The 144,179-nt window shown below is 35.1% G+C and overlaps 7 protein-coding genes and 1 long non-coding RNA gene across 9 annotated transcripts; 2 read left to right on the top strand and 6 right to left on the bottom strand.

Moving 5' to 3' along the window:
• Nucleotides 1–23,493: 23,493 nt before the first annotated feature.
• On the top strand, nt 23,494–24,212 carry LOC122583360 (zinc finger MYM-type protein 1-like). The gene is made up of 2 exons (XM_043755776.1): nt 23,494–23,917; nt 24,010–24,212. Exons 1-2 carry the CDS (start codon nt 23,494–23,496, stop codon nt 24,210–24,212), a joined length of 627 nt encoding a protein of 208 aa, XP_043611711.1.
• A 3,050-nt stretch (nt 24,213–27,262) lies between these two features.
• On the bottom strand, nt 27,263–30,114 carry LOC122583860. The gene is made up of 3 exons (XM_043756234.1): nt 29,569–30,114; nt 28,052–28,237; nt 27,263–27,648 (listed from the first exon to the last, which is right to left on the bottom strand). Exons 1-3 carry the CDS (start codon nt 30,040–30,042, stop codon nt 27,358–27,360), a joined length of 951 nt encoding a protein of 316 aa, XP_043612169.1. The 5' UTR covers nt 30,043–30,114; the 3' UTR covers nt 27,263–27,357.
• Nucleotides 30,115–30,556: 442 nt separating this feature from the next.
• On the bottom strand, nt 30,557–31,817 carry LOC122583361. Its single transcript, XM_043755777.1, has 2 exons — nt 31,343–31,817; nt 30,557–31,080 (listed from the first exon to the last, which is right to left on the bottom strand). Exons 1-2 carry the CDS (start codon nt 31,815–31,817, stop codon nt 30,557–30,559), a joined length of 999 nt encoding a protein of 332 aa, XP_043611712.1.
• An 11,689-nt stretch (nt 31,818–43,506) lies between these two features.
• On the bottom strand, nt 43,507–47,621 carry LOC122582312 (transcription factor MYB83). Its single transcript, XM_043754681.1, has 2 exons — nt 47,192–47,621; nt 43,507–44,750 (listed from the first exon to the last, which is right to left on the bottom strand). The coding sequence occupies exons 1-2, from the start codon at nt 47,506–47,508 to the stop codon at nt 43,970–43,972; spliced, it is 1,098 nt and encodes a 365-aa protein (XP_043610616.1). The 5' UTR covers nt 47,509–47,621; the 3' UTR covers nt 43,507–43,969.
• Nucleotides 47,622–57,234: 9,613 nt separating this feature from the next.
• On the bottom strand, nt 57,235–63,206 carry LOC122581540 (ATP synthase subunit O, mitochondrial). 2 transcript variants are annotated; one of them, XM_043753770.1, is made up of 6 exons: nt 62,981–63,206; nt 61,300–61,347; nt 60,947–61,190; nt 58,816–58,928; nt 58,079–58,162; nt 57,235–57,713 (listed from the first exon to the last, which is right to left on the bottom strand). In XM_043753770.1, the coding sequence occupies exons 1-6, from the start codon at nt 63,080–63,082 to the stop codon at nt 57,588–57,590; spliced, it is 717 nt and encodes a 238-aa protein (XP_043609705.1). In that variant the 5' UTR covers nt 63,083–63,206; the 3' UTR covers nt 57,235–57,587. The 2 variants fall into 2 exon arrangements, with proteins under 2 accessions (XP_043609705.1, XP_043609704.1); XM_043753769.1 differs by having other exon boundaries at nt 61,300–61,350.
• A 1,603-nt stretch (nt 63,207–64,809) lies between these two features.
• On the top strand, nt 64,810–65,673 carry LOC122582520. Its single transcript, XR_006321193.1, has 2 exons — nt 64,810–65,144; nt 65,458–65,673. It is a non-coding gene; the product is annotated as an uncharacterized LOC122582520 (long non-coding RNA).
• Nucleotides 65,674–67,741: 2,068 nt separating this feature from the next.
• LOC122583991 lies at nt 67,742–69,554 on the bottom strand. The gene is made up of 4 exons (XM_043756362.1): nt 69,352–69,554; nt 68,994–69,055; nt 68,424–68,479; nt 67,742–68,336 (listed from the first exon to the last, which is right to left on the bottom strand). The coding sequence occupies exons 1-4, from the start codon at nt 69,518–69,520 to the stop codon at nt 67,820–67,822; spliced, it is 804 nt and encodes a 267-aa protein (XP_043612297.1). The 5' UTR covers nt 69,521–69,554; the 3' UTR covers nt 67,742–67,819.
• A 2,376-nt stretch (nt 69,555–71,930) lies between these two features.
• Nucleotides 71,931–77,306, bottom strand: LOC122581971 (E3 ubiquitin-protein ligase BIG BROTHER). Its single transcript, XM_043754305.1, has 8 exons — nt 77,128–77,306; nt 75,429–75,611; nt 74,939–75,167; nt 74,508–74,545; nt 74,325–74,369; nt 72,912–73,039; nt 72,513–72,621; nt 71,931–72,344 (listed from the first exon to the last, which is right to left on the bottom strand). The coding sequence occupies exons 2-8, from the start codon at nt 75,573–75,575 to the stop codon at nt 72,291–72,293; spliced, it is 750 nt and encodes a 249-aa protein (XP_043610240.1). The 5' UTR covers nt 75,576–75,611; nt 77,128–77,306; the 3' UTR covers nt 71,931–72,290.
• Between the last annotated feature and the right edge of the window lie 66,873 nt (nt 77,307–144,179).

Consider the following 144,179-nt stretch of genomic DNA (forward strand, 5'->3'; position numbering starts at 1 on the left):
TAAGATCACGATTTACATCATGAAATTCTTCGTTTAAAGGCATTTCTTGAATTACTGGCTCAAAATCAATTGGAGCTGATATTGTAGGAGTAGTACGAACATCTGATCCACTAACAAGTTCAGATGGTAGTTTGAAACTTATTGATGGATAAAATGAAGTATTACTGGGGGGGGGGTTCTTCAAATTGCACTGGTTCTAAGTCAGGATGACTGAAAACATCTTCAGATGAATCTTTGATAGGATCAGATTCACCAAAGATAATTGGATTTTCTGGGGGAGAAGTAAGGATTGGCTTTTTATTGATTGCTTCATTGGTTTCATCAAATGTGACATGTATTGACTCTTGAACCTTTTACAGTCTCTTGTTGTAAACTCTGAAGGCTTTGCGAATGGCTGAATATCCTAAGAAATATCCCTCATCAGCTTTGGCATCAAATTTGCCTAACTGACTAGAGTCGTTCAGGATATATACTGGACATCCAAAAACGTGGAAATAACCAATATTTGGTTTTCTATTTCTTAATATTTCATAGGATTTCTTCAAATTGCACTGGTTCTAAGTCAGGATGACTGAAAACATCTTCAGATGAATCTTTGATAGGATCAGATTCACCAAAGATAATTGGATTTTCTGGGGGAATTGGTTTCATCAAATGTGACATGTATTGACTCTTGAACCTTTTACAGTCTCTTGTTGTAAACTCTGAAGGTTTTGCGAATGGCTGAATATCCTAAGAAATATCCCTCATCAGCTTTGGCATCAAATTTGCCTAACTGACTAGAGTCGTTCAGGATATATACTGGACATCCAAAAACGTGGAAATAACCAATATTTGGTTTTCTATTTCTTAATATTTCATAGGATGTCTTCTTGTGTCGCTTCACGTACACTGAATGATTCTGGGTGTGACAATCAGTTGCAATCGCTTCAGCCCAGTACATTTTGGGAAGACCAGATTCATCAAGCATACTTCTGGCAGCTTCTAACAGCATTCTGTTTTTTGTTTCTACAACTCCATTCTGCTCTGGAGTGCGTGCTGATGAGAAGTTCTGGGAGATGCCAGTATCAGTACAGAATTTCTCCAGAGTTGCATTCTGAAATTCTGTTCCATTATCACTTCTTAACTGACACACTTTACGCTTATATTTGAGTTCAATTTGCTTGATAAGAGCAATGACTTCAGCAGCAGTTTCATTCTTTGATTTAAGAAATATTACCCAACAATATCTGGAGTATTCATCAACAACTACCAGGGTATATTACTTACTAGCACGAGTCTAAACATTTACTAGCCTAAAAAGGTTCATATGAAGCATATGAAGTAGTTCAGATATGTTAAAATTCTGCTTTGTCTTGAAACTGGTGCGTTTCTGCTTACCCATCTCACATCCTGGACATGGCCTTTCCTTTTTGAAAGAAACTGAAGGTATCCCATCTGCAAGTTGTTTTCTGGACAACTTATTAATACTTTTGAAATTTAAATGGGATAACCTTTTATGGCATAACCAGTTTGTGTCTTCATCAGCCTTGGTATAGAAACACTGCTCTGAAGGAGAGCTTTCCATATCCATCACATACACATTCCCTTTCCTGGGGGCAATCAATACTACCTTCCAATCTTTATTAAATACAATGCTCTAGGAGATGTTAAACAACACCTGGTAACCATCATCACACAGTTGGCTTACACTTATTAGGTTATATTTCAAACCATTAACATAAGCCACCCATCTGAATTTGACTTGACCATTATTCAGGACACCATATCCCTCAGTCTTTCCAGAACCATCATTTCCAAAAGTAATAGAGGGTCCGTCTGAAGCCACGAACTCCTCCAGCAGGGTCTTACATCCGGTCATAGTCCTACCAGCAGTGCTGTCAAGATACCAAATATATTTCTTTCGATCGCCCTGCACATCCACCAGATTGATTAGTTAGTTTTGGGAACCCATTGACTGATGGGTTCTCTGGATCCTGCCAAATGGATCCCTGGGGGTATCTGGTTGAGTTCACTTTCTTCGACAGTAGTCTTAGTTGAAAAGACCACTGGGTTTGACAGTTTTGAAACCTTTTTCTTTTTCTCAACAGGAGTAACAATTTTAACTTTCTTGGAAAAAGGTTTTGCATTTTGTTTTGGGCCAGATGAAGTACCCTCAAAATTGTTTAATCTTGCATTACAACTTTGAACTTGACGAGCCAGTAGTTGAAACTGGCTTTCCAATCGTAACAAAATGGTTTCTTCAGATGACACCTGAGCCTTTCCAAATGACTTGACTTTTGGCTTAGGTGGAACAACATTTTTCTTCTTCTGAACCTGGGGTTCCTTAGAAAATGATTGAGGCAAATGTTTATTCTGCTTGACCTTTTTGACTGGAGCATTGATGTGCTAAATCGAGTCTTAAATTTATAAAACAAGAACCACCTACAAACTGACTACTATGCACTCAAGGGCAGTGGACTCGATCGTTTGTAATATAGTATTGAGGTAAATCCGAGATCGTTCGCAAGAATTGGTTTGAAATAATTGTTTAGTAAAATGGTTTGGAAAACGAGTGTTACTCTTAAAATCCTTTTTGACAACGAAAATTGAAAATGTTTTGCAAGGCAAATTGCATAAAATTAAGAAGAACTTCAAACAATATAATTAAAATGTCATCCACCTTGACTTCCCTCAACTTCAAATGTGATTGCATTTAATTAAGACCGAATTCTTAAGAGTTTAGAAATAATCGTGACAAGATTAAAGTGCTCACGTGGTACCACCAACCGTGAACAAGTTACCGTATCACCTAATTGCTAGTTGAATTACCCAAGTTGGTACCACAATAGCAAAGACACTTTTTCCAACAATTAGTTTTATTGACTACCGAATTATCAATTGAACCTATGTGACAATAACGTGGTACCACCAACCGTTATCAATCACGTTGACAAAAATTAATCTTTTCTTAAATTGACATTCACTATCATACCATGAACTAATGATAATTACTCATAGTCAAGTAACCGTTTTAAAATCACATACACATTAAACTGGTACCACCAACGAAGAATTATATGCAACCAATATCAAAATAATTAATAAAAAGAATTAAAATCATCAAGATCACAGAACAACGATAATTAAATAAACCATTTGAATTAAAAATATTGCAATCACATTATCCGTCTTGTTTCATCGAGGTGGATGATAAACAGTTTAGCCACTCATCCTAAGTGAAAACTTGCTTGGAGAAGGAAGAAACCTTGTAGAACAGCTCCTAGAAAGACTTTGGATACTCGAAAATTCGTCCTTGGGTTTGTATTTATACCCTTTGAAAAATAGAAGCTTAAGTCGGCCCAAGACTTTAGTTGACCGACCTCTCACTACGGCGCAGTGGGCTTGTGATGCTCCCAACTGCGTCACAGCCCAAATTCTCTGTCCAAGATCTTCGTCTTCAATATAGATGACTGCGGGGCAGTGACCCTGTTGCACTTCCCACTGCGGCGCAGTCACGACACTTTCACTTGGTCGCTGGCTTCTGAACAACTGCGGCGCAGTGGCACGAGGAAACAGCCACTGCGGCGCAGCCCAAATTCTCTAATCTAAAATTCCTCGTACATCAACCACCACTGCGGCGCAGTGGGCATGTGTGCACCTGCACTGCGTTGCAATCAACATAAATTAAACGATTTCTTCATTTTCGACTTTTTAACTCCAAATTTCAACTTCTTCTCTATTCGAATCAACTCTCGACATCATAAATCATCTCTTAGGCCAATAAGTCTTTCAAAAATGCACCAAATGAACGCGTAACCTGTTTAGAACCTGAAATCACTAACAAACACCGCAAACGCGCCAAATGCACACGAAAACGACTTAAAACATATAAATATATGGCCAATAATGATGTGGTAATGGGTATAAATTAGTCACATCAAATCCCCCCACACTTGAGCATTGCTTGTCCTCAAGCAAATCCAAACTTTAAGCAAAACATTCCTTGACAATCAAATTATCAAACAAGTGTCAAGTATCAAAAAGAAGCAACACCAAGCATGTCAAATGACAAAAAGGCGGGTGAAGCAGTTTTAATCTTAAATGAAAACTCGAAACGTTTGACAATACCTGAACAATCCGTAAGCCACGATAATCAACTAAGCATAAATGAAACAAACGATCCTACCAATATCATTCTACTCCAGCAAACTTACTTTCGGGGTTGAATATATGAAGTATCACTCATAGCTCAGTCGTGATGTATACTGTTTTACCATAGGCTTGAACTAGGATCGTCACTTCACCATTACGGCGCAAAGATCAAGTACTTCGTCAAAATAGGCATAAAGGGTGGTTGTATAGTTAAACTAAGGCTATGTATATGAATATGAACAAATGGAGTATATGGATGTAGGTTAATGATGAAATAGGAAAAATGAAACAGTATATGGTATATGTGAAAATGTACAAAATAGTCTAATTAATCCCAAACCATTGATTTCCAACAAACCACCAACCTTTAAGCTGCCCTCCTGCGAACACACCTCCAAGTATCAAGCAAAACCCGACACCATTGTGGTGTATCAACTTTAAACCACTTACAATCAAACAAGTCTTCCATAAGAATACAACAAACTTCTAGACATTTAAAAATGAGAAATACTTACTAGTAGCCCAAGTTCTTTTTCTTTTTCTTTTTTTTTTTTTAATTTTTCTGTTTTTCAATTCTCTTCATTGTTTTGAACCATTTTTACTCTACTAGTAAATACCCTCTTACAATGATAACATGTCTATAACATCTCACTTTCTTTGTTTGAACAATCCAAGAAAATCTTCAATAACTTAAACCGTTTACGTATTCTCATAGACAAGAATATTTCACAAATCACCCCATGAAACTCTCCCAAACCATGACAATCAATAACCCCCCAGATTAGGCTACGGTATAGTTAGGTGAAGTTTACATGAAAAGGTGGATTTATACAAGGGTAAAAGGTTAAATTACAAGTGATGAATATATGTATAAGATTTATCTAAGGTATACAAAGAAAAGGGAAAATGTGTATGTATACAAGTATAAGTGTGTGTATAAGGTTGTATAGGTGAAAGGGGATATACAAAAGAAAAATGAAAAGAAAGAGAAAGAAAAATGTATGGTCAAACCTAAATGCCAATTCATCATCCGATGTACTTGTCACGATCACCAGGCCAAGTTCTAGAATCAACACATCACCGGTACACTCTTATCAATAGAAGAACTCGAAAATGGTTTCGAAATACCTCAAACACGCACATCCTAGTGCAAGGCATCAAAAATGAATACCCTTACTCCCGAATAAATCCAAGAGCCTAAGAGAGGGACGTATTTACGAGGCAAACAAACCAAAACCGTTACCTGAACAACTATATATGAAATGATGAAATCTCACAATTTGGGTGTTTTGGGTATATATTAGCATGCAAGTAATGTTATCAATCCCGAAGGACTAGCCAAATTACCGTTCAGAACAAACTTCGCCAATTAAAAATTTTGTCAAGGAAAAACTTAGTAGTAAAATTGCTTATTAAGTAATCAATTAAGTGTCAAAAGCAATTTACTACAAGGACAAGTTCAACTCAAGTTTACAAATCAATATCAACTTCTATTATCTCGCCAAATTGATAGCACCGGTTTCAAACATGCACATAACAGTTAAGAGCTCAAAATAGAAACTCAAATCCCTAGATAAAATCCAAAGGCCTACGAGAGGGACATATCAACAAAACGGATAGAAATCTCAATGACAAAACAACAAAAGTGATAAACCCGGAAGCTTAAACCTATTTGCCACCACCCCCCCACACACACTTAAGATGGACAATGCCCTCAATGTCCATATCGGTCAATCAAAAGTAAATAGGGGTAAGCGACATAGTAAAATAAGAGCACATACCGGAGTAAGGACACAATCCGTTTTGTTACAAGTTATCGACCCCGTGTCACAAATGGCACTTCCGAAATAGGAAGGACACTTTGGTTGGCGGGATAAACAACTTGTACGAAAACGGAAGGTGCGAGAGTTACGTGTGCATCATATATATATAAGCAACACTAAAGCGCTGAACTTACTGCCAGCATACGCACACCATCACACAATCAACACACTTGACGCCATAGAAAAGAGATGAGAAGAGAATCCAAAGGTTCCCCCCACACGTGTGTTGCGCTACAGCTATCAAGTGGAATAACCTGCTTCACATTCATTAGAACCAAACCATAACAATTCCAGACAAATCCTTATTTAACTGTTCATGCAACAAACAAACAAACCTAACAAAAGAAAAACAACAAAGTTCAATGTTTCATCATCCAGCAGGGTGGATACCAACAAAAATAAAGAGGAGAAGAAATAGAGTATCAAGTACATTCATCCAAATACCAACGTGAATGAAACCAATAAACCATCACATGACCCCATCCCATGGTGCCGGATGGAAGTCATCATCTCTCTATCATCATCAATCATACTGGTCGGGACGCATGAAACTAGGTGGGGCAAACAGGTCTGTCACCCAATTGCGGTCCTCCTCCTGCCCGGAACTTGAACCACCACAGCCACCTGCCCTTTTCTTGATAAAACATAACCAAACTAACTAAGAAAAGAGAATAAAAACTACAAAGTCAAACACGGGTTGCCTCCCGAGAAGCGCTTAATTTATTTACGAGTCGTGAGCTAGACTCGACCTTCATTTCAAGTTTCCAAATCAAAAATGGGAACCTCCTCAATTGTCCCCTCCTCTTGGTCTTCTTCCAAATAAAGCTTCAACCTGTGACCATTCACAATAAAAGTACCGTCTCCATTTCTTTTGAATAGCTCAACATAGCCGGATGGATAAACATGCTTGATTACAAAAGGCCCTATCTATCTAGAAGTTAATTTGGGTTGTTTGATTTTAAACTTTGACAAGAATAACAAAACCTTTGCACCAACCTTAAATTCCTTCCTACGGATCCTTTTATCATGGTAAACTTTGGTTTTCTCTTTATAAATCCTTGAATTTTCATATGCACTCAACCTAAGCTCATCTAGCTCATGAAGTTGCAACAACCTAAGTTCACCGACCTCCATCATATCTAGGTTCAAATTTCTGAACGCCCAATACGCCTTATGCTCTAATTCTACCGGTAAATGACAAGTCTTACCTAGAGCAACCGGTATGGCGTAGTGCCAATCGGCGTCTTAAACGCGGTTCTAAATGCCCACAAGGCGTCATCTAACGAAGAATTATATGCAACTGGTACCACCAACGAAGAATTATATGCAACCAATATCAAAATAATTAATAAAAAGAATTAAAATCATCAAGATCACAGAACAACGATAATTAAATAAACCATTTGAATTAAAAATATTGCAATCATATTATCCGTCTTGTTTCATCGAGGTGACAGTTTAGCCACTCATCCTAAGTGAAAACTTGCTTGGAGAAGGAAGAAACCTTGTAGAACAGCTCCTAGAAAGACTTTGGATACTCGAAAATTCGTCCTTGGGTTTGTATTTATACCCTTTGAAAAATAGAAGCTTAAGTCGGCCCAAGACTTTAGTTGACCGACCTCTCACTGCGGCGCAGTGGGCTTGTGATGCTCCCCACTGCGTCGCAGCCCAAATTCTCTGTCCAAGATCTTCGTCTTCAATATAGATGACTGCGGGGCAGTGGCCCTGTTGAACTTCCCACTGCGGCGCAGTCACGACACTTTCACTTGGTCGCTGGCTTCCGAACAAATGCGGTGCAGTGGCACGAGGAAACAGCCACTGCGGCGCAGCCCAAATTCTCTGATCAAAAATTCCTCGTACATCAACCACCACTGCGTCGCAGTCAACATAAATTAAACGATTTCTTCATTTTCGACTTTTTAACTCCAAATTTCAACTTCTTCTCTATTCGAATCAACTCTCGACATCATAAATCATCTCTTAGGCGAATAAGTCTTTCAAAAATGCACCAAATGAACGCGTAACCTGTTTAGAACCTGAAACCACTAACAAACACCATAAACGCGCCAAATGCACACGAAAACGACTTAAAACATATAAATATATGGCCAATAATGATGTGGGTTGTTAGGTCCAGTTTTAACTAAACTGGAGCTCTCCAGTGACATCTGGAGAGCATGAGGAATTGTCCGAAATATTAGAAGTCCAATTGCATTGTACAGGTTTAGCAACTGATGACTTCCTCCAGTTGAGATCAGACGACTAGAATCTGAAGACCTTCCAGTTGAAGTCAAAGACAACAAATGGAAGATAGAGATTGGCAATGGCAGCGAAGCCCAGTTGACAATCTACCAGATCAATCAACTGGAGAATCCTCCAGTGTAAATGCTCTTACAAAGCTTTACACTGATTACGAGGAGGACCTTTTTACTCTACATCCTTTTAACCGGACAATGATATTGTCTTTGGATAAAGATACAAAGATGTAGAGTGGTTGAATAAAGTAACCTTTTGTCTTACTTTATTTAACACACACAAAGGATTATTTAAACAATACTTTTGTGTGCTGTCAACCATATTTGTACATCGAAGTTGAGATCCCCATGCTCAATCTTCGACTATAAATAGAGGTCCTTGCACAAGCTGTTTCAATAACTTTGCAAATACATATATTCTGCAATATTGGTGAACTTGTGCAATATTCTGTCAATCGCAAAAAGAAACATTTCACAACTCTAAGTGTTTCGATTGTTTAGGAGAATTTCCAAGTTTAGATCAATTGTAATTCATGGGTTGTTAGGATATTTACATTCTTGTATTATCTTGGTTCCGCAACAACCTTGTATTTTATTTAAACAAGTAATAAATAAAATACACTTGAAAATTACATATTGTCTCACCAGTTTATATACTCGTCATTTATATTATTGCATGTATTAATATTCTGTCACTTTAATACTTAATTCCAGTTAACCTGGTACACGATCAAACTAAACTGGTCACATCCAGATTAATTGATCGTGTTGCAAAGTTCACTCACCATCGACATAGAGGTGTCTTCAGCACCCATCTAGTGATAGTTGGGACTAAAAAGTGGTATCAGAGCAGGCAGGTTGAATTGTTTCAATTCTATAACCTAGGTCTGCTTCGATGGCTGCTGAAGGTGAGAATGGTTCTGGTCCAAATGAATCTAATCCTAATATTGCTACTCCTTTAAATACTAACCCTCCTCCTCCTCCTCCTACTCCTGGAGCTAACCACGTTCATGTACATTACTCCAACTCTCCTGTTCCCAAATTCGATGGGAATGGTGAGACATTTGGTACATGGAAGGCTAGAATGCTCTTGCATTTTGGTGGGATAGAGAGGTATATGTTGAAAATCCTTAAGGATGGGCCATATACACCCATGTCCAGTGGTGTTAGCCCTCTTCTCGACCCCACTGGGAGAAGAGGCACCAGGGAAAAATCTGAGGAACATTGGTCAGATGAGGATCGCAGATTGGTTGATCTTGATACCAAACTGAAAAACATGATTCTTTCTGCTATACCTGAGGAACTAATTCCTACTCTTGTGCTATTTCCAAGTGCAAAATCTATGTGGGATGAATTAGTTCTCCAGTTTGAAGGAGGAAATGACACCATTGTCACTAGAAAGGTTGCTCTCAACAAGAAGTATGAATCCTTCTTTGCTCTTCCCAATGAAAGTTTAACTGGTACTTATACCAGATTTACTGGCCTAATTAATCAACTTAGAGGCTTGGGAGTGGAGAAGGATAAGGATATTCTTCTTGAAAAATTCTGTGATGTTTTGCCATCCAAATGGGCACACATGGTTCTTGTCTTAAGACAAGGAAAGACCTTGCATAGCCATACTCTTGCCTCTCTTTATGGAGCCTTCAGATTTACTAAAGATAATGATGCAGCAAGATTACTCGCTGAACAAGATGCTTTAAACCATGCTCAGAGTTCCAAGGCTGCCAACTTTTCTGGGCAACCTTGTGCTGCTTTAATATCTACTGAGAATGTCCAGTCACATTCTATGAAGGAAATGTTAAACAACTTTTTGAACTCTGGTCTAACCACTAATCTCAGTGATGGTTGTAAGGAAACTGACGATGATGATCTAGTTGCCATGATTGCTAAAACCTTTAATAGGTTTAAGCATAAATCTAATCGATTTAATGGGTCCAATAATGCTTCCAATTCAATCTCAATGGATAAGGCTAATCTTACCTGCTATAAATGTGGTAAGAAAGGCCATTTCATGAAGGAATGCAAATCTAGTCAGATGAACTACCAAACTGGTCCTATTGTCCCAAACTTTGTTAAAACTGATGATTATAAGGCCAAATACAAGAAACTTAAGGCCCAGATTGCTCTCATGTCTCTTGAACAAAATAATGAGAAAGAAAAGAACAAGTGCATGATGGCTCAAACTGAAGGGAAATGGGAACTCTCTGATGATTCATCTGATGATGAAGAAGAGATTAGAGATATGTGTTTCATGGCATTGGAGAGTCAACAACCAGTGGTGAAGGATGATGTTGTATCTGGATTATGATATCGAAATTGATTCAGAACTGAAATTGGATATTGCTGAATCATTGAATGATGCCTTGTTATTTGTTGAAACCATGAGAACTGACTGTGAAAGATATTTAGAAACAGTTTTGGTTGAATTAAACAACATGAAAAGTCAAGTAAATAATTTGCAAAGTGTCCAGTTGGCTCTTAAAGAGTCAGATTTGAAAAACGAGGCATTGGAAAGAGATAACCAAAAACTGAAATTTGATCTTGAAAAAGAACATATGGTTATTAATTCTTGGGTTCAAGCATCTGGTAAAAATTATGACGCTTTTTCTAAAACCATTGATGCTCAAAAAACTGCCTGGAAATCTGGTGATCTTCAGATGGCAGTGTTTTACCCACAATTCACCAATTGCCAGAATCTGTTAAAATTGAAACACCTTATGATTCCTCTGGCACAATCAAATCTGAATCCACTAAGACCAACCCTGTTGAGGTCAAAACTGGAGCCAAGAAGGCTAAAGCTCCAGTTAAAAAGGAATATGGTGACAATCCTTTACCTCATAAGTCAAGTGAGTCCTCAACTCTAAAGACTAAAACCCCCGCTGAGCCAAAGTCCAAAGGCCAGCAGCCTGAAGAAAAAAACATTTTGGTAAGAATGGAAAATCAAATCCAAAATTTGTCAAGGCAGGTACAAAGTTGTACTGCCAGAATTAAGAATTTGGAAGGAGGTGCATCCTCTTCTGTTGAAAAACAAATTGTCAAAACTCCTCCTCAAAAACAAAAGATAAAACAATCTGCTCAGAAAGGAGCATACATCGAAAAGAAAAAGGAGGTCAATGTTCCACTGAAACCAATTGTTTTTATTCCAGAAACTGGAGAGAACCCTCCAGTTTCCTCATCCAGTTCAACACCTAGTCAAGCACATGGGACTTCTCAGAAGAAGTCCAGTGGACCCATCAAGAAAAGATGGGTTCACAAAAATAACTGATCACTAACTTGGGTGTGCAGGGCGATCGAAACAAAAATATTTGGTATCTGGACAGCGCAGCTGGCCGGACTATGACCGGATGTAAGCCCCTGCTGGAAGAGTTCACTGCATGTGATGGACCTGCAGTGACATTTGGTAATGATGGAAGTGGGAAAACTGAAGGATATGGTGTTGTTGACAATGGGCAGATTCAATTCACTAAGGTTGCATTTGTAAATGGTTTGAAATATAACCTGATAAGTGTCAGTCAACTTTGTGATGATGGATATAGGGTACTGTTCGACATTGCTCAAGGCACTGTTTTTAACAAGGATTGGAAGGTAGTAATGATTGCACCAAGAAAAGGGAATGTGTACATCATGAACATGGAGCCTACTCCAAAAGAGCATTGTTTCTATGTCAAGGCTGATGAGGACACCAACTGGCTGTGGCATAAACGGTTATCCCATCTTAACTTCAAAAACATTAACAAGTTGTCAAGAAAGCAACTAGTTGATGGGATACCTTTGTTTTCCTTTAAAAGGGAGAAGCCATGTCCAGGGTGTGAAATGGGCAAAAAGAAAAGAGCCAGTTTCAAGACCAAACAGAATTTCAGCATCACTGAACCTCTTCACATGCTTCATATGGACCTTTTTGGTCCAGTGAATGTTCAAACTAAAGCTGGTAAAAGGTACACTTTGGTTGTGGTCGATGAATACACCAGATTTTGTTGGGTGATATTTATCAGATCAAAGAGTGATGCATCTGGTGAAATTATCTCTCTCATCAAGCGAATTGAGCTCAAGTTTACCAAGAAAGTTTGTCAGTTGCGAAGTGATAACGGTACAGAATTCATGAATAAAGAATTGGAGACATTTTGCACTGACACTGGCGTTTCTCAAAACTTCTCGTCAGCTCGTTCTCCAGAACAAAATGGTGTGGTTGAAAGGAAGAATCGCACATTGATTGAAGCTGCCAGAAGTATGTTATCTGAATCTGGTCTTCCCACCTGTTTTTGGGCTGAAGCTGTAGCAACTGCGTGTCACACCCAAAACCGGTCAGTTTATGTCAAGAGACATAGGAAGACTGCCTATGAAGTCCTCAGGAATCGTAAGCCAAATGTTGGATATTTCCATGTATTTGGCTGTCCAGTTTACATTTTAAACGATTCCAGTCAGTTGGGAAAATTTGATGCAAAAGCTGACGAAGGTGTCTTTGTGGGGTATTCAAATATTAGAAAAGCCTATAGAGTTTATAATTATAGACTCCAAAAGGTACATGAGACAATTCATGTCACGTTCGATGAATCAAATGAAGCAATCAACAAAAGACCAACCCTTGATTTATCTTCAGTTGTCCCAGTTGATTTTGGTGTATCTGATCAGGTTCATCAATCAGTTAGTACACCAGAAAATGTTTCCAAACACCAAGTCTTGGAACCAGTTAAGGTAAAGAAGAACTTCTGTGACACCTCATTCTATCCTTCTATCAGTTTTAACCTACCTGAAAAACTGGTAATTGGATCTGATGTGCGTGCCACAACAACATCAGAACCAGTTCAAGCTTCTCCAGTTCTTCAAGAGATACCTTTGTTTGAAGATAATCATGTTAACTCTTCAGTTGACAATAATGATGAAGTTGAAGTAGTTTGGACTGATTCTCCTCCTGTTGCTGCAACAGTTGGAGATCGTCAGGTGTCTTGCACTGATGTTGTATTACACCAACCTAGTCAATACACTAAATGGACTGCTGCTCATCCCATTGAGCAGATTATTGGCAATCCAGATAGTGGGGTTCAGACTAGAAGAGCCACAAGTGATCAATGCTTGAACGTCACCTTCTTATCACTAATTGAACCGAAGAAGATTGACGAGGCTATGGCAGATCCAAGCTGGGTTGAAGCTATGCAAGAAGAACTCAACCAGTTCGAAAGGAACAATGTTTGGGAGCTTGTTCCTTGTCCTCCAGGGTTAAAGAGAGAACCCATTGGAACGAGGTGGGTCTACCGGAACAAGATGGATGAAGATGGCAACGTTGTCAGAAACAAAGCTAGATTAGTTGCCAAGGGTTATTGTCAAGCAGAAGGTGTTGATTTCGATGAAACTTTTGCTCCAGTTGCAAGACTTGAAGCCATCAGAATTTTCTTGGCTTATGCTGCTCACTTGCAATTCAAGGTTTTCCAGATGGATGTAAAAAGTGCGTTTCTGAATGGCACATTGGAAGAAGAAGTGTATGTTACGCAGACTCCAGGCTTCATAAATGAAAAGCATCCACATTGGGTATATAGACTGAACAAAGCTTTATATGGTCTTCGACAAGCCCCAAGAGCCTGGTATGATACTCTAACTAAACATCTTCTCAAAAATGGTTTTCAAAGAGGTGCAATAGATAATACCTTGTTCATCTTGAAAGAAAAAGGTGATATCTTGCTGGTACAAATTTATGTTGATGATATTATATTTGGGTCAACTGATGATGGAATGTGTAAAAGGTTTTCAAAAATTATGTCTCAAGAATATGAGATGAGTTTAATGGGTGAATTAACATTTTTCTTAGGTTTACAAATTAAACAAACCATGGATGGTATTTTTATTAACCAAGAAAAATATGTCAGAGATTTGTTGAGAAAATACAAATTTGATTCAATCCCATCAAAAACCACACCTATTTCAGCTCCATTAAATTTGGACTCTGACCCAAATGGAAAACCAGTGGACCAAAAAGAATATCGTGGAATGGTTGGTTCACTGATGTATCTAACTGCCAGTCGACCAGATATAATGTTTGCAACATGTTTATGTGCCAGATTTCAGGCAAATCCAAAAGAATCACACTTGCATGCTGTTAAACGCATTTTCAGGTACCTGAAAGGGTGCCCTAGCCTTGGTCTTTGGTATCCCAAAGGCTCAGGGTTAGATCTAATGGGTTATTCAGATTCAGATCATGCAGGTTGTAAGATTGATAGAAAATCCACAACTGGTGGATGTCATTTCCTAGGGGGAAAACTGGTGAGTTGGACAAGTAAGAAGCAGACTTCAGTCTCAATGTCTACTGCTGAGGCAGAATACATTTCTGCGGCCAGTTGCTGTGCCCAGATTCTCTGGATCAAAAACCAGTTACTTGATTATGGCATGAAATTTACAAGAACCCCAATCTTTTGTGACAACACCAGTGCTATTGCTATATCTCACAACCCAGTGATGCACTCAAAGACAAAGCATATTGATATCAGGTATCACTTCATTCGTGATCATGTTATGAAAGGAGATATTGAAATACATTTCATCCCCACTGATAAACAGTTAGCTGATGTTTTTACAAAACCTCTTGATGAAAAGACTTTTAAACATCTCATCAGTGAACTGGGTATGTTAAATCCTCATTAAACTGAAGAGGCCCTTCAGTTGAGGATGGTCCAGGTGATCCTTGATTGATTGGTTGAACGCCTTGATGTACTCAAAGACTAGTCATTGATCAAATGGATCACATTTTTAGGGGGAAAAAGACTCAAAATATTTTTCAAATAAATTATTGAAAAATGCAACTGAAGGTCATCAGTTGAAACTGGCATCTAAATTTTCTTTTGGTTGCTAGTTTGGTCTTGTCTCAAAATGGTGGTCAGCCAGATTTCATAACGTTGTGTTTTACTTGGTGGATACTTGTGACACGTGATGTTACTCGAGTACTAACCTCGCACTCACGAACGTCACCTGACATGTCTTACGTGTCAAGACTTTTGCTGAAATGTACTGCACTTTTTATGGGTATTGGTGAAGTTAGTGGGTAAGTGGGAATACCAGCCGTCGTAGCATTAAATGCTTGATGGGAAGTATTAAATATTTTTGAATTCTCAAAATTTTGGAAAATAACTTTTTACAAATTATTTCAAACTTTTGGAGACTAAAATATCTTTTCGTATATATTTTGGCAATATTTTTACTGCCTATATATACCCCCACCAATATATCCGTCTCATTTACTTCTCTCAAAATTCCTTCATTTACTCTTTCAATCATTCACAATTCGAGATCCTTTTCTCTCTTTCTTCTTTAAGTCCAAAACCCTAAATCTAAATTCACAAATGGCTCCTAAATCTTCTTCTTCTTCATCTCGTTCTCGTGATGTGAATCTACTCACTGCTGAGTACATTCCATCACAAAATGTTATTCGTGCCACTGGTGCTCCCATAAGCTCTAAGCTTATTAAACTAAATCCAAATAATCCAATGGCATCTCTTCAAGGGCTCCAGGCCGCTGACTCTCTTATCGGGAGAATCCAATCCTTTCTTCGGATTTCTCCCCTCAGCGATGCCTTCTCTTTGAATCCACACAAGCTATTCCATGATTACTTGTGTGAGTTCTGGTACACTGCCTCTCTTTCTGAGGACTGCTCATCCATCTCCTTTTCTCTAAAGGATGGGTCAGTCCCGTGTACCATCACCACTGGAACGTTGAGGGAAGCCCTTAACCTCAACTACTGGAGACATAATGAAACTCCAGTGGTGATTTCCTCCAATATCAATTTCCGCCAGGTCTTCCTTGATATGGGAAATAAGGAGATGGTGGAGGGGGATGTGTTGAAGACCAAGGGGTCCATTACAATGAAGGGGCTTTCACCATCCTGGAAGTTCTTTATGGTCCACTTGGTGGAAAGTTTGGGAGGGAGTTCTGGTGGACCAGATAAACTCCTTCCAGGCAGAAATGGCGTACTGCCTTTGGAATGGGCTGAGGGTGGATTTTGCAGGCATTTTGTTCAGAAGCCTGGTATTCAAGTTGAAGGGTAACAGGGGTCCTTGTGTTCCCTTTTCAAGGTTTCTGTCCCTTTGTTTTATTCAGATTCTGGGCAGAGACGAGTACAACAACACGCAATCCTCGTTCTCTGTGCCAGAACTGTTGAGGAATCTGGACAACCTGGTGTCCACTTCTGATGAAGTCCAGATGTCCCCGAGAATGATTTTTGCATTCTCTAAAACTGATGCACCACAATCTGGTGAATCAGAAAGGCAACTGGGCGGGCCTCAAAATAATGAGGGACCCACCGGTTCGTCTACTGAAGTAGTAACTGTGGCAGAAGCAGGAGTCCAGGCAGTTCCTAAAGCAAGAAGATCCTCTAAAAGCAGGAGATCAAGATCTGGACTTGCTGCACCTGACCAGTCACAATCTGTGATAGTGGTCTCTGAAGCCGCTGCCGATGATATTGCAACTGAGGATAGAGCAGTTGTGGTTGAGGCACCAGTCACCTCTGTCCAGGGAGAAGATGCTTCGGCAACGGATCCTCAAACTGATGATACCATTGAGGCAACTCAAACTGGTCATCAGGAGTCTGAACAACTTGTTCAGCCACCCCCAACATTTATGGATCTTGGCATAAATGAGGGTGTGTTTCAGCTTGAGTCTTCGGACTCATCTGAGACAGAATCTGACCAGGAGATGGCTGATGCAACTATACTTGATCAGCTCCCTTCTCTCCTTGGTCAACCCCAAGAACCACATGTTTCAGTTTCCCCAACTCATGTACAAAGCTTAGAAATACCTCCAATATTCACCTCTCGCCAATCACCTTCTTCTATGGGTGTGCCTAGAAATAGACACATCCTAACCCCACCGTCGCCGTCGTTCACACCTGAGCATTCTCAGCATGAACGACACATTGAATCTCTTCCTTTCATTTCTACAACCCTCCTCTTCTATCTACTGATGCTACTGCAACTGGAGAACCAGATATTGTCATACCTCGTCCAGTTGCACCTGTAGCTTTTTCAGCTGGTCCAGTGACACCTTCTCCTCCGTCATTGGACAGCCAGTTCGTGTCTTTTCAAACCGATCTCTCGAACCTTCTTGCGAGGGTGGAAGAGATTCAAAAGACACTGGAGAAGAACACCAAGTCCCTCTCCAGGTACCACAAGGATCATCTGCAAAATATTAAAGTGGTTGACCTGGGGATTAACAAGTTCTCTGCTAATGAGGACTTGGTGTTTGGCAAGCTGAACGAGTTAGTGGAATCCTCCAATCAATTGGCAATATCTTTAAGGGAGGCATTCGCACTGACTCAATCTGGAGTCACATCCTCAATATCCAACCTGCTGAACAATACTGTCAGATCTTCAGAGGTTGATATTAAGAATCTGGAAAGGCAGGTGCAAGAGCTGTGTAGCAAACCTGGCCTAGATGTGACAGAGCTTGGGAGTCGGTTGGCCTCTTCAGTGGGTCTCAAGATCGAAGAAACTTTGGCTGCCAGTGAGAGTAACTTGATAGAAAAGGTGATATCTGAGATCACCAAGATTGCAGTGCCCCAGGTCGATCTCACTCCAATTACATCTGAGATTGATCGGTTGAGGTGCAGTCTGGATACGCTGGCTAGCAAAGTGTCTGAACATTCAACTGCCATATCTGATCTGACCACTGAAGTTGGCAAAGGAAGGGCGGTTGAGCCTGACAGTGCTCAGGAAGTCCCTGCAACTGGGCTCTCTTCAGATGATCTCTCCATTCTCAAACAAATTTTAAAGAGTCAAGAGCAGACAAGTGGAAATGTAATGACTCAGTCTCAAGAGATAAATCATCTTTGGAGGACAGTTCGCATGCTTTGTGGAGTCTTCAAAGAGTGTAAGACAATGCAATCATGGCAGCCTCTAGATCGCCTGCCCTCTAGTCATGCTGATTTTGAAGCCATCAGGCAGGGACTAGATGCTGCCAAGGGGGAAAGGTCGGTACATGCCCCTCACACTCTTGTGAAGACTTCAAGTAAAGGGAAGGAGATTGTGATGGCTACCAGTACTGAGGCTGGTGAGCAAGGGTTTGAGGTGTTTGATGATGTGGTGGTAGGGAGTGTTGACAAGGGAAAGGCCATTGCTGATGAATCTTTGGAACCAGCCACCGATGCACCAATGTTGGAAACTGGCAATGTCGATTTGTTGCCTCCAGTTACTGAAAGCGAGAGCCAGAAGTTAGCAAGAGTGGGATACCTGGTCAAGGAAAGGAAGAAACAAATGAAGGCAAACCAGTTTGAATCAAGAAAAAATCTTCCAACCCCTCTTGTTGATATCACTGATGCTCAACTCCTTGGCTTGACACTTGTTGAATACAAGAAGATCAAAGAAGATCCAAGAATAGTCAATGCACTGAAGGAGATGCTTGAAGTGGAACTGGACAAACACTACCAGGATGATGAGGCTGAACTGGATGCAAAGTGTTTGAATGTATCGGTGGAAAAGGCCAGAGAGATCAGATCTGAAGGGATTCTCAAGAGAACTGAGCAGGTCAAGAAGGCGGTCACCAAAGTGTTGAATCCACCCAAGTCCAAAGGAAGAAAACAAAAGGCCTTACCAAGAGATGCAAATCTGAGGACTTGGGTAGAACCATCTGAACCCACAACTGATGATATTCGAGCTGCTACACAAAAGCTGAGCACGAGCAAAATCAAACTGACAAATGAATCTGAAGCTCGCACATATTTGTCAGATGTACAGCGTCGAAGGCACAATAGAGGCAGGATTACTGATGTTAAGGTTTCAATTAAGCCTGGTGCCAAGCATTTTGTTGTTGAGGTACAATACTTTGGTGGACCTAAAAGGACTACTGAGAACCGGATGTCAATCAGTATGGTCATTCCGAGCATGTTGAGATGTTGAGGCTGTTGGAGGGGAGGCAGAGGAAGAATAAAGTTGAAAGAGGCTGGGAGTATGTATTGCAAAATCTCATCAAGTTCAAGGAAAACATTGAAGAAAGATTAGGCCTTGATCCTGAGGATACTCAGCCGATTTCATCAGTCTCAAAGAGAAGGAAAACTGGCGAAGGGCCATCTGTTTAAGTTTTCCTTCTAACTATTATCTGCTTGTAATTTTGTGTACTCTCTTGTAATTTATTTGAAATTGTATGTATATACAAGTTGCCAGATTGTAACCTACAAGTAAGATATCTGATAAGATCTACAAACACTTAAAACAAAATCCAAGACATTTGATGATCTATAAAAATGTCTTGGAAACTTAATAGGTTTTATCAAATTCAAGTATTTCAAACTTAAACTTGTATAGAAACAAGTTTGAAAATACTTGACAATATTTCAGGACAATTAGGGGGAATTTGTTAGGTCCAGTTTAACTAAACTGGAGCTCTCCAGTGACATCTGGAGAGCATGAGGAATTGTCCGAAATATTAGAAGTCCAGTTGCATTGTACAGGTTTAGCAACTGATGACTTCCTCCAGTTGAGATCAGACGACTAGAATCTGAAGACCTTCCAGTTGAAGTCAAAGACAACAAATGGAAGATAGAGATTGGCAATGGCAGCGAAGCCCAGTTGACAATCTACCAGATCAATCAACTGGAGAATCCTCCAGTGTAAATGCTCTTACAAAGCTTTACACTGATTACGAGGAGGACCTTTTTACTCTACATCCTTTTAACCGGACAATGATATTGTCTTTGGATAAAGATACAAAGATGTAGAGTGGTTGAATAAAGTAACCTTTTGTCTTACTTTATTTAACACACACAAAGGATTATTTAAACAATACTTTTGTGTGCTGTCAACCATATTTGTACATCGAAGTTGAGATCCCCATGCTCAATCTTCGACTATAAATAGAGGTCCTTGCACAAGCTGTTTCAATAACTTTGCAAATACATATATTCTGCAATATTGGTGAACTTGTGCAATATTCTCTCAATCGCAAAAAGAAACATTTCACAACTCTAAGTGTTTCGATTGTTTAGGAGAATTTCCAAGTTTAGATCAATTGTAATTCATGGGTTGTTAGGATATTTACATTCTTGTATTATCTTGGTTCCGCAACAACCTTGTATTTTATTTAAACAAGTAATAAATAAAATACACTTGAAAATTACATATTGTCTCACCAGTTTATATACTCGTCATTTATATTATTGCATGTATTAATATTCTGTCACTTTAATACTTAATTCCAGTTAACCTGGTACACGATCAAACTAAACTGGTCACATCCAGATTAATTGATCGTGTTGCAAAGTTCACTCACCATCGACATAGAGGTGTCTTCAGCACCCATCTAGTGATAGTTGGGACTAAAATGGGTAATGGGTATAAATTAGTCACATCAAATCCCCCCACACTTGAGCATTGCTTCTCCTCATGCAAATCCAAACTTTAAGCAAAACATTCCTTGACAATCAAATTATCAAACAAGTGACAAGTATCAATGTTGCAGCAGTCACATCACCCCCCCCCCCAAGATAATACAAGTTTTGGGTGTTGTTAGTTCATCATATATGGTGCTTGGTTTTAACACTTCTGGTAGTCGGTCAACAACAGGTATTAATGTTGCAGCAGTCACATCACCCCCAGATATGCTCGTTTTTGGGAGGGAACTGGTTTCTTGCAGCATCATAGGGTTTTCAGGTCTCAAGCCTTGACTGAATGACATGTTTTTCTTTAGTTAAAGCATTTTCAAGCTCTTCCTTTTCTTGGACCAATTGTTCAGTGACCAAAACTTGTGCTTTAAAAGCCAATTCAATGTCTTGAAGTTCTTTTAACACTGATTGTAAATTTGTCATTTCAGAAAAATCTCTTTCAAAACTATTTGACATTTCTGATCGAACAGTTTCCACAAAAATTAAATCAGAGTTTAGAGCTTAATGTCCAATTTTAATTCAGGATCAGTTTCCTTGTCATAATCAATTACCTTTTTAATAACAATGTCCACCCATCTTCCAGATGTGACAGCTTCCTTCACCAGATGCTCTAGATCAGCTAGAGCCATATAACAGCAATCTCTTTCCTCTTCATCATCAACTGATGAGTCATCAGAGGGAACCCATTCTTCTTCAGCAACTATGCATTGATTATTATCTTTTCTGCAGACATGAGAGCAATTTGAGCCTTAAGCTTTTTGTATTTTGATCTGTAGCTATCATCAGGCTTGTTATAAGAAGTTGATGGACCAGATTGAGAAACAAACTGATTGGACTTGCACTCTTTCATGAAATGACCTTTTCTTCCACACTTAAAGCATGTCAGATTGGTCTTGTCAATGGAAGAACTGGGTGCATGTTGTCTAGTGGGTCTGTTGGCTCTTGCTTTAAAACGGTTAAACGTTTTAGCAATCATAGCCATCAGATCATCACTATCAGTTTCATCACATTTTGAAGAGATATTATTCATGGCTCCAGAATTCATTAATTCAAACATCATCTTCTTCATAGAAAATACATTCTCAGAAGACATTAATGCCGCACAGGGTGGTTCAGTATGACTAACCACAGGGGAACTAGTGGAAGCATGATTAATAGCATCTTTTTCTGCCTCAATTCTCTGGGCTTGATTCTCTTCAGTGAATCTGAAGGCTCCATACAATGTTGACAAAGTATGGGAATGCAAGGTTTTACCTTGTCTCAAGACCACGATCATGTGAGACCATTTAGATGGAAGAATATCACAAAATTTTTCAAGAATTATGTCATTGTCTTTTTCTACTCCAAGCCCTCTCAACTGGTTTATGATACTCATAAATCTGGTGTAAGTACCAGTTAATGATTCATTGGGCAGAGCAAAAAATGACTCGTACTTCATATTCAAAGACACTTTCCTGGTAACAATAGTGTCATCACCACCTTCATACTGGTTTACTAGTTCATCCCACATGCTTTTAGCACTAGGATAAAGAACTAGTGTGGGAATAAGAGATTCAGGAACAGCCCCAAGGATCATATTTTTTAAAATAGTATCTATATTAACAAGTCTTTTATCCTCTTCAGACCAGTGTTCCTCTCTCTTTTCCCTTCCAGATCTTGCTCCAAGAGGATCAAGAAGTGGATTGAGGACTTCTAGGAATATAAGGTCCTTCATTTAAAAATTTTATCATGTTCCTCTCAATTCCAGTAATATGTAATATCATCCTAGATTTCCACGTGCCAAATTCATCACCATTCCCACTGAATTTGGGAACAGGAGTGTTTGAGTAGTGCACATGCACGTGTGGAGAAGCAAGAATAGGAGGTGGTGGTGGAGGATTATTGTTAACATGGTCAGTAGTCTGTTCAGTTTCAATAATGGGAGGAGGTCCTGTATTTAAAGGGTTTTCTAGTGTATTCTCTGGGTTGGCTATTAAGAAAATACAGATCTAGGCAAGTATATTAGCCTTCTGCTCTCTTACCAATTGTGAAGTCCCTCACTTGATGGTTTAAGCCACAAGTGTAGAATACAACAAGTCAAGTAAGCACTAGATTGGACTAGTATAAATGCGACAAGTCAAGTAAGCACTAGATTGGACTAGTATTACAATAAATATAAATGCAAGAATATATATAAAGTAATACGTACTTAAGCAATATAAAGATAAGCAAGTAAAGTAAATGGTGAGACACAATGTAATTTTCAAGTGTATTTTATTTATTGATGTTAAATAAAATACAAGGTTGTTGCGGAACTAAGATATTACAAAGTAAGTATCTAAACAACCTTATGAATTACAAGTGATCTAATATTTGTTAAATAAACTCTTTTGATTGAAATACTTAAAGTTGTGAACTATAACTGTTTAGATCGAGAGTATTTGAGCAAAGGCACCAAATTGCAAAAGTGTAATTTAGACGAGGGAAATGACTTGGTATTTATAGGCAAAAAGAATAAATATAATATTCTTTTTGTCGTACAAATATGATGACATGCATTTAAGGAAATTACTTTAATTTCTTAAATGCATTGATTCAAGTATAAGAATAAAGTCACTTGATAGTGACTTGTCTTCTAATTAACCAACCACCTTTACATGCGTGTAAGGCTTTTAACAAAGGACAAATGGATTGTCTGGGTAAAGGCATAAAGTCAATTCCTCGTAATCAGTGTTCAGACTTGTAAGGTCTAGAACACTATCAAGGACTCCAGTCAGGAGATCTGGTATGTCTGTCAATGAGCTCCACTATTTGTCAGACTTTTTTCTTCAGACTTCAGTCTTCGACTTTAGTGAGAGTGTTCTTCAGTAGAAAGATCTTGACTGAAATGAAGTCCAATGAACCAATATAGTGGAATCTAGATTCCTGTGATGTATCGTGTGAAGAGCAGATGGCTTTTGTTTTGAGGTTTGTTAATAGTAAAGGTATTGTTGTGGAAAGATTTATTGGCATTAAACATGTTGATGACACTTCGGCTTTATCATTAAAGAAGACTATTTTTGAAGTGTTGTCGAAATTGAACTTAAGTCATACTAGGATCCGAGGACAGGGTTATGACGGAGCTAGTAACATGAGTGGTGCTTTTAATGGCTTGAAAACCTTGATTTTGAGGGAAACTCAATCTGTATACTTTGTTCATTGTTTTGCTCACCAGTTACAGTTAGCATTGGTGTTCGTTGCAAAGAATCACATTGAAATCAATGATTTCTTTGATGCGGTTTCTAAATTGTTAAACGTCATTGGGGTTTCTTATAAGCGCCGAGACAAATTAAGAGAAAAATATGCAACTCAAGTTGTGGCATCATTGGCTGAAGGTTTGTTTTAATCTGAAGTAGTTTCTATTAAGTGTTAACCATATTTTAAAGTATTTCTATTAGATTTATATTAATGTAAATGGTAATTTTAGGTGACATTGAAAGTGGTAAAGGTCAAAATCAAGAAGTCGGAATCAAACGACCATGTGATACTCGATGGGGTTCTCATTTTGCTTCATTGTTAAATATAAAGATCATATATTCTTCAATCTGTGAAGTATTAAGTGACATAAAGGAAGATAGAAGTAACAATCAAGATCGTAGAGGTGAAGCAAGTCGTGTTTTTAGATCATAAAAATCATTTGATTTTGTTTTTTCTCTACACTTGATGATTGATATCTTGGGTGTCACGTACCGTTTAAACACAACATTGCAAAGGAAAGACCAAGATATTGTAAATGCAATGAATCAAGTGAGGTTGTCAAAGAACAGACTACAAGAAATTAGGAATGAAGGATGGGAACCACTTTTAGAGAAGGTTACATCATTTTGTGATAAACATGATGTTGAGATGGTGGATATGAAGGATCCATATTATGATGGTACAAGTCGTCGTCGAGGTTCAAAGGTTAGTAACTTGTATCATTAGCAAGTTGATGTATTTTATGCGGTCATTGATATGCAACTTACAGAGCTCAACTATCGGTTTAATGAAGTGACCAGTAGCCTACTTCTTTCAATGGCTTTTTTATGCCCAAATTAATGAGTCTTTTAAAGCATTTGATTTGGAAAAACTAATGGAAATGGCCAAGTTTTACCCGAAAGTGTTTCCAATAGAATATGATCTTCAACGTCTCGAGTTGGAACTTCAGGAATACATTAAAGATGTATGTGTCGATGTGGAATTTAAGCACCTAAAGGGAATTGGAGATCTTGCCAAAAGGATGGTTGAAACTAAAAGAAGCATAATTTATCCAAAGGTGTATCTTCTCTTGAAACTTGCATTGATTTTGCCTGTTGCTACATCTACCGTTGAGCGTGCATTTTCAGCAATGAAGTTATAAAGACTGATTTGCGCAACACAACGAGTGATCAGTTTATGAATGATTGTTTAGTGTCTTACATTGAGAGAGATGTATTAGATAGTATTAGTAATGAGGACCTTATGACGAAATATCAAAGTTTAAAACCTCGTCGAGTAGTATTGTAAAAGTTATTACTCTTTACTAGTAAAGTTCTATGTTTCTAAGCTTTCATTTGTGACCCGACCCGTAGACCCGATGTTAGAATATAAGCACATAAACATATAACAATTCACGAGTACGCAGCGGAAAAGAAACGTATATGCAATCAAATTAATTAACAAAGAAAGAATCGAAACGTGTACCTTTGCGCAAAGCTTTCAATAATATTATTAATAATAAGATTATTATTAGTTTAGGGTTTAAAGCAAAACCCCTCTACGATCACACACTAAACACCTCTTATACCATATGCTAGTACCCCGATCACGAACAACAAACACCTTTGTTAATTACTCTTCATTCGAAAAAACCCATGAACCGAGAACCATAGTAGTTGATAAAATCAAACACCCCATAATTAATTAATGACATTAATTAAATAATGATATATGGTTCTTTGAATTGGTGTTTTCGAACGGCTCAAAGAAAACAAACAAAATCACCTTTTGTTTGATTTTGTTCGACCGAAAGAGAGGAGAGAAAGGAGGTTTTTTTCTTGTGCGAATAGAATGAATAAAACCCTTGATTAAGCCCTCTATTTATAGGGTAGTATTTAGGGTTTTAGATTTGGTGACCAAGTCATCTCAAGGCCTAAAACCTTGAGAAATTTCGGCCCCCTCCATAAAGAATTAGAGCCCAACTCTAATTTCCTTATTTCACATTTAACCTCTTTTTAATTAATTAAATATAATTAACCCCTTAATATATTTAAATTAATTAATCCGTGATCTAATTAATTAATATATTACTTTAATATACTAATTAAAAATATAGAGTTACCGTGTCATTTTCGTGTGACCCCGTAGGCTTAAATTATTTCCGGACATGCGATTTATAATAAAATGATCACACTCCAACACCCGACCCATTCTAGTTTTTTTTTTCCGCCTCAACTAAGTTATCGTGACAATCTCAAGGACCCCTATGACTTGAAATCCTGGATCCGCCACTGACCCTAGAATGCCACGACCATGAATGTGATTTAAACGTTCATTCTATTTGACACAAGTTCCTAACGTCATTGTCACTGACATAGTAATGTAGTCTCCATTACTAAACCAATAAGCCAAGTTCAAGTCCATAAGTCATCGTCTTTTTGAAAATACCATACACCACCAATAATCGCGGCGCGAGAATCAAATATCGCGGCGCGATACTGAATTTGAACTACATCGCGACGCGACCTGGAGGGATCGCGGCGCGAGACATGACCTGAACAACTGAAATCCAGTTTTTTTTTTACCATTCTCCGCAAATCAAATCGTTTCATAATCAAGTCTTTTCCATATAACGACTAGTGACATGTTCAAAGAACTAAAAACTTTCCATTTCGTTTACCAAAAACAATTCCAACCCTTTGATCTCAAATACTTACTTCTAACCACAATTTCATCCAAAAAGACTATATAATAACTCTTTCAATCTTTTATGCTAGCAAGTTCAATCTAAATAAATGGAAACTAACCATAAGATTGAATTTAGACAAATCAAAAGTTTAGAGACAAAGTTTATTTACCAATTTGAAGTTCTTGAAATAAAATTTAGAAAATGAAGATGATGATGATTACAAAAAGATTATTATTGTACCAATTAAAAGTATTTTTCCTATACTTGATGAACCGTAAGAAAGAATGAGATCTAGAGAAAATTTAGTTTGTAATGAAATGAATGTGATGTGTGTTTTTGGTGTGTGTGTGGCGCAGGAACAAAGAAGAAGAAAAAGGGGCAGGGGCTTGAGTTCCTTTTCCCTCCGGACATTAAAGATCCGGCCCATGTGGCCGCCGGATTATAATTTAAAGTAAAGGTATTTTCCCTCGTGTTATTTAAATTAAGACGAGTCAATATTATTCCGTCAAAGTAAACTTTAAAATATTAAGTCTAGACAGTCTATTTATTGTGTAAAAGACATAACCTTTAAATATTTATTTAAAGTTATTTTTAAGACTGAGCATTCGTGTAGATAGCTAATAGTCTACTTCATTGGGATACGTCTAGCTGAACTAAGTCAAAAGTCCAAATGTCTAATAATTTACACGTTAAAGACCGTCTAAATTTGACGAGATTATGATAATGGCTAATCTTAAACGAGATTTAGACTAACCCGTTGCTAATTAATTACAAGTTGTCACAACTAATTTTTGAATAATTGTGGAAATCTGTCTTCAAAAAAGAACAAGATTTTCAATAAAATTAATCTCAGCACTTTGTCTTGTGGATGTAATCCCCTCTTTTTTAAGGAATAGAGATTAGTAGGAATCACAACAATTTACATTGGTTATCATACATTTTGGTTTTATGTTGTTTATCATAGGTTCTGTTGGAGATTAAAATGCATTCAGCAAGATGATGATACTTAGGACGAATAAGTTTTCCAACGACGTGAAATCGTGACTGAAGTTTCACACGAATGACCGACGATAACCCGTTTCCAGAGTCTAAAATGTCTTGCATACTTCTTCCTGCACCATACATAGGCTTATTTGTTGTCCCCAAGTATAAGACGAAAGACGTTGGCCCATTACTTGATGCATAAAGTTCATTTGTTTCCTGAAATGCATTTAGGCCATCATGGTTAGCAGTTTAGTTGTCATAGATGACTTAAAACATCAACTTATACATTAAGAAATATTAATGACCTAAGCTTTTACATTCTTAAGTCTAAGTCTATTTATTTTAGGTTCTCTTTCTTAAAAAAATTTCTATTTCAGATCAACAAATCAACATAGGGGAAATTATACGTACCGCAGATTTGCAGGTTATACCCATTTCTAAAAAACTTCAGTAGGACAAATTTTAATAAACAAACAAAATTTCCTTTAGTAAAAAACCGTTGATCGAGTAGCACTCAATAACTGGTGTTGCAACACCGATCATTTTCCATCGATGTACACATTAAATTAAAAGTTATGATAACTCAAGGTTTGGTTGAATAGTTGAAGGTGGAGGTTACCATTGAGGTTGCGAATGGGACATTATTGAACGACCAAGTTAAAACAACGGGGTGAATGTGAAGACCGTAAAGACGAGACTTGATGTGTATGAGTAAATTCATTGTACAATTGCAAGTGAGGAACTTGGTGGTAACACCCGTGTTATCAACTCCTTCACCTAGCTGAAATTCATTTATTCGTTCAATCTGTCACAACACAAAATCATAAAATTAGACGAAGAGCTCATTAACCATCTATAAGCATTTGTAGGACTCTAAATATTTTGCAATAACTACAAAACTTACTACAAATTAAAGGAAGGGTGTTAGTATTAAAAAGCCCCCAATATTCATATCTCGATAATAAATAAAAGACAATTGTCTTTTAAATGTATTTTTAAAAAAATTATGATGTGACAAATCTACAACTTTACTTAGAATGTCTTTATTTCAATTATGATGTCATAAATAATTTACAATATTTTTAACTAAAGATTATAGCTTACTAAATGCTTATTTAAAGGTCTTAATCTTTTATTACAAATAAAGAAAATTATTTTATACAGTATAATTTTTTTATGTTTTGTTAATGCAATAGGTACTTTAGTTTATAAATTATTGTGTTATTCAACTCATTGTCTCCATATCGATTTATAATATATTAATTAAAAAAAAATTACATGCATATTTTTTAGTTTTATAATTTTAATTAAAACGTCCGGGTTAAACCCGGGTAAATTCGCTAGTATCCAATTTGTTTGATGATACTACAAAAATTAAAACCTTATAAGGATTCGTATTTAAATATACAAAATATGAAAAAATAAAATAAAAAAATAGATAAAACCTGATTTTAAGGACATTGAACCTTTTTGTAAAATATCCCATCTACCTTATTGGCCCAACTAAATCAAGTTAAAGAAGCCCAAAGAGTATCCAATAATTGATTCAACGTGGAAATATATATTTGGGCTTGGATTGCATCACTTTATAAAAATGTTCCACTCTGTTTTCTTTTTATTTTGTTCTCTTTTTTTTTTTCCCTCTTGCATTGTTACTTTAAGAAAGTAAATTTCACAAACTATAATGTGATCGATATGGTTATGTAACATGAATTTAAAATTATTATATAAATGATAATATATATATATACTTTATTCTTGAATACGGAACTAATAAATTAAAGAAGTTAATGTTGATTTTCATTTACAAAGGGCATTTTTTAGAAATTCTTTTAATTTGTTAGTGGTCATGAAAATTTTTTCCGGCTCAGTATTGATACTTGAATTCTTAAGACCGGCCCTGATGATTACATTATTTTCCTTCTGTTTAATCTTATTTTCATTTTACATCTATCCTTTTCTTCTATATATGTCTGATCAAATGAATCAGCATACTCATTGTTTAAAAAATAAATAAATTAATAAGCATATATTAAGGTAAACCAAATGCATTGCGGTCTATATTAGTATCATTTACTTAGATGAAAGTTGTATGTATGTATGCATGCTTATGTGAGACAGAGATAGCAAGTGGACCTTGATAGTAATAATAGGAGGTGGAGGCTTTGTAATGAGATAGAAGAAAAGCAATGCAACTCCAAAGCTCACCATCATTCTTAAAAATATTTGAAACCATATCCAAACACATGAATCACTATGCGAAAACGTTATGAAATCCCTCAATTTCTTCCTAGGACTAATCTCTTCTTCTTTGTCCTCCTCATTTTCGACATCTTCTCCATCCTTGTCTTCTTGGCCAATATGTACCACCACCCCAACTTCATGCATTTTCTTTTCATGCAAGAAGGAATTGGTGGATCCATGAGACGAGGAATAGTGAGATAGAGTAAGGCGACGTTGGGTGGCCGGAGAGTGGAATGAAATGAAATCATGGTTGTAATTGGAGACTGTCGTGGTGGGGCTTTGGACGAAGTATAGCGTCGTATAAGGCTGATGTGACCGGAAAAGTGCTTCTTCCTCCAATGACTCCATTGTTGACGAGTTTGTCATCAAAGAGAGAATTTATGGTGATGTAGTGGATCGAGGGTTTGGAGAAATTAATGTTTATAAAACTGTCATAAAAGTAATATATAGGAAAAAAGCTTTGATATCTTAATATGAATTAATACTATATTTATCAAGGGGATGACTAAATTGATAGGTGACTCAGTAAGACTAAGAGGAGTGGTGTCGGGGGAAAGAGGGGCGACTTGTGCCATGTGGCATGGAGGATAAAAAGAGTTGCCCCTCAAAAAGGGTGAAAATGGGTGGGTTTTTAAGTAAGGGGCGACTTGTGCCATGTGACACTTTCAATGATTGGTTTTAATGATTGGTTTTTTTTTTTTTTTTAATTTTTTATGATTTTCATATTATTTTAAAAATAACAAAATTTCTATAAATAGTAAAATAAAATACTAACCATTAAAATTAAAATCCAACACATACAAACTAGAACATAAAAACCACACATCAAACACATAAAAAAAAATTATTCGATACACAAACACAAATAAATAACTAATAACTAATCATCATCGCTAAAGTAGTCATCGACTTCCAATGGCACGTATGGTGGAGGATTTCCCCTCTTGTTTTCCCAAAGATGATCTACCAAATCCGCTAAGAGCATGTTGTGGGTTTGGCTATTTCGTACGGCTTGTGAATTCGCGATCCGTTGCTCCATTGGAGTTTGTTGTTCCCAATACGCCGGGTCTAGTGTCGGGTCTTCATCGTTGAAGTCTTGACAAAAAGCTTTATCTTCATCCTCCAATATCATGTTGTGTAGAGTGATACACGCGTATATCACGTCATGCATCCTCTGCTTGTCCCAAAACCGTGAGGGAAAACTAATAACTTTCCAACGCTTTTTAAGAACCCCGAATGCTCTCTCGATATCCTTTCGGGCCGATTCTTGTTTTTTCTTAAAGTATTTTCTCTTTTCATCAATCGGGTCAGTAAAAGTCTTCACAAAAGTGGAATACTCAGGGTAGATGCCATCTGTCAAGTCGTATCTGGCTTTGTAGTAGTTGTTGTTTGCATAAAAACCCGCTGTAAATTAAACAAAAGCTAATATTAGTTAACAAAAGCATATATAATATATTACTACATATTATATACATAAACGTTAAGTACGTAATTAACCTATAGGTGCCAAGCCAAATATAATTTCTTCCAAGACTGGGGACGCCTCAAACACGTTGATGTCATTGTTGGACCCCTGCTGACCAAAATAATTATGTACTAAATATTATGTACGTAACTATATAAAATGTACGTAACTAATTACTATATAACTATATATAAAATGTACCTTTACAAAAATATATCAGCGACTCCCGGGAAGTCCTAGCTGACATCTCCAAATGCTCGTCAAACAAGTCGACGCTACACCCATATGCTAATTGACGAAGCGCGGAGGTAGTCTTGTGTATCGGCATGAAACCCAGCTTCCCACGAGCATCCATTCTTTTTTGAAAATATGGATACCTTTCTTCCAAGTTATTTGTAATTCTCAAAAATAGCCGCTTGCTCATACGATAGCGCCGTCTAAAATCCCTCGCGCCAAATACGGGTCGCTCAGCAAAGTAAAGGCGGACCAATCGCGCGTATGCCTCCTCACGTCGACATTCCAGAACCGTTCTTCTTCTAAGCGAAAGTTGGTCTTCCTCGTCCTCCTCGTCTTCCGCGACTTGAATCATAGTAGTAACTGTCAAAGCAACGGTACTAAGAATAGCGTCGTCGAGATCGATTGAATCATCGGATGAAGAGGGTGATGGAGGATCCATATCCGTAATATATGTATATATTTATGTAAAAATGGAAGAAGATTTATGTGTGTGTGTGATGGTGTTTTGTATATATGTATATGTTTTGTTAAAAAAGGAAGAAGATGAAGATATATATAGGAAGGGGAAAATTAAAAAAAAAAAAAAAAAAACAAAACAAAACAAAATAGCCGTTAATGGCTTTGGAAAGGGGGAAAAATCTTGAAGTGAGGAGGGTCAAAGGTGAGAACGGGCGAGGGAGAGAGGTCGGCCAAAAGGTGAGTCAGTGGACGGGGGTGGTGTGGGGGGCGAGAGTCGGGCCCTTTTTGGTCCACTCCGTTCGGTCTAAGATTATAAAAATAGGCGATCGTTTTAGCCTTTCAAAAATCTAGGGGTCTTAATATTTTATATACTAGATTTACTGTTTTAATTTTAAGCTAGGTACAATTATAATTTGCATTGTAGTAATGGCATCTTAAATGATTTTTGCATCGTATCTTTTTTATTACTAGTATATCAATGTTATAAGTTGAGCTATCGATTTTATTTTTGGTTTGTTTATTTTAATTTATATGCTAATGAACTATATTCTCAAAATGAGTCTCGCTTAAGGTATCCAAAGACCTAAAGTCGACACTGTGACTTAATTACGGTACTCAATATGTAGTAGACAACTAAAATATGTAAGAATGTTTTACTATATAATACTATGAAACATGTGAATTTTTTCATTTGAAAACTAAAATTTTCGTGAAAACTAAAAAACTAATCAAAACACACTGTGATCTGAATTTAACACGATATGTTTTAATTGTTTTTTATAATGTGTTTTTATTGTGTAATCTAAAAACACATTATTTTAAGTTTTAAATCACAATGTGTTTTTGATAACGCATGAATATCAGAAAACTGTTCAAACACACTGTGATGTAAACTTAACACAATGTGTTTTTGAAAAACACATTGTGTTAAATTCAGATCATAGTTTGTTTTGATCAGTTTTTTAATTTTCATGAAAATTTTAGTTTTCAAATGATCATAATTTTATGAAACATATTTTGAATTATACGATTAAATATGGTAGTGCACGAATACAATACTATTTCTTTTATTTTGAATTTCTTTTTCATCATAAGATAAATGCGTAAATAATGCAAAGGTTTGTAATGATTTATACTACTACTAGTGGATGTCAAAGGTAAATGGGGATGAATGAATTATTATAAAAGCAAAGTAAAGCTGTAAGCGAAGTGATAATCATGAGTAATAACAATATGGCATGAGTATCTCTTTTATATGATTTTATAATGTTTTACTATATTGGATTCATATACGTAAATCGGTAACGTGCACATTTCATTTATGATATTTTGCTTGTCCATAGGAAACAATATATATTAAGATTTTGGTTCAAACTTAACGAATATTTGCGAAAATAATATTGAATATTTGAATCTTACTATGATGCATAAGCGTTGTCGCTAATCTTGTACATGAGCTAATGGATCCATTAATGAAAAGTATGGGGAAAAGCTTTGCAAATCTTACCGAATTACAAGAGCTAGCTAAGAACACATATTTGTGGTAATTTATATATAATCAACGCAAAATCCAATTGCCTATCATTACACGAAGAACACCGGCCTGATCAACTAATAAACCAAATATTATTTTGCTTTTCATTTCATATAAGAATTCTAGGTGTTTGAATACTGTTAGTCGTACATAGATTATCGAATTAATTGTCATAAAAACTAATCAAATTATTAATTGTCATAAAAACTAGTTGTCATAGCTTTAACATGACATTATTGTTACAAAGGAATTAAGAACTTAACTCTTAATCGATAATATATTATAATATCAATATATTGGTGAAGATTTATAACAAGAATATACATTACGTAATTGTCATGAGTGATGACGGATGGTAATCATTGACCGTATACATAAATGTCATGTTTTAGCTTTTTTAATGATTAAGGATGAAATTTGGTAACATAAATTATATTAACTATATAGTATATGAATAGGGTTAATGATAAAATTAAGCATGCTTGCTTTTGGTATCATATCTCTGGCCATTGATTGAAAAGTAAAACATTTCGGTGTAAAGCAAATTTTATTTTGAATCTATTGCAATTAACAAATGGATATCTAGTCTAACGATTATTAACATATTAAAATATAAAAGAGTTCTTTTTTTTCAATAAAGGCAGTCCAACTGGTTAGAGACACTTCTGGTTTACCTAAGGTCTTAAGTTCGATCCTTAGGGATGACAAAACATTGGGGTTTTTCCCTCTGAATACTTGTAATGGACCATGGTCAAGATCTCGTTGTCTAGTATGCAATGCTTCACCATTATACGGTGAGATTTCCCTGATGTCGTATGCCAATTAAATGTTCGAAAAAAATTCAACCTTTAAAAAAAATAAAGTATAGCCGTTCACACAAGAAAAAAGTATCTTTTAATATACAAAAAGAGAGTTGTTTAATGAGCGTTTATTTTGTGATTATTTCTCCTACCATTAATGTCTCATTTTAATGTCTAAACGAGTTGATAAATGTGAACTTTTGGTGCTTAATGAGATTCAATATTAACGCAGGTTCACAGAAGATGCGAATGAGAGTAAATGTCATTTATCAACTCAACTTATAGGCCAATGTACTTTACCAGATACAAGAAGGCGAAACAGAAGTCAAACTCAGAATACCTGGAGATGCAGGAGGAACCAGCGCGCTGGGGAGCCATCACCAGGGCCGCTGGGAGTCACACGACCAGAACCGACTTACAACTTTATAAGTAGAAAAATAAACCCTTAAACCCAAAAGAGAGCAATTTTTCAGTCACCAAACGCCACACTTCAACAGTAGGTCAAATTTTGCAGTCATAAGAGGATTTGGAGTTCCAAACACCTCTTGATCTTCAACTTCAGCCTAGATCTTCACTCTTCTTTACTTTTATTGTTGATAAACAATGTATTTAATATTCTGAGACTTTGTGATTTCTTTAAAATGTCTAGCTATAGTAGGCTGAATACTTGTTTGGATTGATGTGATCATGTAAACTTTTATTTATCTTATTTTATTTTTAGATCTGTTGGATTATGTTTACTATTTATTGTAGATCCATAGTTAAACAGTTTTTCATAATGTTTTTTGGTTTTATATGTCTATATATTAATTTAATTTTGATGATCGGTTTATAATCATTCACTAGGATCAATATACTTGGGACGGAAAACACTAATCGGTCTATAATTAGTTGTAAAAAGTGATTCTCCTCTAGGGAACGAATCCAGAACCAAAACAATTAAGACTAGTTGAACATGTTGCTTAACAATGTCAGATGCGATCTATAGACATGGAAACATGTACCATGACTACCGGAAAGAATTAATACATAGTGACTGGCTTAAGATCTTAGTATACTTAAAGATAAATCATAAACACTAACTTGTATTTTAATGCTTAGCAGTATATCTAGCAAGAATCTGTCTATATGATAACTGTGAGTCTAGCGACAGCCCTGCTAATTAGGTTTGGTTAATCTAACGAGAATCCGAACCGTGAAATAAGTTTTCCAACAGACTAACATAAGGTAAGATAATAATTGTCAAATTATATGTGAACGGATATGCCAAACAAGTATTTGTTTTAAATTTATTGTTACTGTTTCTCATTATTAGTATCTAGACTAAATTGGCTTCTTACTAGACCAAGTGGTTACGGTCTTCCTTTCATTTTATTGTTCTTAGTAGTTTAATTAGGATATCGTGACAACCCACAACCACTAGAATTACACTTCTTATTTGACTAGGTTTTGCAAACGTTCTTTCGAACAATCTTGTATTTATCAATAACTATATTATGCGCGATCGGGGCGTGTGTTTATTTTGATGTAATTACTTGTATAACTTTTTATAAATTTAAAACCAGTGTTCTTTTTTCAATTTATGATTCATTTTTGTTTTTGTTAAAATAAAACGCACATCATTGTTCTAATAATTTATCGACCAATTACAGCTCACGATTCCTTAAAGTTTACTTTTGCTTTCAATTTTAACCTTAATTTAGATATTTTTTGTTTTACATCACAAATTTAAATTTTTGACTAACAATTCTAATATAATAAATAAGAAATAATAATCAAGATATATTCAATAAAATAATGACTAATATTCAATTTTAACCTTAATGTTTACTTTTGCTTTCAATGTATCTTTGTTGTAATTTTGTATCATATTAATATAAAATTGATTAATTAATTAAAAATAATAAAACTTTAATGTATATATATTAAGATTGTAAAAGTAATCGTAACATTAACCTTTTTGAATTTTTTTTTATAGTAATTATCATCACATATAAAAAAACAAACACATGTAAAATTATAGTTTTTAAAGTAATCACATATAATGTTATCATATTTTAATTTAAATATTAAAGATTTGTTTAACCTATACATAAAATAATCACATATATTTTTTATAGAAATTTTTATATGTCTTTTTTTTATATAGAAATCACATATAACATTGTAAGATTAATCATATAATTTTAATGTCTTTTAGTGCATCGTCGAAATTCTATTAAGTTATAGTTTTAATGTTAAGAAAACATTCTTTTAGCTATCACGTACGTATAATTATATATGTCTTTTTTGGGTATTAGTTTTTTTAAATTAACATAATTAAAAAACGACGATAGAGGACACCATGTCTCTGAAACCACATTGGATTCTCATCATCCCACCTCGTAAAGGTTATAATGCTGGTAAAATATTTAACAGGATACCACATGATTTGAGCATTCCTATAGATCGAATCCATATATCTCAACTTCATATGTGAGTTTAAGTGAGTTTAAGTTGCATTGTTAACGAGTAGTAGTTCATCTATTGATGAGTTGGTAAATTAAAAAAATTATACTATTAGATCTAAACAATCTAACAAGACGTTAAAATATAAAAATTCTAAAGATACATTAAAAGTCATAAACTAGAAAACTTTAAATGCTAAAACTTTATTAAATTATTTCTATGTCGATTAGTGGTATAGAAGTTTCAATTGTAAGATTCTAAGTTAAGTGTTTTATAAAACAGTATATAACGATTTATATTTTAAAGTTCAAACCTTTTTAAAAAGTACGAGAGAAGTATCCGCGCAATATGACGGCGGTGACGACGACAGGTGATGGTGGCGGTGGTGGCGGTAATGGTTTGTGTATCAATGTAAAAATAATTGATTTATAATGTAGTGTACTTATTTTCAAAAAAAGAGCTAGAAAATTCACTGTGTGAGGGCAAATTTAAAAGTCGTATGTCATACTTAGGGTTTTAAGATTTTTGATGCCTAGAGCTAGTCGTCACTCGCAAATGCATCTATTAACTTATGTAAAACTAAAACCTCACTTCAACAGTGTATTTTTAGAAAGACAATTGATATTTAAAAAATGGGGCTAGTAAAAATTAATATTCACTAAGAAATCTTTTAAGAAATAACTGTTTAGTTTTCAATTAACAAGTTTAAGATTATGTTTATTCCAAACTAACAGAAAGGTTAAAAATTTTGTATATTGCTATTATTTTAGTATTTTTCCCTAAATCAAAAAACCATATATATATATATATGGGCTTAAAAGGTTTTCTTTAAAGTAAAAGGGTCAATATAATCATTTCAATGAAGTTTAGAGATTTAAAAAACTATATCTAAAAAGTAAAGTAATTTTTGCAAATATATTGTCTTTGTAACAACACAACCACATACCACAAAATGGTTAGACCACCATTAAAACATAAAATAGTTTATCCGATCTATCCATTGTTACTTCAACAAAGTTTTTAAGTATATACAACATGGTTCTATTATTAGCTATTTAACTTTTCATTCTTTGATAGAGGTTAAATCCAAGTATATACTTTAAATCTTAAAAAAATAATAATTAGATTGTATCAAAATTGGAGTGGGGGCACTTGCCCACATTGCCCTCATGTTAAAATCCGTCATCACTGTTTATTTATTTTATCGGTTAAGGAATGTATGCTATAAATAATTTTTTTAAGAGTGATATAGTTATATTAAGTGAAAATATTTAAATTAGTTAATAAATGAGAGAGATAGTTTGAACAGATATTGGTTAGAAAATATTTTAGAAATATTTTGAGTAGATATAGTGTGTGATGAGTTGAGAATGTGTTAAAAGTTAAGAATATTTTAGGTTTTTTAATGATAGAATGTTGAAAAGAGGAAGAAATAATTTGTTTTATAAAAGAATAAAAATATACTATATATTAAGATGACATGTGTATGTAAACGATATAGAGCGATATTCTGTGTAAATTAAACACATTAATTGATTGCTTATACAATTTTTATTCGGATATTCTTGAAAGTCGGCATTTTATAACATAATATTTGTTTATATATTAGTAAGAAGTTGTAATTTTATATTTTGTTCGGGTATATTTTTTTTTATCTGGGTCGTCAATGATTGTACTTTGTTAAAAAAAACTTCAAGATTTCTTTGGGTTTTATTTTTTCTCTTATGTTGTTTTTTTTTCTTATGGGTTTTTTTTTCAAGGCAAATAAATGTATAACATATATACAACATATATACACAAATATCTACCAATATATATATAACAAGGTCCTAAATTCTTTTATGGAGAAAAAGGACTGTTAGATGAGTTCCAACTTTTGATTACAACTCTTAGATCTAAATAATAGTACCATTACCAAATTTAATATTAAGTAAACACAACATTAGTCCATCTAATTTAAATAATTTACACTTTTTTGTTTTCCATCACTAATTTACACTTTCCACCATTAATATTCAATCAATATTAAGAAAACATAATATTAGTCCTTGTATTTTAAATAATTAAATATTGTATATTTAATAAAGTATATATATACGTAGGAAGCCACGGATCGATCGATCAGTGTAATGTGTAAACATAATAAACTAATATATATATAGATGGGGGAAAACTTCATACTCACTTTTCCCATATATATGTATATATTCATGCATGTATGAGTTCACATTGTAACTGTACTATTAAGTTATCAAATTGTTTACAGTTATATTATATACATTGATGTGTGAAATCTAGTTATAAAATTTATAAACACGAATCACTGAAAAACTGACTATAACACACTTACGGGCAGTGGACCCGTTCGTATGCAGTATAGTAAACCGGTAAATCCGAGGTCGATCACAAGGACTTTTATAAGCAATTGTCTATATAAAGTGATTCAAGAAAAATGGGGTTTCGTGGCCGAGTTGCTACGTTGCAAATAGTTAGTAAAATTGGTTAGTAATCCCGTAGGATTAATCGCAAGAGAAAGAGTTTTGATTAAAACAATAATTTAAAAGGCATCCATCTTGATTTCGCTCGACAACATGTTTAGATTGCACTTAAAATGAAGTTCAAATTCGAATTCCGTTGATTAAATAACCGAGACTCAAACAAAGCTCCAACCCCGTACCCGTTTTGTAAATATGTAACTAATAATAATTTAATAGAAGAGAAAAAGATCAAACAATGGATGGGAAGGAGAAATAGTGGCTGGCTATCGATCGAATTTTAAGCTGCGGATGTTGTTGTCGAACTAAAAGCCAAAGAGCTTTGTGTTTTGCGGCTCCCAAAAACCACACGAATCGACCTCCAGTTTTTAGAATATGTAATTTACATATATGCTTGACATCACAATTCTACCGACTTCTCTTTTATTTTCAGCCCACATGAAGGGTCTTTTATAAGATTATATTATGAACTTTCAAATCTTGATTATTGTATTATAATTTGTTTTTACATAAGTGATGTTAATTAAAGTAAATATTAAAAGTTTAAGATTTTAATTTCCTAAATATTTTAGTTTTTAAATTTCTTACATAAACCCAATATTTGTTTCAAATATTATTAATATTAATAACAAAATTCAACCATGACTTTACAAAAATACTTTGAAAAATTCTAAAAATAACTATAAGTACATAATCCGAAACTCTTAATATATTAATGTAAAATTAATTTTAAAAATTCAAAAGGTTAACTATAAACACAAAAGGTAAACTTTGAAAAGGTGAGCAATTGGCAAGATCTTAAACCTTTGGGAAATTTATCAGGGTATAAATTACACTTTTGAAATTTGTAGGAGTGGATAATTAAAAGGATTTTCGATATTACTGGGTTTCATCCCAAACATACGTAGTTCAAATGCTAACTACTTTTGTTTTGTTAAATTTTATTTATATGTGTATTTATATAAACATTAAACTACGTGAAAATTGAAAAAAATGACTAATATAGCTACACTAATTAAAGAGAAGTCAAATCCATATAGAGCTCTTATTTATATCCCGCTAAACAAATCTATTTATATTGAATTTTAAACTATCACTTGATACAATAATTTGAAGTGTTACTAATTGTTTATACAAAAATACATTAACTTTGATCGTAAATGAGATAGTTTTCAATGAAAATTTGCTTATATGCATATTAACTCATTACAGCAAGATACTAATTAATTTTACATCTTTGGCATCATGATACTAATTAATCTATTTTCAACATCGTTTTTTTTTAGTTGTCAATGTATGATATTGTGAAACGATAACTTGTCACTAATTAAATACGTTATCTCGCGTATTACGCGGGACAATAATCTAGTTAATAAAACAACAAAAAGCCAGAAAAGTAAAAAAAAAATTTTGGTTAGTGGATCTCTAAGAGGTATCTTATTTTTGAAACTTTGCATAGATTTTTTTTTTTAATGCAAAAGTACATTTCCTTAAGTGATCGTAACACATTCAGTTATAAATGTAGTTATTTGAGCCCCAAGAGTATATTGTTTTGGATTTTCAGTACGGAGTAGGTATAGAAGACACAAATGTAACGTTTATCAATCTACATATTTTAGTGTGTTAATAACACTCTACATAAAAAAAAACCATTGTTGACTGACCTAAATAAATAGTGGATTGGAGGTTATATATGTCGCTTGATTTGCAAGAGATTAAAGCGAGGTATCATAGAGCTGAGGGTCATGATTGAACGCGGTAGTGACATGACATATATCACATGCTTTAATAGCAAGATATATATACATAAAAAAAAATTATATCATTCGTTCGGCTCACCATTATATTGTTATTGCTATTATAATCGACCAATCATATTTGTTTCTTATCTTAACCAAAGATATCCCTGTTTGGTATAATAGAATAAAAATGATGGAAAGAAAACGAGAACAATTTGTTTGATTGGAGTGGGAATTAGGAGAGACTAAAAAATCATTGGTTTTTTCGGTTTTTGGTTTTATCTGTTCAAATTATTCGGTTTTCATGATTTTTTCGTTTTTGGTTAGGTTTTTTTCACCCCTTTAGCATCCATATATAAATTTAAATATATTAATATTTTTTTTGTTTTATGGAAACTCTTAAATGCAAAGAAAAAATATTGACGAAGGAAATATGGTGGTCTCAAGTTTTTTTTTTTTCTTTTTTTAACGGCGGATGGTGGTCTCAAGTGTATGTTCAAGCTTTTGTTTTAGTTAGTATTTTGATTTTGATTTAAATATGACCATATGTGTGCAACACTGTATTGTATCGTATATTGCTTAAGTTATACATTGTGGTAAATTAATCAAGACATGTGATACCATTATCACTTATCATTTTGTTTTAATGAATAGGCTTTAGAATCGTATATACACAACAGGACTTAGCGTTAAGAGGCAAGTTACGTGATTGAGAGTTGGGATGGGTCAGTTAGAAATAATCTTTTTTAGTTATTTTTTATTTTTATTTTTTGATATGTGCATATTGAATATCATAGAAACATATATAACCAAATATGTGAACTAGACGATAGATAGCAAACTGTGACAAAACAATCAGTATAAAGACCGAACTATCTAACTAGCAAAAACAAGCTAAACCAAATCTTGCAAATTTGTGAACTATGTCCAAAACGGGGAACTAGCAGCAGAACTTAGCGAGATGACAGTTTTGAATAGCAAAACGAGGAAACAAAACTATCTAGCTAGTAGCTAGCAAGCTAAGTAAAATCGCCAAAAAGAATAATAGTGAGCCATATGAATGCCTTAATTATTCTGTAACATATCGTCAGCAATTAATGACACTGGTTGAGGAAACTTGGCAAACTAGACTGAACAATTGATCAACAATGATACCAGCCCAACTCGTTGAATTGTCAAATTTTACATACTAGGTGGTAGTTAGGTCCTTTTTAACCTTTAGGCGAGGTACTTTTGGTATAGTTTTTTTTTGGGTTTAATCACTGGATACACCATGTATCCAGTGAGATGAATCGCCGGAGTGAGATGAATCGTATCCGCCGTCACTGCTGGTGCCGGAGAAGATAGATGGTGGTGGTGGTTGCTGGAGGTGATCGTCGTCGGGAAACTGATTCAATAAAGTGTAATGATTACACGTATGTTTTTTTAAATGAAAATAAAATTTACCTGCCATAGCTGGTCACCTTATGCAACCATGTACAAAAAATGAAAGTATAAGGGTGTTCCACTTCAATAAAATTTGATATTATGCAACCGTGTACACCAGAGAAAGTATATGGCGTATCTAGTGATTAAGCTTTTTTTTTATGCCTACTTAATTAGTGTTTGGTGCAGTGAAGCCTGATTAAGAAAACCAACTATCTTGATCTGCTGTAGGTCTGCTGTAGGAAATTGACGTTCGAAATGTGCGAATGATTCCGGTAAATGGGTTTTTTAAATCCTAAAAGCATTTGCGTGGGTGGGTCAGTTTAATTTAAACTGGGTACGTCGGATGGAACTAAATGAATCATTTTAGTGATGGACCTTAAAGGGCTGGGCTTGTCGTATTTCTTGAGTTGGGTTTGATGTATATCGAATATGGCTTGTTGACATAAGAGCTGGATTATCTCTATGAAAAAAAAAAACATTAACTACAAGTCTACAACTACTTCAGATATTAAAAATAAATCTAAATTTCAACATCTTGTATTTATTTATTGATATGTCTTTATAAATATAAAAAAAACTAACAATATATAAATTATTTTAAGATTAAATAAATGTTTTTCAAAAGAATTATAAAAAATAAAATTCTTCTATACTTTCTGAATTTTAAGAAAAATAAAAATATTTTGAAATTGAAAAGAAAAGCATATGATTTTGGATTTTCTTAAAGATATTCTAAAGCATATGATCTTTTTGGATTTTTAAAAATAACTACAAACTCCTCTTTTGGTTCCGGTTTTGTTAAACAAATAGAATGACAAAGTGGAAATACATCACAAAAATATTGTTTTAATAGATAACTCTTTAATAATTAAAATCAAACAATACTACGTTGTCGCTACACCGCCGTATTACACGGATATTTGTAAGTCTCAAACAATGGTCAATCTTGAAAAGATTAAGTGACAAGACCGTCAATGAAATATTTCGATTATCTGCCTAACCAAAATGATAGATGCATTTGTTAAAATTCGTTACGGGTAATTTTAGGTATGCTATCGGTATCCATAATTAATCTGAAATTTTTGATTATGTCTTGGTAAAGCAAACTATGTGTTTTATGTTGCAACGTCCATGATAATGCATGCAATACACCACACACACACACATGACACAACTATGCAATTAATAAAGAGTGAGAAAAAAATTTTCTTTCCAACGTGGCTTGTTATTAAATTTGTACATAATGAATATTTGCATCTATGAATATGATGAACATGTACACATAGAAAGAAAAATAAAAATGTACCATTACACAATTTGCTATACCTGTATTTCTAATGTACACAATACTACTACAATTTGCATATCTTCTCTTTATTTTCAGCAACACATTTTGCTATTCACATTTCGATTATATCGATCGAATTGAAGACCGTTTATCATCGGACAATTACAAATGGCACCGGATCTAGAAACTCAGTTGTCGAATACGAGCCCATCACGTATATATATCCAAGTCTTCTATTTACTTAGCATGTTTTCTTTGAGCTCAAAGTATGGTGCAAAAACACTAACAAGATGTATGCTCTTTAGTTTAAAAAGCTTAATCATAAGCAGAAAAGAATGTATATTCTGTCTATCTCCGGATATTTATTTTCCTAAATTTGAGAAGGAAAAAAAAAGGTGTTTTAGAATTCAAGATAAGGTAAAGAGGGGATATTTGCAAACAAACCCTCCAAATCCCATTCTCCCATTTTCAAGCTTTCTCCTGGCCAATGATTTTCAAAACCAACCACCTCTTCCACTTTAACTTTCCCATCAACATCTTCATTGAAGTGGTGGTTAAAATTTGTTGTTTTCTTATCAAATATGTAACTACTAGGATTAGCATTAACATCTCCATCCATGACTACACTACATCCAAGGTTAGTATTGTCATTTTCCATTGATCCCATAATATATGGCACTTCTCCAAAAACAATACCACAATCACCACCATATCCTCCACTATGATCTCCTCCCACACCAACAACTTCTCCTAAACAAGGAGAAACATTAAACAAACTTGATGCACCACTTGTGTCATTATTATTATTATTATTGATGTTATTTTGTTGAAGTGGTGGCAATTGACAAAAGTTGTCATTATTATGACTACTACCCTTCACAAGCATGAAATTGTTGTTATGCATGGAAGATATTGAGGATGTGGTTGTGGTGGTTGTTGATGAGTCCATGCACATAGTCATGAGGTCATGCTCATATTGCATGGACATGAACATACCAACTCCCATAATATCTCTACTAATTGGATCAGAGGATGTATCATCAACACTATTGTTTGGTGAGCTTTGAGAGGCAGTTGTAGTACTATTATTGACTTTCATTCTTTTCTTTATTGTTGAGTTCCAAAAATTCTTGATCTCGTTATCTGTTCTACCCGGAAGACGAGCTGCTATTTGAGACCACCTGAATTTATTTATATAAATTTGTTATGATTTAATAACCATCATGCATGTTAATTAATTAAGAACCATGCCTAAATGTCTTTCTAGCTACTTAAGCAAAAACCTCATGAAGATGACTAATTAATCACACTTTAAAAAAAGTCATATACGTATAATATATCATATATATGTGTATGTTGAATGTATAATAAATTATTTTAATCCTTTAATTAATTTAAAATCTTTTATCTCAAGAACCATACATCAAAATATTATAAAAATTATATGGGTGTTCTTAAAATTTCATGTTCTTTCACTAGAGAGGTCATTCGATATACTTTCAACGAAATTTTAAATCTGAGGGCGGAGCCCGTACGACCAAGACATTTGGCTATCACACTCTATGACCTATCACCTCCTATGACTTATCACACTCTATGATCCATCACCCCACTATCTCACCGCCGCAAAGCACGGGGTACTTTCTCTCGTATCATATATATGTGCATGTTGAATGTATAAACTAATAATAGATTTCAAGGGTTCTCTAGTTTTCAATTCTAAGCAAAGTTGGATTATCAAGTTACATCATTTTCTATGGAAGTTGAAAAAGTAAATGATGTCTCTTGTTAAGTCGTTATTAAGACTACTTATGATCAATTTAGCATGCACTTTGTCTGTTCAAAAAAGTTATGTTTTTAGTTACCTTTATATATTATTCAACGGGATATGTTGATATTAATTTATGTAACATGTATATACTCTTTATTTACTTTATTTTTTCTAGTAACTACAAAAGTTTTTTTGTTTTGTTTTTTCTAATGATGGAATTCTTGATTTGTAATATTATATTGTACGTAATCCATTGTTTTAAACATAAATAGATCATTCTAATGACAACTTTTAACATATATAAAACAGTTGTATTTATGAAATTGTAAAGACCTTCTAATATAAAAGATATAATAGTTAGTATTTAAAAAATTTACATATTAAAAACCTTTTGAGTAGTCTTTAGAAAGCTCCTCTAAATGTTGTAAGATATGTAGAATAGGTTAAAAAAATACCTACATGTTTTGACCAATTAAATATGTACATATATGTTGTAACGTCTGCATGATATGATATGCATGACATAAATGTTTATATTAGCTTAATAGCTTATAAGAAGGTTAAAGTTTATATGAGAATCATTTGTATATGAATATAGATAATTTTATGTATAATTGATATGTTCATATGTACGTCTACAAATTTGCTTACATACATCATTCATATATTACACGTAATAATTTAAAAGTTTCATGTTTTCTTCCATTTAGACGGTTTTATCATGAACGTTTTCCTATATATATATATATATATATATATATATATATATATGTATGTATGTACTTGAATGTGTGTGACAATGATATGTATAATTCCTTTTACTAGACTTAATGCAACTAATCCAATGAGGTGCATCAAGATTATGACACATTATGTACATGAGACTCGAGAGGAGTAATTGTAAGCAGTTGAAAGTACGTTCGTATATATATATCGTCCTTAAAATCGTATATAATTCACATTATTGCATAATTTATAAGTCGATCAGTTTTTTTCAATGATATGTAATTAGTTTTGCATGCAAGCTAAGTATTCATCAAACAAATAATAGATAGAAACAATAAAACTGATTAAACCAAAATGCAGCTTCTTTTGTCTCTAAATTTTAATATGTATTTCATTTTTTAGGAATTCCATGACTACAAAATGTAACTTAAATATTAAGTCATATATTTTATTTGTTATCTTTTTATCCTAGAGTAAAAAATATATATAAGAAATTGAGTTATCTAGTATCATCTATAACATACACAATTAATCTCGCTTATACATGATCATATCAGGCTTGAAAATATGATTTTGTTTTTAGTGACAAGATAAAACCTATTTAATTGTTAGAAATACTTGTTACATTAACATGTAGCCATCATGTATATGATGGTTTGAGCCAGTTAAGATTACATATTAGTATATATTTTACATATATATTATAACTTTATATACATTAACATATCATGAATTCAAAAATGAAACGGAAATGGATCTAAATTGTCACATATATGAACCGTAGACATGTTAACTACGTACTAATATCCTTACAAAACATATGCTTACATCTTATTAATTATGTACATTCATATGTTAATCATTCAAAATTAAACTTTGAGATGGGGTACCAATTTCTTGAATATTTGTAGATATGTTTGTATTTGGAATGGACATTTTTCATATGAATACACATTATATCAATTAAGAACGTATTGTGGACTTTTTAATTAAGGACTTTAAGTTTATCAGACCACATACATTGATCAATATACGCTTGTTTAATTACATATTTGGCAATATTTTTTGGCCGGACTTGACACAAAGACAAGAAACCATGCTAATTAAAGAAGGGACGAGACAAACCTGTTGCCAAGAATCGAATGCAAATGAACAATGAGTTGTTCTTCTTGAGGCGAAAATGCACCACGTTTGAGATCCGGTCTCAGATAATTGATCCAACGAAGACGACAACTCTTTCCACACCGTTGAAGACCGGCATTCCTTGCAATATCGGTCCAACACCCTTGACCATTCCTTAACATGTAATTCATCAACTTCTCATCTTCTTCGGGAGACCACAAACCTTTTCTAAGCTTCAACATTGTCTTCTCGGTATTCATATTGGTATTACTACTATTATTACACAACTTTTCTCGCCCAATTTGGTCTGGTTTTCTCATTGCAAAGATATATATCTAGGCCGGCTTTATAAATACTCGAACGACAAAAAGATTGAAGTCGAGTTTTCTTGTTAGGATGAGATCAAGTGGGCTTGGTTTGAGATCCTATAGTACATATATGATCATGATATGATATATGTATAGCTAGAGAGAGAGAGAGAGAGGGATTAAAGAGAAAGAGAAAGGAGAGAGAGAGAGATATGGTTGGTCTTCTTGTCTTTAACTCAAACTAGTCTTTTTCGATGCATTTTTCTTCACTCACAAGGTAATCATCATATGTGTATGAGAATTGATACAAAACCATTTTGCTTCCACTTCACATAATGATCATATATCATCTCTCTCACATTCTTCTTTAATTTCCATGGGCCTATTAGAGGTCCCCCTCCAATCCGTTTTCTACTCTACCCATCAATTAACAACACCCCACAAAACATCACATTCATCATCACCATTGCCACTTCCAGAAGCCATCACCCCCTCTCTCTCTTCTATTTTTTCGATATCATCTCGCGCACACACACGTGTACATATATATGAGATATATATACATAGAGTACATATGTACTACTATATTGTAACATACAATGCAAATTATGTACTAAAAAACATACAATTTAATTATGTCAATATTCAGGGGAGGGGAGGCACAAAGTTTGAACGGGCCGGGCACAAGGAATAAGTTTTTTTAATACATATTATATATTTAATAATGTATAACATGTTATATCTCTATAAATAAATATGTATCTGATTTCATTTAAATAGTTAATACTATAACTTTGTTATGTATATATTTTATTGTTATAATATTAGTTATCATTTTGTTTATATATTTGGATTCGCTAGAACTTAAGGACATTTTTTTCCGATTCAACCTGCGCATATTAATTCTCAATATTATGGGTGTAGTTTGAGATTACGTGAAAAAAAGACAGTAACATGTTAAAGCATGTCTATGTTAATTTTAAGGTAATCCACTTCCTAAGCAAATTAACTGTCGGCAGCTAATAATGTTTTTATCCCTTTACATTAATCATACGTATTATTGAAAATGAGTGATATGATGCTAACCACACTACATATAAACTAATTTAACCTTTTTTTTTTTTTTTTTTAATTATTCTTGACGCCAACCTCTAACTACTTCTTTTGTAAGTTTTTCAAACAGAATATTTGTCGGTCCATCGCTTTTTATTATTATATAAGTTGACATTGAGTTGATCCACTACACGTAGTCTTCTATTGAAGAGAAAACAAAGATATTTAATGTGGTTTAATATCCAATATATATGATCTCATATATAGAACTGTAGAAACCTGCAAATAGTTAGTTTTTGTATTTGTATTTTGGGATTTATAATCCGGATTTAAGTTTCAATTCTCTTTTGTGGGACGTAAGGGTAATTAATTGAGGGATATTTGGTGTATTTAGTATTTAGGTAGTCCTGGAGTAGCAATAGAATAGTTTTCCGGAACTTACAGGAAAAACTCTATAAATATTGATCCGCATCTTATCCCCAAATCGAATTTACAAAAAATAGGTTCCATTTGAGGATAAGATGCAAATCCATATTTGATTACTTAATAACTCATTTAGTTAATGAGTCTTGCTAATGATACTCTATAAGATTGTCGTTAATGTGTACTATAAAATAACTATATTTTTATCATAAAGCTTAAGGATTGAGCTTTATATATGAAAGATACAGTTATGTTATGCAACAGCTCTAGCTAGGGTTGTGCTTAGCATTTTTTTTATTATTATTTTAGTTCGTGCAATCAACCGATCCGCATTCATTTTCTATGACTCTCTTATTCACTATCTAGACTTGTTACAAACGGGACAAATCCACTTAAAAGGCCAGGGTGCAATGTCGTCCCCTTATAGAAATGCCTTCAAACGGTCGAGAATGAACTCATGTTAATTCTGGAGAACTTTTAGCTACACCATTTCGATTTATTTAATTTCTAACCAATTCTTCTTGTTTAAGAAAAAAAAAGCATATATATCATCGATCCAAAAATGCATCTATTTAGAATATGGACTCCATATAGAATTAATTATTTATGATTTATGATGATCATTAACTAACAACTTATAAAACTATTTTAACCACAATATGAAACATGGATATACTTATAAATGACATTGTTATATTAAGAAGTTAATTAATAAGACTAGTAAAGTAGTAATTACTTGGTAGGGACTATATATTCCATGGAGCCCTTACCTTTTTATCGATCTCTCCCTAGTAAGTACGAGACTCAATAAAACTTGACACATGTGCTATTAGGCCCCAAAAACTATAGGAGTCCCCCACCCCTATATCCAATGATCTTTGGTCACAAGGACCAAGTGACCAATATTCATGAAGTGGACCATTATGGCTTTCACCCCCTGCCAAAGATATTTCAAGATGCAAAATTAAGCAAAAGAAGCTAGAGTTACATATACATCGATCGATGCATCAAAAAGTTTGTTTTAATCTTTCTTGCTTAGATATTCACATAATATTTAGTTGTATTAATTATATAACGACGGCAATACAAAAAAAAAAAGAATACCGACTGTAATACACTGTCGAAACTCGAAAATGTTATTTCTTTTATTGATGGTAATCATGCGCTAGCTATCTTACCTTGTAACCCTGTATCATAGATTATTGCTCATTATAACCCGATGGAAAATCCAAAACCTGACATCTTTGGGGCGGGTTTGGGTCCGGGTATCAGTCTAGGTTCGGGTATGGGGATGATTTTAATTGTTTTGCGGGTTCGGGTCCGGAGACAGTTTTATATGAAAACCCGTATACCCGAAACTCATGCCAAACCCGTATACCCGACCCGCAATAATAATAATAATAATAATAATAATAATAATAATAATAATAATAATAATAATAATAATAATAATAATAATAATAATAATAATAAGAAGAAGAAGAAGGCTTGAATAGTATATAGTTGATTTCATTATCAAGATTATTGCTCCTTTTTATACTGTAGTGCTTTTGGTTACGGGTTCAAAATCTTTGAAAGGCATATTGGGAAGTCTTTACCATTGAGGTGGAGCATGGGCGTTTTTCTAGCATTTAGCTAGTTTCCTCCAAAACGGTAGTGGGACTTCCACCGTCAGTCATGCCCTGCTGGAGACGTGGTCGATCTCTACCGAACGATGAAGAGGCATGCCGCTGAGTCCAATCACCATTGCTGTTAAAAAAAAATTATATATTCTAATACAGTAAAATTAGCCGCAAAATGACTCTACAAATAAATAGACAAAGATACTAATGTTTTAGAGTTAAGATGGTATTTTAAGAGAGGCTATCAAGTTATTGGACTGCATTTTTATAAATGGTCGTTGTTTACGTGAATATTAAGTTCAAGTTTTAGTACTTCTTTTTTAGTTTTATCATTTACAAAATAATAATAACGTATCTCCATTTACCCGTAGTGAAACCCATTACCCGATGGTTAGTAAGTAATCAAGGGATCTGTCGGGTCTGAGCCTAGGCCCAGGTATAAGACAGAAACTTTTAATCAGGTCCGGATCAGAGATTAGCAAAATCCGGACCGTAACTGGCTCTTTGAATTGTACATTAATTTATCTCTATGAGTTTGCGGTTCATTGATGTTACTCTTTGAGTCATTTTGCAAAAAATCACCCAGCGTAGGGAACACCTAAAAAGCTTTTTGAGAGGACATTGTGTCAAAATGGATTTTGTGGTATGGATTTATGTTCCAGTTTATATCATTAATTCATTACTAAAAAACTGACCTATTACCACGACCAAATCCGTGAGAAATTCGTAAGAAATGGTTGTTTTCCATGAATTTTTCACGGATTGTGGCAACCATAAAAAGGGGCGTGAGAAATATTTTATCACGGATTTCTCTAGATCACCTAAATATTTCCTATGGATTTCACACGAGTATAAAATCGTGGAAAATATTCCCACGGATTTTTCCAACGAAACATTTTTCTATTTTTCCCAAAGATTTTATCTTTCCATTGATTTCCTACGAATTTTATTTCTCATATATTTCCTGCGAACGTTGTTTCCCATATATTTCTCATGGATTAATTTCAATTTTTTTCCCTGGACTTTCAACGAACTTCCCCCTAGATTTCCTACGGATTTATTTGAATTATTTCTCACGAATTTTCAATGAATTAGTTTTCCTACAAGTGTTTCACGAATTGTTTTTCCACGAATATAATTCATTTTTTCCCACAGATTTCTCACGAATGTTATTTTTTACTTGAAAATATATATATTTTTTTCTATTCCATTTACAACTTGTATTTATTAAATACACTGATTCAACTATAATAGTAATTAATCAATATTGAAATTACTAAATAGCAAAATAATCCAGGTTTCTAAAAATCAAAGTTAATCCGTCATATTCATACACTATATTTGAAAGTTACAAGCTTTAAAAAACATATAAACTAATTTGTCTTACGTAAGTCTTGAGATTTAGGTCGTGGTGTCATATTGTGTAAGAACTTCATTATAGCGGCGATGGTCGCTAGCTTTCATTTCTTTGTTTCCGCCTCATTTTAATTTTGCTTTCAAATCTTCTAGCAGAGATACGTACTCCTTTTGTGAAGGTTCATAAGATGTATAGTTAGGGATCAATTTTCATGAGTCTAACCAAATTGTATCGATTGGCATATAGGAAACTATTTAGTGGTTCTTTGTATTGTGTTTATATATTCAACTGAAGATTTGGTGAGTAACTAAATAGGAAAGATCGCAACAAACTCATTGATGGGTCAATCAAAGCTTAGTTTCGTTTACTTCATTTGCATGTTGGGATTAGCATGTGAAAGCCACTGCGGTCCATTTCATGAATAATGAACTCTAGGTCCATGTGACCAAAGATTATTGCGCGGTTAGCAATGAGGATACAATTTTTAGAAGAGTTATCCATCCTATCTATATATCTATATTATCTTAGAAAGCATTTTCTCTTTTTAAAAAATCTCAATTCATGATTTGAAGTATCTAAAATACCTTTCTTCTTTATTTACTAATTTAAACATCCTTAGCTAATATACCTATAATACCCTTAAATCTCAGCCACTAATTTTCTTCTCTCTTCTCAAATCTCAACCACTTATTTTTTTCTCTCCTCCATATATCATTTTATTCATCTACTTCTTTCAAAATCTTTTATCTGAAAAACCGAATATCGATAAATTATAAAAATTGTATGGGTGTTCTTAAAATTTTATGCTCTTTCATTAGAGATGTCAATCGATATACTTTCGGCAAATTTTTAAATGCGAGTGCGGAGCCCGTAAGGATAAAGCATTTGGCTATCACACTCTATAACTTCACCTCCTATGACCTATCACCCCTACCATCTCACTGCCGCAATGCGTGGGCATTTTCATCGTATTATAAAGAAAAAAGCTCATGTCTAAATTTTAAGTTTCAACATTTACTTTTTCAAAATGCCCCATATTAATTCTATATTTACCTAAAATAACTGTATTATCTTTTCTCTCTCCTCAAATCTCAACCAATCATTTTTTTCTCTCTCATTCATAAATCATTTATTCTTCCGATTCATTCAAAACCTTTTATCTCAAAAACCGTAGATCGATAAATCATAAAAATTATATGGGTGTTCTTAAAATTTCATGCTCTTTCATTAGAGATGTCATTCGGTATACTTTTGAAGAATTTTTAAATCCAATAGCGAAGCCCTTACGACTAAGGCATTTGGCTGTCACACTCTATGAAATATCACTTCCTATGACCTATCACACATTATAACCTATCACCTCATCATGTCATCGCTGCAACCTCAATATATATATATATATATATATATATATATACATATATATATATTCAAAACATATAGGAAGTTTTTGTTTGAAAATTAGTTGGTGGAAAGTGTGGCTTTTAGTGTAGTATTTAGGTCCTTTTGTTCTGCTATATTATGGAAGACTCCAACGAACTACACAGTATCCAAATTCAGCTCAGACGAATGAGATAATTTTTTCCTAAAGAGTAAATATTACAACTATATATATATACACCAAATAATCTTAAACTATCCCATCATCAAATATTGAACCTTAGTATTTTATACCAAAAGGCAAGGCCTCTACCACTCCACCCAAATGACGGTGGCAAACTAATGAGATATTGATGATTAAAAACGAGTTATGAGTTAATTGATGAGGGTGGCAAACTAATGAGATATTGATGATTAAAAACGAGTTATGAGTTAATTAATGAGGGTCACACGTTGATAAAAATTTTTTTTTCAAACATTCAGTCAAGATATAATGTAAAAAAACCTAATTTTGTCAACTCAAGACCTAATTTGGATAAAACTTAATTAGTGTCTTTTACCGGTGGGCACTTAATATACGGCAAATAAAAGTAAAATATTGTAGTTCAAAATTGACTTATGGTTGTTATTTTCATTTACAACAATGCTACGAATAAATAATTCCTAAAAGGAAAACCAATAAATATTGGAACCTTATGATTTGTTAATATTTTATATCTTGTAGTGCAATACAAGATTCTAGCATGTAGATGATAAGGATGCTGAACTCAAATTTTATAACTTTAAGTGTCAAATAAGCCCATTAAGATTAGTTACGCATATATGGGATCTTGCATGATGATTCAAAATTTTGTAGATAGATTTCTAGTTATATAATATAGGATAAACAACAAGGAGACAAAGTAAGAAGAAAAACTGTCAAGTTACTCAATGATTTTTCTCATAATTTTATTTTTTTTTTATCAAATATAAAAAAACAGCTGGTATGAAAATGTCTCCATGCTTATGAAGCCATGCGAAGCAACATGGTACTTTGTCATCAAGACAAGAAAACCACAAGATTAAAAATATGAAATGTCTGCAGTAGAATATTAGATGCCCATTCTGGCCATCTGATATATATATCCTATGTTATCTTCTCTCTTTAAATGCCTGCTAAGTGAAACAAACTACGTACCGTTCGTCGAGAGATTCAAAAGAGATCGAAAGTATGTACTCTTAGATACGATCCATGTTATTTCGTATTCGAAGGATCATGTCGAATTTAATACATTGTGAAATGAATAAATGATTATATGCTTTGAAATGAGGTGATTATCTGTAACAGAGATCAAAGGACACTCTTGAGCATTTGTGATAATAGGATGTCTAAAAAACATTTATTTATTTCCATTTAATTTGTATATAAGTATGAATATTATTCACTATAAGCAGCATAGTTGGATCAGTGGTAAACATCCTTGCCTCTGGAAACAGAGGTCATGGGTTCGATCCTCATCGCATGCAAAGGTTGGAGGGCTTTTTCTACCATTTAGGTAGAAACTGGAAGCAGCCTCTCTACTTAGGTAGAGGTAAGGTCTACCTACATCTTAACCTCCCCATACACCGTCGAGATATTGGAGCTCAAAACCCGCGGAAGGCGGCACTGAGCAGTTACTTACTTATGAATATTATTCACTACTTAAAATAACATGAATACAATTGTTTGTGTCTTTTTAACGGGTCTCTGACTCAGGGGTGTATTGGACTAATTACCCATTGTCCTGATTTCGAACCTCATAGTGAAAGAACCCAAAAGCGCCCCATCTGCACAATCGGGTAGCATCCGGTTTGTTTAAAGACGCATCAATCTACATTGCTCATCGACCTAGTGTCTTCAATTTACGCAGTTGGTTTGGGGTCTAATCTAGCCTATATATCAACTGTGAGGTTTTGATTTGACTAAATAATAAGTAAAAAACAAAAACGCTGATAAGAATCGACCAAATATATATATAGAGAAGATGCTTTTTCTGATCTTTGTTTGGTGATTTCCATACATATATACTTGATCGATGCAAATGCAATATCATTAAAAAGGGATAGACTATATGTTGTTGAGTCCAATCAAGTAAATTTTTCTAACGACAGTTTAACCGAATTCTTGGTAATTCACAAACAGTACTTGAGCTATATTTGAAACTTCCTCCAAAAGACCAAAAGGTCATTTTGCAATTGTCTACTTCTAAATTCCACTAATCAAAAACCATTTAAAGTAGTAAATGATTGTACTTTTCTTAAACTATGGGTATTTTTATCTGAGGCAATAATTTTACGATGGAGGTAGTAGTTTAAGGATTTTATATTCACCGTTGGAAATTACACTTTACTTTACGGATAATCAGTATTTGAATTCAAAATGAAAAAGTCAAAAATTAAACCAAATCAAAGTCGAATCTTTAAACTGATTACTTTTTTTTTTTTTTATGTTCTGCTTTGAAACCAAATTGATTTCGTAATTTGGTTTTGGTTAATGATTTGGCTTACGAATTGTCGAATTCCAAACTAAACCAAATCAGATACTAAAATCGGTACTGTAAATATAATGTATACCTATTAATTTAATAGTATGAATTGCATGATACCTGAAGTTGATTCAAAATGACTTGTTTCATACCTACAATTAGTAAAAATTACCCCCGTCGGGTCTAGGTCCACGATTCACACCAACTTTAATTAGCTGGGATCACTTTTTACTTGGCATGCCTAGATGAATTATAAACTCTAGTCTTCGTTAATAACATTGACTTATTACTAAATTTTCACTAATTTTTGGCTTTTATACCCATACAACCTGCAAATTAACTAAGCTTAAGATATTGATTAGTCCCTTTTTAATCATTGTGCACGTTATTACGTTAAGCCTCTTTTTATTGGTCTCTTGTCCTTCGAAATTTCAGCCCATCTATTTTCCTTTTTCGGAAGTTCAAAAGATGACTCTATGGGGTTCGTACAGCAAATATTTGCTTCTGGCTTACTTAATGAGAGATTAGGCCACACATTTAAAAAAATTAAAAATAAAAAACCACCCAGCACTATATGCCTCACATCCACGTCTTTGTTACTAGAACTGTTCCGGCTTCAAGGGGATTATTAACAAAAATTATATCACATGGTTACAGCATGGTAAGTTTGATCTAAATTTTTGACTGATACTAAAGTTTCGCTTAAACTTGATCGACTGTCACAAAATCCTTTCGTGGGCAATACTCTATTAAAGTAGGCATATACATAATAATACTATCACGATTGATAGAAGGCTACCTAAACTGTACAATTATATAGGAGAGAATTACCATGCGAAATGTGGATCATATCATGTTTAAAGTCCACTCACGCTAGTCTAAGAAAACATACGGCTCTATTAAGTATAAACCTCCTATAAGAAAATTTAGTGCTTAATTTAAATCTCGGCACTAAAAGCAACTTGAACAGAGCAAAATGGGGATAAATGTCCCCAAAATACTGCCCTTTTGCATTTCAGGAACACACATCGTGTATTTTTTCTTAGCAAAACATCTTTGGTGCCTTCTCAGGGTATGTCGTACTTTAACTCACATATTTTAATACAATGTGGCAGCAACAAATATATTCCTGTCTTTTCTAAATTCACTTAGCAGTTCCAGTAGTGTGCATTGGGCATTTGGCCGTAATGGTTGTGGTGTAAGAGATGAAAATGACTAAATGAGTAACTGTAAACATAATAGAAAATGATAATACAGCAGAAAGGTTAACACTGTACACAGCCTGATGATCAGATACTGTTAACATTTTTATAGTGCCTATTTACATGGAAGTCCATGCTTTTGGGATACAAAAATTCACAGAAAAATGACAACGGCTTCTAAAAATATCATTCTCAACTTATAATAAAACGCTCTCTGGATTATATAAGCTTATTGTACTCAAATAAATGGACAAAAAATCAGTGTCAAACTCAGTGACAACTTCATGGCGAACAAGATTAAGGCCCCATAAACTCTGGATTCTAGCAACATGCCAACATTATGACCCCAGGAAATATTCAAACATGTTCACCAAAAACATGAGATCTCAATGATTTTTTATTTGCAAATTACAAAAAGCCATAATCAAATGAAAGCGGGTGAGCATCGACCCAAATCGAGAAAAGAAAGTTAAATAAAGGCTCCATTCTAAAGAAATATGGTAATCTCGGGAAGCTTATACGTAAGAGTAGAGAACACAATAGACCTTGTTTAGGCATCGAAGTTGATGGGATCTCTCAAGAACCTCTCCATCTGCTTTGCCCTAGTCTTTATAGACATGTCAAATACCTTTTGCCCGAATTCCACCACAATTCCACCAAGAATACTAGGATCAATCTGATGTAAAATGTAGCAACTGTAAGAATTTGATACAATAATAGTGCGTTCATATTTTTGGACGCTTACATCTAGCATTGCACAAATTCATAAGTGACATATTCAGTTTATAAACCTTTAAAACTGTTCACCCTAAGTCCTGAGATGATTAGTTCTTGTGGTATCAACTTCATTATAAAATGCAAAATTGACACAAGTTTGTCTCCAAAATTGAATATCGTAAGGTTTTCTGTGATTGATAATAGATTTTCCAATAAAAAATCCCCATTATACAGTTAAAACTCAAAACATGGACTTGTTTAATGGAGAAAGTGCCGAAAAATTAAGAAATGAAAAAAATAACAGCAATATAAGAGAAGTGCTACCTTCTGTTCAAGCTTAACTTTCTTCCCTTTAAGAATCTCCTGTAAAGTGGCTTTCAGTTCTTTCTCCTCTTCAGCAGGAAGTGGCTGAAAAAAAAAAATTAATGCACATATTCAGTTCATCAAATTTTAAAAGGTTTGGAACATCTTTCGGATATTTTGAAGATTGAAATTGTAAATAACTAGTAATGAACTGTCTGTGCTGCAGGCCAAAAAAACACAACTATGCCAAAACCACGGCAACTATACCATATAGGATTTCATCATAAAGGTTTCATTTTAGTTGAATCGTTATTGGTGATGAATATATTGCTTTATGAAATATAAATTAGCTAAACTAGAACGCATAATAGACCTTTCTATTGGAACTGCCATAATGAATAAAATTATTAAGTGCATCTGATTTATACATGAATATGAATAGAAAGTAGGAAGCATGATTGAAGGTAAAAAGAATTATCATTTTGTTCACATAAATAAGAAAGTAAATTTGAAAGTGTGATAAACTTAATTAGATAGTGTAACCTAATTTTATCCAAGCTACATGTGAATATATAAATTTATTGCTAGTTACAACTTTAAAAGGCAGGCCAAAACCGTTGAAGACGAATTTCTTTGGAGACTAAGATGTTCAAATGCACAAAACTTGAAGCGGGTGGGGAGACACGCAATAAACAGTAAATGTTCCCCAGTTTTGTATGTTAGAGCAATATGAGTAATAATTATTTTCGGCAACTTACAATAACAGTAGTGACAACAGCTTTGACCTCTCCCCTGTGTGCCATGGTGAGATCTGAAAATCTCTTTGCAATAGTGTCAACATGTCGGAGCCTCCCATTATCAGCTAAAACAACTGATGCGAATCACAACATAAACTAGTCAAGAGGCATTTCATGAAAGGTCGTTTCTTTCAAATCACAACAAAAACTAGTCAAACAAATCAGATAAATTCATAATGCAGTAACTGAACATAGATCAAGAAATATTATACTCCTCTGATAAATTTTAACAATAAAGCTCACTTCCCTAAGAATCTTGCAGCTAAGTACTGCTTTAGTGACTAGTGAGTATAAGATTGTTTAGTACAGGGCTGTTTAGTGGACAATAAAACACTGAATAGCGGATACACATTTGGACCTCATATTATGATAATGTGACACAGTTCTAGATTCAACCTAACTAAAGTCGGTCCATGAGGTTGGATATATTTTCAGCAAAGACATGAAGCAAATCAGATTGAAAGACCCTAATCTATTGACTTTGGTAAAGAAGATCCATAAAAATAATCAGCTAAACAAAACCATGTCCAGAGCTCCAGGCTAATTAAGCTATTTGGGAACTAGGGCCTATAGCAAGTTATACAAAGAGAAGATAATGAAGCCAAATGGATAGCCTACAAAACATGCATTCTTCCCAAATTTTGCCACAGATTCCTGATAATCATATACCCATTCTTTTATCGTCACGGATTCAGGTAAATAACGAATTTTCATAAAACCATATTCAACCCATCTGAAAAGTTATATCGGATGGTGAAAGAACAAACATGCACTCTTTATCCAAATATCAAGTATAACATAAACATGAAACTATTTCACTACTTGCAAATTCCTATATTATTCCAAATTTAAAATGGCATTCTTATTTAAAATGAAAAGTTCTAGAAAAGCAAAAGGGAAACACGTGCAAAATTAATCTTTTAACTGTGGTGGCAAAATGAACAGTTTAGATCACATGTCAAAAATTGGACTATGACGCAGAACTAGGGATGGTTTTCGATATCATACCGAACTGATTGGTACCGAAACCCATCAAATATGAGAACCGAATACCGTACTGAAGTTATGATACCGGTACCAATTCGGTATCAGTTTGGTACCAGTTTTTCGGTAAAAAAACCGAATGATACCGAAATATATAAAAAAAAAAAACGCATAAACTTTCTATGAAAGGAATTAATTGATGCTGAGGCGGATATGATCAGACTCCTAACTACATAGAAACTATTAATATGAATATTTTTAGGTTTTATATAACACTGCAACATTAACTTCAAATCATAATTTGATATAACAATGACTAATTCATAATTAACATCTACTTCAATAATAATAATTAATAGAGTGTAAGCTATAGCTTTTGCTAAATAACAGATCACTAAGTTAAATATATAATACTTAAGGAGTACTGAACAAATGAATGGTACAATAAAAGCAATCCACGAGACAAGCAATTTCTTAATTGGTGTACAATTATACTGGTTGCAGATTACATAATATTACATGCGCTATAACTTCTCATCCATTAATATAACTAAGGTCGGTCCCATTTCGGTTTTACCGGTATCAAAACCGAAAATGACCAAAACCAAAAACCGATACCGATACCGAATCCCTATCGGTACCCATTTTCAGTGCCGGTTCGGTTTCAGTATTTCGGTAATCTTGCTCATCCCTACGCAGAACAGTTGATTTCTAATACAGGTAAAAGAGAACCGGAAAGCATTACATTTCCCGGGAAAGATTTTTTCCCCTACGGAGTTATACAAATAACTAATGTGCCAATAATGATTACTCAAATATTAAATTATTTGCACACTAATCGGGTTTTGTTTAATAGAGTGATTTGTAGAGGTTGCCACCATTCAAATACAGTTCAAATCAATTTCGACCCCTTTAATCAATTCCATCTTTAACAATGTTTATAAAGTTTGCCCATTTAATCCTTCAGCTCACTTTATAGGTGAACAGGTCAAATTTGCCACCTCATTATTGGCCATAACGAACATGAGCATTGTTGATAACTTAAACTTCTACAAATATTCAAAATCAAATCTAAATTCAGATATGATTCACAGAATAAGGATTATACCTAAAAAGTTCTTAGTAACTTCAGAAAATTTAGCTTGATCACAGATCTCGGTCACAGCCTTGACTCTAGTATCTGCTGGCACTGCCAAATCCTTCATGAACTGAGAAAATGTAGGGGATTTCTGAGTGGCCGCAACAAGATCAAAAAGCTCTGTTTCAACCTTCTCCAACGCTTTGACTTTTGCTGCTGCAATGAACAATGCAGAGGCATAGTTTCCAGATCCCCCGAACATAGCAACAGGAACCTGATTTAAAGATACCGAATGACATAAGTAAAATAACAAAAGGTAGACTTCATTTTTAGTCAGCTAATAATGTAAAGCTTTTATAGCTTCGTTAACCTTAATGTGTTACCTTTATCTTTGGTTCCTTTGGTGCAGAAGCAGAGGCAAAGTTCCTTGACTGCTGCAAAGAAAACAACCTCTAAATTGGTAAATAGCCAACAGATAATGCAACACATACATCAGATGTAGCAGTGACATAATGTAAGCTATGATGCAAAAACCTGGCAGGTTAGTATTGTGGCTAAACTGATCCGATTAGACTGAATGACCCCGTATAGGCTAACCAGATCAAACTGTTTCCAAACGCCCCAACCCCTTCGGATTACAATTGACAGGGTAGATATTATAAATCAAATATTCCAGATCACGTTTATTCCAAACTCCTGTGTGTTTAATTTATTCTATAAACGTAACTGCTAACTTACTTTGATTGATAATTATCTTGACAATGATTTTCAGACAGACTAAACACAGAGAAGAAGTTATTTTGATTCTGATACTATATTATAAGTTAAACCGATTATACACAAGGGTTGCTTTTCATCTCACAGTTAAGCTAGTTGCCACATTTTCTCTTATACTAGTTTCCTTTACCCTGTCGTAATGAAGTTAATGATACAATCACACTAGCTATATATCATGAATAATAAACTGAACGACACGCCTAACCTGTTTAATACATGTGTTCATGTTATCAGGAACTTAAAATTCAAGTTTTTATACAGAACTAGTTATGTGGTCATATCCAGGTATAAAGATATATTTTGTATCTTAGGGAGAACAAAAAGCAGTAAATTAAAGCTTCGACCTCATTAATATTCTTTCAATATAAGTAAATAAATGAAACATCAGGAAAGCTACATGAGTTACCATAAACTCGTCCCTCATCAAATATATAAATACATATTATGACCCCACAACAGAGAAAACACATCATTCTCTACAATGTATAACTAGATAGGGCTACTCAGGGACATACGAGTTTCCATAAGACAATAGTCAAATAAAGTCTAAGCATATAAACATTATAAAATGCTCGACATTGCATAAACTATTAATCTTTACTAATGAAATAAAACTAGGATGCATCTTAATAAAGTAAAATTGAAATTATATTTTAACAACACAAATCTAGCTAAAATAAGTTCGCAAAAATCATTGAGTAAAAGATAACATATTCGAGTTCGTAATAACTATAAATTCAACTAAGAGTTTTAAATTCTATCCATTATCATGAAATATTAGAAAAATAATTGGATCAAGCGGAAAACCCATTGCCTCTGGATACAGAAGTCAAGGTTCGATCCTCACCCCCTGCAGGCCGGAGGTCCTTCTCGGAGAAAATCCTTTCTACGTTTGGTTAGGGGTCAGTTAAGGGTAACGCTATCTACATCTCACCTCCCCGTACATTGTCGAGGACGGTTGGGCACGGTTGTTAATTAAATTTGAATATGCACAATGGCTGTTTTCAATCTCATTAGTTAAGCTAGTTTCTGAAATTTTTCTCTTTTACTAGTTTCCTATACACTGTTGTAGCTGAGTTAATAATACAATGACACTAGCTATAAATGATGAGTCTAATCCGCTTATTCGAGTTCATAAATACGACAAATTCGACTAATAGTTTTAAATCCTATCAAAATTCTTGAAGCATGAATTATGAAATATTAGATAAGGATTATATCTAAACAGTCATCTATCAAAAACTGATGAATCAAATTATTTAAAAATTAGAAAATAAGAAAGGGAACCTGTGGATCGGTAAAAAGAGGGCAGATTACGGAACGTTCAGAGGAGATTAGAGATTTAGTTAATTGAGGAACAGATGATCTGAATCGCCCAGCCATCGCCATTTCTTCTTCTTTTTTTTGTTCTTTTTTGAAATAAATAAATCGAAACCCTAAATGGTGGCTGATTGACGAATGAAATGAGAATGAAATGAAATGTTTGTGTTTTTGGCTGTGGCTTTCAGTAACGTACCACCACCCTGTTTGATACTGTAATAGAAATTTACTCCGTTTTGCAGAACAGTCCCTAATGATTTAACAATTTGCTCTTTTTTGCTATCGTGTGCACCATGTACTCGAGCTCGACTCATTCAAAAATGTGCGGGCAACAGTTCGGGTGGCTTTGGAACAGGAACACTTATTAGTTGTATGAAGTGTTCGTCCATTGAACTTGGGTATATAGTTGAAGAAAAATGATAAATGTGACTAACTTAATATATTTACAAATATGATTAAAATCTGATATTGGAATACGAGTATAACAAATCATCGGTTAAAAATAAAAGAAAGATCAATTAGAATCTGTGTGACGGCATTAGAATTTTAGACATGTTTTAAGCATATTAATCAAATTAGTTACATACATAATTTTAGACATGTCTAATATATGTACCTTCTTAAAGATTTTAAACATTTAATACTAAATTAGTAATGTATCATTTAGACATGTACCCAAGTTTATTTATTTGAACTCAAGATTAATTATTAGTATAACTATTATACGAGTAATTAGTTGATTCGGTTACGGGCTCAAATATGGTCCTCAAAGCACACAACAAATAACCACCACTTATAAATCACACGAGTCGATGATGACCAACTGTGACCCACGAATCATTAAACTTGAAATTGAAAGCATAACCCGTCAAACTCACGGTTTGAAATGAAATCCTTAATAAGGTCCCCAAATGTCTTTTTGATCTCAATGTTGCAATGTGTATATTCTTAAGAAATGACCATGTAATGTAAGTAGTAACTATTACTCCGTATTATTAGATATGAATGAGCATGGTATCCACGCGTTGCAGCGGATATCATGGACGGTGGTGGCCGATGTGTCGGTGATGATGGACGACGGTGGTGGTTATTGACGGAAATAAAAAGGGTGTGTGTTGTTTAGGTATATAGAAAGAGAAAATATTTTGTGTGTGTAATTTGACAAAGAGAAAGAGAGAATGAGGATATTTGTGTTTTGTTTTAAGGGAAAGAGTAAGTTGGTAATTTTTAATATTTCCAAAATTCTAAACTTTTAACATCACCCCTATAATTTTTACAAGGGAGTATAGATTTAAAAATAAAAATAGATTTAGGTCTCTAATATAATTATGATTGATTTATGTTATTTTATGCCGAGAACATAATGTCGATTGTTTTTGTACATAATAATTTAAACTAAAATACATACAAAATACAACTTATACACCAAATGTTCTTTTTGAAAGATATAAAAAGTACCAACTTTTTTCTTAAAAAATATACTATTACGTTTTAAAAAGAATATTTGATACATTAGTTGTATCTTATATATGCCATTAGAATAGGTTCAAAATAGCCGGTCTCAATAAATTGCTAAGCCAACTAGCTATTATAAAAAAATAGTACTTTACGATTAAAAATAATTAAAAAATTAATAATAAAACAAAAACTATCCTAACGTGTGAGCAAAACAATGGGCTAAGAAATGGCTTGCGTTGCATACTCCAAAGTCTCCAAAACTATAATCAAGCCACGACTTTGTCGACTTATAAAAAAAAGACTAGTTTCACCAATCTCTCATTTCTTCAAGCCCTTATTTGCAAATATCATCCACACCTATCCAAAATCCCATATGGCCATATATAAATACACATACAAATACATCACCTCTGTCCAAAAAAAGAAGAGACCAAACCCCTGTTCCAAATATCCTAAAACCAAAACAAACAAGAAAACCCTCAATTTCTTAAACAAAAATCTTTGAAAAAAAATATTCAAAAATGCTTCATCTGTTTTTCGCAGTTGGTTTCTCAGCCGTACCGTTGACTTTGTTTGTGCCACCAATAAGAAACTTCAATTTATTTGTAGCATCAATGGAAGATCTATGGCGTGAATCAAGTGTGTACACCAATAGGATGTATCCACGTGTACGGTATGCTTGTTCACGGCTTTTGGATTGTATGCTTTGCAACAACTCTACTAATTAATGTTCTATTTACAACCCCCCCTTTTTTTGTTATTGTTGTTAATATTATCTAAAGTTTTAGAGTTTTGATTTCGGAGTAACTTTTTGTCTAATCATAAATCATAATGATTTAGGTTTTGATATGATTGGAGTTTTTGTTTTTAATGCTAATTTGCGGTTGTTTGTTATATTACATGTATTTTCCTTTTAACTTTTTTTTTTTTTTCAAAATTACCTACAAAATGAGCTAAACCTCACTGGCTTCTTTTGTCTTATATAGGTGAAATTGTATAAATCATTATGTCGTGTGCGTTGTACTGACGTTTTAAAATGTCACACGGATCAACTATGTTGTTACACATAATAAATTTATACAATTATTATATGTGTACATATTGTTTTCTTTTCTACTTAGCCTTAACAATATCATTTGTATTAGAAGGATTTAAATGTAATGTATTTGATAACTATTATATTCATTGTCTTTTTGGATGTACTAAAATAAGTTATCATATAACAAGTTTTACCATAATGTTTATGATTGATGTGGATTTATGATGATATGTGTCGTTCCTTTTTGTAAAATATTATTATGAATAAACAACCACCAACTATATTAACATTAAATATTATTTTTGAAATAATGATGTATGGTTACGATTAGATATGTGGCCAACTACTCACTTTCTTACTTTTGATTAATGATGATGATACACTTGGACTAATATAATGTTCGTCAAAATTTTATAGAACGTTCTACTTTGGATTATGGTTAGGCTAATTTTTTTTTAATCTTATTTTCCAATTTCCCAAGGTTAATTTTGGTATAATGATCTAGTACCAAGAAACGGAGTTTTTAGTATGATGGTTACGGTTAAACGTTATTTTGTGTGTTGGGTCAGTGTGTTGTTGATGTAACACGAACCAATGAAAATTTCATCATAATTGTTAAAAATGGTCTTAGAGAGTAATTCACAAAATCGTTCCTTTTTGAGTAAAACTTAAATGCAACAAGTAAAGTTGAAGCTTACCCAAGGGATAATGTTCATTTAGCTGCAAAAGGAATAAAGAAACTTGAAAAGTCTATTTTTGACATGAATTGTGGGGCTCATTGGGTCACAAGAGCCGAGCTAATTCTGCAACAGGTGGTGCAGCCTTCATAAAATCTTAAATTTGATTTGTAGTATTCTATTGCCATTTTTGACAGAACTAAAAGTAAATAGGTTTGTTTTCAGATTCACTGCTATTGTTACATATGACTTAAATATTTTCTCTTGCTATTCTTAAGAAAAAAATTATTGACTAGCCCCTTCACGTTCACGATCAACCTTAATTTCTGTGTATTACGGAGTATTTTCTAGAAAGTATGAAATTTCAATCATCTTAAACTAGCTAAATTTTGGTTGTATAAATGGAAATGGAGACAGTTTTTCTTGTTCAGGTCCTTCAGGATGCCGGATAGACGCATAGTGAACCAATTCCTGACTAATGTGTAGCAGTGTAACCGCTTCTTCATTACTCGTGACTGATTACAACCATTTTTCAGCTACAGCTCACAATCACACTTCAAGCTTCTATGCATCTTAAAAGGGAGGTGATCTGTACACCACCAATTTTTGGCGATACACCATCAAATATGCATTATTGTGTTGTACAATACAACACTGTAAAGCACAGTTAGTGGTGTATTGCCAAAAATTAGTGATGTACAGATCGGTTCCCATCTTAAAAAGTCATTTGTTCAATAGTTAATAAACTTTATCTTTTCATTTTGATTAAAGATTGTAATTTAGAAGGTTAAAGGTTTAATTATGGCGGGGTTGATTATAATCTCCTTTATAGAAAACTTATTAAACGATTGCTTCTATGGAAAAGGGAAATTTTCTGGAACGTGGTAGATCATGATAAGTATTGATTTTCAGTTTAACTAAACTTGCTTTATCAAATAATCAGTCAAATAAAGTAGTCAATCTTATCTAGATGGTTAAAGAAGATTGTGCACCTTTTTCTCGAATTATCAAGTAAACGAACTACTACTTTTCCTACTAATAGTTTATTTTTCAGCTTCACTTTGTTTAGACTTGTTATATAATCTTGGATTTTGAAATAAATAAAGGATAAGAAAGAATAATAGGAGTTGAAGCTAGAATTACTGATACTTATTTGCTGAAACTAGAGCTTATAAGTGATAGTTGTAAACTAATGCTGTAAGTTAAAACTCAAATTTTAATGAAGGTGTATGTATAGTACTTAAAGTTGTAGCTTAATTGTATTTGTATGTGTGTTAAAATATGTGGTGTTGGCATAAGTATGTCACAACTTGAGGACACAACTGAAGGAAGCTTGTGTCACATAACCTTGCCTTAAGTATAGTCAAGATCAAACTATTACAAACCAAAGAAATTTCCATTAGCGCAAATGCACCATAATCTGCAGACTGCAACTTAATTTGTTGTCGTCAACAAAAAGTTGCAATAAGTTTATCAGAGTAAAAAAAGAAGACACCAAAGACTCTTTAAATATCTTTAAAATCCAAAAAATCAATTGAATAAAGAATACTTATTATACCTCTTATCTCTAACATTTAAGCAAGAAAATGTGTAGGCTCTCAAAACTTATATGGAACATAATAACATATATACTTATTTAGTATTGCCAATCTCCCATATTCTTGGATGTGTTGTCGATCTGTTTTTTATGTCCAAGTTTTTCTTTGCCATTGCTTCTGGTTTTTTATCCATAACTTCATTTTTCGCTTTTCTTGCTTCTAACAAAGGCTTCTTTTGAATTTCAATCTCTTGCAACACTCCCATTTCCAGTTTCATTTGTGCAGTCGTTTTCTCGTGATGTTCATAAATTTTCTCCTTTTTTCTTGTTGCCAGTTTTTTCAATTCACTGCAAAAATCTGTTATCTGATTCAATATATTTTTTCCTGCAAACAAATTCCGTGCTGAAAATGTACTTTTCAGCCTTCTTGGAGTTTCTTCTTTTAATGTAGAACTGTCATCTGTCTTTTTCCTGTGTATGCTCGATTTGAGATAATCTGTTTGAGTTAAGAAATTCGGGTTTTGATTCTCACTATCCTGAACATTTTCAGTAATTCTTGTGACTTTTCTTAACGGGTTTCTTGTTTTCTTTGCTTTTGTTTTGCTAAATGGGCTATACCAAAACAGAGTAGAAATCAGATACTAGACTTGTTAAACCGAATAAGGAGTTAAAGCATAAAAGTCAGGTTTATGTTTTTACCTCCGATTTCGGTCATCTAGTGAAGGGATCTGGGAGACATTATCCGATATTTGATCCTTCACAAAGCAAAACAGACACATAAAACGTCATAAACGCTAAAAATAACAAAAAGCACAGTAAGGAGGTATTTCGTCTTAGATTCGAAGTTGGTTATACCCATATTTTTTCACAAGAAAATCGGACTTATTATGGCAATCATATGCACATTGTGCTTTAGTTTACAACTCAATGATCTGTTTTTTCTCAACATATATGCTAGTTTCTTGCAGAATAAAGAACACTTTTACATTCAATGTTACATTGCTGATTGTTACATTGCTGATTGCTACACCTAGTCACCAACAAAATTAGTCTAATTTCACTAGCTAGCCATAAAATGGCAGACATGTATGAAATTGCCTTATATTGCATAAGTCTTATTATTTTATTGTATTTTTATACGAAAGGCGGATAAGTAGACACATTCAAACATTTTTAGAAGCCAGTATACAATGAGATTGAAAGTCACACAAAAATAAAACTGCATCTAAGTATGTAGTAAAATAAATAAAAGTGGAAAGCAAATCATACCTTAAAGTGATTTGGCACTATTTTGACGAAGATATCATCAGCTGTTTTAGGATGATTACAATCTGTAATTAAAAATGTAGTTAATTTGGCACTGCCTCGAACTTCTATCTATTTTCCACTTTAAAGACGGTCAAATGTTATTTTTCCATTCTAGACCATCATACTTTCCAAGCGCCTAATGTTTGTCATTAAAGCTTGAGAATAGGTCCCTACCGGACCATTCTCTGTGTTATCAAAATGACCCGCGACACATTTTTAAGTTTATTGACTCGGAATGACAAGGAAAAAAAAATTAGTTTGACGGTCCGGAAGAGACATATTTAGTATGTAACGATAATAAGACAAGCAGATATATTACCAGGTCGGCAAAACCAAGCATCATCATCGTCGACATCATCATCATGAAGGCGACGAAGAGAATTTGCAGCATTGGAAAAATCTAGCCACTGGGGAGCATTGATGTGTTCATATATTTCATCTTTCTCGAACTTAGAATCATTCCAATCAATAGTAACTATTTCTTCCATTTCAATACAAATCTTCTTCTTTGCTGCTATTGTTTCCAACACATTAGAGCTCAAAAAAAAAAAGACAAGAAACGTTTGAGAGGGAGTAGTGGGCCTATATAGTACTACACTACTACTAGTAGAACATTATTTTTCTAACCGTTATATGCACATTCTCATTTCCTTTTTCTTTATTGATATAGTCAAAGGTCGTAATTCTATTCAATTAGTGTCCTTGTTTGGTTGTTTGATTAGGTTTTTATTTTTATTTTTTTATGTTTTATTTTATAGGTTAATGTTTTTATTACGCTTTTGTTATGATTTTTTATACATTATTTCCTTCTATAATTAATTCGCTAAACGTTAACGTTATAATTAAAAAATGCGCAAATAAATGTTTTATATTATGTTGCTATACAACGATACCTAAAGAAAATTAACATAATACTAATTGTTTATATTTGGTTTACCAATGGGGTGAAATCATAGTAGTATCGTCACTACGTGAACACATGGGTCCACTAATAAAGGTTGCAGATCACATGTTCGAAACTTGTCAAAAGAAAATAAATAAACTAAATCTTGTGATCCATGTGCAAGAATGATGACTTACCAGACATGATATCTATTTTGTGTACCCTTTAGATACCAAAGCAGTACATGACACTAGAGGGTACCAACCCCATTAACCTTTTTATTTTATATTTTCATTTGGTTGTGTTACAAACAATAAGTTATAGAAACAAAAACCTATGACATTTTCTTTGTTTTGTTCATACACATATCTTCTTGGGTTGTTAGTTTTCTTACAGGGTAGCCCTGGCCCAAATCTAGCACCAGTTTTTCACAAAGGCCCGATGAGCTATCAGCTAAGAGACTGGCTTCTCGGTTGTTAGTAACGACTCATACAGAGCAGCTTACCTTGCTATGGTGAGTTATAAAATCAATTGAGCGAAGCTACCTAGTTAGCTGATCTAGTTAGCGCATGGACCGGTGCGGTTATAGCCGGCTTTAACAAGTTCGGGGTTATAATGCGTCTGTCTGAAAATTTACAAGATTTGTACTAGTCCCACACCCATCGTAATAGAATTTAATTTATTGTTTGATTTAGTGTGTTTCCGGTAGCCGATTTGAACCATTCCCTGGCCAGAATGTCTTTTTCCTCATATATTCATGCTAAAATGCAAAGAAAAAGAAACAACATTCCTTTCACTGCAAAGACCCTTGCATTGGATTCATCCTGTCCCTCGTGCCAGCATGATATATAGTTTAACACATACTATTACGCATCCATCGAGGATGGGAATGCCAATGATACTTCAGCAAGCTTTTAGGCCATTTTATCCATTTGGCACAATCGTTTTTGCTATTATAAATATTTAAACTGTTAGCGTAAAACAATATATAAATACAAAACATTTTGAAAAGAATAAAATGATATATTTTAGATTAAACTATCCACCTAATATGAACGTGAGACTAGCCCACTTGTAGAGACTTAAGCCTCTCGACATAGGATATTTGGTGTTTAGAAGAAAAGAAAATATCCACCCGATAATTCTCAAAAGAACGTGTTATCACCTCCAATATGCTGGCTACTCAAAATATTAATATGCACACTAGCACCTTTGACTACCTCGAAGTTGAAACTAAAATAAATAAAACTACAACATCCTATAATGAATAAGAATATTGACCCTCTGCCTACTTCCATAACATATTCCCATGAATAAGAATGAGTATACGCACCCAATGCTTACAGGGTGGATTAATTCTGAAAAGTAGTAAAAGTTTAAACCATCTATTTTGGACCGTCTAACACACATTTAAAACGGTTGAAGTGTTTGAACATTAAAAGATACAAATGAAAAAATAAATATATTTCATTTAGTGGTATATTAAATCCCTGGATTTTAAAATTTCAAAAACTAAGACAGACTCCGATAAATTGGATGTAAATCAACTCCAAACATGTCATAATACAAAAAAGGTAAACGAAATTGCAAGTAAAATAACAAATCAAGGAAAACTGTTGGACCAATAAAATAGTTAAAAGAAGGAAAAAATAAACACAATCATTTCCATTCCCCATCACTGTGGTCAAAGGCAAACAACATTCAGATTCGTTATATATAACATCATATTATGCATGGGCTAAGAAGTAAAGTTTCATACTGCTGTTTAAACAGGTCATGGATGCGAGATTCATATATTACATTAACTCCGCGGAAGTTTACATTCTTTAAAATAAAAGATTTAAACTTGTAAAGTGTAACTGAGAGACATGCTATCAGATTCAAATTCTCAACAGAAGGGTACCCAAAAGTCAAAATAATGACCAGATATGCAGACTTACCAGGACATTGACGGAACCACTAAATTAGCTACTACTTTATTTGGATCTCCCTGTTTCTAGCTTCAAGAGACCAAATCTAATCAAGATATTGTAACTTGGCAATGCAACATCTCCGAGTTGCACTAAAAAAACAAATACTATTTTCCAACTCTAGGAATATAACTACACGCGAAGGCCCCAATCCATTTTTGATAACCTTAGAAAATGATTTACCTAACAAAATGACTGCAATCAATCTGAGTCATTCATATTCACCTTTTTATAAAGCTAATGACACGTCCTATAAAACATGTGATTAAGGACAAACTTGAGTTGGGAACTACCTCTATGTAAGTAAAAGAAAATTCCAAAAGGAAAAAGATGGGAAAACTTGGAGAAGACGTCACTGATCAACTCCTTCGCTTCGTATTTCACCATTTCCATAAGATAGAGAGTTCAGTTTTGATTTGATTCTTCACCAAGAACTTCCACGTTGCAAATAGGACATGTCTGTGAGAAAACAAAGAAAAAAAAAAGGTTCTGATTAGAGTAACATGGATGAGAGTGTCCGTTTTGTAGCAACAAATATCTATGAATATGAGTTTGTGGGTACCAGGCTACCAGCTGCATTCCACCCATACCATAAACAAACACACCAAAACCCAATCAAACCCATACCTTGTTAATACTCAGCCATTTTGAGCCGCATTCAGTATGATAAACATGTTTGCATGGCAAATTGATTTGTTTGTCCCCTCTCTTGTATCTCATTTGACAAATCACACACCTGCTTTTCATAACAAATTTAGCACGTCAAATAACGTCAAGAGAAAAGCGGGGAAAATAGAGAAAAGAGTATCATAGTAGCAAGAAACATTGAGTAACCAGTTTTTTCATACACTATAGAGCATGTGAATAATATGTATTAAGAGAGCAGATATGCATGCTATAAGCACTTACTCATCCAAGCAGAAACAAAAAGCTTGGATGAATCACATTTGAAGTTCTTAATTCACATATTTCAACATTTCAAAAAGAATGTTACGGAAACAGCAGTAATCTAAGCAAAACCTTTACCTTTCTCCAGATTTTTTTCTCAAGAAAAAGCTGCCAGACTTGTATCGTGTAGTTGGAAGCGAATCAATAAGCTCCTGAGACAGACCACGACTCTCAGTCCCGATTGCCTCACCTAAATCAAGTAATTCCTGCATGAGTAAACAAAGTTTCAGTAATATAAATCCAACGTTGTAATGATATTATGAATAAGAATTTGTATACCGCTGGAATTTATGATGCAAGAAATACTTCAAAATCTCAATTTAAAAACAAGTAATGTTTAACAAAGAAATGCATTTTGAGCTGTACGATCTTAAGTTATGATTAATATTAAGATTTTGAGCCTGCATTATATTATAAATTTCTCTCTGATATTTTTATGCATTAATGTTTTCAATTCTGTCATTTACTTCCTACACAGTGATATTATATCATTTCCAGCTGATATTATCCACCTACTTTTTGTAAAAGAAAACTTTATACTTGATATTATATCAATTCCTATTGCTTTGGAGTAATTTACGTATGTGACTTTCTTTAGCAAAAACAAAAAAGACAAAAAAATCTAGAACTCTAAAAGATCAGCAGCCTACTCCACCTATAATGCTAATTATTAAAAAAACCATTAGTGGTCTCAACCGATTATCCAAGCCAGCACAATCGACCGAGTTTACCACCTCTAGTTAAAAAGGTATTCTTAAATCAAATTTATTGGCTATGTAACTTCAATTATGGTACTTGTAGAAAATTTGGCGCAAAATCAGTATAGCATTCTCAGTGCACCAAGTCGTGGAAGATTCTTGATAGTCCAAATTGTGAACATAGAGGTGTCACTGGCAAAGATCAATTAAATAAATTATGGTCCAATATGGTTTGCCAGATCGCACAGAGTCATTTGTGGTTGCTACCCCTGAGGTAGGTGGCAAATTGGTAGAATGGTCCTACATGAGAGCATAGAGGTATCAATAGCAAACATCAATTCAATACAAGTCATCTTCTTGTAACGGGCACCTGGTCCAACTACTTTGCATGCTCGCAGAGAATCCTCATGGTATCGAGCCCCTTAGGTAGATGATAAATAGATACGAGAGGTGTCCGAATGAACAAAGCAACCATTGTTAAACCCTACGAAAGTAACCGTTTACGTTGGCATAAGGCACAGAGTAAACCTGGAACCAAGCATACTCATAAGCGGTCACTAGTGAAGACGGTTTAGTGTCCTAATCAACAATGTGATAACTATGACAAACTTGAACTATTTCAGTGTTTTAGCGACTTCAGATCCCCCTGTATATTAGGCTATGATTAACCTGGTCGAATGAAGTTATATATAGGTCACTACACAGTTGACATTCAGATAATTCCTCCTCACAGGTAACTGTAAGCTAAAAGCAAACCAAATAGGTATCAAGCCATGAGCAATCAATAACAAACCTCATATGTCATATTGTCCGGATCAATGTCATCCTGCCAAACAACCTACAATGCACAACATCAACTAGTTTTCAGTAGCTGTAAGGTCCAAAAGGCTAAAAATCCAATATAGGAAGTAAACAATGCTAAAAATGCACAAAGAACCATGAATAAAAAATAATAAAGAGAATGAGAGTATTATACCTGAGAGCTAGAAGCACTGTCATCATTTGGACTGCTGCCTGCAATTACGAGAAAGTTAGCATAAGGGTAGCCACATGAGCAATATGAGAAATGACAGGGTGCAGTTGAGAACATCATAACTAAAGGTTACCCACTTGGACGCAATTTTTTCCAGATGTCTTTTAGGTTTTGATATAAAATATCAATTTCAATGGTTTAAATTCAAACTTTTGAATACCCTTTTTTGTTTCAAAAAGTATTGAGAAAAAGGGTGATCGATTTGTTTAGACCTACTCTAAATTTAACCACCTAAAGCTAATTATCATTATCCGTATTATAAACTTAATCAAGTCACACAAAATGGTCCCAATTATCAAATTTATTGTATAATTCTTTAAGTGTATATTTTCCATGTCAGCTTAACACCTGAAAGTGTAAAAACGGGGACTCACATTCTTCAGGAATAGCTTGCATACTTGGAGCTGGATTCTCAGCACTCTGCACATCTGCAGAAGCAGGTTCTGTGACATTCATCATTACAGGGTATTCCCATGCACTTCGGTTCATATCCATCCTTGGTACGTAATGTTGAACTTCATATGGATCGTAATATGGTATACTTCCATGAGCAGGTAATCCGTATTTATATGAACTCATATTCATTGACCAATATGCATGCTCCTGTACACAGTATAAAGAAAATCATAGTATCAATATCACATACCGAACAAGTATACCATGGCATCACATACAGATCATTATGAATTGAAATTCTACCATCTCCTTCCACAATAATCCAGTTGTCTTGCAGTATAAACCACAAAACTAATAAAGATGTTTATCTTCAAAATTAAAATTAATACAGCTTCCATGTATTCCTTCACACGAGAAAATTTTCATGCAAGTAAACAAATTTCTGAAGGTGATGAATGATGAAACAACCTGATCATGTATGGGACCAGGATGAGCATAGTGTGCAGGTTGATGCGAAATTCCATCAAAGAAGTCCATGAAAGTCTCGGTGACTGCGTACGGGAATCCCGTGTTCATGTACTGGACCTCCAGTTGGCGGTTCCCATTCCCATCCATTAAAGCCAGTAATTTAAATCAGCTTTGACAGCGAAACTGCAAGAAAAGCACGTTCAACAATGTCAAAATAGAGCTTAAACATATGCATTGGTGACGCCTATCTCCTGCATCACCAGAGTGCTAAAATTTTCCAAGGGAAAATCAAAAAGAGTATTAACTTCAGTTTACATAAATAATAGAACCAATAATATATATACCATTCATGACCATATTGTACACTTTCTTTTCACAAAAATAATGAAGCTATCCTATACTATAAACTTATACATCAATAAGTGTCCCATTAACAACCTCAAAAAATACCATTTATATGGATGCAAAAACTTAGCAATTTTATCAACATAAAGCCTTTTACGACTTGAACTCATGACCACACTTTCAAACATATGGTTTTTCTCTTCTACAAAGTACAATCAAGATAGCACCTAATCGACCCTTGAACAGAAACCCAACCCAAGTTCAGGTATGCCAAGTTTTCAAAAAACATAACCAAGTGTATCTATGCCACTCATCCACTCCCTTAGATAAAAAGAATAGACTTCTTTAATCGAATGAAGGGCAAACGCAAATTGTCAAACAAACTAAGCAGCAGGCCTAAAATTTCCATCCTATTTATGAAACGTAAAAGTCAAAATGAACAAACAGAACAGAAATAAATAAAAAAAAACTACATTTCATATCCAACTTTTACATTTACTATAAACTAGCACAGCTATATAGTTGCCTCTTCGTCATTCATTTATTTCACGTCTCGAAATCCAACTAAATAGAAGAACTAAATAACTAATTCCAGTTCGCATTTCAAAATAACAAAATCATTCAGATAAAACTACGGTAGTACCGTAATAAAAGGATTTAAGACAAACATCGAAACAAAAGCCATGGGATATAGGAAGATAATAAGTATTTTATTTTTTAATTTTTAAATGGCAAATCTACTTTACTCTTAAACTAACCCAAATGAGCCTAATTAATAAACTTATAAAAAACTTATAACCCAAACTAACCCAAATCCTCAACAATAAACTTCAAACAAAAATAAAGGCAAACTGTTACACAAATTAAGCTGCAGTCTAAAAAAATTATAATTCAAATTAAAAAAAAAAAAGCCAAAACTTATAACAAACCTAACACAAGCCCTATTTTTCATCTTTTTCTTCAATTTATATATTTTATATTAAAATTAAATAAAAAGACTAAAATATATGTTACATTTCACAATTCATATAGCTTTCATGCACAACCATTAATAATAGTGGAAAAAATATAATAAAACTTAAGTCAATCTGCAAAATATATTCCAAAAATATTCAAAAAAAGTCCACCGAATTTCATAAATTCCAAAAAAAAGATAAATAATATAAAGATATCGATATAAATAAAAAGTTGTAATAATTATTATCAAACATAAAAAAGTAAATATATAAAATGAGGAGCGAATAAGGAGAATTTACATAAACACATTATACAAACAGATATAAAACTCAATATATACTTATACATATTATATATATATATTATATAAGTAGAGAGATAGAGAAAGATGACGAACAATGTAGCGGTGGATGAACGGCCGGAACAGCAGCAGATGAAGAAGCAGACAAGAAATGATTTTATATAAATAAAAAAAAAGAAAGTGAAATTAAGAAAAAGGGAAAACTCTTGGTGGTTGATCTTCCTTACACACAGTGTGTGTGTGTGTTTTGTATTCTTTTGTTTTGGAGTTTTTACTATATATTGTTTTTTCTTTATAAAATAAATAAAGTATGTATTTTTATATATAGATATAGATATAGAGATAGAGATATAGATATAGTGTGTAGTGTGGTGTATATATATAGAAAGAAAGAAAAGGAGAGAGGAAAAGGGGGAGACTGGGTTATATCTCTCATCTGTTCTGTCACAATCTCCCTTTTTCTTTTATTAATTATCTTTTTTAATTTCTTTTTGTATATATCAACACCCACTTTGGTCTTTGGAGTTGGGTTGATGTGTTGAGTTGGATAATCAAGTTGTATTCATGTATAATATCTTATCTTAATTTTATATAAATATATTAGTGTTGAGGGTTGTCCAATAGATGGTTAGTATCAAAATATATTAATTAAAGTTAAAAAATTAGAATTCAAGTATATTAAATAGATAACGAATAAAATTAAAATATCTAAAACTAAAACATAAAACGATTCAAATAAGACAAAAAGTTGAAAAAGTACTCGTAATGCGTAATAAACTAATATTTTGGAGAAGGTCTATCATACATATCGGAATCATACTCATTATTAAAATATAAACCCATAATAATAATAATAATTAAAAAATAAAGAAGTTGTATTGTGTACGAAGATCAAGTACTAATTCTTAGGTAGGAAGGAGTACAAATTCATTACCCAATTCATCCTCCAATCAAAACTCTACAACTCACAATTACCCAATTTTACTCAATTTTTACCCAAATCACTGGCAATACATACTCAATTCTTACCCAATTTCATTTTCTTTTTCATTTAATTTTAATACATATAATTAAAACCATATAAATATAAAACATAATTTCATTAAACTAAAAACCACAATACATAATATGGAAAATGATTAAATACGACTAAAAAACACTTAAATAAAACTAAAACACTTAAATAAAACTAAAATACTTAAATAAAACTTAAACTAAGTCTCAGAATAATCCAAGTCAACAGTGTTGTCAGCGTCATTGCGATGAATGTAGCGGTAGCGCTCAGGAGACTCGGCGGTCGCGCCTAGTAGAGGAGAAACGTACTCCTCCCCCAGGTCAGAGTAGTAAGGTACATCTTGACCACCACCCACATTGGCTTGTGAGAATACCCCGTGGTCTAGCGTCCAGGTTAATGTTGAAGAAGAGGCGTTTAACTGAAAAATAACTTGATTCAGCCAGTCGATCTTCTGTCGAAGATATACAAGATGCTCATTCTCTGCGATGTTACGTGCATAACCCGGGGCAGTAAGTCGGTTGATTGCGGCTTCGTAAGCCGCTTTGTTCTCAGAAACGCCCTGAATGACGTTATTCACATCTGAGAGGTGTTTGGAGTCGTGATTTAGGTGAGTTTGGATATCCATTTTACAATCACGAAGGTCCATTGTAGTGATTTTGGTTGAAAGAAAGTTGTGGAGCAAATGGAAATTGGGTGAAAATGAAAGTTGTGGAGTAAAAATTGGACAAAAAATGGGGTTTTTATGGGTGAAAAGGTAGAAAAGTGGGTTAAATTTTTTTTTTTTTAAACGAGATCTAGCCGTTTGGGGGGGGGGGGGGGCACTCGGTTTCAACGTTCAAAACTTCTTACCCACACTCAGTTTCAATATTCGAAATGCTAACCGACCGGGCCTTAACCGATGACTACCCGAACACCTTCCATGGTGTAGCTGATGGTCCACGAATGCACAACTGATGTTATATTTAAATTAGACAAGAAAGTAAATAAGTAGATAAATAACAAGAACAATAACAAGTTCAATTGTAATAAATCAATGCAAGGATAATCATATGTATTATTGATTAAACGATGAATGCATGGTTGATCTTACACACTTGACTTACAAGAATACAAAAGAACAGAGGTAATTGCTAAGTCTAGACACACTAAAAACTTGAACAATTACAAGTGACACACACTTTCAAGGTGACTAACACACTTGATACAATGCGGCTGTGTTGCTTTATATAGAGGAAGAATTAGGGCAACACAACCTTCCTTTGATAGTGATAGATGGTGGTTGTCGACATTCCATTGGCTCTTTGTACTTCCAAGCAAGAGCCTTTGTCTTCTTTACCAAAATGGGTATGAAAGAAAAGACCCAAGTTTTGGTCCCAACCTGTACCTTTACCATGTAAGGTATGGTACGGTTGGAAGAACCACCATGTGACTCTTGTCTTCATATGGTTTGAATACTTCCCGCCATGACAAACATTTGGTCAGCATGCATCCCGCTGAAGAAAGTCACTGGACTCACTGAAGACTTGCTGACTATACATGTCAGCGAGTAAGTCTTATCAGCGAATCCAAGACTGACATCCACTATTGCCAGGGGGAACTTCAGCATCAATTCTTGTCTCCCCCTCAACATCAGCAGGGGGAGTGTTTACCTTGTCCTTACTGACAGCCACTATTGTCAGTTCATCTTGTTTATTAGTGGCTGCAACAGTATTTTCTTCACATGCAACCTTGTCAGCAGAAGCTTCATATATATCATTGACTGCTTTGTTAATAGCTTCGCTGACAAGTGCCATCACGGCAGCATCAACTTTCTCCCCCTTGGAGGTAGTATCATTAATAACTACCTCCACTGTTGCTGTTGGAGCTGCCTGCTGCTGAAGAAGTTGGGACAGCATCTTCTTAATGTCCCCAACTTCTTGCTCCAGGTGCATTTGGCGCTTACGATCTTCCTAAGTGAAAGAGACTTGAGGAGGAAGACTGGCCACTTGAGTTTCCAAGGCATTTAAGGCGTTGGTGTTGCATTCAACCTGGGAGATAAGAGGAGAAACCAGGTCAACAACCCTTTTCGCTTCAGCAGCAGCAGATTCACTGCTGTTGGATGCTTTCTTTGCTGAGAACCTTACAGCAGTTCCAATTTTGCACAGCGATCGTGAGAACCCTCGAATGGCCTGCTGATCCTTTTTGATAACATTTGTATAGGTGCGCAGCTTCTCTTGATCAGCAGCCATAGAGACAGATTTTTCCTTAAGAGTCTCGATGCTGGCAGTGTTTTCATTCTGCTTGCTGTACCAGCTCTCCAAGATCTTCACCAATCTGTCATCTTCATGATTTTTAAGTTGAACAACGAGTGTGGCAGCCTTGGTGAGATCATTTAATTGGTGTTCCACCCTGGCCAGCCTGTCAGAAGAGTTAGTGGAGTAAGAGATACCCAACTCTTTGACAGTTTGAGAATCGACAGGCTTGGCAGCAGAAGAACAGCCAGGAACACTTTGAAAGGAAGAGGGCATGCCATGGGAGGGCATAGTGTTCACTGGTTGCAAGGGTGGAGTCTGAGGTCTGGCAGAAAGAGTCAGCACCTCAGTTTCTTCAATATTAGCTGCTGCATTATCATCAGCAGCAGCAGCCTGGTTGGAGGAATCCAGCTGGAATTCATCAGCAACAAACTCTCCCAACTCAAAATCACTTTCCTCATCATTACTAACATTTCCTTCAGCATCACCTTCAAGATTTTCACCACCAACACCTAATCTTTCTTCAAGAGCAAAATTTAGAGGGGTAGGGGAACCGGGTGCCTCAGCTTCAGTGTGTTGTTCCACCAAAGCATCATCGGCCGTAGACTTTGTTGTCTCTAGCATCACCTGTGATATGGCTGCTGACAACGACTCAGAGGGTTGAGAAGAAGAAGAGGGAATAGTTTGTTCGGTGGACTCAACTCTAATGGGCTGGGGTGGCCCTTGATCTTAACCAACCTCGCCTACAGAAGTTTGAGGTGGCTGCTTTCGGTTACCCTTTTTCTCGTCAGCAGCCTTTTTTGAGGCTGCTGATGGGCTGGCTGGGTCTCTATTGTCCTTGGGCAGTGAGAACTTCTTAACCTTAGTAGTTTTGCCCTTTGGTACTCGCTGCTACTGTTTTGGGACAGCAGCAGGAGGTGAAGTGGAAGAAGATACAATTGTTTTGGCTTTCTTGGGAGCTTTGGAGGTTGCTGGGGGGATTATCAGCATACCAGCTCCAGCAGAGTTAGGTTTATAGATTTCAGGATATACAGAATAAAGTACCTGCCTCATAGCTGGAGTGAGCACAGCATACTTGGAGTCAAATTGCTCAGGGTCGCAAGCAGGAGTTTTATATACAGAGCTCACAACCCTTGGAGAGAGAAGATAGTGAGCACCATCAGGAAGATATTCTCCCTTCAGTTCATGCTTGAAGATCAGCGATAGAAATCTTGAAAATGGTACAGAGCTAGACCTGTTCCTTATGGTGACCTTTCCCTTTAGGTCTTCAAAAATGACACTGGCAAAGTCTATATTTTGACCATTTGCCAGTGCATAAATCATCTGCATTTGAGCAGCAGTGGCTTGATCAAATGAGCCACTATTACCACCAAGGCACTGAATGACATGAGTAAATAGCAACCTCTAGACCCCAGGCAAGAACTTCTTTTGTGGATTGCTATGAACAGGTGTGGGTGGAACTATGTTAGATCCGTACCCAATGGACAACAACCATTCCTTCTAAACATTTGTTTCTACAAGTCCAACAAATGGTCGTTCTTCAGTTTGATTGGGAAGATGAAGAACTTGTCTCAGTAGATCCACTGAGATAGATATAGTACGCGTCCCTTTCATGACGGTACCAGTAATGGTGCTATTTGCAACTTTGTAATCGCATGTCCACCAGAACTCCTTTAGGAGGTGGACAGCTATTTCTGTAGGATCGCTATAAATAGCCCTTCTAACTGGGCATCCCATTATGAAGTCGAGCATTGAGAAGTAACCTTTGATTTTTGATGGGATCTCTTCAGATCCCAGATAGTTATTGGCCTTGATAACCAACTTAGAGGCTTGGAAAGACACTTGATTAGAAGGATTAATGCCTTCATTATCATAGATTTTGGAGTTGAGATATGAGAGATTTTGTTCAGGAGCAGATGAAGAAGCCATTTTAGATGATATGATGATATAAGAATTTGATATGAGTATTTAGAGAAAGTAGGAAAAATTTGAGATAATATGAGAGATTTTAGAGAATATGAAAGATTAAGAGAATGAAATGAATGTAAAAGAAGGTGAAGAAGAAGAGATTTGTATATATATGACATGGATATGGGTCCCATGACTGCAAAAAGTGAGTCGTCACATGTACTCTCCTTCATACGTGGCATAAATAATTTATATTAAATTGTGAGACACTATTTATATGTATGTATGAGAGAAGTATGATGTGACTATATGGACCACGATTTCAACTGTACTCGAGTTCATACGGCGCGTACAGTGTAGAAGTTGTCCATTTGGGAGAAAATCGAGGTAACCGTTTGAGATATATATAATAAAATATTAACAAAAATACGTAGTGGAATACACTCAGATAAATTGAGGTATCCACTGAAGAGTTTATTTTATTAAAAAGGAATGGTTACCAAGTTTTAATCAGCACCACAAAGAAAGAAAGAGTGGATGCTGATGAGTATTAAACAATTTTTGGCAAATTGTCAGCCATCAACGGATTTTAGAAGTCTTTACCAGCAGCCGTTTGCTGCTGGACTAGATAGGGACTTTCAGCACCCTATTACTTTTGTTATGCTTTTTCCCAAAGCATCAGGGATCAACGGATTTTAGAAGTCTTTATCAGCAGCCGTTTGCTGCTGGACTAGATAGGGACTTTCAGCACCCTATTACTTTTGTTATGCTTTTCCCCAAAGCACCAGCGATCAACGGATTTTAGAAGTCTTTACCAGCAGCCGTTTGCTGCTGGACTAGATGAAGACTTTAGGGCACTTCATTGCCTTGTTTTGTAGCAAGTAAGACACACTTGAACTTGCTGAGGATCTTGATATAAGTCAAGAGATTTTAACTTACAAAAGATATGTAAGTTAAGTAGCAGACTCACCACTTAACATTCCCAACCTACTGACGAGATCCTTGAATCTTTTTTCATCTAAAGGTTTAGTGAAGATGTCAGCAAGTTGGTCATCAGTGGGGATGAAGTAAATTTCAACATCCCCCTTCATGACATGATCACGAATGAAGTGATACCTAATGTCAATATGCTTAGTTTTGGAATGTTGAACAGGATTATGTGTGATGGCAATAGCACTAGTGTTATCACACATGATGGGGATTTTAGAAAAATCTAGGTCATAGTCAGCAAGTTGGTTTTTCATCCATAGGACTTGTGCACAACAACTTGTTGTTGACACATACTCTGCTTCAGCAGTGGAGATGGAAACTGTATGCTATTTCTTACTAGACCAACTAGTCAGCCTTCCCCTCAACAGTTGACATCCACCACTGGTACTTTTCCTATCTAACATGCAACCAGCATAGTTAGAATCAGAGTATGCAACTAAGTCAAAGTTAGAATCCTTGGGATACCAAAGACCTAGAGAGGAAGTCCCTTTGAGATATTTGAAGATACGCTTGACAGCGAGAAGGTGAGACTCCCTGGGTGATGCTTGATACCTTGCACAAAGACAAGTAGCAAACATAATGTCTGGACGACTCGCTGTGAGATACATCAGCGAGCCTATCATCCCATGATAGAAGGTGGGGTTCACATGCTTACCATCAAGGTCAGCATGGAGATTGTTTGGAGGAGACATGGGAGTAGGCTTTGTGGTGATATTAGACATATCAAATTTGGCCAGCATGTCTCGTATATATTTTTCTTGGTTTATAAAGATGCCATTAGTAAGTTGACGAATTTGTAGACCAAGGAAGAAGGTTAGCTCACCCATCATACTCATTTCAAAGTGAGAAGACATTAGTGAGCTAAATTTATTGCAAAGTTTCTTGCTGGAGGATCCAAATATGATGTCATCGACATATATTTGCACATATAGAACATGAGCACCCTTTCTATAAATAAAGAGGGTGCTGTCTATAGATCCTCGCTGAAACTTATGAGAAAGAAGAAATTCAAAAAGAGTGAAATACCAAGCTCTGGGAGCTTGTTTAAGACCATATAATGCTTTATAAAGACGATAGACGTGGTTTGGCTTGGTTAGATCTTCAAAACCAAGTGGCTGCTCCACATAAACTTCTTCTTCGAGTTTTCCATTTAGGAAAGCACTCTTGACATCCATTTGATATACAGTGAAGTTTCGATAAGCAGCATGTGCCAAGAATAAGCGTATTGCTTCAAGTCTAGCCACTGGAGCAAAGGTTTCGTCATAGTCGACACCTTCTTCTTGAAGGTAACCTTGAGCTACTAACCTAGCCTTGTTGCGTATAACAACACCATCTTCGTCCATTTTATTCCTATAAACCCATTTAGTTCCAATGGGTTCTTTGCCAGGAGGAAGAGGAACTAAGAACCAGACATGCTGTCTTTGGAATTGTGTTAGTTCTTCTTGCATGGCTGCAACCCACGATGGGTCAACCATGGCCTCTCCAATATTCTTAGGAGTAATCATTGACAAGAAATTGACATATAGACATGTGTTTCTAGTCGCTGATCTAGTTACAATGCCCTGCTGAGGATCACCAATAATTTGGTGAGCAGGATGACTTGAGGTCCATTTAAGTAATGGGACACTTGATGAGCCTAGAGTGACAGCGGAAGATATTTGTGAGGGATCAGCAGGAGAAGGATAAGAGGAGAGATCAATGGTTATTGATGGTTCAACAAGAGTTTGATCAGTGGAGCCATTTAACTGATTTGGGTTATCAATAATGATGGGGTCATCAGCAGACTCCATGTCTTCAGCGTTAGCTGAAGCATCATGAAACTCATCATCAGCAGAGTCATCAACTTGCACATCATCAGCCAGTGATCTAGGTTTGGCTGATGCAGCATGGATTGACCTTAAGATAGGTTCAACTGGCTCAATCGTATAGATATGAGCAGCAACTTGCTCTAACTCAGGATCTGCTGAACTGTCCTCAGTGAGTTGCTGATCAAGAGGAGATGAGCAAGAAGCATCAACAAATGAGTCAGCATCCTCCGTAGGAGGATTAGTGAACTCATTGAAGATCTCTTCAGTAGAAGATGGTTGGATATCTTTAAGAGCAGATGAGCTTTCATCAAAAGTGACATGAATGGATTCATCCACTTTTTGAAGTCGAGTATTAAATACTCTAAAAGCTTTGCTAATGGCAAAGTATCCAACAAAGTAACCATCATCAGCTTTAGGATCAAATTTGCCTAGATGATCCTTATTATTAAGAATAAAGACATGACAACCAAATACATGGAAGTATTTGATTTGAGGTTTCTTTCCTCTTAACACTTCATATGCTGTCTTGTCATGTATTTTAACAATGAGACATCGATTTTGAGTGTGACAAGCAGTGTTGACTGCTTCAGCCTAAAACCTACTGGGAAGTGAGGACTCACTGAGCATCGTACGTGCTGCCTTAATAAGAGTTCTATTTTTCCTTTCAGCAACACCATTTTGCTCAGGTGTTCTAGTAGAAGAGAAGTTTTGTGAGATCCCTTGATTAGCACAAAAAGATTCAAGAGTGTGGTTTCTAAACTCAGTGCCATGATCACTTCTGAGTTCTTTAACCCTTATGTTGTTGAGATTTTCCATTTTCTTAATGAATTTGATAATTTCATCAGCAGCATCACTCTTAGAATTAAGAAAAACTGTCCAAGTGTATCGTGAATATTCATCCACAATTACTAAAGTGTATCTGCTACCCTTTAGACTTTGGACATCCACTGGACCAAAAAGGTCCATGTGAAGAAGGTGAAAGCAACCCTTAACAAAATTTGCTTGTTTTGTTTTGAAAGTAGCTCTATGGCATTTGCCTTTTTCACAAGCACCACAAAGTCTATCTTTTTCAAAGGACAGAGGAGGAAGGCCACGAACAAGGTTCTTTTTGGCCAGTGAGTTTATGGTTTTAAAGTTCACATGCGACATATGCTTGTGCCATAACCAATTTAACTTGGATGCTGACTTAGCAAAGAAACAAGTCTCACTATCAGTCTTGATAGGAGTGAAGTCTACAAGATATACATCTCTTTTTCTTGGTGCAACCAAGACGACTTCCTTGTTGATGTTTACAACAGTGTCTTGATGTTTATCAAGGATTACTTTGTAGTTAGCATCGCATAGTTGACTTATGCTGATGAGATTATGCTTTAATCCATTTACATAAGCAACTTTTGAGAATTTTATGTGGCCATTAGAAAGAAGACCATACCCTTCAGTCTGTCCAGTGGAGTTATCACCAAACACCACTGTAGGACCAGGTGCCTCTGTATAGTTATCCAGCAGGGACTTAGAGCCAGTCATGTGTTTTGAACAACCGCTGTCCAAATACCACACTCCTTTTCCTAGCAAGCCCTGCATGGATGAAAAGAAAGGATTTAGGGATCACTTTGTTCATCCATTGCTATGTCAGCAGGATTAACTGAAGGTACTTCAGGGGAGGATATCGGCTCTTCAGAAAGAGCCTCCTCAAGAGTAGTGTGATTTCCCAGAGAGACAAGACCAGAGGAGTTATCTTCATCGGAGGGCATTATGCTGGTTTCATTACTATGAAGATATGCATAGCTGCTCAGTACATCAGGAGCACTATACTCAACCAGCATTGAAGGTTGCCCCCAAGCATTTGAAATAACCCTCTAAGAATGGGGAATTTCAAAGCGCTGAGCTGCAATGTATTCAACAATGGTTGCATTTGTTACAGAGGAAGTGTCACTGATTACTGGTTCAGTAGAGAGGTTCTCACTGATCCTTATAGAGGAAGAAGATGTTTCAGTAGATGCAGAGATGTTTGGTTGAACTATAACCGCTGGAGCATCTCTTGAGCTAACTGAAACACATTCAGAGGCAACATGTCCTCTGCTGCTACAAAGATAGCATTTTTTGTCAGAGGGGTTGCCTTGTTGATTCTGAATGAGAAAGTCCCTCAGCTGAGAAGAAAGATCATTCACTCGCTGAGTAAGTTCATTTATTTGAGGAGAAGAGGAAAATGAAGCCTTGCTCTTTTGCTTAGACTTGGATTTATTCCTTTGTCTAAGTTTAGGAGGGGGCAATTGAGGAACAGGACCAAGGATGGATTCACCATGATGATTTTGAGGATTTTGATGTCCTCTAATCATGGTCCATGCTTGCTTTCCAGCAGGATAGGAAGAAGAGGAACCCTGCTGAGACTGATTCACATGGTTAGGAGTTGTGGATCTGACTTGACGATTTGGAGTCACTGACCTCATTTGCCTATGAGGTAAGTACTCCTTGTTAGACACTGAGGATTGATTGTGCTGAGAAGGCACTTGTCCTCTTTGTGGAGTAGTAGGTCTCATTTGCTGATGTGGCAAATGTCCCTGCTGAGGAGTTATAGGCCTTACTTGCTGATGTGGCAAGTGTCCTCGCTGAGGAGTGGTAGACCTATTTTGTGAAGGCAGTCTTCCTCTTTTTGGAGTGATATGCCTTAGATTTGATTTTAAAGGCATAGATTGAGATGCCATATGAGTTTGAGTATCAGCAGGTACAACCTTTGTGGGAAGTACTTGCTGATGTCTTGTATCAGCGAACCTAACCCATCTGTTCATTAGATGATCATGTTCAGACATGGGATTAGCATGGGTAGGTTCCAGCTGAGAGGAAGATTGAGCACTAGAGTGTTGCTGAACGACTTGATTAACCCGCCGAGGAGTACCATAGTCATAGGGAGCAGCAATAGTGCTTCTTTTAAAGGGCTCAGCACTTTTTGCAGATAGTCGCTGAGGAGCAATGGGTACATACCCATTACTTGAAATATTCCCTTTAAAGGTTTCGGGTGGAGAATGTTGTATTCTCCCTTCATGTGGCATCATGCCAACAATGGGAAGATGAGAGAACATGTCAAAAGTACTGGTTGAGGAACTGGTACTTTTAACATTTGAGGTAGAGGGCACACTGGTGGAAGATGTAGCCTTAGAATCCATCTCAGCATGGTAGTCATTTTGTCCCTAGACAAAATACCACTTTTTCATCTCTTCATGAGAGATGGAAGACGAACATGGTGGAGGAATAGAGATTTCAGGCTTTACATCATCATTAAATGATTAAGCAATAGAGGCAGCAGCATCAAAATTGCCACCAATCACTGCTTGTACTTGAGCAGGGACTTGCTCACTCAAGCATTGATGATGAAATTTGGAAGCCTTTGACCAGGAGGTCACAATCTTCTTCAGATTAGAAACTTCAGCCTTGAGAGTTTCATTCTCAAGCTGGAGTTTCTAAGTCATCAACTCATGAGATTGAAGTTCAACATGAACATTTTTCAATTTCATAAGTTTTTCAGATTTTTCACTTAACTCTACTCCAGCAGAGTTAAGTTTAGATTGAAGTTCAGCACGTAGACTTTCTACGAACTGAAGATCACAAGACAAAGACTCAATAACTTTGGTCTTGTCATGATCAGAAGAGGAAGAAAGAAGAGAGTGTACCTTTTTAACAGTGACGTTTACCCACTGACTAGAGGAGACTTGATCCACTGTCAGCAAGTGCCATGAGGCACATGGCATCAACATAATGGTCATCATCAGAATCATCTGAGTCAGCCCAATCATGTTCTTTAGCAATTAGACCTTTTGCTGGAACTTTGGCATCCTCTGTTTCAGCCACCTTAGCCTTCAGCTGATAGTATTTGTTCCTGTATTCATCAGCAGATTTAGAAGGGTTAGTTTTAGGAGCTGCAGGGGTGGGAATAGAGACTCTGCACTCCTTCTGGTAGTGGCCTTTTCTGCCATACCTCCGGCACTCTTCTTGTGATTTATCGACAGGAGGTTTGAGGGGAGCAACCGTTTTGCGATTGTTCCACCTTCTGGAGTATTTTCTACCAGCAACAAGGGCAAAGCCCATAAAGTCATTGAACAAATCTTGTTTCTCTTCATCATCCAGCTCATCAATGAGAGTCTGAATAGGTGCTGGAAAATTTGAAATACTGGCACCATCATAGAGATCGATGGGCTCAGTAGAAACAAGAGCGATAGGGTCAGAAATAGGATGGGAGGAGATGCTGAGAGAGGAAGAAGAAGAAGAAGAAGAAGAAGAAGAAGAAGAAGAAGAAGAAGAAGAAGGGCCAACATGTCTTTTGGCATCAGCAGAGGCTCGAATGTTTTGAGCCAATGCTCTCTCTTCAAATTGAAGAGTGCCAAAAAGTTCTTCAAGATCAAAATCTTGGATTTTCTTCGTTGTACGAAGAGTTTGTCTTAAGTTTTGCCACTTAAGAGGAAGAGAGTCGATGAATTTATGACATACTTCAAAGTTATCATGAGTAATGCCAACATTTGTCATATCATTGAGCAACCCTTTAAAGCGAGTATAAGTGCTCTCAAGACTTTCATCAGGAAGAGAGAATAAGTTTTCATAAGCTCTTTTCAAATCAATTTTCTTGATTTTGATGAGGTCAGCAGATGTGCTGACCAATCTATCCCATACTTCCTTTGAAGAGGGATACTTGATGACTAGCTTCATGATTTCAGTGGGAAGAGTAATGATAATCATGTTTTTCAACCTAGCATCAAGATTTACCAGCTTTCTTTCTTCATCTGTCCATTGAACCTCTGGTTTAACCAGGTCAGTGACTATCTCAGGAGCTTCAGGTGTAGCTCCTGGAGTCCTTTGGACATACATCGGTACGTATGGACCCTCAGTTAATATGGTCATTAAATAGGGTTCCACACCAGAGATGTGAAGAAGCATCCTCTCCTTACAAGACCCAAAATCCTTGGGCTCGAACTTAGGAGGTGTCGACAGGTAGCCAAAGTCACGTGTGTTCACTAGGCTGGGAACAGAAGACATGTTCTTATTTTAGAAAGAAAGGGTTTCAAGAAAGATTAAAGAACAGAAATTTTAAATGTAAACACAAGGAGGCAAACAGATCTTGTTCCAATGATTTAGGAACGGTGGCTCTGATACCACTTGATGGTCCATGAATGCACAACTTATGTTATATTTAAATTAGACAAGAAAGTAAATAAGTAGATAAATAACAAGAACAATAACAAGTTCAATTGTAATAAATCAATGCAAGGATAATCATATGTATCATTGATTAAACGATAAATACATGGTTGATCTTACACACTTGACTTACAAGAATACAAAAGAACGGAGGTAATTGCTAAGTCTAGACACACTAAAAACTTGAACAATTACAAGTGACACACACTTTCAAGGTGACTAACACACTTGATACAATGCGGCTGTGTTGCTTTATATAGAGGAAGAATTAGGGCAACACAACCTTCCTTTGATAGTGATAGATGGTGGTTGTCGACATTCCATTGGCTCTTTGTACTTCCAAGCAAGAGCCTTTGTCTTCTTTTCCAAAATGGGTATGAAAGAGAAGACCCAAGTTTTGGTCCCAACCTGTACCTTTACCATGTAAGGTATGGTACGGTTGGAAGAACCACCATGTGACTCTTGTCTTCATATGGTTTGAATACTTCCCGCCATGACAAACATTTGGTCAGCATGGATCCCGCTGAAGAGAGTCACTGGACTCACTGAAGACTTGCTGACTATACATGTCAGCGAGTAAGTCTTATCAGCGAATCCAAGACTCAACAGTAGCTGATCGGGTATGGGCTACCCGATGAGTACCTGACTCCCACTCCTTCCTACCTTAATGGGTAAATTTCTGCTTCATAAATCTCTATATATATTCTTAAAAAATTGATTCTTGATTACAACTTGATATTATAGACGAATTAAAAATTTACACACTAACGATATGATTCAAGCAACCATCAATATAACCAATATCACAACTTAATCAATATAAAAGCTAAAGAAGAAACATATGAAAATTAACTCCATATAAATATCGATTTTAATTTACCCTATTTTTCCAACTTTAGTTAAATAAAAAACATAAGAATTCAATGTTAAATAATAATAATAATGATTAAATATGAGCAATGTATATAATTAAAAAACTGTTTTTGGTAGTCGATCATAGGTTTTTTTTTTTTTTGTCATAGGTTTTTTTTAGGGGTTGAGAATATATAAGAGTTGTTTTAGGTGGTATATATATAGATAATAATAAAAATAATAAAGATTTTTTTTATTAAAGGTCGGACATTATTTATTAAATAAATATTAATAAAATAGAGGATTAATAGGGAGAGAGTATTAGGTTAAAGGGGGGGATTAGAGGTGTCAAGTGTACCCCTAACCCTCTCTTTTAGTTATATTATTGATTACGTCACTGTTATTGTTGTCTTATAGTTAAAAAAAATTAATTCTTAATTAAAAAAATTAATTGAAGAAATTGGGATCTTTTCAAGTTTTACCTAGAGTTATAAGAATAAAACGACATGTCATATATTTTTTTTCAACTTTTTACTATTGAAATTCAATAAATTTAAATATGATCATTAATTATGAAAAATAACATTGTAGTTAATGTGATGATATATCATGGAAGATAATTCATAAATTTTATATTATCGTTTAAAATCTTTTTTTTGAATCTTCTTTTATTTAACATCTTTTTTGTTTTGCGTTGTGTGTTTTTATCAAATTATGACTTTATAGATATTTTATAAAGTAATAAATATTGGAAATATGTGTATAGATATTATTATATGGTGTATATAACAACTATTAACAACATAAAAAAATTATAAACTTACGATATTTGTTAAAATACGATATTATAAAATTTTAATATGTTATTAGTTATATATATTTTCTAGCGTATTATGCAATTAAATATTTGGATTTCTTTTTCATGCAATCCACTCATATTATGGATTACCCTTCAATTTCTTTTAACATTTTTGATGTAGAAAATCATGATAATTATTTTATTTGTTTTTAATATAACAAGATATGTTACTTAGACGTTTTTGAAAAACATTGTATTTATTGTGTTATGTACAATATAAAATTTATAACATCTTTTCGGAAAACATTATACAATTTGAAATATTGAGTTGATATTGATTTTTTAATAATGAAGTTATACATTATAGGAAATTAGACTATAATTTTATAATTTTATAACACATTAAGATAATAAATTATATAAGTTGTAAAAGAAAATAACTATGCAAGTTGAAAATTAAAAATAAAACACAAAATAATAGTACAAACGTAATTCAAACTAAATTTCTATAATCATTGAAAATTAATAATCGATAATAATAAAGAGGAAGGGAATATGTGGATGTTACGAACCTAAGTTGGATGAAAAACTTCTCACATACCTTTTTTTAAACTATAAAAATCACGGAGGCCAAATATCTATTCAAAATAATAAAATTTTTGTATGTGAGAGGTTTTCACCAAAGTTGGGTGCATAACAACCTCATACTCACTTTTCTCTAATAATAAAACATTAACCAAAATAAAAAGTAAAAATTAATAAGTATTGCAAACTAATATTAAAAAAAGGTAGTTTGATGAGAACCCTTGATCTCATGTACCGAATTAATACCCACATAACCTTCAACAAGGATAGTTCCAACGTAATTCAGCCAATTCAATTCTGCCTTTAACAGGATCGAACCCAGGTTGTTACCAGAAGGTGACGGTTGATGTCCAAGTCTTTTACAGATTAGGTGTATACACTCAAAGCGTACTCATTACTGTTACGTGAATATATACTATGTAATATTTCATATGTAATAAGATGGAAAAATCTTAAAATTGTAAAAAAAATAAAATAAAATAATGATAATATCCGGTTGAAATAATTCATCTTTGTAAACATAAATGAAAATAATTAAAAGATGAAAACATCAAGTTCAAGATAAATTGATATACCCATCCTAAGTTCAGAATTTGAAAATGTGCCCAAATCAAACTTGATAAGCCAAGTCGAAAGTAAAAAATGAAAATGGCCTCCGTACTTTTGTTTTTAACTTTTTACTATATTTATTAATGAGTTAGCCTTTTAAATATGGATTGTAATATTTATATTACCATTTGGGTCCATAACAGCCTCATACTCACTTTTCTCTAATAATAAAACATTAACCAAAATAAAAATTAAAAAGTAAAAATTAATAAGTATTGCAAACTAGTATTAAAAAAAAGGTAGATTGATGAGAACCCTTGATCCCATGTACTGAATTGATACCCACATAACCTTCAGCAAGGATAATTCCAATGTAATTCAGCCAATTCAATTCAATTCAATTATGCCTTTAACAGGATCGAACCCGGGTTGTTACCAGAAGGTAACAGTTGGTGTCCAACTCTTTCACGGATTAGGTGTATACACTCAAAGCGTACTCATTACTGTTACGTGAATATATACTATGTAATATTTCATATGTAATAAGATGGAAAAATCTTAAAATTGTAAAAAAAATAAATAAATAAAAAATAATGATAATATCCAGTTGAAATAATTCATCTTTTGTAAACATAAATAAAAATAATTAAAAGATGAAAACATCAAGCTCAAGATAAATTGATATACCCATCCTAAGTTTAGAATTTGAAAATGTGCCCAAATCAAACTTGCTAAGCCAAGTCGAAAGTAAAAACTGAAAATGGCCTCCGTACTTTTGTTTTTAACTTTTTACTATATTTATTAAGAGATAAGTACAGAAAATAGAAAGCACCTTTCAACCAATTCACGAAAATAGCAGTGACCTTTAAAAGTTTTGTTTTTTAGAAATGAACTTTCATTTATTACCAAAAATAGCAACATTTGACACGTGTACATGGTGACGTGGACATTTTTTTGATTACGTGGCATTTTTTAATGACGTGGCATTATTCTTTATTTATTACTATTTAATTTTTTATCAGTCATGTCATTTCCCAAAAAAAAAAATAATATGGTTCCGTTTCAGTTTCGGTTCCGGCAAGGTATTTTTTCTCGTCATTATATTTTGAAGCTGATTTCAGTTTCTTTTCATTGATTTTTGTTGAGTCTCTTTCATTTTCAAGCATTGAGAAACTGTGTATGAATATCATAAAGGAGACATAGATCTATATCTTCTTCGTCTATTTCGAGATTTAAGTTCTCTAAAATTAGATGCCAAAACATCTTTGTTTTCGTCAGAAAGAGATCCTGGGGATATTTAGGTAAGACGAGAGTTTCATAGGCCGGATTTGGTTCGTTTAAGAAGAGTTTGTCTGCGGATGAGATAGATCCAGATGATGAAGGTCCAGAGGTGTTCTCGAACTCGAACACATTGTCGACGGTTTCTAAGTTAGTTGAAGAAATTGAAGAAAAAACCATCTCCACATGCAACACTGACGAGGTGTTGAAGTAACCCGACTATAAATTAGAGTTCATTGCTATTTTCGTAAATTGTTCGAAAGGTTCTTTTTATTTTCTGTGTTATAAAGAATGTCACGTCATTAAAAAATGTCACGTAATCGAAAGATGTCCACGTCACCATGTCCACGTGTCAAATGTTGCTATTTCCGGTAATAAATGAAAGTTCATTTCTAAAAATCAAAACTTTTAAAGGTCATTACTATTTTCATGAATTGGTCAAAAAGTGCTTTCTATTTTTTGCAGTTATCCCATTTATTAATGAGTTAGCCTTTAAATATGGAAAGTAATATTTATGTCACCATTTCCGATTAATGTGCCAAAAAGTACATATTATATAGCTGATTATACAAGTTAGTAATGAAAAGTTGTGATATATCCAATAAATAAATGATATGAATATCACTTCATGGTTAAACTTGTCATCCCTTTATATAAGAGATGGTAGAAAAGTTTTCTAAATAGGTCTTTTTTATAGGCTCCGAATTTGAATTCTAGTTAGAGAATTCAGGTTAAAGTTTGTTAAAAGGTAGCTAGTTATAAAAATCATAAACATCAAGGTTTGTCGTTTATAAAAAGCAAAAAGGAAAAATGGTCAAACTTAATTCAATATTCTAGTTTTTTTACTTAAAGTCATCTTTTAAAGGATTTTTTATGTTCAAGATTTGCACATGTCACTCATCTGACTTATCTTACTCTCTATTAAAAAGAGAAATTTTTTTTCACAAAACTAAATAAAACCTAATTAAGTTTTTTACATCATCATAATTTTTAACTAATTACATAATAGTCCTTTGAAATTATAATTTACTCATTTTCTTTAACTATTTTACAATCTCATCTAATTAAAACTTCATAGTTTTAATTTTTTATATAATGTTATCACATTTATTTAATATTATATCTATTTATTTTTCATTTAAAGAAATTATTTACTTATGTTTGTAAAATTTTACTTTCAAATATTAAATAATCGTAAATGAAACATATTTTTTTAGCTTTTAATTTCGAATCACAGCTAACCAACTAATAATCGTTATAAACTAGTACAATACCTGTGCGTAGCTCGGTAATGATTATTAAAGTAAATCTATATGTCACACTAAAAAAAAACCAAATAGAAAAAAAAAACACGAATTCATAATAGTCAAGGAACAAAAGTGACAAAGTCATAAAAAAATAGATCCAAACGTAAGTCGAAACCTCAATTTAGATGTGTTCAAACCAATAATACGAACACTTATGAAAATCCATATTTATGCGGCGAATTGTAAAGTATCTTCATTCTTTTTAAGCAACATCTTTCACGCCTTCCATATCATATCCGTCCTTCATATCTTCATTTTTCACTTCATCATCCTTCACATTTTCACAAGTAATTGTTGATGCAGTTGCACAAGTAGTTGATAGACATCCTCCTCCCCATTGAATTTCGTCCATCATGATTTTTTCATCTTCAGTTACACTTTTTAGCACAATACCCGTACGTTGCTTGAGTTGCACTTAATAAAATATTTATATAACTGACTTAACATATGCTATACTTTTGAATAACAAAAGAGAAACATATTAGACCCTTTTAACATAAAACTACACATAAAAATCAACTCCATCAATATTTGTATTAGAAGAATTGGAAGTTTGGCAAAATACATCATTAGCTAACGCGTACTGAATTTTGGGTAAAGGCATATTGATAATTAGTATCTAGTAACAATGTTGTTAGCATATTGAAAAAAATATATTTGACAAGCTATAAGAGCTCCCGATTATGTTTTCGTCGGGGGATACGAGTATAGTTCTCAAAATAAGAAAAATATATATATATATATAATACATTAAGATAAAGATAAAAAGATATGATTTTAAATAAATTAACTAACTTGGTTAGAAAAACAATTTTATTGCTAGGAGGTGAAATGGTTGGTGCTTAAAGTAAATTCATTCATATAATCATATCTGACCACGTACAATCAAAATTCAATTCATTCAGAATAACCGCATTACTTATTAACACATTAATACAAGATATGAATAGACCTCTTCGACACGACCACCCATGATCTCCGCCATCATATCCACCACGTCGATCACCACCACCACCATTACCATCACCATCACCATCCTTCACCTCATCACCACCATCATCCACCACCACCACCTCCCGATAATAACCGCTATCCATCACCACCTCCCCCTAACCCCTCCCCGTAATATACACCACACCCTGACCCCTATTCACGATCACTATCTACCCGATCCTCCAATATGTCATCACCATCACTATCGAACAACTTCTGGCTAAGCTAGCTAGCACTTTTATGTATACATGCAGTGCGTACGTAGCCTTGTGTTTCAATGTATATACACATGTATCATTATGCCCATGGAGTGTCATCTTTTATTTCTTAGAAATCATTTCTACATATATGTGAATTCGCCATAATTTGGATATATGCATATATATATATATTATATGGTGAAAAGTTATTTTGAGAACCTTTTTTTTGCAAGAACCTTTTAAAACTTTTCAAATCAAGCCCAACCGATGATTATTCGTTACATGAAAATTGTTTTTTGATTGTTTTCTGAATAACTTATGTGTAATTTTGAAGTTTATAATTGTGTGGAGGCATGGATTATCATCCGTTATATAATTATGTAGAGATTTGGATTCTTGATCACATGTGCACGAATATTGCTGTGATTACATGTGATCATAGCAATATTCGTGCACATGTGATCATGAATCCAAATCTCCACATAATTGTATAATGAATGATAATTCATGCCTCCACACAATTATAAATTTCAAAATTATACATAAGTTATTCAGAAAACAATAAAAAAAAACAATTTTCATGTAAAGAACAATCATCCGTTGGCTTAATTTTTCAAAGGTTCTCGCAAAAAAAAGTTCTCAAAATAACTTTGCCATATATATATATATATATATATCTATGTATGTATATATATGGTTGCCGATATATGTTTGTAACACCCCGACAGCGGCGGAAAACTCGGGATGTAAGATAAAGCACACGCGCACATGGATGTTACATAGGAATACTAAATGAGTGCTTAGGATAAACATAAATAGTCAATTTCATGACCCAACAAGCATAGTAGTAGTTATTACACACACAAGTTCAAAAAAGATGATCAAATCAAGTACGAAAGGTTCCCACGCAGGGGATACGATTGGGCATATTGCCACCCAACACAAAGTACAAGCATGCAAACTCCAACCCTAAATCCTGAAGTCTGCTAATAGTCCCATGCTACCACTCCTAGCCACGATTAGCCTGATTACCTGAAAGGAATACTTAAAAGAGTCAACACAAAGGCTGGTGAGTTCGTAGGTTTGAGTATAAACAAGTAGTATAAAAGCATTTTATACCGCCAATAGATCTCAAGTATTAAGTCATATGTAGTGGCTAGTGACCAACTTGCACATAAGTAAGCGAGCACACACAATCCTCGATAGGACCGGCTAATAGTATCAATAGAGCACACACAATCCTCAATAGGACCGGCTAATAGTATCAATAGAGCACACACAATCCTCAATAGGACCGGCTAATAGTATCAATAGAGCACACACAATCCTCAATAGGACCGGCTAATAGTATCAATAGAGCACACACAATCCTCAATAGGACCGGCTAATAGTATCAATAGAGCACACACAATCCTCAATAGGACGGCTAATAGTATCAATAGAGCACACACAATCCTCAATAGGACCGGCTAATAGTATCAATAGAGCACACACAATCCTCAATATGACCGGCTAATATGTAACAAGTAGTCAAATAGCCAAAGAGTAGTAAAAGTAGTTACGGCATGTATAAAAGCATGAGTAGTATTCCTTTCACCCCGAAATAAGTAAAGAAAAAGGGGCTACGAAGACTCACAGTGATCTGCTACAAGCGTAGTTCTACAAGCACAGGGTATAAGCACAGATATAGTAAAATATATCTACTCGAATCCAAGTATGTCTTGATGTCAACCTAATCACAAACCATTAAGCATAGATGGATACATGTATTAGTTCTCGTGATTATTTATTTAGTAAGTGTCCTTGATGTACTGATGATTTGGTTCACTAAAGATCCTTAAACGTTTGACTCAACAGTGTTTTTCATACACTAGACTCGTAATGAACGTCTTTAAACTCGCACTTTGATAAACAAGATCGAATATGTCTTGATTATACCTTAATTAGGGTTTCCTTGTACATGATAGACTTGGATTACAACGAAGTATAAAATCTGATTTCTACAACTAACGAAAATAGACTTTAAATTCGTAAGGTGTATCTGAACGAAGATAAACCTTAAATTCGTAAGGTGTATCTGAACGAAGATAAACCTTAAATTCGTTAGGTGTATCTGAACGAAGATAGACCTTAAATTCGTTAGGTGTATCTGAACGAAGATAAACCTTAAATTCGTTAGGTGTATCTGAACGAAGATAGACCTTAAATTCGTTAGGTGTATCTGAACGAAGATAAACCTTAAATTCGTTTGGTGTATCTGAACGAAGATAGACCTTAAATTCGTTAGGTGTATCTGAACGAAGATAAACCTTAAATTCGTTTGGTGTATCTGAACGAAGATAGACCTTAAATTCGTTAGGTGTATCTGAACGAAGATAAACCTTAAATTCGTTTGAGGACTTAAGTTTGTTTGGAGCTTAAGTTCGTTTTGAAGCTTAACTTCGTTTTGGAAGACTTAAATTCGTTTCTAGGATACTAAATTCGTTTTAAGTGTTTTTAGGACGAATTTGGGACTGTTCAACAAAAACGAGGGTTTTGAAGATTAAGACACGTTTACGACCCAAATTTGATCACGAAAAGGTTACTAAACACTTTTAGACACAAACCCACTAACTTTTAACACGATTTTTACACCAAAAATGGACCAAATCATCAAGAACATACACTTGAAAAGTAAACTTTTATTTTGATGAAAATCTCAAAATTTGCTGTCATTACCTGAAAATCGATACTAGAAATATGTTTTGATTATCACAAGGAAGCTAAAAATGCAGGAAATCTTGGTTTAACAACTCAAAATCAAATGATGAATTTTTGTGGGTGAAGATGGTGAATGTATGTGTGTGTTTTTAGAGAGAGAGAGAGAGAGGTGAGATGGGGGTGGGGAATGGTGAAGAAGTAGAAAAATGGGGTTTTCTAACCCTTTTATAGTTTTCCCTTAATTAATGATTCTAATAATTGTAGGGTCTAAATGAAACATTTTCAGACTAGAATTTCTTGAATACAATCGCTTACGTCTTGAAACCTAACATTCTTATCACAATAGACCATAGACGCGTCTTATAATTTAAGATTTAAGAGTGAATAGATCTTCATGTGAGCACATATTCGAAACTAGAACATATCATGGATTTATTTAAATTATTTCTAAGGCGGTTGTTACATTCTCCCCCACTTAAAGGAATTGCGTCCCGAAATTCGAATTTACACATCATGTTTCATGCTTCGCTTGCACACTAAGTTTACAAGTATTAGATTGCATGTTTAGTGCTAAGTGTATTTGCATCAAGAGTAACAAGTAGCATGCTTCACATTGACTTTTCTAAATATCACATTGCATAATAAGCATCAAGTATCAAGTTAGGAATTAAGTCCTTAAGTTTACTTGCTAGACTAGGATAATACGCTAAGCGAACAGATGCGGATACTTAAGCTTCATCTGATCTTCTCGTTCCCAAGTGAATTCTGGACCTCTACGGGAGTTCCAACGAACTTTCACCATAGTATACTTATGTCTCTTGAGCTTTTTGACTATTCGTTCTAGAATTTCCACGGGTTCTTCCTTGAAGGTTAGGTTACTGTCTACTCGTATTTCGTTCAAAGGAACATATGTTGTTTCATCGGCTAGGCACTTCTTGAGGTTCGATATGTGGAAGACATCGTGTACGTTACTTAGTTCTTGGGGAAGTTTCAAACGGTAGGCTACTGCACCAATGCGCTCTACGATCTCAAACGGTCCGACATATCTTGGAGCTAGTTTCCCTCTCTTTATGAATCTGACCACGCCCTTCCATGGTGAAACTTTAAGCATTACTCGATCACCAACCTGAAACTCTAAAGGTTTCCTTCGGTTGTTTGCATATTTCTTTTGTCTGTCTCTTGCTTTCAGAAGATTCTCCTTGATTTGAGCAACTCTTTCAGTAGTTTCGAGGATGATCTCTGGACCTATTAGTTGCATGTCTCCTACTTCGTGCCATGCGAGTGGAGATCGACATTTCCTTCCGTACAAAACCTCATAAGGTGGACACCCGATACTTGCGTGATAACTGTTGTTATACGAGAATTCGACTAATGGGAGATGAGTGTCCCAACTTCCTCCAAAGTCTATGACACAGGCTCTTAGCATATCTTCGAGTGTTTGAATCGTTCTCTCACTCTGTCCGTCTGACTGCGGATGGTAGGCTGTGCTCATATCGATTCGCGTTCCCAAAGCTCGTTGTAATGATCTCCAAAATCCTGAGGTAAATCGACTATCCCTATCACTAATGATTGATACAGGGACACCGTGTTTAACTACAATCTCTTTAAGATACAGACGTGCATACTGCTCCATAGAATAATCTTCACGTATAGGTATGAAATGCGCTGACTTGGTCAGTTGATCTACCACCACCCATATAGCATCTTTACCACTACTCGTTCTTGGTAACTTCGTGACAAAATCCATAGTGATCTTCTCCCACTTCCAGCTGGGAAGCTCTGGTTGTGTTAGTAGTCCTCCTGGCTTCTTATGTTCCGCTTTAACTCTCAAACACGTTAGACACTTGCTCACGTAAACTGCCACATCGCTCTTCATCCCTGGCCACCAAAATAAATCTCGCAAGTCTTGATACATCTTATCTATCCCGGGTGTATAGAGTATCCTGCCTTGTGCGCTTCATCCATTATCAGTTTCCTTAGTCCTCCGTACAGTGGTATCCACATCCGATCACAAAAGTACAGTCCTCCATCATTCCCTTGAGTAAATCGTTCTATCATACCTCCAAGCCCTTCTTTATCAATGTTCTCTTTCTTGTTTGCTTCTACTTGTGCCCCAATAACCCTATCCTTCAGACTGTTATGCACGGTAATGCTCATGGCTCTAATTCGTCTTGGTCTAACTCTATCCTTCCTACTCAAGGCGTCTGCTACTACATTTGCCTTTCCGGGATGATATCGAATCTCACAATCGTAGTCGCTAAACAACTCTAGCCATCGTCTCTGGCGCATATTAAGGTCTTTCTGAGTGAAGATATGCTGAAGGCTCTTATGGTCAGTGTAGATCACACTCTTTGTCCCGTATAGATAATGTCTCCAACACTTGAGTGCAAAAACGATAGCTCCCAACTCCAAATCGTGTGTCGTATAGTTCTTTTCGTGAATCTTCAGTTGACGTGAGGCATATGCAATGACCTTGCCTCGCTGCATCAGCACACATCCTAAGCCTTGACCCGACGCGTCGCAATAAACGATAAAATCATCGGTCCCTTCAGGAAGACTTAAGACTGGGGCATTACATAACTTCTCTTTCAAGATTCTGAAAGCTTCTTCTTGTTTCTCTCCCCATTCGAAACTCCTATCTTTATGCGTCAACAGGGTAAGAGGTTGTGCGATCTTTGAGAAGTTCTCGATAAATCGTCGGTAGTAGCCTGCTAAACCGAGAAACTGTCTGATCTCTGTCGGTGTCTCTGGCCTTCTCCAATTCTCTACTGCTTCTATTTTACTGGGGTCGACCTTGATTCCATTTTTGTCAACTACATGGCCCAAAAACTTTACTTCCTCCAACCAAAATTCACATTTTGAAAACTTCCCGTACAACTTTTCAGCTCTTAGAAGTTCTAAGGCTTTCCTCAAGTGCACTTCATGCTCCTGTTTCGTCTTGGAATAAATGAGGATGTCGTCGATGAATACGATGATGAATTTATCAAGGTAGGGTCTACATACACGGTTCATGAGATCCATGAAAACGGCGGGTGCGTTCGTCAGACCAAAAGGCATCACTAAGAACTCAAAGTGCCCATATCTCGTGCTAAACGCCGTTTTCGGTACGTCTTCTTCACGAACTCTTAACTGATGATAGCCCGATCGAAGATCGATTTTTGAGAAGTACTTTGCGCCTTGCAATTGATCAAACAAATCATCGATGCGCGGTAAAGGATATCGATTCTTAATGGTTAACTTGTTGAGCTCACGATAATCAATGCACATGCGAAAAGATCCGTCCTTCTTCTTTACAAATAGTATCGGTGCGCCCCATGGCGATGAACTTGGTCGAATGAATCCCTTATCTTGTAACTCTTGCAACTGTGACTCGAGTTCTTGCATTTCAGAAGGTGCTAAACGATATGGTGTCTTTGCTACCGGCATAGCGTCAGGAATGAGATCGATTCGGAATTCGACTTGGCGAGACGGGGGTAATCCCTGGATGTCATCAGGAAAGACATCGGGAAATTCACGAACTATTTGTATATCAGCTAGTTTGGTTACTTCAGTTGTTGTGCTCATTAGGATCTGTTTGTGTGTCTCGGGTCTCTCGCCTTGAATTTCTAATACCTCTCCCCCACTTAAGGGGATTCTAAGAATTTTTGCACGACATACAATGGTTGCATCTACCCGGGATAACCAATCCATCCCCACTATTACATCGAAGCTACCCATTTCAAACGGGATTAGATCTATATAGTATGAATGAGTATCTAGTGTTAACACACATTTAGGCACAAATTTGTCAAGTTTAGAGATTTCACCACTAGCTACCTCTATTTCATAGCAAGCATGAGTACGGATGGGTTTCACGTTAATAATACACACGAAGTTAGTGGAGATAAAACTATGGTCGGCACCCGTATCGAATAACACAGTAGCTAGATGATTATTTAAGAGAAATGTACCCGTGACAACGTTAGGATCGTTAGCAGCTTCCACCGCGTTCAAGGCAAAGACTCGGCCCCTGGCCTGCTGGGCTTGGTTAACTCTGGGAGGATTTGGTGCTGCAATCTGCAATGAATTCTGATTAGCTGCGGCTGGAATGGGTCGTCTAGCAACTCTTGGGCAAACATTCCGGTAGTGATCAGTGCTACCGCACTCGTAGCATCCTCCGCGATTGACTGGTGGGTTTCTAGCGTTCAACGGTGCTACATGAGGTGGTGCTGCTGGAGCTCTGGCAATCCTGCAATCTCTAGCCAAATGTCCAAACTTCTGACAATTCTGACAAAATCGGCATGGCACTGCTGTTGAATGATGATAAGTACAAGTAGCACACTGTGGAAATTGGCCAACATACGCCTTCTGCCCGGCTCAACTGCTGCAAACACCTTTCCAACTCTGACCCTCTTGTCAGCTCTGAAGTCCCTTCTTTTACTGGGTCCACCAAAGTCTCTTTTCTTCTCTGCAGACCTTGTCAGTGTCCCAGCCCTAACCAAGTCATCAGTCATGGCACTGGTTCTTCGAATTGCTTCTTCAATCGAGTAAGGAGGAATGCCAGTCAGGGTGTTACGGATCTGAGGAATGAGACCATAGATGTATCTCTCAATCAACTTTGACTCAGGAGTCACCAAATGTGGTACCAATCTAGCCAACTCTTGAAACTTGCTAGTATACTCTGCATGGCCAGATCCCACCATGGTGTGGTGCCAAAACTCTTGCTCAATCTTCTGCATCTCATTTAGTGGACAAAATCGGTTCTTCATCATCTCTTTAAACTGATCCCATGGTGTCTCGAAAGTAGTAGTTCTTCCACGGGCTCTTAACAAAGTATTCCACCATGACAGTGCATCATCGGTGAATGAACCTCCAGTGAATCTTACCCTCTGATGAGATGGACATTCACTTATGTCCATGACTGCTTCCAACTTCTCCAACCACTTCATAAACACACCAGCTCCTCCTTTCCCGTTATAATCTGGGGGACCACACTTCTTAAACTCGGTGTAACTGCAACCTCTTCTCCCCATAGCATACTCATCATTTCTAGGAATTCTTCTGGGTCCAGGGCCCACATACACACCATCATCAACAAACTCCACTTCGGGGTCAAAGTTCTCTGGTTCTTGATTCACTTGTTGCGGTGCAACTCTTACAGATTCAGCTTCAACTTCAGGTGCTCTTCGGTTCTGGTTCGGGACAGCACCCATTGCAGCAGTCACTTGTTCGATGATAGTAGGCATTGAAGCTGCCAACTGCTCTGCAATGATAGTAGCTAAATCAGGGTTCTCGCCATAACCCATGCCATCACCACGACCACCACGACCTCTACCACGGCCTCTTCCTTGCTGCCCTCCACGACCTCCTCTCGGGTTGCCACGACCACCTCCAGGGTTACCACGACCAACACCATTATCTTGTGCTTCGACATTCGGGTTTGCTCTTGTTCGCACCATTTTCCCTATATTAGGAAAAGATGGGTTCGGCGTTAGAATGAAGGAATAGTCATTCGTGACGTCAATTACGCACTCTCAACACACTCGTGTTAGTTTTCTAGAATCCTAAACATTTTACTTTCAAGAGCACATGTAATTCAAGAGATTGAGCATTATGTCTAAAAAGTAAACATTATCATCAATATCAACCATGCAGCACAAAGTAATATTACAATAGAATCTTCGTTTCATGAAAGATAGTTTGCAAGATGAATACTACAACCATTTCAACTTAATTGAAAATTTTTAATTCTGATCACTTTTCGACAGCCAAAGTGTGGTCCGGGTCTAACACCTACATCCGTTGCACTAGCGGTGTATGTATACAGGGTGTACCAGCGGCTAACCCTCCACACCTTTAGTACATCTAATGCAAGGTCGGCTCACGATACTGACATGCTCCCTAGACATTGGCAAAGGTATGTATACAGGGTGTACCAGCGGCTAACCCTCCACCCGACCAATACCTATTGAACATGCCAGAGTTGCTACCACGCTCTAACCATCTAAGGCACGATCCATGTTGCCATCAAGTCCATAGTAAATATACCACACGCGAAAAGTTGATCAGGCTTTTCTGTGATGATATATCGCCATACTTCCTTGCTAACAATACTTCATATCGCTAACTTATTATTATTATTTAAATTTAACACATCTCATAGATCGAATACCAATAGTATGAGTACACGTGGTAAGGTAGCATGGTTCTAGGGCCTGCGCATGAATGAGTATAATAGCATGAATATCGCAGATATAGATAAAATCCATAGAGTTTGAATGCACACATAATTCCTATCATGCATGCTACGTGCGGTTCCTAAGTTATAGTCTAGGCAAAACCACCTAATTCACTATAACCACGGCTCTGATACCAATCTGTAACACCCCGACAGCGGCGGAAAACTCGGGATGTAAGATAAAGCACACGCGCACATGGATGTTACATAGGAATACTAAATGAGTGCTTAGGATAAACATAAATAGTCAATTTCATAACCCAACAAGCATAGTAGTAGTTATTACACACACAAGTTCAACAAAGATGATCAAATCAAGTACGAAAGGTTCCCACGCAGGGGATACGATTGGGCATATTGCCACCCAACACAAAGTACAAGCATGCAAACTCCAACCCTAAATCCTGAAGTCTGCTAATAGTCCCATGCTACCACTCCTAGCCACGATTAGCCTGATTACCTGAAAGGAATACTTAAAAGAGTCAACACAAAGGCTGGTGAGTTCGTAGGTTTGAGTATAAACAAGTAGTATAAAAGCATTTTATACCGCCAATAGATCTCAAGTATTAAGTCATATGTAGTGGCTAGTGACCAACTTGCACATAAGTAAGCGAGCACACACAATCCTCGATAGGACCGGCTAATAGTATCAATAGAGCACACACAATCCTCAATAGGACCGGCTAATAGTATCAATAGAGCACACACAATCCTCAATAGGACCGGCTAATAGTATCAATAGAGCACACACAATCCTCAATAGGACCGGCTAATAGTATCAATAGAGCACACACAATCCTCAATATGACCGGCTAATATGTAACAAGTAGTCAAATAGCCAAAGAGTAGTAAAAGTAGTTACGGCATGTATAAAAGCATGAGTAGTATTCCTTTCACCCCGAAATAAGTAAAGAAAAAGGGGCTACGAAGACTCACAGTGATCTGCTACAAGCGTAGTTCTACAAGCACAGGGTATAAGCACAGATATAGTAAAATATATCTACTCGAATCCAAGTATGTCTTGATGTCAACCTAATCACAAACCATTGAGCATAGATGGATACATGTATTAGTTCTCGTGATTATTTATTTACTAAGTGTCCTTGATGTACTGATGATTTGGTTCACTAAAGATCCTTAAACGTTTGACTCAACAGTGTTTTTCATACACTAGACTCGTAATGAACGTCTTTAAACTCGCACTTTGATAAACAAGATCGAATATGTCTTGATTATACCCTAATTAGGGTTTCCTTGTACATGATAGACTTGGATTACAACGAAGTATAAAATCTGATTTCTACAACTAACGAAAATAGACTTTAAATTCGTAAGGTGTATCTGAACGAAGATAAACCTTAAATTCGTAAGGTGTATCTGAACGAAGATAAACCTTAAATTCGTTAGGTGTATCTGAACGAAGATAGACCTTAAATTCGTTAGGTGTATCTGAACGAAGATAAACCTTAAATTCGTTAGGTGTATCTGAACGAAGATAGACCTTAAATTCGTTAGGTGTATCTGAACGAAGATAAACCTTAAATTCGTTTGGTGTATCTGAACGAAGATAGACCTTAAATTCGTTAGGTGTATCTGAACGAAGATAAACCTTAAATTCGTTTGAGGACTTAAGTTTGTTTGGAGCTTAAGTTCGTTTTGAAGCTTAACTTCGTTTTGGAAGACTTAAATTCGCTTCTAAGATACTAAATTCGTTTTAAGTGTTTTTAGGACGAATTTGGGACTGTTCAACAAAAACGAGGGTTTTGAAGATTAAGACACGTTTACGACCCAAATTTGATCACGAAAAGGTTACTAAACACTTTTAGACACAAACCCACTAACTTTTAACACGATTTTTACACCAAAAATGGACCAAATCATCAAGAACATACACTTGAAAAGTAAACTTTTATTTTGATGAAAATCTCAAAATTTGTTGTCATTACCTGAAAATCGATACTAGAAATATGTTTTGATTATCACAAGGAAGCTAAAAATGCAGGAAATCTTGGTTTAACAACTCAAAATCAAATGATGAATTTTTGTGGGTGAAGATGGTGAATGTATGTGTGTGTTTTTAGAGAGAGAGAGAGAGAGGTGAGATGGGGGGGGGGGGAATGGTGAAGAAGTAGAAAAATGGGGTTTTCTAACCCTTTTATAGTTTTCCCTTAATTAATGATTCTAATAATTGTAGGGTCTAAATGAAACATTTTCAGACTAGAATTTCTTGAATACAATCGCTTACGTCTTGAAACCTAACATTCTTATCACAATAGACCATAGACGCGTCTTATAATTTAAGATTTAAGAGTGAATAGATCTTCATGTGAGCACATATTCGAAACTAGAACATATCATGGATTTATTTAAATTATTTCTAAGGCGGTTGTTACAATGTTCAAACCCATTGACCATTGTGGTTAACTTGTAAGGTTAGTATTACTTACGAATAGAAAAGAGATTTGAGGGTAGCTAATAATAATAATTAATATAAGAGAAAACTCAAATGAAAAATCAGAAGATTTGAGATTGCCACCAAAAAGTAGCAGGGGTCATTATATATACTAAGCACATCACGTAATCCTGAATGAGTCTATAAAGATGCTGAAAGATAGGGCTCTTAGTTAGCTGAAAGGTAGGGATCTCGGTTGTTATATATCTCTAATAAATTAAAAAAGTTCTCACGCTATTTTAAATGTTGAAGTTCTGATGTCTATCATGTATGAATATTGTGCACATGGAGTTATACATGTAACTAACAAAGAGATTAAGTCCGTTTTAAAAGGAGGAGTTTAAACGGTGTTGATTGAAACAAAAATTGGTCTTGTTTTATTTTTAAGTTTACTAACCGGTGGCAATATATATATATATATAATTATAAATTATTGTATATTTTAAAATATCAAATACGACTTAAGGTATCTCGTGTAATAACACGAGACATAGTCTAATAAATAAATGTTGCAATTGATCAACCAGCTATAAAAGTAATAATTTTAATATTTTTATAATAAGAATAACATTTAAAAAGAAAAAAGGAGCAAAACTTTTGTCACCAATTCTTTGTTTTGGTTCTTATAATTTATTACCATCAATTAGGGGCGAGCAAAAACCGAACCAAAAACCGAAAAAACTATGAAAACCGGAAAATCCGAACTGAAAAATTCGAACCGAAAAAACTAAAATTTTAAAAAAACCAAAAACCATATGTTTTGGTTTTCTAAAAACCGAAAGTTATGGTTCGGTTTTGATTTCTAATGAAAAACCGAACCGAACCAAAAATATATATTGTTTACTTTATTTTATATTTATATCATTTTATTATTATTTTTTGGTAAATATGTTTAATATATTTGTATTTTTAGGTGTATATATTAATATCATTTATATGTTTTAAATGAAAATACAAAACAAGATTGATTTGCTTTAATAATTGTATAACTAAACAACTCGTTAAACATATAAATAGTAATATATAAAATTTGTTTGAAGTTTGTACAACTTACTTTTATGGATTTGTTGTCATTCTTGTAGTTTTATTGTTACTAATATTGTTTTGAAAACTTGTTTAATATAATTATGGTGTAATTATAGAGTATAAATATAAACTTTTCAAACTAAATTTGACCCAAACCACAAGTGATTAAAAACCGAGTAAAACTGAAAAACCGAACGAAATAAACCAAAACCGAAAAAACCGAAAAACTGAAACCCAATGGTTTTAGTTTTCAAAAACCGAATTATAACGATTCGGTTTTCGGTTGTAGTCAAAAACCGACCCAACCGAACCGTACTCACCCCTACCATTAATATATAATATTTGTAATACGCTATTTTTATTGCGAAAATGCCAACAAAAGATTGAAGAACCTTTAGCTTTGGGATTTGGCACAAACGCACAAAAGATATGATGCCTCAAATATTAATTTTCCAATATTAAAGGAAAAAAGTAGAAACACAAATTATAGAAGATATACATAAATTTTAGAGATTCCACGAAAAGCTTAAGCTTGGCGAAAATCATAAGATGCCTTTTTATTTCTTTATATAAAATTAAAGATTAAAGATGTAATACACATTGACCAATATTTTGCCTTTCAAATAATGATTATTAAAACTTTAAAATTTGACATCTTCATCTTTCGGAATAAGTCAAAATGGTGCGGTTAAATAACTAAGTTGTGTGAAATTCCTCTCACATGTTAATTTTTTAATGAAAGGACCAAACTCGACTAGATCATTTTATAACAATTTTTTTTATAAGGAATGTACTTAACTATAAGTCTCGACAAATACATTTACCAAAACACTTTATAAAAAGAAAACGTATAAAAATTAGAAATTTCGGCATGATCTTTTTGTAAAATCGGCATCATAAACCTGATACGGATAATGAGTTTTTAAAAGACATATAATCATAAGCATTACATTACTATTACATAATGACCCATTATAAATAACAAAAAACTTCTTGACTCCAACACTTTACATAAAAATAACTTTAATCAAAATGACATATCACGAGCCAAGATCAAGAGGGCCACTACGGTTATAGCCACAATACCATTTAACCACGAATATGATATGCTTCAAGCTTTACAATTCAACTTCAATCTTTATATTACTTGGCTTTGTTTCCATATCCGGGACAACCTATAAAAAGGGTAAACAACTAAAGAGTAAGCAAAGCTTAGTGAATAATCTTGCATACGATTATGCATACGAAGGAGGGTAATGCACAAAGGTCTATTGCATATAGACTATGGCACCGTCGTGTCATATCTATAATACTCACCTTTGTGCCAACGCATTATATGGATCCATATAAGCAAATGATTACAATCTCAATAAACAATATCAATGCTCCACATGAGCTATCTCCCACATGGACTATGGCCACAACTTAAGCCCGTAATCAAAGACGGCCACTACTTAAGCTCAACGCCAAATCAATTACCACACACAGAATCCACCATCATATGGTAATTGACCCAAGGCATATATGAAAGTATGCAAGAAAACTTACCTCCTCCGCGACAACCAAAATCATAACTCAAGATGAAAGCACGAACACAACATATGTATGCTTCAACCTAATAACAAATCACAAACGCATATTGGATCATTAATCACATACTAGGCCGTCTAGCCATAATCACTAGCCTTTCAACACCCAACCAATCATTTACAATCTTATATTAATCTTGGTTTTGTTCACATAACATGTATCTCTTATATCATTATCATAATACCAAACTCACTTTTATAACAAAATCCCCATTTTTATATTGGACTAGGCTGCCTTCAAACGAGAATAACTCAAGTTCTACTAACTCTTTTTACTTGATTCCAGTGGCCAAATTTATATGACACATAAACCTATATTTTATATTTAGCGACCAATATGTGAATTGTCCTTCAAATATGACTTCTGTTCGTTTTAAAAACCAACACTCCTGCTGTTTTCATTAACAAAACAGTTTTGACCTTACTGACTTCAAATGATCATAACTTGAGGTCCACACCATATTTTGACCTCATTCCAGTGGCCATTTCTACTTAGCACATTTAGGTACATTTTATCTTCAGTGACCAACACAATATTTGACCCGTATAAGTGTGATATACTCGTTTTAAAAACTGACACAAAATCGTTTTCTTGCTGAAAATTCAGAATGACCACACTAACTTCAAAACTTCATATCTTGATTTCTACTCCACCTTTTAAGCTCATTTCAGTGGCCACTTCAACTTAAAACATATACCTACATTTTATTTTTCAGAATCAACCAGTGATTTATCTTTTAAAGAGGAGTTTTACATGTTACAAAGTCAAAAACAGATTCTGATTTTCACTGTACCAGATTTGACCAGCTGTACGTTTTAAAATATTTAACTTACTTAAGAGTTAAACCAATTTCATATGAAACTTGACTCGAATACCTTTCAAACGACAGGTTACGCGACTCTTACGGATTTACGGATTGAAAGTTATAAGCATTTTAAAATGACACATTTTCCATTAAAGTTGATGATCTAATTTCGAGTTTGCACAAAAACACTCTTAAATCAACTCAAACAAGTTTATGACACTTCCATTTGTTAATCTTAACTTAATATACATATTAAGGGTTGTTTTCAACATGATTTTAACAGCAATTAGTATAATATTGGTATACCAAACTCATCTCAATTTAATAACTAACATTAATCAAAACCGTCATGCAGCCCAACGAAAAACCCTAAATTTGATTAAATTACAAAAACCCTAACTTGTATTAAAGCAATTAACTTATTTTAAAGAAAGCCCCAAAGTTCCCCAATTCAATTAGAAAGAACCTTAATTCTCAAGAAAGAATGAAATTAGGTTAAAAAATCAATACCTTGAAGGAAAGAATTAGAAATCATAAATTCTTCCCCCTTTTTCCCTTGGCTTTAGTGGGCTTACTCTTTTACCTGTCCACGCAAGCAAATGTTTTTGAAAATTGCTATAAATCGTGGTCAACATTTTTCCAGTGCTTCAGCGATGTCGCCCCATAAACACTCCACACAATCAATTCTCCCAAATTCAATTCTTTGCAAGAAGGTTATTATTGTTATGAGTGTTATTCACTTAATTGAACTTTGATTAATTGAAGGAGTGAAATTAATTGGGATGAAAGAAAAGAAGATTGAAGAATAGAATGGAAGAAGTGAATGGAATTGTGATTCACTAAGAAGAAGGTTGTTTGGAGCTTCCCTCCCATGCCACGTTATTCACAAAAGAAATGGGTATTATACCCGCTATCCGCTAAAGTCCAACTAAATTAACCCCATGTCTAAAAATAAAATACTAGGAAACTATTTTAATGTTAAAACTATAAAAAAAGGTAAATTTTCATTGGCTTAAAAATTTAAGATTTTACAACTGTCCCTCACTTAGAACGGATCACGACCTCATGATCCAAGCCGCATCTAGGAACGACGGTAAATACAAACATTTTTGTTAAAAGCATATGTAAAGCCTTGGCGGCATAATCAATAATAAAATGAGAATCGTGAAAGGTAGAATAAAAATTTTCGATGTTTTTCGGATAATTTCCAAACAATAAGTAACCTTGATGACTTGAGCAGGTATTTTCAAGAATCGAAAACCAAGACCTTAGATTTTCCTTATATGCAACTCGTCAAATGTCTCTCTAAAGATAAATTTTTCATATTACACAATCACCAAAATTGAATTTGATAAGCCTCTCTCCTTTATCCGCATAAGATTCTTGTCGATCTTAACCCGCTTTAAGTTGTATTTATCATTTCAATCTTCATAAACATCTTCATCACTATATCCGTGCTACGCAACTCTTGTATCCCACTTTTCTAACACGAATAGGAAATCGCCATTTCTATCAAACAACTTTCCTACGGAGGCAAATCTGAATACTAGAGCGATAGCTAGTGCTATACTTGATCTTCTAACGATATCATGAACAAATTCTACCATCCACTAAAGATCGGCTATTCACGCTTACAAGAATCCACTTCATTTGAGGTCACTAATAGTCTCTCTTAAGATCTTAACACATCTTTGTCATATCGGCGAAAGAAGTATTCAGATTTTATAGGTTTCATGGAGCAAAATCGCTTAGGTTTTGTTAAGGAGAGGATTTTAAGTTCTATCATGACGTCTATTGAGTCGGCAAAAATTCTTTAGAACATATATCGTGTGATCAGGCTCCTCGTTTGCTTAGGTTCTCGTTGCAAAATCCCCCATTGCCTTCTCGATTTGATCGGAGAAATCAATTGTGAGTAGTAACACAACTGTAAAACACAGAAAGAAATGTGAGAACCTTTTCAAGATCAAGGCGTCCGCTTCCATATTGGCGTACGGGGCGTCCCTAAACTTCATAATCTTTCGAAAGATTTGATCAACTTCTTTGGCGACTGGTGAGGTTTCTTTGTTCGATAAAAGAAAGATAATACCGTTGACTCATATGGTCGAATAAAAGCTATAAACTTGACACTATAGAGATACAACGCCAAAATTTTAAAACAACAACAACTCTGGTGGACTATGAATGGAACGATTCCTTCTTGGCTTCGTTTTAATGCTTCGTAGTATCGTTCAACTTTTCTCCCTTGCATGAAAGAAAAACCTAGACCGTCTGTTGAAACGTTAGAATAAACCGGTGTATCCTTCAAGCCTTCACGTAGTAGCGCTTGACTTAAATTTTACTCATGAGTTTCTAGATCTAACTCCTTATTCTTTTTCTCCAAGCTTACCTCACAATCTTTCTAATTAATTAGGTCAATGGTGAGACTACCTTTAAAAGGCCAAAAATAAAACGACGAGTATCACCAGTCAACTACGAAACTTCTAATCTATATTGATCTGGTAGGTTGTCTCCACTTTGTCACCGCACTAATCCAAGCCGATTCAACCTTATTCTCTCTTTTGAGTAATCACACGATAGATATAATTTCACTTCTCCTAATCAGACTACTCATCCGACAAATTTACATTAAACTTTTCCTTTTATACTATCTCCTAGGCTTCGCGTAAAAGAATTTAGTGGCCAGGTTGAATTTTAGAATAAACAAAACGTTTTGAATGAAACAAAAAGTGGACTTATTACATTGATGTGACTAATTTATACCCATTACCCACACCGTTATTGGCCATTTTAATGTATGTTTTTAGTCGTTTTTGTATGCATTTGGCGCGTTTATGATGTTTGTTAGTGTTTACAGGTTCTAAACAGGTTACGCGTCCATTTGGTACATTTTCGGGTGATTATTGGCCAGGAAGTACGTTATATTGATGAGAGTTGATTTGAGTGGATGAGACGGCAGAGCTTAGCAAGTAATCAAGACTGAAATAAGTTGGTTTTGTACAAGCTCTTGACTGCGCCGCAGTGGGGATGCACTAGCCCACTGTGCCGCATCCAAATATCACGGAAATTAGTGGGATTTGCCCCACTGCGCCGCAGTGGGGATGGCAACAGAAGGACTGCGCCGCAGTCTGGTTAAGAAGAAAAGAGGCCGTGGATTTGAACTGCGCCGCAGTGGTGGTCACACAAGCCACTGCGCCGCAGTCACCCTTAAGTCAAAGTCAAGACCACCTCATTGCGCCGCAGTGAGGGAAGGCAAAACCCCACTGCGCCACAGTGGGTGCACAGGAGAACAGACCCTGCCTTGTTTCTGCATCAGATTTTGGAAGGGTATAAATAGAAAACCCTAGGTCGAATTTCAGCTATCAAAAATCTTTCTAGGAGCTGTTCTACAAGGGTTCTTCTACCTCCAATCAAGATTATTTCTTAGGCGGATTCGTTGAAGATTCACGGGCACCCATCTAGATTGTATCTACTTATTGTCTTGCATTTTGTTTTCTTCAAACAATTGGTACATCATGTTTCTCTTCTATTTTATTCATTATTGTGAATTGATCATGAGTGGCTAACTGTTTAATCATCCACCTTGATGAAACTAGACTGATAATGTGATTGCAATATTTTTAATTCAAAAGGGTTTATTTAATTATCGTTGTTCTGTGATCTTGATGATATTAATTCTTTTCATTAATTAATTTCGATATTGGTTGCATATGATTCTTCGTTGGTGGTATCAGTTGAATGCGTATGTGATTTTAAAACGGTTACTTGTCTATAAGTAATTATCACTAGTTCATGGTATGATAGTGAATATCGTTTTAAGAAAAGATTAATTTTGTCAACGTGATTGATATCGGTTGGTGGTACCACGTTATTGTCACATAGGTTCAATTGATGATTTGATAGTCAATAAAACTGATATTTAGAAGAATTGTCTCGGTTTTGGTGGTACCGGCTTGGGTAATTCGACTAGTAGTTAGGTGATTCGATAATTTATTCACGGTTGGTGGTACCACGTGAATAGCTTGACCTTGTCACGATTATCTTTAAATTCTAGAGAATTTGTCCTTAGTTAAATGCAATCACATTTGAAGTCAAAGGAAGTCAAGGTGGGTGACTTTTAATTATATTGTCTGAACTGTTCTTTTAAATTTATGCAAACATTTTCCAGACCAATTTACTTTATTTGTCAAAAGGAATTTCGAAGCAACACCCGTTTTCCAAACCATTTAACAAGCAACTAATCATTTCTCAATCCCTGAAAACGAACTCAGACTTGCCTCTTAATTATATTACAAACGATCGGGTCCACTGCCTGTGAGTGCGTAGTAGTGAGTTTTTAGGTAGTTTTAGTTTATAAATTTAAAGCTCGATTTTGCACATCAAGTTTTTGGCGCCGCTGCCGGGGATTGTGTGCCGATTTAGTTTTTTATTTAGTGGTTTGATCCTTCCTCACGCGTGAGGAAGTTATTTGCTTTATTAGTTTAGACTTGTTTTATTGAATTATCACAGGTGCATTTGACGTGTGGTGTTAGTTGTGTTTTGCAGGATACTTTAATAGTTGATGATTTTGCGTTCTTCGGGGAGACCTCTTTTTAGTCCACTGAAAACTCCACCTAGACGTAGGATCAACTTCACAACACCACCGGATTCGGACGAAGAAGGCTTCTATTTAGAGGAATTCTTTGAGCTTGCACTTGTGAAAGAAGAAATGGGTGACAATCCACCAAGAGACCCGAATGACATCAAATATGGGGACCGAGCCCGCAATATTCCTTTGGCTCGTGGTTCCGCTATTAGAACACCGGCGGTTGATCAAAGTTTCAATTTGAAACCGAATCATTTAAAGAGCATTGAAGAGCAAAAGTTTGATGGAAGGAAGAAGTGTGATCCATATAAGCACTTGGAGAGGTTTGAGAAGTTGGCACGGCTCTACCAATATGGCCAAAACCAAATGAATGCCGTGAAACTTGAAACCTTTCCTATCACTCTTACCGGGGAAGCCGAAGATTGGTTTAATGATCTTCCCGAGAATTCGATTACAACTTGGGATCAATTCAAGGAAGCTTTTATTGGTGAGTTTTACTCGGTTAGAACTCAAAGGCAATTGGAAAACTTGATTAGGTCTTTCATGCAAGAAGATGGGGAAGATGTGGTAGATGCATGGATCCGGTTTAAAGAAATGTTGAGAAATTGTCCGGGTCATGAATTGACCAAAGAGAAATATGTTAAATTGTTCTTTGATGGATTGACCAAGGCTTCTAAAAGAGAGATGGGATATGCTTTTGGTGGAAGTTTTAGCAAGATTACTCCAAATGAAGGTTTTGACATTTTGGAGCGAATGGTGAAGGATAATGCGGCCATGGATGATAAGAGGTTTGTGAAGAATGAGAGCCGATTCAAGCAAAGTAAGGTTGCAATGGCCGATGGAAGTAACAGTTCTAGGGTCATTGATGAGATTCAAGCTTTATCGGCAAGGATGGATAAAGGGTTTGCTAATCAAGAATCAAGGTTTGGATATCTAGAGCGAGATGTGAAGGTGCTAGCTGATGGATGTGATCATTGTGGAGACACACACTATTCCGAAGAGTGTCCCAACCGGGGACCTGAAGATGTTAATTTTGTCCAGAATCAGCAGGGAGGTTTTCAGAGAAACACCGGTTTTCAGAATCGGTCATCAGGTAACAATTCTTATAACTCTTCTTTTCCTGCTAATACTTCTCGTTTTTCTGGTAACAGGTGGCAAAAGAGCAATTATCAAAGTCAGCCACAGCAGTAGGAGACTAAGCAAAGCCAAGGATCGGGTTCTTCCTCTTTTATTACCGATCCTAATGCCGAGCTGAGAGAGATGATGAAGCAGATGATGAGTAATCAGATTGATACAAACACAAGTATCCAGAATATAAGGGAGGATACTAGGGAGTTGAGTGAGAGGCTAGACAGGATTAATGGCAAGGTGGAGATGAATGCCAAAAATCAGGATATTAACTTTAAGGATCTTGAAAGCAGGATGGCTGCTCTAACTAGGCCCCAGGGTGCTTTTCCTAGTAACACTCAGCAGAATCTGAAGCAGAATCAAGGATCCAACAGTGGTCAGAAGTACACTCCACCGCCTGTTCGTCAGGAACAGGCGAGGGCCATTACTACTCGTACAGGTAGATCCTATGCCCCTCCTCCTAATCCTAATGTAATTGTTTCAGATGTGCAGGATACAGGAAATAAAGAAGCTAAAGATGTTGATGGGGAGATTGTGATGGAAGACCAACCGACTGTGAAGACTCCGGTTAGGTGACACCCGAGGCTAAGCCATATAAGTCTAAGGTTCCATTTCCACAGCGGTTCAGGAAGGCCAAATTGAAGGAACAATATGACAAATTTGTTAACATGATTAAAAATGTTCATATTAATGTGCCTTTAGTTGATTTGATACAGGGAATGCCAAATTATGCGAAATTTATCAAGGAACTTGTTACAGACAAAGGAAAGATGGATGAGGTGAAGGCGACATATCTCAATGCTGAGTGTTCTGCTATCTTGCAGAATCAACAGATTCCGCCTAAGCTTGATGATCTAGGGATTTTTCTTATAACTTGTTCCATTCGTACTTTGACTTGTAAGGCATTAGCAGATTTAGGTGCAAGTATCAATTTGATGCCTTACTCGGTTTGGAGTAAGTTGGCTTCCGGTATTTTAAGACCTACTCGTATGAGTATAAGACTAGCTGACCACTCTTTTCAGTATCCCATCGGGATTGCTGAGAACATGACTGTCCAAGTAGGTCATATAGTTTTTCTTGTTGATTTTATGATCCTAGAAATGGAGGAAGACACTAAGGTACCCTTGATTTTAGGTAGACCATTCCTTAACACCGCGGATGCTGTCATCCGGGTGAAAGATAAGGAAATTTCGTTGGGTGTGGGTACGGATAGGATAGTGTTTAATGTTGAATGATCTATTAAGCATTCTTACTCGACTAATGAATCTTGTTTCAGGATTGACGTAATTGATGATGCTTTGGATCAAGAATTTCAGGAATTCATGGAAACGGAAGTTGATGAAGAGCTCATTTGCTTAGGAGCTGGAGATATTGGTGATGATGATTTGTTTGCAGAGGTGATGGCGCTTGATATGGATGAGACACTTCCAGAAAATGAGAGCTTTGAAAAGGTTGTTGCTGATAGAAGCTCAAGGGTGCCAAATTCGGTTGATGTACCCCCTACTGATCTGGAGCTTAAGCCATTGCCTGCCCACTTGGAGTATGCTTACTTAGCAGGTAAATCCTTTTTGCCCGTTGTCATCTCGTCCGCACTTTCGAGTGACGAGAAAAATCTTCTTTTAGTCGTGCTTAAAGCTCATAAGCGGGCTTTTGCTTGGAAAACCACCGACATTCCAGGTATTAGTCCTGATTTTTGCATGCATAAGATAGATTTTGTTGATGATGCTAAGCCCGTTGTCCAGAGACAAAGGAGGCTTAATCCAAATATGAAGGAGGTGGTGAAGAAAGAAGTGATTAAACTGTTAGATGCAGGGATCATTTTCCCGATAGCTGATAGTTCTTGGGTAAGTCCCGTCCACTGTGTTCCCAAAAAGGGGGGCATGACGGTCATTGAAAATGAAAATAATGAACTTTTGGCCACTAGGACTGTCACGGGTTGGCGGGTTTGCATAGATTACCGTAAGTTGAATGATGCCACCCGTAAGGATCATTTTCCCCTCCCATTTATTGATCAAATGTTGGAAAGACTTGCCGGTAATGAATATTTTTGTTTCTTGGATGGGTTCTCCGGGTATTTCCAAATACCCATCGACCCGAAAGACCAAGAAAAGACCACTTTTACATGCCCATTTGGTACCTTTGCTTACCAGCGAATGCCTTTTGGCTTGTGTAATGCCCCGGGCACCTTCCAAAGGTGCATGATAGCTATTTTCCAGGACATGCTTGAAACCTCAATGGAGGTTTTCATGGATGATTTCTCGGTTTTCGGGGATTCTTTTAGATCTTGTTTGCATAACCTAGATAAGATGTTGACTAGGTGTGAAAAGGCTCGTCTAGTTTTGAATTGGTAGAAGTGTCACTTCATGGTGACCGAGGGAATTGTTCTAGGTCATAAGGTGTCTAGGGCCAGAATAGAAGTTGATAGGGCCAAAATTGATGTGATAGCCAAGTTACCCCCGCCTTCCAATGTGAAAGGGGTACGTAGTTTCCTTGGCCATGCCGGTTTCTACCGGAGATTCATTAAGGATTTCTCTAAGATTACTCGTCCGATGACCCACTTGTTGGAGAAGGACGTCCCTTTTGTTTTTGATGAATCTTGTTTAAGTGCTTTTCAGGTATTGAAGGAGAAGTTGACCAACTCCCCAATTATGGTTGGACCGGATTGGAATCTGACTTTTGAGTTGATGTGCGATGCAAGTGACTATGCTGTAGGAGTTGTGCTTGGACAAAGGGATGATAAGCATTTCAAGCCAATTTACTATGCTAGTAAAACCTTGAATCCCGCCCAGCAAAATTACACTACTACAGAAAAGGAGTTGCTTGCGGTAGTCTTTGCATTTGATAAGTTTCGGTCATATCTAGTACTAAGTAAAACTGTTGTTTTCACTGACCACTCTGCTTTGAAGTATTTGTTTTTGAAGCAAGATGCAAAGCCTAGATTGATTCGATGGATTCTATTGTTGCAAGAATTTGATATTGAAATCAAGGATAAGAAAGGTGCCGAGAACTTAGCAGCTGATCACTTGAGCCGGTTGGAGGACCCAAACCGGGAGGAGCTTCAGGATGGGGAGATTAAGGATAACTTCCCCGATGAATATTTAAATGTCATTTCTAATTCTAATGAAGGCCCTTGGTTTACTGACATTGCTAATTATTTGGTTGCAGGTGAAATACCAAATGATTTCTCGGGTCAACAGAAAAAGAAGCTCATATCGGATGCTAGGCATTATTTCTGGGATAATCCATATCTGTTTCGAATTTGTGCAGATGGTATGGTCAGGAGATGTATTGCGGGAGCTGAAACTAGAGAGATTCTGGATGCTTGCCATTACGGGCCAACTGAAGGTCACTATGGTCCGTCAGTTACAGGTAGAAAAGTTTTTGATGCAGGTTTCTATTGGCCGACAATCTTCAAAGAGGCCCAAACGTTGGTTGAAACCTGTGACATTTGCCAACGCCAAGGAAGCATCACAAAAAGGAATTCAGGTATGTGAGGTTTTCGATATTTGGGGCATAGACTTCATGGGACCATTCCCACCATCTAACAAGTTTCAGTACATCCTAGTTGCTGTTGACTACGTGTCTAAGTGGGCCGAAGCCAAGGCTTTGCCTACAAACGACGCGAGGGTAGTCATTGAATTCTTGAAACAGTTGTTTAGTAGGTTTGGTTGCCCTAGAGCCTTAATTAGTGATCGTGGAACACATTTTGCTAATCATCAACTAGATAAGGTTCTTAAGAAGTATGGTGTTCATCATTACTTTTCAACTTCTTATCACCCACAGACCAGTGGTCAAGTGGAAAACACCAATAGGGCATTGAAAAGAATTTTGGAAAAAACAGTCGGGGATAACCCCAAGGTTTGGTCGAAAAAGTTGGATGACGCCTTGTGGGCGTTTAGGACCGCCTTTAAGACGCCTATTGGCACTACGCCATACAAATTGCTCTATGGTAAGACTTGTCACTTACCGATTGAATTAGAGCACAAGGCGTATTGGGCGTTGAGGAATTTGAACCTAGACATGATGGAGGCCGGTGAGCTTAGGTTGTTGCAACTTCATGAGCTCGATGAGCTTAGATTAGGTGCATATGAAAATTCAAGACTTTATAAAGAAAAAACCAAAGTTTACCATGACAAAAGGATCCGTAGAAAGGAGTTCAAGGTTGGTGTAAAAGTTTTGTTGTTTTTATCGAAATTTAAAATCAAACAACCAAAGTTAACTTCTAGGTGGATAGGTCCTTTTGTGATTAAACTTGTGTATCCGTCCGGGTATGTCGAAATTCTTAAAAAGGATGGAAATGGGTCTTTCGTTATCAATGGTCATAGGCTCAAGTTGTATTTGGAAGAAGAGCAGGAGGAGGGGATGGTTGAAGAAATCCCCATTTTTGATTCACAAACTTGAAATGGTGATCGAGTCTAGCTCAAGACTCGTAAATAAATTAAGCGCTTCTCGGAAGGCAACCCGTGTTTAATTTTGTTTTGTCAATTTGATTTTTATTCGGTAGATAGTTTTAATCTGTTTTGTTAAGAATGTGCAGGTTCAGAAGTGGTGTGAAGCGATTGAGGTAAGTTTGTGTTTAAAACCGAAAAATAATTTTCTGGAAAAGTCCCCCACTGCGCCGCAGTGGGGGTGGTAAAACCGACCGCGCCGCAGTCCGTTTCCACGGCTTAACTTGACCATAGCCCCACTGCGCCGCAGTGGGGGTGTGAAGAAGCGACTGCGCCGCAGTCCAAAAGCTCGGCACCAGTTTCTCTAAGCCTCACTACGCCGCAGTGAGAGAAGCCTTAGCCCACTGCGCCGCAGTGGGTGTGTTGACTGGTCAGAGGGGATCGGGTGTTTAAAGTAAAAAAGGAAAGAAGGTAAGATTTCACCACACATTCAATATTCAAAAACCTTCTTATCCTCTTCTCTAAAAGGCAAAAACGAAAACTCACCCCAAGAACACCTTTGATTCCGAGAATCACTCCCTTATCCACCAAATTCTTGCATTCTTTTTCTTTTTCTTCTTAGATTATCAATTATCCATCACTACCATAGGAAAGAATGTAAGTTTTTCTTGTTTATTTTCCTTTTAATTTAAATTTCTTGATTTTTAGGGTGTAATTGTTGAATTGATTGGTGGGTTTTATTAATTAAGGGGTATGGATGATAATGTAGTGTTCAATTTCACGAATCTAACACTTGTTCATCCGGATTTGAGTCTAAATCAAACCTAGGGTTTTGAAAAAAATTGGGGCTTTTTGATGAACAAGTGTGGGGGAGGTTAATGGAAGGCTTTGTAGTTATAAATTGTTGAAAGATTGATATTTAGTTGGAATATTGCTCCCTGTTTCTGGAAATTCGTGATGAACACAATGATCTTGCCCAGAACTTCAAGTGACTGCCTCGCAGTGGTGGTGGGTTTGTTCCACTGCGCCGCAATCCAAAGCTTGTGACCCGCACGTGTTCAGAACCCCACTGCGCCGCAGTGAGGGTTGCTTCAGACCACTGCGCCGTAGTGGTATACCTCGGCCAACTTTGGACTTAGCCTCACTGCGCCGCAGTGAGGCTAGTGAGGCGGTATTGATGCCCACTGCGTCGCAGTGGGGCACTTTCCTGAACGAATTTTTCTTTGTTTTTAATACGGTTCCTGGTTTGTATTCCACGTTTAACATGTTTATTTGTCTTATGATTTTTGCTTGTAGGATGCTTCAGGAACCGACAAGAGGAAGCAAGTCGAGGAGGGCCAAGGAAGCGGGTCGGCCCAGAAACAAGCCAAAGCTTCTCGGGAGGCAGTAGAAGCGCCAACACTCAAGTTTTAGCCAAGGCAGTTGAATGAGAAGCATACGTGGTTGGAATTTAGCAGGGTAAAACAACCCCACAAGAACAACTTCCTCAATGAGTTAATCTCCATCCACAAGGAGGTGGTCTGTCCACCTAGATATCTCGCTCCCACTACCGTTCAGCATTTCGGCATTCAAGCCGACATTAATGGGTGGTTTAGGATAGAAGCTCAGGTTGGTGATAGGTTGGTTGTGAGTGATATGTGGCAGAATGTGTTCAACAACCGGGAGCATGTGTATAGGGAGTTGTGTTTGGAGTTCTATTCAACTCTGAAGGTGACGAAAGAGTTGAATAAGGTGAAGGACATTTTTGAGGAGCGTTGTGTGACCTTCTACTGTGGGGTGTTGCGAGAAAGATATCTATTGCCCAGTTTGGCTATTATACTGGGATGTACACTCTGGACTAGTTGAAGAGCAGCAAGTTTCGGAGTTTGTTGAGACAGGGCCTATATGTTAAGCAGGCCTTTGATGGTGAGTCCATTCCTCAGTACTGGACTCGGATTACTGGTGGTGAAGCTTGGCCGTTTGGGGGGTCAGGCAGTGTTTCTAAGATCAGGAGTGTGCGATTGAGGATGCTTCATCGCATGATTGTCACGTTTCTGGTGCAGCGGTCCACTCACTGGGACAAGGCGTACCAGACTGATCTCTGGTTGATGAAGTTGTTTGCTGAGGGGGCGACTAGGAGGTTTGCTTTGGCCCCCATTGTTGTGTTGGATAGGATGTGGAACCACTCCGACTCGGAGTTGGTTTTGGGGCACTTTGTTACTATGATCTATCGGCGCATAGGCATTTTTGACACGGATGAGTGCCAGACTGATCTTTCGCCCCCTATCTTTCCGAAGACTTTGACTGAGGCCGAGTTGGTGAGGGCCAAGATTGTAAAGAAGATGACGCAGACGGAGAACTCTAGACTGCTGGATGATACCGGGTTTGTTGCACCGCCTCCCGTTGTGGAGGGAGCTAAGGATGTTGAGATGAGGGATGCTCCACAGGAGCAGCCTAGGAGGCGGGCTCCCACTGGTATTGACTTGACCCCGTTGAGCACCCAGCTCCAGCAGATCTACGAGGGGTAGCAGGCCAGCCGCCAAGCTTTCGATGACTACCAGCGGCGTATGGATCAGGAGGTGAGTTGGTTAGGGTCACAGCAGGCCCATACTAACTACACCCTTGATTACTATCAGCCGATGTGGTAGGCCCAGTACACTGGGACGGAGTTTGTGCGGCCTGACCCGATTCCACCTTTCAGCCGTCCACCTATCCGTGTCCCATCGTATCAACAGGATGGCGGTTCTTACTTTTTCACGCCACCCCAGATCTCCCCTCGGGCCCATGACTTGGGAGGATCTCCCCGAGGCCCAGTTCAGTTCGGTCGATACACAGGTGGTGATGCTGGGATATCCTCCTCCATGCCTAGTTTCTTTACAGGTGCTAGTTCTGGATTTGTTGATTTTGCTGGAGGCTCAGGAGGATATGCTGCTGGAGGTTCTGGACAGGGAGGTGATCAGCCGGGTGGCGGATATGATGGCTCAGGTTCAGGAGGTACACCAGAGCAGGCCACCAGCTGGGTGGATGATTTGTTTGGCCCGCCAGGAGCTCCGTATGGTTATCATGGACAACAGCAGTGATGAGGACGACTTCCATCCGGTAGCGTGGGATGGGGTCATATTGTTAGGTCGAAAATCGACTAAGTATGATTTGTTCAAAATAGTTGAAGTTCAGTGAAGAAAGCTTGCTCAGATTTCTGAAGTCATTTAGAATAAAGCTCACTGAAGCTTCACTTCAGATTCAGAATCAACCTACACTGAAGACATTCAGACTAAAGTCAAAGACTGAAGACAGAAGAAGAAGATCATCTCAGAAGCAGAGCTCAGAGAAGATCTTACCTGAAGTTGAATCTGAAGAGGCTCAGTGAAAAAGTACTTACAACACTTTTTCACTAATTACAAGGAAAGTCTTTTTACAGCTTTAACTACCTTTACCCGGTTAATTACTCTCAACCTGGGATTGGGAAAGTTTTAGCAAAAGGTTGGGAATAAAGTATGTCAAGTCACATCAAAGAAACTTACATACTTTACCTTAAACAAACATATTATGGATTTGTCCCACAAATCCATAAATGCATCCAACCATATTTGTACGGCATTTTGCCATGTCATCAAGACATGTTTGCCTATAAATATAAGACTTCTCACACTTGCAAAACTGCTCGGAAGTTTGGCAATTGCAACGTGTGATATTACTCTAAGTATTCTTATGAGTAATTCCTTGTCGCATAGATCATTTGTATTTCTAGAGTTGTTTAGATATTTTCACAAGTGTGATTATCTTTGTTCCGCAACAACTCTTGTATTTTGTTTATAGCAATAAATAAAGTACATTGAAAAATACATCTCGACTCATTGCCATAATACTTGATTATATTTAAGTAATTTATATAGTTTCAAGCAATCGAACTTTATTATTCTTATCTATTATCTGGATCGTAATTCTAACTAGTCTTGTCTAGTTTCGATTTACTTGCCAGTCGGGTTTCTTGATATAACTTGTGATTATTATTGTCTAACCTCATATCTTGTTATATCTTGTTCTCGTTGTACATCTTGTTTAGGTGGACTCACACATATGTTGGTTATAATTTATTCATGCTGATTAATGGATTACTGTACTCTGATACATTATTTTCTTTCTTTGTTTGTGTTGGTATCCACCCTACGGGGTGATGAACATTGTATTTGTTTCTTTTTCTTTTTCTTTTAGTTGTTGCATGAATAAGTAGATATACATATTGCTTTGATCTATTTTGGGTTGCTTTGATGGAATTCGAGCAGGTTATTACATTTGATGGCTATAGCGCAACTCAAGTATGGGGGGGAACCCCTTGGATTCTCTTCTCATTTATTCTATGGCATCAATGTGTTGATTGTGTGATGGTGTGCGTATGCTGGCAGTAAGTTCAGCGCCTTATTTGTATTGCTATATTTGATGCACACACTACTCTCGCACCTTCCGTTTTAGCACAAGTTGTTTATCCCGCCAACTAAAGTGTCCTTCCTATTTAGGAAGTGCCATTTGTGACACGGGGTCTATAACTTGTTTCAAAACGAAATGTGTCCTCATTCCGGTATGTGCTTTTGTTTTTCTAAGTCGCTTACCCCTATTTACCTTTGTTTGACCGAATATAGACATTGAGGGCATTGTCCATCTTAAGTGTGGGGGGTGGCAAATAGGTTTAAGCTACCGGGTATATCACTTTTGTTGTTTTGTCATTGAGATTTCTATCAGTTTTGTGGATATGTCCCTTTCGTAGGCCTTTGGATTCCATCTAGGGGTTTGAGTCTCTCTTTTGAGCTCTTAACTGTGATGTGCATGTTTGAAACTGGTGCTATCAATTTGGCGGGATAATAGAAGTTGATATTGATTTTTAAACTTGAGCTGAACTTGTCCTTATGGTAAATTGCTTTTGACACTTAATTGATTGCTTATTAAGCAATTTTACTACAAAATATTTCCTTGACAAAAAAAAAATTTTTTTAAATTGGTGAAGTGTGTCCTGAACGGTTATTTGGCTAGTCCTTCGGGATTGATAACATTACTTGCATACTCATATATACCCAAAACACCCAATTGTGAGATTTCATCATTTCATATATAGTGTGTCAGGTGACGGTTTTGGTTTATTTGCTTCGTAAATATGTCACTCTCTTAGGCTCTTGGATTTATTCAGGGGTAAGGGTTTTCATTTTGATGCCCTGCACTAAGATGTGCGTGTTTGAGGTATTTCTAAGCCATTTCCGGGTTCTTTTCTTGATAAGAGTATACCGGTGATGTGTTGATTCTAGAATTTGGCCTGGTGATCGTGACGAGTACATTGGATGAGGAATTGGCATTTAGGTTTGACCAAACTTTTTTATTTCTTTCTTTTCATTTTTCTTTCGTATATCCATTTCCCTAGTATACAACCTTATACTTATACTTGTCTATATTCAAACAATTTTCTTTTCTTTTATACCTTAGCAATATATACACATATACATCACCATAACTTACCCTTCCACTGTTTAAATCCAACTATCCATGTAAACTTTACCTCATTATACCGTTAGTCTAATCTTGGGGACCATTGATTGTCGTTGGTTTGTTTGGACGGTTTGGGAGAGTTTCAACGGGTTAAGTTATTGAAGAGTGTCTTGGATTGTTCAAACAAAGAAAGTGAAGTGTTATAGGCATGTTATCATTGTAAGAGGGTATCTACTAGTAGAGTAAAAATGGTTCAAAAAGAATAAATAGAATTGAAAAACAGAAAAAAATAAAGAAAAAAAAAAGAGGAGGAAAGGAAAGAACTTGGGCTATTAGTAGGTATTTCTCAACTTTAAATGTCTAGAAAGTTGTTGTATCATTCATTTTGGAAGATTTGGTTGATTATAAGTTGTTTGAAGTTGATACACCACAATGGTGTCGAGGTTGCTTGGTATTTTGGAGGTGTTCTCGGGAAAGCATCTTATGGGTTAGTGGTTTGTTGGCAATCAATGGTATGGGTTGATTAGACTAATTTGTTCATATTCATTATAACTTATACTTTAAACTCTTACCTTTCACTTTAAATCAATAAACCTCCCAATTCCTATTGTACATCTTACTTATACGTAGTTTAGTTTACAACCACCCTTAATGCCTATTTTGACAATGTACTTGATCCTTGCGCCTTAATGGTGAGTGACGATCCTGGTTCAAGCCTATGGTAAAAGAGTATACATCACAACTGAGCTATGAGTGATTCTTCATATATTCAACCCCGAAAGTAAGTTTGTTGGAGTAGAATGATATTGATAGGATCGTTTGTTTTCATTTATGCTTAGTTGATTATCGTGGCTTGCAGATTGTTCAGGTATTGTCAAACATTTCGAATTTTCATTTAAGATTAAAACTGCTTCACCCATTTTCTGTCATTTGACATGCTTGGTGTTGCTTCTTTTTGATACTTGTCATTTGTTTGATAGTTTGATTGTCAAGGATTACTTTTTCTTAAATTCTGGATTTGCTTGAGGACAAGCAATGCTCAAGTGTAGGGGGATTTGATGTGACTAATTTATACCCATTACCCACATCGTTATTGGCAATTTTAATGTATGTTTTTAGTCGTTTTTGTATGCATTTGGCGCGTTTATAGTGTTTGTTAGTGTTTACAGGTTCTAAACAGGTTACGCGTCCATTTGGTACATTTTCGGGTGATTATTGGCCAGGAAGTACGTTATATTGATGAGAGTTGATTTGAGTGGACGAGACGACAGAGCTTAGCAAGTAATCGAGACCGAAATAAGTTGGTTCTGTACAAGCTCTTGACTGCGCTGCAGTGGGGATGCACTAGCCCACTGCGCCACAGCCAAATACCACAGAAATTAGTGGGATTTTCCCCACTGCGCCGCAGTGGGGATGGTAACAGAAGGACTGCGCCGCAGTCTGGTTAAGAAGAAAGGAGGCCGTGGATTTAAACTGCGCCGCAGTGGTGGTCACACAAGCCACTGCGCCGCAGTCACCCTCAAGTCAAAGTCAAGACCACCTCACTACACCGCAGTGAAGGAAGGCAAAACCCCACTGCGCCGCAGTGGGTGCACGGGAGAACAGACCATGCCTTGTTTCTGCATCAGATTTTGGAAGGGTATAAATAGAAAACCCTGGGTCGAATTTCAGCTATCAAAAATCTTTCTAGGAGCTGTTCTACAAGGGTTCTTCTTCCTCCAATCAAGATTATTTCTTAGGCAAATTCGTTGAAGATTCACGGGCACCCATCTAGATCGTATCTACTTATTGTCTTGCATTTTATTTTCTTCAAACAATTGGTACATCATGTTTCTCTTCTATTTTATTCATTATTGTGAATTGATCATGAGTGGCTAACTGTTTAATCATCCACCTTGATGAAACTAGACGGATAATGTGATTGCAATATTTTTAATTCAAAAGGGTTTATTTAATTATCGTTGTTCTGTGATCTTGATGATATTAATTCTTTTCATTAATTAATTTCGATATTGGTTGCATATGATTTTTCGTTGGTGGTATCAGTTGAATGCGTATGTGATTTTAAAACGGTTACTTGTCTATAAGTAATTATCACTAGTTCATGGTATGATAATGAATATCGTTTTAAGAAAAGATTAATTTTGTCAACGTGATTGATATCGGTTGGTGGTACCACGTTATTATCACATAGGTTCAATTGATGATTTGATAGTCAATAAAACTGATTTTTAGAATAATTGCCTCGGTTTTGGTGGTACCGGCTTGGGTAATTCGACTAGTAGTTAGGTGATTCAATAATTTATTCATGGTTGGTGGTACCACGTGAATAGCTTGACCTTGTCACGATTATCTTTAAATTCTAGAGAATTTGTCCTTAGTTAAATGCAATCACATTTGAAGCCAAGGGAAGTCGAGGTGGATGACTTTTAATTATATTGTCTGAACTGTTCTTTTAAATTTATGCAAACATTTTGCAGACCAATTTACTTTATTTTTCAAAAGGAATTTCGAAGCAACACCCGTTTTCCAAACCATTTTACAAGCAACTAATCATTTCTCAATCCCTGAGAATGAACTCAGACTTGCCTCTTAACTATATTACAAACGATTGGGTCCACTGCCCGTGAGTGCGTAGTAGTGAGTTTTTAGGTAGTTTTAGTTTATAAATTTAAAGCTCGATTTTGCACATCATACATAACGGGTGAAAATTGTGGTTAATAAAATTCGTGAAGGTTGCAAAATCTTTAATATAATTCGAAGGAGCAAATATGAATTCAAAGTGCCAAAACAAGTATAGATAGCATTCTCAAAAAAATCCTCGTTGCGTGCCTTGAGTTGAAGATTAAAAGAAATGAATATTCATCTTAGAATATTGAAAAGATCGAGTAGAACATAAATCTTGACGACGGGTACCCATATTTGATTTCATCGAAAAGGATAATTATACCTCTTGGAAACGACTAAAACGAATAAAAATCCTCGGAAAAGACATCGAGATAATCCTGAACAATAAGAATATTCTCCATAAACTATGGCTTCCATTTGGCGTCGATGATCCAAACACATGATACTTGACTGCCATATAACGATTATCAAGACGCACGAGCAAAAAAAAAATACCAATAGAAATTAACCGTTTCGTTTCTTCTGCCAAAGTCAAATGTTCTATCTATGATAGGGATATTCAATTAGGTCGTCTCCTCTTCTCACAAAAGTTGTCATCGTTCACGCTTAGCCAATCTATTCTCAAATATTGTATCACACGCGCCCTAAGATAAAGAAAACAAATTGGCTCAAAAGACTTTAGACTAGGTTTCTAACATTTTTAACAATCGTAGTTACCATTTACAAGTTCATTGCTACCATAATATCCTCATGTCCTTACTAAGTCAATTTCATCTTAATTTCTAACATCCAACATCAAGTAGTCAAAAACTCATTCAAGAAAAACATGTCAATCAAAAACACATTCGCCATACTTCGTATGGTCTTTTAATCATACGCTTAAATAATCATCTTTACAATTGAAATCCAAGTCTCTATGACCTTATACTAACATGTAACATGCATCTATCACACAAACTACCAATTTAATCATGTTACTACACAATTACTTTTCATTGCTATACTGCGTATGGTCTTTCACCATAATAATGATGTCACGGGTCTCACTACCCAATGGTCTTACACTAAATAATAACAATGCCATGGGTTTCACTACCCAATGGTCTTAAACTAAATAATAACCACAACTCATTCGCATACATTCAAGTTTCATCAATTATTCAACATATTTTTTATTCATAAGCGACAAACCATCTCTTAAACTTATAAAGCATGTCAAAATTTTGCTTTTACGACCTCATCACCGATTATTCAAGCAAAACTTATGCTCTATCACATTCGCACATACACAAGCAAATACACATTAACATACATTCCACGTTTATCATGTATTTATCATTCCCATTTCTTTACATTCATCACATGGCATATTAAACTCAAAAATCAATTCCAAATTTTCAATCATTACCGCTCAACAAACCATTTAGTAATGCAAGCTTTTCTATCAAACCTACAAATCAAGAAGCAAAGCTATAAATAAAAGCACACATTGCCAAGCAAGGTCTTCAATCCTATAGTTTCATACTAACATACTTCCATATTTAACGGGTTTGACTTGAGCTATTAAAATATGTGATGATAATAATGTTGTAGTCATTATTATGATTACATATTATAATACGTCTCAAGTGAAAATCGTTAAATACTTTCATATGTCACTAGAAACCAAACTAGACACATAAGGTCAAGTCTCGTCTATGGTTTAAGTCTAGATATCCTTGTAAATATAAAATACCTAAATCCCTTAAACCTTGGCTCTGATTACCAACTTGAAAAGACCAAACTCGACTCGACCATTTAATAACAATTTTTTTTATAAGGAGTGTACTTAATTATAAGTCTCGACAAATACGTTTACCAAAACTCTTTATAAAAGAAAAAGTATAAAAATTAGAAATTTCGGCATGACCTTTTTGTAAAATCGGCATCATAAACCTGTTATGGAAAATGAGTTTTCAAAAGACATTTAATCATAAGCATTACATAACTATTACATAATGACCCATTATAAATAGCAAAGAACTTCTTGACTCCAACACTTTACATAAAAATAACTTTAATCAAAATGACATATCACGAGCCAAGATCAAGAGGGCCACTACGGTTTCTAGCCATAATACCATTTAACCGCGAATATGATATGCTTCAAGTTTTACAATTCAACTTCAATCTTTATATTACTTGGCTTTGTTTCCATATCCATGACAACCTATAAAAAGGGTAAACAACTAAAGAGTAAGCAAAGCTTAGTGAATAATCTTGCATACGTTTATACATACGAAGGAGGGCAATGCACAAAGGTCTATTGCATATAGACTATAGCACCGTCATGCCATATCTATAATACTCACCTTTGTGCCAACATATTACATGGATCCATATAAGCAAATAATTACAATCTCAATAAACAATATCAATGCTCCACATGAGCTATGTCCCACATGGACTATGACCACAACTTAGGCTCGTAATCAAAGACGGCCACTACTTAGGCTCAACACCAAATCAATTACCACACACGGAATCCACTATCATATGGTAATTGACCCAAGGCATATATAAAAGTATGCAAGAAAACCCACCTCCTCCGCGATAACCAATATTATAACTCAAGATGACCGCAAGAACACAAAATATGTATGCTTCAACCTAACAACAAATCACAAACGCATATTGGATCATCAATCACATACTAGGTCGTCTAGCCATAATCACTATCCTTTCAACACTAAACCAATCATTTACAATCTTATATTAATCTTGGGTTGGTTCACATAACATGTATCTCTTATATCATTATCATAATACCAAACTCACTTTTATAACAAAATCCCCATTTTTATATTTGACTAGGCTGCCTTCATACGAGAATAACTCAAGTTCTACTAACTCTTTTTACCTGAATCCAGTGGCCAAATTTAAATGACACATAAACATACATTTTATATTTAGCGACCAATATGTGAATTGTCCTTCAAATATGACTTATGGTCATTTTAAAAACCAACACTGCTGCTGTTTTCATTAACAAAATATTTTTGACCATACTGACTTCAAATGACCGTAACTTGAGTTCTACACCATATTTTGACCTCATTACAGTGGCCACTTCTACTTAACATCTTTAGGTACATTTTATTTTCAGTGACCAACACAATATTTGACCCGTATAAGTGTGATATACTCGTTTTAAAAAATGACACAAAATCTTTTTTTTGCTGAAAATTCAGAATGACCACACTGACTTCAAAACTTCATATCTCTAGTTCTACTCCACCTTTTAGACTCATTCCATTGGCCACTTCAACTTAACACATATACCTACATTTTACTTTTAGGAAACAACAAGTGATTTATCTTTTAAAGAGGAGTTTTACATGTTACAAAGTCAAAAACAGATTCTGATTTTCATGTTACCAGATTTGACCAGCTGTAAGTTTTAACATATTTAACTTACTTAAAAGTTAAACTAAGACCTGAAACCAATTTCATATGAAACTTGACTCGCATACCTTTCAAATGACAAGTTACGCGACTCCTACGGATTTACGGATTGAAAGTTATAAGCATTTTAAAATGACACATTTTCCATTAAAGTTGATGATCTAATTTCGAGTTTGCACAAAAACACTCTTAAATCAACTCAAACAAGTTTATGACACTTCCATTTGATAATCTTAACTTAATATACACATTAGGGGCTGTTTTCAACATGATTTTAACATCAATTAGTATAGTATTGTTATACCAAACTCATCTCAATTTAATAACTAACATTAATCAAAACCTTCATGCAGCCCAACTAAAAACCCTAAATTTGATTAAATTACAAAAACCCTAACTTGTATTGAAGCAATTAACTTATTTTAAAGAAAGCCCCAAAGTTCCCCAATTCAGTTAATAGAAAGACCCCTAATTCTCAAGAATGAATGAAATTAGGTTAAGAAATCAATACCTTGATGGAAAGAATTAGAAATCACAAATTCTTCTTCCTTTTTCCCTTGATGATGTCGCCCCACAAACACTCCACACAATCAATTCTCCCAAATTCAATTCTTTCCAAGAAGGTTATTATTGTTATGATTGTTATTCACTTTATTGAACTTTGCTTAACTGACGGAGTGAAATTAATTGGGATGAAGGAAAAGAAGATTGAAGAATAGAATGGAAGAAGCGAATGGAATTGTGATTCACTAAGAAGAAGGTTGCCTGACACTTCCCTCCCTTGCCACGTTATTCACCAAAACAAATGGATATTATACCCGTTATCCACTAAAGTTCATACTAAATTAACCCATGTCTAAAAATAAAATACTAGGAAACTATTTTAATGTCAAAAGAAATAAAGGTAAATTTTCATTGGCCTAAAAATTAGCATGTGAGAAAGATTTTACCCAACCTATGTGTCTAACAGCATCACCTTCATTTTTCCCTAATCTTAATATATATATATATATATATATATATATATATGTTATGCCTGAAATTTTCACATCCAAGATCTTGAGGTCCAAGATCTTGGGCTCTAAGATATCTGACCGTTATTACTTTGACTTAGTGGTACGGAAACGGGAAAAACGGAAGACTTACCCCCAAAGTCGAAGACTTGCTCCCAAAGTCGGAATTTTATAGTGGAGAACGTGTGAAAATGGCTCCATAACGTCCATTTACCAAGTAATCAAGTCAAAGAGAAGAATCAGCTCCAAATCCCAGATTTTCAGCTAAAGATTCCAGAGTTTTAGGATAGTTAGTTGGATATTTTCTCTATAAAAGGGGCAAGTGATTGTTAGGCTTAGGCACTTCGGTTTATCTCTGAAAAAACATTTATCTCTCTCTATTTTCTTCTGTAAACACATTCCACATAACACATTTCATCATTGTAACACTTAGATCAATCACTTGGACTCTCGAATTGTAATTAACTTCGATTTATAATAGTAAAAGTAGCACTGAAGGGACAATTGCTTCCTCCCGGGGTTTTTATGCCGGGAATCTAGAAGGATTAATGGCTTTTTCTCGTCAACAAATCACAGTGTTCTTATTCCTTTTATGCATTTTAATTTATTTATATTTTATATAGCGTTTTCTTACGATTATTGCTCATATATTTTTATTTTACTTACTTTTGATCAATTTTTACAAAGTAATCTTTTTATTTACGTTCAAGTACATGAGTTAAATAGAATTTCTTATTTTATATTGTTTCTCAACTAATTCTTAAGTATTATCACGTTTTAACGTTATTTATTCAAGATCTTGGCACTCTATTTGTTTATTTGTTAAGTTTTATAAGCAGATCTTTACTTTTATAGTCTTATCTTGATAGAAATATTTATTTTAGCTTTATTTTACGTGATTATTCAATATTTAGCAAATAAGTTACATTTTCGCAATTATTTCAACATCTCAGTATACTGACTTTTCAAGATCTTTCAGCACACAACCTCATGAATGAAAGTTTGGTTACATAATTAATTTAGGTCTTCAACGTAAATTATCTTAAATAACAAAACAATATATAGGCAGCGACGGTACCAGAAATTTTTTTTAAAATGGCAATATTGAAAAATCCATAAAAATAAATCTAAAAAGAAGACAAAGTGTTAAAAAGCCTATAGGAAAATTTTAAAAATTCATGAAAAATTAGAAATACTTGTCAAAATTTAAATTTCTAAAGGGGCATTCGCCCCATTGGCCAGTATCGCCCTTGTATATAGGTTTTTTTTTTGAACATTAAAATCAAGATATTATTAATATGAATAAACAATTATGAGTTAGAAAGTAAAGATGTTCCATTGGAGCTCTTTAAAAGCAAATTGGAGATATGGTTGTTTCTATTAGAAGATATGTACTTTTCCGAATCACCTAAAGGTATGCAAGCATAACAAGTTGAGCAATCTTATGTTTAGAGGGAGTTGTGTCGATGGAGTTATGAAGCTGAAGGAGGTCTTTAAGGTTTTGCGGCTTTGATAGAGGTAATATGACACCATATTTGAATGTGACTCAACAAGGAATCAGTAAATGGACAATGTAAGAAGAGATGCGTAGTAGTTTCGAGATGATGATTACATAGAGAGCAAAGGGACGAAGGTATAACAATGTTTTTTTTTTTACTCCATTGAAAAAAAAAATTATGAGCCATAGCCAATAATAGATTATGTTGTGTGTGATTTTATTTTTAAATTTTGTGATGTTGGTATGGTATTGATTGACAACCATACCCTTTGATTTTGGAAATGACAATTATTTTTGGCAAAGAACGTATGGCCGGTAAGCTATGATTGGTTGTTACCATGCCAATTTTTAACGTATTAACAACCACATTTACCTAACGCTATGTTTTTGAGTTTGAATTATAAGAGAAAAAAAATGTTTGGAAAGAAGGTTATTTTCTTCCAAATCACCCCAACAATGGGGAGAAATTATTTTAAAGAAAATCAACTCTTAAATCATTCCATTTATTATAATTTCATTTCATTTTCATCCTTAAACTAAATTCTAAGAACACAATTTATTTTGTAATCCTTTATGTTCTTTTCTTTTATTTCCCTCAAAAACACAACATTAATGCTCCCAAGATATTTACTAGAATGTTTAAACCTAATATCTCTTAATGCATCTACAATGATAGTATAAGTGATAGTATAAGAAGTTGAAATAATTATGAACCGGACATCCATAGTGGAAAAAGGTTTAAGATGACATGATATGAGAAAGGTCCGAGATTTCCAACCAATTCATAGTTTCATAATCTAAAGTTTAAGTATATTTTTAGAGCTACACAAGATTTATGCATAGCGAATGTAGGTTCATACACTTGACCAACTTATAAAATGATAAAATGTATAGTTAATATATCTATCAAAAATGTTATTATTGAAGATACTCTTATAAAGATATTATTGATAAAGGCGGAGCCAAAATTTGATGAAAAAAAGGTTGGATGATTAATTAGGAATCGAATTGGAGAAGTTTTGTTGATTTAGTCATTTATATATAGATATATAGATACATACATAAATACTTGTTTTGGTCACACAATATTCTCTAGCCTTACTATTAACTTCCTTTGAAGTGTTTATAATTACCCTCAAGTGATAAATAAATTTTATAAACCTATGTAAAGTATCTGAATACAAACTTTATCCATATGTATGGAACTTCGAAGATGTATGTACGGTTGGATAATAAAAGAAAGAAAATGATAATTTTTTTCAAATAATTTTAAAAAAATCTTTTTAATTATGAGATCATAATATTAGGTAAAATTAAAAGATAAGATTAATTTAGAAAGAAAGAAAATGAATTACACTTATTTTAATATTTTTAGAAAAATAATTAAACTATTGATATATTATCTCTATCTCTTTTCTACTACTTTATAAAAATTATCACATTCTCTATTCTAATACTTTTCAACACTCTGTTTCATATAAATATTTTCATACGAAATGACTGTTATACACTTAATGAATCAATTAATTCTTTTTATTAATTTATTAATTTAACATCTCTACTTAAAATATATATAATATCTTTAATAAAACAATTTACAACATTACACTACTGCTATCACCACATCGCCGCCATTACCACACCGTTGATACCATAACTATCGTCACATTATGCGAGTAACATACTAGTTTTACTTAAAAGAATGTAACATTAGATTAAAAAAAATATAAAAAATAAAGTAACGAATGGGGTACTTAAGAAATGTGTACAAAATGAGGAAGGAGAGGGCAAAAAGGCATGTGAGGGGAAAAGTAAAAGGGCGTATCCAAAGCCGGTAAAAAGCAGGAGCAACCACAGTTCCCCATAAACTTGTCTGCGCAATCTTTGCCGTGTACCTTGCTAACATCATTACTATAAACAAACATACCAATTAAAACATCTCATTTCCATTCCATTAGACTATCATTAATTAATCCCTTTAATATAAAATTTTAACCTTTATGTAGGTGTGTAGTGTGTACATTTGGTTGCAACTTGCAAGTGGATGAGATTTGGATCAATGTTGGTGTACCAGGTGGAAAATATATTTGTTCGGAAAATATTTATTGTGTTTAGATAATGAGAATTGATACTAATACTATCTATTTTAATTCATGTACCATAATTTATATGCATTACAATGGATTGTACAAATCAGCAATACATGAATACGGTACACTAATTGATAATAGTGGTGTAAATATCACTCCCTTTAAATAATATGTCTAGAAGTGTACGTAACAACAATAGTGGATATATTACAAAAATCGATAATGATAATTAAAAAAGAAAATAATGTGTAATACACGTGCCAACAAATAGATAAGGTAGACATATAGTCAAGCAAACATTTTAAGCATATATGCATAATTGTTCATATCTAATTGTATTATGGAAAATGTTATTAACTTTTTCAAAGACAATTAAACTAGGGCCCATTTTTTTTAGTTATTAAATGTTGAGTGATTGTCAGTATGTATTAAGTAAAATAAAAGTAACTGACGGTTATTTTTATGTATCAAGTTTAAAAGGAAACATGAAATTTGAATGAAGAGTTAAGTTTTTAACTATTAAGTTTTTTAAGTAAAAAAGAAACAAGGCATTAACATAATACATGCATGAGAAGTAATCCATATAATATAACTAAAAGAGGTGGCTGGGGGTACACTTGGCATCCTTAATCTCCCTCTTTTAGCCTAATACCTTCTCCTTATTAATCCTCTAATTTTTTAATATTTATTAAATAAAAATGGCCGACCTTAATAAAAAAAATCTTATAAAAAAATCTTTATTATTATTATTTATATATATACCACCTAGAAAAAACCTCACGTATTCTCAACCTTAAGAAAAAACTTACGGCAAAAAAAAAAGTTACGATCGACTATCAAAAAGGTTTTATTTATATACATTGTTCATATTTAATCATTATTATTATTAATTAACATTGAGTTTTCATGTTGTTGTTTTTGTTATTATTATCTTTTTTAATTTAGTTTGTTGTCCATTATACGTTCATTATGCTTCTTAAACCCTCACATATTTTCAACCCTAGTAAAAAAACCTACGGCCAAAAAGAAGAAAATCAAAACGTTTGAGATGGTCTTTGTAGAATTGGTATGTATTTTTCAAATTATATAATCTACACTTTTTGTTTCTCTTTTCATTTAACTAAAGTTGAAAAAAAAGATAAAATGAAATCAATATTTATATGGAGTTAATTTTCATATGTTTCTTCTTTAGCTTTCGTATTGATTAAGTTGTGATATTGGTCATACACTTTTTGTTTCTTTGAAAATCAAGACGTTCAAGATGATCTTTGTTGATGAATTGGTATGTATTTTTCAAATTATATACTCTACACTTTTTGTTTCTCTTTTTATTTAACTAAAGTTGAAAAAAAAAGGGTTAAACTGGAATCAATATTTATATGGAGTTATTTTTCCATATGTTTCTTCTTTAGCTTTCGTATTGATTAAGTTGTAATATTGATCATACACTTTTTGTTTCTTTTTTATTTAACTAATGAGCATAATAGGTTACTGAATGAAATTGTCGAGGTACGTCCAGAGGCAGTTACATATCTTAAAGAGAATCATAATAAGATATGGAGTCGAAGCAAGTTTGGCACAACTTCCAAGTGTGATTAAATTACTAACAACATCTCAGAATCATTTAATTCTTGGGTAGGTGCATTACGTTATAAACCGGTACTTGAGCTCCTCGCCGGAATTAGAGATAAGCTTATGAGAAGATTTGATAGGAAGAGGAAGATTGTGAAAAAATGGAAGGGATCATTAGTTCCTAAAGCTAATATTTATATCTCAAAAGTATCTCTACGGCAAGCATATCTGATTATTGTATCTTATATTTTATTTTTGTATAACTATGAAACCATGACTATGATATATATATATATATATACCAATGTTCATTCACTCGTGTTTTACATGTAGAACTTAGGTGCATATGAAGTTTTCAGAAGTAGTGACAATCGAGCTGAAGTGGAATACAAGGGGAAACGTTTTGAGGTTATACTAAATGAGAGAAAATGTACCTGTCGGGTTTGGCAGGTTACCGGTCTTCCATGTCTACATGCAGCAGCTTTTGTTGCTTTTACAAGGGACACTGATTGGGTAAAGTATGTAGATTCCTGTTTCACAAGCACAAACTTCAAAGAAGCTTATGCCCTTGAAATTGCTTCATTACCTGGAAAGGATCAATGGGTGGAGAGGGAAATGACTAAAAAGATATATCCACCTATACTAAAACGCCCACCTGGTTGACCCAAAAAAGAAAGAATAAAACCACTTGACGAGGCAAAAAAAAAACACAAATGTCCACGATGCGGTGGGTATGGACACCATGAAGTTCCCCATTCAAATCAAACATCGACGACTAAAAGGTTACTATTTACTTTTGTCATTAACAACCCCCCCCCCCTCCTTTTTTTCTGGTTTGTATTGAATCATAACAAGTATTTGTTATTTAGGAGGCAAGGAAAGAATACAAAAGCTCGTGAAAGCTGTGCAATATGAGCTTGTTAGTTTGCAAATATCATGAAGTTCTAATAAAATAAATCGTGGTTATTCTTCTCAGTTAGAATGGGTTAATTGTTCAATATCTTCTCAATTCAGAGGTGCTGTAACTGACAAGGATTACTACAGTGGTTCCTGCATGTTTTCGTTTTTTTTTCTAATAGAGGTGGTCGTATGAAGGTTAGTGTACAACATTTGTTATGTATGGTCACTGCAAGCAAGTTTGGTCATTTTCTAATGAATTATCTGTTGGAGTGTGATCATTTTATTATAAATCGCATGTCCGGGAATAGTTTAAGCCTACAGGGTCACACGAAATGACACGGTAACTCAATAATATTAATTAATATATTAAAGTAATATATTAATTAGTTTGATCACGAAATGATTAATTAAACATAATTAAAGGGTTAATTGTATTTAATTAATTAAAGATGAGGATTAAAATGTGAAAATTGGAAAATGGATTTGGGCCCTAAAGCTAAGGGGGGGCGGCCACATTAAGGCTTTGAAAGTCTTAATGTAGCTTATTTTCCAAGCTATGTTTAACCTAATTATCCCCTATAAATAGAGGACTTAATTCTAGGTTTTTGTTGTTGTTACACACATTTTTTCACATAAGCAATTCTCTCCTTTTTCTCTCCTTTTCTTTGAAGTGGCCGAATTCCCTTTTCATTAAGGGTGTTCGACTTTGAAGTTAAGGTTTAAACAAAGGGTTTGTTTGTTTTGTGATCGGGTACTAGCATACGTTATTCGGGGTGTCTAGTGTGCGATCGTAGAAGGGTTTTGCTTTAAACCCTAAGCATTAATAATAATCTTATTATTATTATCTTTATTGGAGCTTGCATATGGTACACGACTCAATTCTATTCTTTGTTAATTAATTTGATTGCATATATGTTTCGATTACTTCCGTTGCGCATATTCGTGATCATGTATGATTATATGCTTATATTCTAACAGTGGTATCACGAGCCACATATGTGATCTATTAATTACAAAGATCAAAACTTGAAGGAGGGTTTAAGGGTTGGTTGATTTTAATTAATTGTTAAATAATTAAAAGGTTGTTTTTTTTTTTTTAAATTAATTAAATCGGATCTTGATTAAATAAAAATTAGGGTTTTTGTTTAATTAAAGTTTTAACCTTGTTCAATGGATATTGAAACCCTCAAACAAGTTTTGAATTGTGAATTGACATGATTTATGTGATGAATTGCATGATTATGTGTATCTTAATTATTTAAAGTTGTTAAATAATAGTAAAATCACAAGAAATTCATGCAAAATTAATTGTGATTTTACTGGATATATAGAGATATATTTTTGCAAAGCATGATGATCCAATAATTAGGGTTAATTATTAGATAATTATGTGACAATGTGAATTTTTCGTGTAAATTTTCTGGTTTGCGACAGTTTACTAAAAAATTCATATCTTTTAATCGGTAATGAGTTAGAAGCCCAAATTCGGACTATAGATTGTTGACTCATAGGGATACAACTTTGTAGTTCTGGTAGAAAGCTGAATCAGACCAGAAACAGGCTTAAACTGGTCGTGAAGCTACTGGAAATTTCCAGTCAACATGTTTTATATGTTTATGTGCCAATTGTTAGTTATTTTGTTTAAAGGCTTACGCAATCAAGGTAACTTGATGCATGTGGTCCTCTTTTTCGGAAGGGGGGGCCGGGTTTAAACATATGCATAAACCATAGTGACCATGTTTAGGTGGCCTACCTTAACTTGTTACTTGATTAAATAGTTCGGAAATTAGTAAGATTATTAATTTTTGTATTGTTTATAAGTTGTATAAAGGTGATGCAAAAATTGGTTTTTGAAATAAAATTGACTAAGAACTATCGAAATGGAGATTTCATTAATAAAATTGGAGTCCTACAACCTTGAGATACACCAGCTCACCCATTTGAAAAAACTCTATGAGAGGTATAAGTCGAAGTGCGCTAGCCTTCTAAAAGGGCGGGTTTTTAATTGCGTCCATCGCAAACCTTTGCCCTTGCGCTTCTTTGTGCGTTCAAATGGAGCTACCGAGCTCTCTTGTGTTGTAAGACTATACAAATGATTTTATTAAATATTATGTTTCGAAGATTATGCATGAGTCTTCAAACATAAACTTTTGATTCACATCAAATGCATTACCCATTTAAAGTTAAGTCAATGCCACCCACTTTGCTAAGAACACTTGCCAGTACTATTGGCATGAACCTAAAAAGCGGATTTTTTAGGAGTTCGTGCGCAACTGTAATATGCATAGCATTAGTAAAACCACAGCTAAACTTCATGTCATGTTAATTGAGTATGAGAAAGAGCTCCCAAGGAAATCTGCTACATCCCGAGTTCTTATGATCAAGGGGGGAAAGGTTCGGAAAGCAAAACAACCGTAAGCTAAGGGCAAGATTTTTGGTAAGAGAAAACAAGTTGTGTTTGTCTCAAAACCTTAAAAGACCCTTTTGGCAAAAGGAGCATACGACTAAAGTATCTAGCTGAGTTGAATGTGAAGAAGAAGCAAGCTGGTTCCGTAAGTGCTTCAAGTATCTTCAAAATTGAAATATATGCGTTGTTATACAAATAATAATTCAATAGCAAAGAGTCAAGTTTAACTTGGACTCTAGTTATCTTTGACATAGTCATCTTGTTTAATTTTGTCAAAAAAAGGCATTTAAAGACTTCAAAGGGACGGTGTCTTACAATCAAATGATGAATCATTTGATAAATGCATGGATTTGACATTATCATTAGCAAGAAACGCATTGGAAATCTTCATTATGAAGAGATCTTGCAATCAAATGATGAATCATTTGATAAATTGCGTGTTTTTTGGGATTGTCGTTAGCAAGAAACACATTGGAAATATTCAAAATGAAGGGATCTTGAAATCAAATGATGAATCATTTGATAAATGTGTTGTCGTTAGCAAGAAGTGCATACTTCAAATTGAAGGGATCTTAAAATCAAATGATGAATCATTTGACAAAAGATCGTTAAATCAAATGATGAATCATTTGACAAATGCATCCCTTGTGGTTTCGGCAAGATGACAAGAATACCTTTTCCGCATAAAACCGAAGAGGGCTAAGGAATTACTTGGACTAATACATTCAGATGTATGTAGCCCATTTAGGCATGTGTCAAGGAAAGGCTAGCTACTTCATCATTTTTATGAATGATTTCAGTCATTATGGTTATGTTTAATTGCTTAAACATAAACATGAAGTCTTTGAAATATTCAATGAATTTAAAAGTGAAGTAGAGAATCAACTCAATAGAACCATCAAGATTCTTTGTTCGGATCGAGATGAAGAATACTTAATCCAAAAGTTTAAGGATCATCTAAAAGCTTGTGGATTTATCCAAGAGCTTACTCCTATATAAGGGTATATGTGAAAGGAGAAATCGAACCTTGTTGAACATGGTAAGATAAACGATGAACCTTAAGACTCTCCCATTTCATTTTGGGATTATGCTCTAAAGATTGTTGCATGCATTCTCAATATGGTTCCAACCAAGAAGGTTGACAAGACACCGCATGAATTGTGGCATGGAAAGTGTTCCTAAGTTGTCTTACTTAAAGGTCTGGGAATGTGAGGCACTCGTGAAACGAGACACGCCTGACAAACTTGAATCCAGATCTGTCAAGTGCATCTTTGTAGGACACCTAAAGGAAACGATGGGTTACTACTTCTACTTTCCTACCGGAAACATTGTCAAACTTTTTTTTGATTTGCTGAGGTCCTTGAAAGGAGACTCATATCTCAAGAGGACAGTGGGAGGATTGTTGAACTTAATAAACTCAAGAAGATGAGTCAACTTCTGTAAGTACTGGTAAATCTTCAACTTGGGGGGGGGGGGGAATGTTCAAAGAGATGAATCTCTAGGTGAACTATAAGTTGAAGATAAAGCGATTCCAGTTCGTAGGTCCTCAAGGACAATA

The sequence above is a fragment of the Erigeron canadensis genome, chromosome 9, assembly GCF_010389155.1.
Source record: "Erigeron canadensis isolate Cc75 chromosome 9, C_canadensis_v1, whole genome shotgun sequence".
NCBI classification, from domain to species: domain Eukaryota; kingdom Viridiplantae; phylum Streptophyta; class Magnoliopsida; order Asterales; family Asteraceae; genus Erigeron; species Erigeron canadensis.

Bases quoted from the DNA above. Each gene is read 5' to 3' on its own strand.
- LOC122583860 (XM_043756234.1), bottom strand. From the start codon at position 30,042: ATGACAAACTCGTCAACAATGGAGTCATTGGAGGAAGAAGCACTTTTC. The intron at 28,238-29,568 runs GTCCACTTGCTA...GTGTTGTGACAG, and splicing joins CTCCTATTATTACTATCAAG to ATTGAACGAATAAATGAATT. The intron at 27,649-28,051 runs GTAACCTCCACC...AATGCATTTCAG, and splicing joins TCCCATTCGCAACCTCAATG to GAAACAAATGAACTTTATGC.
- LOC122581540 (XM_043753769.1), bottom strand. From the start codon at position 63,082: ATGGCGATGGCTGGGCGATTCAGATCATCTGTTCCTCAATTAACTAAA. The intron at 61,351-62,980 runs GTTCCCTTTCTT...TTTTCTTTGCAG, and splicing joins CTCTTTTTACCGATCCACAG to CAGTCAAGGAACTTTGCCTC. The intron at 57,714-58,078 runs GTAGCACTTCTC...ATTTTACATCAG, and splicing joins AAGTTAAGCTTGAACAGAAG to ATTGATCCTAGTATTCTTGG.
- LOC122583361 (XM_043755777.1), bottom strand. From the start codon at position 31,817: ATGGATCCTCCATCACCCTCTTCATCCGATGATTCAATCGATCTCGAC. The intron at 31,081-31,342 runs GTACATTTTATA...TTTAATTTACAG, and splicing joins GCTGATATATTTTTGTAAAG to CGGGTTTTTATGCAAACAAC.
- LOC122583360 (XM_043755776.1), top strand. From the start codon at position 23,494: ATGGCTTTTGTTTTGAGGTTTGTTAATAGTAAAGGTATTGTTGTGGAA. The intron at 23,918-24,009 runs GTTTGTTTTAAT...TGGTAATTTTAG, and splicing joins TGTGGCATCATTGGCTGAAG to GTGACATTGAAAGTGGTAAA.
- LOC122581971 (XM_043754305.1), bottom strand. From the start codon at position 75,575: ATGGATGGGAATGGGAACCGCCAACTGGAGGTCCAGTACATGAACACG. The intron at 75,168-75,428 runs GTTGTTTCATCA...TACTGTGTACAG, and splicing joins CTGGTCCCATACATGATCAG to GAGCATGCATATTGGTCAAT. The intron at 72,622-72,911 runs GTAAAGGTTTTG...TATGAAAAGCAG, and splicing joins AGAAAAAAATCTGGAGAAAG to GTGTGTGATTTGTCAAATGA.
- LOC122582312 (XM_043754681.1), bottom strand. From the start codon at position 47,508: ATGAGAAAACCAGACCAAATTGGGCGAGAAAAGTTGTGTAATAATAGT. The intron at 44,751-47,191 runs GTTTGTCTCGTC...AAATAAATTCAG, and splicing joins CATTCGATTCTTGGCAACAG to GTGGTCTCAAATAGCAGCTC.
- LOC122583991 (XM_043756362.1), bottom strand. From the start codon at position 69,520: ATGGAAGAAATAGTTACTATTGATTGGAATGATTCTAAGTTCGAGAAA. The intron at 69,056-69,351 runs GTAATATATCTG...TTTTAATTACAG, and splicing joins TGCTTGGTTTTGCCGACCTG to ATTGTAATCATCCTAAAACA. The intron at 68,480-68,993 runs GTATGATTTGCT...TGCTTTGTGAAG, and splicing joins TAGTGCCAAATCACTTTAAG to GATCAAATATCGGATAATGT.